The sequence below is a fragment of the Canis aureus genome, chromosome 13 (assembly GCF_053574225.1).
Source record: "Canis aureus isolate CA01 chromosome 13, VMU_Caureus_v.1.0, whole genome shotgun sequence".
NCBI classification, from domain to species: Eukaryota; Metazoa; Chordata; class Mammalia; order Carnivora; family Canidae; genus Canis; species Canis aureus.
Window position 1 is genome coordinate 39,421,258 of NC_135623.1, and position 121,896 is coordinate 39,543,153.

Genomic DNA, 121,896 nt, shown 5'->3' on the forward strand with positions numbered 1-121,896 from the left:
ATCATCAATATCAACATTTTTGAATTAGCATTTCATTAGAACACGATCTAATTCATAAAGTTAGGCCATGAAGGACTCTGCTGATAATCATAGTTGTGAAGGGGCTTCCAATCCACCTTAATAGTATTATATCAACCAACAAACCAGAAGCCACATTTCAATTTTTAAACAGCCTGTTAAATAATTAAACAGTATATCAAATTATGTTTTGGATAACTGTCACAGCCTAATTTTTTTAAGCACTCTTAAAAAAAAAAAAAACCTCAAACTGCCAATGGTTCATCAGAGGGAGTTTTGAAGCCAAAAATGCTAATGCAAGTCACGTGGAAATCCTAAAAGGAACTTGGCTTGAAACAAGGAATGAACTTGCTGCTGAAAATAGCAATCGATGCAACTATACCCAAAACACATGTACACAGATGCAATAGATTTTAATGGTAAATATGTTGATGACCTAACTTTCTTTCTTTATATCAATTTCACATGCTTTCATAAATGCCCCCATTTAACTGATTTCATGAATGATTCCACTATCTCTTGCTATGGCCACAAATGATGAGGGTACTTCATGGCTTTTAAAAACACCAGGCCAGGAGCTACAGAAGAAATATCAATCATTACATCTGATTTCCTCCCCCCCCCCCTCTTTTTTTGACACCAGTCCCTTTGTCCTACAACTGAAAGAAAGCCTTTAGATATTCAATGATGGTTTCCAGTGCCTGTTAAATACTGCATTTTTCCCTGAGATCTACTTGAGAAATTTAAAGGTGGTGCTGGTTATTTCCTTCATGGATTCCATTATTCTGTGTTCCAAACAACATTAAGTACTAGTCAAAACCCAGCATTTATGTGATGTAGATGTTATCACATCTCTGCAATGTTGTTCTTTCTTGGTGTTTTAAAAAATAGTGTTTTCCATTTACATGACTTCAATTCAATTCTACATAATAAAATCATCTTTGGCTGAGAGGATATAATGGCAAAATTCCTATAATCACACAATACATTTTACAATGGCATACCTAATTGCATTTCTTAAGGAATAAAATGTTCCGGAGTTCTTTATTTTGAGGTTGAGCCAGATGAGAGCATGGCCCAAGGAATCCAGAAAGAATTGAATCTGAAATGCTTAATCAGCTTTAAGTCTGCTCATCAGCACTGTGGCTCAACTGGAAAAAAAAAAAATCCTCGTTGCTGGAACTTGAATTTATTACACCAGTTCAATCAAAACAACTGCTTAATTCAGTGACCATCTCCCTTAACTCATTTATTTGACTGGGCATGGAAGGCAGAGTGTGAAGCGAAAGGATGTTGGTAAACCCAGTTTCTAGTTCCAGTTGTCACTACTAGTTATGTCGCCTTGGGAAAAGCATGTCATCTCTCTGTGCCTTCATTTCCATAAAATGATGGAAATGGCATTTGATAATCCCTAACATCTCTCCCAGCTGGAAAATTCAATAAGTCATTTAAAGTGTTGTTTCCACCGGCGTCATTAAAAGGCAACTCAGAAAAGGGGGATTGGTAAAGGATGTCAAAGACCTTGGCCTGCTGACGTGCACCTACCCTTCCTTACACAAAATGACCGACTGATTCCAGACTACCTTTGTACTGTACTCCTTTGGGGTTGACATCGTCCCAGCATCTTTGGGTAGGGAATGAGATGAGACTTCTCTAACCTTTCTGAACCAATTATTACAATAACCCAAATGCAGCTGGTTCAAAACATCAGTGATGACAAATTCAGTCCTGGGAATGTGCCAGAGCAGCAGCCTCTTCTTCCTTCCTTGAGAGTTCTGCAAAGATAACCAAAATCTAAACAAGATAAATAGAAGATATTAGAGGTGGGAGCATTGAACGGGGTGGCAGGATGAGGGTCTAATTACCATTTGCAAATGTGCATATATCTGCAGGTGTCAGGGTCTGTGAATTCAGAATCTCCATAACCAATCAACCAAAAGGAGAACATTTTCACACATAACATGTGAAAACTATATTACATTTACATTTCTTAGCCTGTCTGAAGATATATACATATGGATTTAACAAAACAAGTCTCAATCTTCAGAATGTGACCGAGTATGGCTCCTTCAGTAAATGTTAAACATAGCAATTCTAGGGCCAGGCTGGGTTTAAATTTCAGCCTTAATTCCATCCCGAAGGTTATTGATATTTTTTCTGTAGTGTGTTAGCACGGAGTCTAATTCTAAAGCATTTTCTTGTGTGAAATGAATATTTTAAAGATCCGACCCATTCAATGCATCCATTATTTCCATTATAACTGATGTTCTTCTAGACTGTATATAGCTCTTGGATCCTTAGAAATATCACAAGGTTTTTCACAGTTCAGAGATTACATATTCAACATAGAGTAGGCTGAAATCACAGTCAGATTAGAAAATGTAACATTTTGAAACCAGAAGCAAATAAAAACACCATATTATTCACAAAAGTATTTCTCAGAAGGCAATATGGTAAAGAGCAGAGGTCCTGGGATTTTGTTTTACTTAACTTGACCTGGATTTTACACTCAGTTCTCACATAAACTCTGTAGGTTTGGGAAATTAACATGGCAAGGAGCTCAGTCCTGTCATCTGTGAAATGGGTCTGATAATACTTTCCTCATCTACTTACAAAGGCAGTGTTGAGATGGAAGGAATAATGGCAAATTTATTATATAGGATTAAACTTCATGAAAACACCACTTTGCAGGGGTATCTACTGAGCTTGGGCTATCCATCCTAAAACCACTATTAACGTTGCCAATTGGGGTCTCAGTTATTCCAGGTGTCATTAACAGCTAAAAGGTTTCTTTCTAAATGAAAGAAATAATTGAGAATGAATGAATATATGACTGAATAAGAACAAGAATGCACTATAAGCTAATTCTGTAATAAAAATAATAATGTGGGCTCTTCCTCTTTGGAGAGATGGTAATTTCTCTGCCTTTTAGGAGCCAAAACTCCTTATCTGTCCATGTCCTGATTTTGTATCTCTCAGTGTCTGCCCTCCATGTTTCCTGTAATCATCCACCCTGGTCGGAATTGTTGGTTCCCTCTCTCTGGTCATTTGCAGTTTAACTACAGATAATTTCTGTATTTTATGGAGTTTGCATTGGTGAGTTCAACATATCTGCTGTCCTTTGGGAGACTCTGAAATGCTGGCTATTTCCTACAGGAAGTGGTGTTTCTGCTAAACGTGCTTCCTGTTCTGCTTGGTTCTATTTATTGAATGTCTGCCGTGTGTGAAAGTTTGTTTGGTACCCACTGGATGCAAATATGCATCACCTGAGGTATTATTACCTGTGAGAAACACATAATCTGCCTCTCTAGCCTTTCCTGTCCAGACTTACATTTTTCTGAGTGGTTTTGTGTGTGTGTGTATGTTTTTTTCTCATTGTTACCGAAAAAACCCCAACAATCTATATATTTAATATATTCATCAGCAGGGCTCAACCAGAGATTTAATTTAAAACACAGAAATAAAACAAAAATGACACCACAACTTAAGATACAGAGTCCTGGACAGAAATGAAGGAAAGGACAGACCATCTAAGGAGAAAATAGAAAGATAGCGCAAGGAGAGAGGCCAGACAGGGTTCTTGGCTGGAGACCTGCTTTGAGCAGGTTTCTTGCAGATATTTATTCAAGGCTATGGGGGTTTTCCAGAGCTCGGCAGCATGTGTGTTCAAAGGGCTATTGATGTTTGGTTCTTCTAGCAGGCTCTGGATGGACAGCAGGATGGTCCTGACATCCTAAAGGGCGGACCACTCATCCAAACAGGTGTTAGTCTGGGTGTCTGCATTGGGGTGGTAGAGAGCATGGTAAGGGTGACCACCCCACCCCCGGAGGGTGCAGGCAGGGAGACAGGAACTCTGAGAGAATGACTGCAACTCTCTGAACTGGTTTGTGAGGTTAGGAGGGGTTGATATGCCCAAGTTTGGGGCAAGATGGGTGAATCGTTTATGGTGAATGACTTGAAAATGATCCCTCTGCTGTGCAGAACTCAAAGGTACTTCTTGGCTCTCTTTGGTCTCCTTTTCATTGTTACTGTTATAACTGTCACTTACCAAGCACCTACTATGTACCAAGTACTTTATAGGTGTACCTCACAGAATCCTTATAAAGATTCTTTAAGGTATCTTATTCTGCAGATGCAGAACCATGCATGTAAAGAGACTACATGACCTCTTTCCCAAGGTCCCGGAGCTAGTTAGGCTCAGTGTCATTTTAATCCTAGTCCTATCCATCTGATGCCAAAGTTCCTGATTTAATCGCATCCTTACATCACGCCCCTTGCCCACCCCAACCATGGCCCACCTAGGATTCTAATGTTTAACTTTTTAATATCCTTTCTTAAAGCTTTTTTTTTTTTGTAGTTAAAAGTTTTCACTAAAAATAAGATCTCATTAAGTTTTGTTTCCAAAATGTAAACTTAGCAATACAGTGATGAAGCCTTTACTTCAATCCCTTAAAAAGTGTTATCAACATGGGTCCTTGGCATTGTACATTCTCAGAGTGAGACGCGACACTAAACTGTTGCTTTAATTTCTTCTACGGCATCTTTGCTGACGAGCTTTACAAAGCGTTCCCACTGTCTGCCCGGCATCCTATTCCCTCCTGGGCAGTTGAGGCTGTGAGACTGAATCTCTGGTCACTGAGCTAAAAGGCTGGTATTAAACTGGGGAGGAGTTGGCGCAGGAAAGTCACATGTAACATCTGGACACTGGATGTACTTGAGTCACTATGACTTGTGTTGGGAAATTTATTTTGTCTTGCCCTTGCTTGTTGACATTACTAGCCACTAAAATATATGAATATGAACTTGCATAAAAGTTTACTATTCTACTCTTTGCATTCCTCCCCCAAGGGAGGAGTCTACTTTGAACTGGTAGGATTCTGAGAGACTCTGCTTTATAACTACAACACATTGATGATTCTTTATCGATGATTAGTGATGATAGTGGGCTAACATTTCTTTATGCGTAGGCAGGGATTTTGTTAAGTATGTATGACATTCTTTTATTTAACTCTATGAAGGAGAAAAACCACCTATGGATGTGATGAGGACTAAATGAGATAAGACAGAAAAAGTACTTAAAACCTTGCCTGGGGAGCCTGAGTGGCTCAGTCGGTTAGCATCTGACTCTTGGTTTCAGCTTAGGTCATGATCTTGGGGTGGTGGGATGGAGCCCTGCCTCCAGTGCTCAGCGTGGAGTCTGCTTGAGATGACTTCCCCCTCCCTCTCTCTCTCTGCTCCTCTTCCTACTCGTGCATGCTTTCTCTCTCTCAAACAAACAAATAAATAAATAATAAATAAATAAATTCTTTAAAAAGGCAAAAACAAAACAACAACAACAAAAACCATGCCTATCTTGAGCTCTGTAAGCCCCAGGGAATTGGGGCTAAACTGATTATGATCAGTTTACTCTTAAAAGGGAGGCTGGAACAGGCTGGTAATGGATAATTGCCCTCAATATTAACTCAAACTTTTTTACCCAATATCATTTTCAACCAGCTGTGAAACTATCCAGAGTCTAAAGTGACCCTCTACTGATTCACTTGGCAATTTCAATGTGGAGTACCCTACTTCTCATTGCTGATCAAGTCTGTTTTGAGCAGATGTTGATCTGAGGTTTCAGCACTGTGAAAAAGAACCCACTGCCAATAACGGAGTAAGCCTGGAGGGTCATGATCAGAGACTTAACCTCAAAGTGTTGCCACTACAACTAGATGATTTGAACACCATGAATGAACTAGTCACAACAGCACCTGAGGGCCTCTGGACTGATGTACAGACAATGACATGCATTTCAGTGATAGAGCCCAGGAAATGCATTGCAGGGAAACCCAAGGCCAGCCCACAACTCTCAGAATTCTTGATTTGTTTACCCAGAAACACAAGGAAGGAGAAGTCAATGATGCATTAAACAAAAAAAATGCTTCATTAGTAAGCCTCATCTGGGGTGTAACTTCCTTTATTCGATACCAGAATTTCCACCCACCATTGATTATGATTTATAATAACACATTTATAGCTCTCATCTCCATCATGGGAAACCAGAAGAGGATCATCTCTGTTTTCCTTTAATATGGTGAGGATATTTGGGACAAGTAGGTAATCGTTCAAATGAATTCTAGTGTGTGACATTGGGAATGCCATGCAAAAATATAAAGAAGCTCATCACTTTTCCAGATTCCAATCAACTATGTTTGTAAAAATGCGCTGAGTTAGCAAAATTTCGCCTTCTGAAGGGATTGAAACTGAGCTAACAGAAAGCCCTTCCTAACGGTTTAGCAATTCCAAGACGATGTATGTCAGTCTGCATGGCCTCAAGATTGTGGTAAATTAGTAATTTCTGATGCCAAAATTGTCAGAAAACAGGCGGAAATCAGTTGTATAAAGAGAGGCTTGGGAAAATGGGAAATGGCAGGGACAGGAAAACTGGGTGTCTTGCTATGTAGATCAGGCCCTTTGTTTAAAAATTTAACTTATTTAGTTTTTTAAAGACCAACAGATGTTCAAAATTTTAAAACTCAAATACAATAATATAAACTTTTAGCGCCAACTCTTCTCACCTCATCCCAAGTCCATTTCCACTTTCAACCAGTTTAGTGGTTTCTTCTGTTTTCTTCCATATTTATACATAAGACATTTCTAGCGCTACTTCTTGATTATTTTTTTAAAGGTTTTATTTATTTATTCATGAGAGACACAGAGAAAGAGGCAGAGACACAGGCAGAGGAAGAAGCAGGCCTCCCCTAAGGAGCCTGATGTGGGACTCGATCCTGGGCCCCGGAATCATGCCCTGAGCTGAAGTAGGCACTCAACCGCTGAGTCACCCAGGTGTCCTTACTTCTTGATTATTTAAAAAACTTTTGGACATTGTCTATCATACTAATAACTTCCTCTAAGGAAAATGGGAATTAACTCTCCTATCGCAACCCTTTCCTTCATAGGCCTATTGTGATTATATCCAAATTTCTAGTTAAATCAGTAGAACAGGCCACAAAGGCTGATCCATATTGAAAACTTGAAGAAATTTCTTTTTTTGGCTAGTTATTTTTACTTAAAATTATTACTATCAATGCAGCAAATATCGCAATGTTTGCATTGTGCACAATGCAATGCATACATCACAGCATCAAGCTGTAATAATATGGACAACTGCTTCTCCCATCTCTCTCTGTTCCCTGTGAAATGTAGCCTGCGCTCAGGGTCTTAGCCATCCACACTTTGTCCAGACTCTTCCAGGTCAGACAGAGCAGGACTGAGGTCACCGCCGTCGAGCGTGTCTTTGGTGATGGTGGTGGGCACTGTGGCTGTGACAGCATGCAGTGCTTATGCTATTATTACATATTGGTTGGCTTATAAAACAATTATATTCAAAAAATATTTTCAAAATTTTATCTAAAAATTCAAAATAATACATATTCATGTAAAGTTTTAAAAAAATCCTTATTTATGATTATCTGAATATTAAAAATAACATGAGAATAATTATTCTTGGTACTTATTTATATAATTTAATCATTTAAAGTCATATCTGAATCTAATATGACACTGGAGATTTTCTGAAGAGTGTATTTTTAACGGTCTTCTTATTTTAACTTTTCCCATAACATTGCCAGTCTTCTTTAAAGTTGCATTCTTCAGTGGTCAATAAATTTGACACTTTGACAACCTTAACTGACTTTTCTCTGTTGACCATAAATTTTTTACTGAGAAAACACTCTCTCTAAAGCTGCTGAGATATTTTGTAATTGCAGAGTAAATTCTGCTCAATGAAGGATATTCTTTAGGGGGTTTACTGAATTGTATGAATATTTTATTCTAATTATTTTGAAGGTACTGTCTTATATTTTTCTCCCAGAGTGCTTTTTTTTTTCCAAGTATTTTTAGGAGACAAAACACATAAAATAGGCTTTCTCTATTTTTGCATTTATTTTGACCTTTTGCCAAATTTTGGTGTTGCATCATCATGCGTGTTAATTTTATTCCATTCTAACGCTCTAACATAAACGATTAATGGTTAATATAACACAATGATTAATGATTACTTTTATTCTTTTCCAACTCTATAGCATAAACGGTCCATTTTAAAGGGGGAGTCTGTGAAAAGATTTTTCTTAAGAGCTGAGATATTTCAAAACACAATAATAGAATTGCAAGATGAAATTTCCTGCCTGGGCAGTAAAATCTTGATGTCCTGCATCCTGAAATCTTATCAGGGAAGGAGGTTAGGGTTTTTACTCTTCAGTATGCCAACAATTACGTAATGTGCTATTTTTAGTACAAATTCTATGAGGCCCACCCTCCTCTGGGCCTGATCTCTCCGACTCCAGAGTATCTCTTAATGTACTCAGAAAATAAGCATCAGATCTCCTGCAGAGTGGGTAAGAGATGTCAACTGAAGTGTTTGGAGATAGGAGACGGGTTCTGGTAACTAATTACTTCTTAAGCAGACTTTTAATAAACCTGTTTTGCCTGCATTGGTCTGCGATGCCTTCAACGTCTGAACCTTTCAGAGCTCTGCCGTGCGAATGGGCTGCTTCTTTTTGGATCCACCCTCTATCACTTTAGGTTGCATGCTTGTTTAAATTAGTATCACATTCTCTGGCTAAATTAATCACCATTCTTTCAGTTTCCAAAATTGGGTTGACATTTGTAGTTTGCTGATGTCCCTCACTGCTGCCCATTTCTATCTTTATGGATTTATGTTATTTATTCTTAATTTAATTTTAGGAGAATTTTGGAGGAAGCAGAGATAAACGCAGGTGTTAACTCCACCAGGTACAACAGGGAGTTTATCCCAGACTTACCACATGTAATCATCCGTAGGGTTGCTAGACACAGCAAGTAAAAATACGGGATGCTCAATGTAATAGTTTCCTATGGTTGCTGTAACAAATTTTGACAAACCCAGTGCCTTAAAAACAACACACAGATTTATTCTGTTATACTTCTGGAGGTTAGAAGTCCAAAGTCAGTTTCATGGGGCTCAAGTCCAGATGTTAACAATGCTGGTTTCTTCAGGCTCTCAGGGGAGAATTTGTTGATTTACCCTTTCAGCTGCTAGAGGCCATCTCTTCTCAGTTTGTGGCCTCTTCCTCCATCTTCTGAACACATCTCTCCAACCTCTGCTCCCATCTTGACATTGTCTTCTCTGACTCTTCCTGCTTCATCCTTCTCCAAAGAACCCATGTAATTACTCTGGGCCCATCAGAAATCCAGGACAATCTCCCCACCTCAAGATTCTTAACTTAACCCCAATTGCAATATCCTTATTGCCACATAAAAGAACATTTACAGCTTCTGAGCACTAGGATGTAGACATATGTAGGGGCCATTACTAAGCCCACCACACTCCGTTGAACTTGAATTTCAGGTAACAAATATGCATAGGATATATCTGCGCTAAAAAAAATTATGCTCCGTTTTCCTGAAGTTCAAATTTACCTGGATGTGATGTTATTTTATCTTACCTCCCTAGGCTCAGAACAAATTTATAAAGTAGTTGAAGTTTACAATTAAAAAGTGACAAAATTAACATTCGAGTGATTAAATATCATGCTCGAGGTCACATATAGTTTAGCAGTAGAACCAAGTTTCCAGCCTAAATCAGTTTGGGTCGAAAGACCACGTTTATTCCATCTGTTTTTTTCTTTGTTTTTTCCTATATTTCTCCCTCTTTCCTTCTTTCTTCCCTCCCAACCTCCTTCTCTCCTTTTTTTTTTTTTTTATTATACTGAAACATAAATATATTCTCCCTCTAAGAGGCAAATAGTTGTCCCTACTCCTTTGATCACACAAATTTGAACCTGAAACTTACACTTGAGATCCTATTTAGTTTCCATTAATTGATGAAACTTTAATGAAGTGAGAATTTCATATGGTTTAAAATATCTATCATTTGGCGTAGACAGAGAATGAAGTGTTCTGCCTAACAAAATACTATGTTTAATAGATAATGAAATATAAATCACCAAAGGAGAACCCATTTCTAAATATCTAGACAAAAATACAACACATTTAATAGATTTTTATATGGGAAATAATTTATCTTTTCTTGGCAATCCAGGAAAAATTTTAGGATCATGGAAGATCTCTGTATTTTCATTCTGAATATTAGTATATTATAGATGTATCAATATCATAGTAATATATAATAGAACATTATACTGAATTCTAATCAACAGAATTTCCTATAGTAAAATTACTAGGTTCTTGTGGATTCCGGTGATTTTTATCGACTATATCAGGGTCAGCAAATGTGTTTTGTAAAGGGCTAGGTAGTAAATGATTTCAACTTCATAACAGTTTGTTGAAACTATTTTATACTGCAAAGCAGCTATGGATGATATGGAAACAAATGAGAACAGCTGTCTTCCAATCAAATTGTACTTACAAAACAGGTGGAAGGCCAGATTTGGCCTGAGGGCTGTAGTTTGCTGATCCCAGATCTATATGGAAATAAATCACAAGTTTCTACTGCATTTTTAAATACTTCTTTTTAATGGTGTGATGATGGGGATGCCTGGGTGGCTCAGTGGTTGAGCATCCGCCTTTGGTTCAGGGTGTGACCCCAGAATCCTGGGGTTGAGTCCCACATGTGGCTGTCTGCATGGAGCCTACTTCTCCTTCCTCTGTCTATGTCTCTGCCTCTTTCTTTCTGTGTCTCTTGTGAATAAATAAATAAAATCTTAAAAAAACATTCTGTAATGAAATTTCTAACACTTTTACCTGATACTCAAAAGGTCTAAAATAAAACTCAGAGCATCTCTGTAATCAGACGGCTGTGCCACCAAATCTGCTTCTCCTATAATTTTTCTCCCGTGCTTTGTTCTCCAAAATGCACTCCTCTTCCTCACCTTCCAAACCTTCCAATGGATGTGGTTCTCTTGTTTCTACTTTCACAGTGTATTCCACGCCTGTCTTTTTGACATCTCCTTTGTCACTCAATGTCTTTCACAAACTCGTTTGGACTCTCACTGTGGTCTCCTGAGTGCACTGCTACTTCTCTGCTGTATCCTGTCTAGTTCTACACACCCCTAGCTGCTGGGTCAGTCTTCCCACAGTGCTGGGCTGGCCTTAGCACTTCTTAGCTCAGGAGCTGGTATCAGCCCAAGGTAGAAATCTTTCACCATCTAGACCCAGTCCACTTTATTGAATATTGTTTCTTACTTCACTTCCTTATGAGCTTGAAATAGGTGATTTGCTTTATCTTCTTGTAAACCTGGAGCTTTCCAGTCTTCCCATCCTATACATTGCTTGTGCTATGTGCATAACTATTTCTCTAGAACTACACTGGCCAAAATGGGAGACGTTAGCCCTAAGGTTGTTGAATTAGCTGCATTTTAAGTGCCTAATAGTCATATGTGGCCAGTATCTACCATGTTACACAGGGAAGATACTCATTTTGGACTAGGGAACATTTTCATTATTGGAGAAAATTCTGTCTGTCAACACTGGCCTAACATGGCCTACTCACTCACATCACCTCACACTTAGTCCTACAGGATCGTCATTGCCTAGCTCAAATAATATCTCCCCTATCAACCCACTGCTTTTTGCAATAGCATTTTATCTGTGTTTGTGTTATGGCACTTACCACTTTCCATCTTGGAATATATAGTGACTTAAAAATATACTATGCTGTAGACTGTTATTTCCATTTGTTTCATTCTTTTATCTCCTTGTTAACAACAAATCCAATGCCATGTTTATAGGTGTTCAAAAAGGATTTATTGACAGGTCCCACTAAAACATTCTCCATAGCTTTGTAAATATGGAAATATTTCCATAACAAACAATAATAGCTCTGCTTTGAAAAAAATTTTTTTAAATGTTTACTTATTTATGATAGTCACACAGAGAGAGAGAGAGAGGCAGAGACATAGGCAGAGGGAGAAGCAGGCTCCATGCACCGGGAGCCCGACGTGGGATTCGATCCCGGGTCTCCAGGATCGCGCCCTGGGCCAAAGGCAGGCGCTAAACCGCTGCGCCACCCAGGGTTCTCTGCTTTGAAAATTTTATCAGATAGAATTAGCATAAAATTTGGGACCGGAAAACTGTATTTGTAGAAATAATATATTTTAGAAAGCCTAATGATACATCCACATGATTTTCATAAATTGTGGTTGATTTTATCAGCTTGGGGAGGCAGCATAGTGTAATGAAAAGAAGATGGATGTGAGTACCAGATGGTTCTATATCAGAATCCTGTTTCTGTCAATCACCGACTAGGCTTGGCCAAGTTACTTAATTTCTCAGAGACTCATAGAGATGGCAACAGCTATCTGCATTGGTTGAAACTCTAGCAGATGACAGAAATATAAATCAAACTAGCTTTTTAAGAAAAAGGTATTAATGGACTCATGTAAATAAGAAAGTCCAGTGTCCATAAAATGACTGCATCTGTGTTCTCAAATAACGTTATAGTTCCATTTGCAGACAAGCTCTGGGTCATATGACACATAACAGTGAGATGCCCACTAGAATCTTAAAGGCTCACATGCTTCTTTTACCATCAGGATCCAAAAGGTAGAAGAGATCTTTCCTCTTTGCTCTGGGAAAAGTCCCACTGGTCCTCTCATTGGTCTGTTTTTGATTAGGAATGTCCTTGAATTCACTGTGGGTATGAGATGGAATATCAGAGGGACAGAGTTTGGGGCAAATGACCAAAATGGGGCAAGGAAAATAGGCCCACTGAAGGATATGGTTGTGGAAGATTGCTGTGGAGTGGAGGCTGGTTCTGCAAAGAAAGGGGCAAGAGGTAAATAAAGCAAATTATTGGAGAGCTGCATTGCATGGCTGCCGTGGGCACTCTCTTCATTGTATTCAACATGAATGGTGCTTACTGGAGTCAGGCAACATTTGGATCTCCCTCCCTTACAGGTTTGTAGTGATGACTGCATGTTATAATATAGATAAAATGACACACAATTCATAGATATATTCCTCTTTCTCTGTTCTTTTGTACTTGCATTTTCCCGCTTAAATTGGGAAAAGGCACATTATTCAATAGTGGTTAAGGTCTGGATTATAGCAATCTTTACTAGCACTTGCTCTGAAGTAACAAAAAAGGAAGTGATAGTTCCCTCCAATATGTTTATCTCAAGGGCATTCTATAGCCAATACAGAGGGTTTGACTCTAAGATTAAATAATTAAGAGATGGTCCTCTATTTCATTATTAGCACCTCCAGAAATGCTATATTAACCCAAAGTTGTTTGGTAAATAGCTTATAATTCAAATTTAGGATAGGTGACACTCTACTCTCCATTTACCTTTACTTCAACCAGAGAAGTGTCCTATTATTTGTCAACTTAACATTCAACAGGTTAACATTTAACAGTTTAACGTTTAATTGCCCTTTTTCTGCTAATGCAGGAAACTTTAAGTAAGTTACATAAAGAAATAAAGGACATAGATAATTTTTTTTGTGTGTCACATAAATTAGTCTACAAGTAGGCAGTTTAGCGGTTGGTGTGGTAGTTCCATGATATCATTAGATAACCAAGTTCCTTATGGCTTTCTCTTCCCACTTCTTTAGGCTATGGCCCCATTTTCATGTCCTCAAGAAGACTGCCAGAGCTCCAGCCATTACGTCTGCAGCTCAGACAGGATAGAGGGAAAGGGAAAGAGCAAAAAGGTACATGCCAAATGATTTAGTCCTCTTAGATGGGTTTTCTTGAACACCTCATACTATATGTTCCTTTGGCTAGAACTGTGCCACCTTCAGATAAATGGTAAGCTAGGAAATCTGGAGTTTATTGTTTTAACCTGGGTATATTGCTGCCCCAATTAAAAACTGGAGCTTCCTTAACAAGAAAGAAGGAGAGAGTGTGTACTGGGTTGATAACAAGCAGGCTCTGTCTCATACAAATGAGCATTTTTCTCTAAGACTTTGCTTGAATAAAAGGCTTCAATTCTTAAAGAAGAGTAAATCTAAAAACCATTGATGTAATTAAGCTCTAAGAAGAGAACAGCCACATATATTTAATTTAATGGAACGATGCTCAAAGAAGCCAGGGTGGTTGTGACATTCACACCCTAAAAGCATTAAACCCAACTCTATTCATTGTGGACACTCTGATTAATAAGTAAAACTGATGGACACTCTTTTTTTTTTATCACTTTGATAAGAGGCCTTTGAAAACTGAGTGTGCAGCCTTGTGCGTGTATCCCCATTCAGCAATTCCTTCTCATTGGTGCCCCTGTGCTCAAATGGACCAAGAGGGTGGTTGAAAAGGCAGCCTAGTAGGAGATGGGTGATGCTTGCAGCTCCACATCTTGCAACCATCATGAAGCCCAAACTGTCCTCTGGGGATTCCTTGACTAGGCAAAGCAGCTGAGGCAGGATTTAGCATTGTGGTCCCTCCACAGCCACGGAATGGTGATGTTGTCAGCAGGCGAATGGCTCATTAGCATGGTGGGGAACCAAAGCGAACATTCGGAAAACACTCATGTATTTAAAGAGACCAAAATGGGTTTTCTGCTCAAGCTGCCAAGCTGGTTTGCCTGTAACATTGGCTTGCTTAGAAGAAGAGAGGAAATCATTTCTACAAGGACTTATTCACGTTGAAAAACTTAGGCTTTGATTTTAGCAGTCTCCAGAGAAGGATTTATTGCGTGATCTTCCTTTCTTTGCCACCTGTTTGAATTGAGGCAGTCTACCAGATGGCTGAGGTCCTCGGCAGCCTCTCCCCCTAAAACGTGGTTCCATTCATGACAGCGTAGATCGTGTCGTTGCCATTCATCACGCAGTGCTTGGTTGTATTAGTTGTCTATTTCTGTTTGCGTCTCTCATCTCCCTAATGGGATTTAAGGCCTCTAAGGTCTAGGGGACCATATCATCTATTATATAAATTGGGACACTTTGAGAGTGAAAAGAGATATTATTAATAATTACATCAGGAAACCTGGCACAAACCTGAACTGTCCAAGCAAATTATGATGTGTGGTCTTCTATTAAGGTCAAAAGCCATTATTTACTGCTTCTCTTTCTTATCACCCACAGGACCTAGGGTAATTCATGTACAAACAGACATAAAAGTCTTGAAAATAAATACCTTAGTGAGGCAGCAAATGCTTTCTCCTACAACAGCTGTGAAATAGGTGGAAGATGGAGACGGGTCCTTACCGGTGGGAGATTTAATAGTTCAATATAGGAAGGAACCACAAAGTAGAAGCCTTTAGACAATCAGATAAAGAGTGTTCACAATAGCAACCAGCCTAGAATTTATATTCTTACCACCAAAAACGGTGAGGTTCAAACAGGCACTTTTCCTTTCGAGAGTAGAGAAGGAAAAGTGTTTTTAATGGGCATTTTTGTAGAGTGCACTCTTGTTTCAGAAGCGTCACACTTCCCGACAATCACACTGACATCTGCATCAGTCTGAGCGGGAGGAAATAGGAACAGAATTCGAAGTGTAGATTCATGGCCTGGACATCATGAATTCCCCGCAGTTAGCGCCCTTACTGACAGAAAGTTTCAGATTGTCTGGTGTGGCTCAGCTGAAGGACCTAGAACAAAATAGATCTTCCTCAATGGAGAATGACACCTGAGCCACGGTCTCAACACTAGCATACATTTTGCTTCCATTCCAACATTTTTGACAGTTCACTGTTGCTGTGGAAAATGACATAGAGTGATACTTTCCTCCCTCATTAACCTCAAATAATACATATTTCTAAACTCCCAAAGCACTTTGCTTGACGTTTGTTTTATTTTTTAAAAAAATTTAGAAGACTTTATTTATTTATTTGAGAGAGAGAAAGTGAGTGAGAGAGAGAGAGAGAGAGAGACCATGTGCAGGATGAGGGGCAGAGGGAGAAGCAGATTCCCTGAGGAGCAGGGAGCCAGACGTGGGGCTGGATCCTGAAACTCTGGGATCATGACCTGACCCAAAGGCAGATGCTTAAAAGACTGAGCCACCCAGGTGCCCCTTGACGTTGTTTTAAAAGAACTTTGGGAACATTCTGGTCTACTTCTATCAGGCCTACTGTCATATTATGCCTCATGCCTTCTTTCTCATGCCTCTGTCATATAATTTTGAGGATAGTTCTGAGGTTTTTCTTGACTTTAAATCTATTCTAACTAGGTTGACCGTGTAATTGTTGAGATCAAAGGGGTCAGTGGCTCTAAGCAGACAGGACACGACTGGCATAAATCAGGACCGGTCTGGGTAAAACAGGATGTATTCCCCACCTCCCTTAATATCTGCACCATGTCCTGCACATTCTAGCAACTATAAGAATGTCCTACAGAAAGTATTTTGAACTTAAAGCCCCAGTTCCAGGGGTATCTGGGTGGCTCAGTGGTTGAGCATTTGCCTCCGGCTCAGGGTGTGATCCTGGGGTCTTGGGATCGAGTCCCACATTGGGCTCCCCGCAGGGAGCCTGCTTCTCCCTCTGCCTATGTCTCTGCCCCACCTCCCTGTGTCTCTCATAAATAAATAAATATATAAGAATCTTAAAAAAAAAAAAAAAAGCCCCGGTTCCATTCCTTTGTCTTCCACCACTGGTTGTCTTCAGTGACCTAGTATAAGACAGATTAGATTCCAGGTCAAGTCTAGAACTGAAGGTATTTCTTACTTCTGTACTTAATTAAAAGACACTCAAGGCTACTAATAAATGCCATACTGTTCCCCTGGTTCCTAAAGCTCCCTATTGATATGAGGTTCCTTTTAGAGGACTCCAGGCTTCGAATCTGACTTAGGCACATGAAACGTTAAGAGAGAACTAAGCAACATTGGCATTTGGGTATCAACAGCCAGATTGGAAACATGATTCTGGCAAAGATTTATCCTAGCGCATGCTGGGTTTTAGAAATGTGATGTGGGAAAACACCAAGATTTAGAAGCAGACTACCTAGGCTTGAGTCCTACTCCTGTCACTTTTGCAATCATATTTCATCTGAAAATCAGGGACAGTAATACTACCTCCATGGGCAGAGACTCTGGCAGACTTACATGAGGTAATGTATGTGGAAGTTTCATAGACTTGCAAAAGCCTGTGATGATGCACATTCTTCTTTTCGTTGCCTGCTTGAATCAACTCTTTCAATTCTGTCTCTCTCAAGTGGCCTCAGGCTGGGTCACCAGAAGGCAAATGTACAGTTACAAGGTTTAAAAAAAAAAAAAAATCAGCAAAACAACTGGTTGTTACATGATCCCTGACAACAGTTGGATGGACTCTCTCCCCCCCCCCGCCCCGCCCCCAATTAAATGAAGTGTTTTGGCAGCCTATGAGTAGAGCCCAAAGTATAGCCAGAAAAGGGAATGATTTCCCTTAGGGAGAGTGTAATTTTAACAGAAGTTCAACTTACACATTTTAAGATCTATACTTTGAATGTCTCTCTTAAGTGCAAAATGAATATAATTAGTTATGAGCTATCTTGCCCTTGGCTACAGTATGTGTTCAGCTACAGTGTAACGTCACTCACAACCTATTCATGCTCTGCAGTGTATTTTGGAACTTCCTGCTGGGCTCCTCTTAAAGAAAATACTGTATATAAAGTTTCAGAAGCTAACAGTTGTTCCTTCAGAAGGGTTAGGAGTGGGGAGCAAAACATCTGTGCCCTTCAAGCCGTCTAGCCAGACATATAAATTCCTTATGGACAGGATCTATATCTTTGCACGCATGGGTCCCTAACACATAAACGAAACCGAGCAGAGTGAAGGAAATATGTGTAGAATACATAGTAGAAGAGATGGATCCCGAATGAAATATTCCAATGAGGTGGTATACAGAAAATGACCATTGTGAGGGGTGCCTGGGGCGGGGTGGGGGGGCTCAGTCGGTGAAGCATCTACCTTCGGCTCAGGTCATGATCTCATCGTTCTGGGATGGAGTCTCTCGTGGGCTCCCTGCCCAGGGGGGAGTCTGCTTCTCCCTTTCCCTCTCCTGCACCCCCCTACCACTCATCCTCTCTCACACTCACTTTCTCTCTCTCAAATAAATAAAATCTTTAAAAAAAAATCACTCTCACTTTCTCTCTCTCAAATAAATAAATAAATAGAATCTTTTTTAAAAAAAAGAAAATGACCATTTTGAAGTGTTTGAGAGCTCTAGGTTACCTAAAATCTCCATCTCCCCCCATTTATCATCTAGATACTATCACAGGGGCACAGCTATGATTACTGAACGCCCTTGGTACAGTCGTAAGTGGACAGGCCCTTCCTGGTACCTCCTGACTTTGTAAGCATCATCCCAACACGTAGGGCATAAAGGTCAGAAGGGTCACTAGAGAAAGAGTGAGCAAGTGTCCCCGAGCCTGCGTCAACAGGGAGCTGTTTCTTAATAATTCACGTTATCGAGTATGTTTATACATTGGAAACCAAAAAAAAAAAAAAGAGGGAGAGAGTTGAACTTCCTCTTAAGTGGTTTTCCTGAGTTCTGCAACCTAAAGAGCTAACATTAAAAAAAAGTGAAGGGCACAGCGTATGCAATGCTTTCTGTTTGTGAAGCCTAACACAGGAAGTGATGCTATGTCTGTCTCAAGAATATGGCTAGACTTTTAGTGCCCAGAGGTAAGATCTGTAGCTTGATAATTATTTAGATAGAGCCCTATAATGCAATTAGTCTGGAAGCTACCTGAAGGTAGAGATGGGCTTACCTCGTCCCTGCCCAGCACTTTTTTTACATTCCCCCAAAGCACATCTTGGACACAATGAGTACTCAATAAATGCTGAACCCGTTTTAAAAGATTTAGGAAAGGGATCCCTGGGTGGCGCAGTGGTTTAGCGCCTGCCTTTGGCCCAGGGCGCGATCCTGGAGACCCGAGATCGAATCCCACGTCAGGCTCCCGGTGCATGGAGCCTGCTTCTCCCTCTGCCTGTGTCTCTGCCTCTCTCTCTCTCTCTGTGACTATCATAAATAAATAAAAATAAAAAAAAAATAAATAAAAGATTTAGGAAAAAAAAAAGGCATTTTTTTACACTTGTAACTTCTTGCCCAATTAAAAAATAAGTTAAAAACTGAGAGTTTGACTTAAATATACTTCTTCACTGAGTAAAAACCATATGCCGAGTACTATACCCCTGGAGGGAGTGTGAAAGGTATGATGAGCAAGGTACAGCTCTTGTCCTCAAGAAACCAAAGGTATGTGGCCAACAGGAAGAAAGCAACAAAACAAAACAAAACAGAAAAACATGCCAATTGACAACATCTATAGAAATACATTGTATTTATTGCAGCTGCTGGGCTGGACATTATATAACCATGTCTTGTTATAATTGTGAAGACCCTATTTGATAATCTAGGTCTAAAATGACCTTATTTGGTATCACATACATGTCATAGCAATTGACTTCTAATAACTGACTTCTCAAATTATCTATACTTCAAAGTCCCAGAAAAACCACCTGATTTCAGTTGTTTCAATTCAAGAGGTTGGTAGGAGACTGAATTGTTTGTCTTCAGTTTATGGTGGTGACTTGTGAGTGTTGCCCATAAAAGTCCAACTATATATTTTTAATAGTCCAAAATGATTAGAGACGTGTGTGTGTATATGTACATATACGCGCACATGAATATATACATATATGTAATTTATATCCACACGCACACATATATCTGAAGCTTACACCATCTTTGTTCTCTCATTGTAAAACTGAGCACAGATCTATTGGTGAAGCTTTTCACCCAGACTACAATAGCCAGCTGTCTTTAGAAGAGTGTTACTGAGTCTTTGCCATGCAGACAAGAAAAGGAATATTTGAAAGTGTAATGACCCTGCAAGTGCTCAGATATTCATTGCACATCATGATGATTACATCTGAGAATCTGTTCCTGCTTTCTTCTACTTTTTCTTAAGAAACAGTCTTATCTTTAGGAATGTGTGGAAGCAAAATGACTAGCTTATAACAGATGGCATTAAAAACGGTGAGTACAATACGGAAATGCAACAGTAGAATTGCAAACTGAGAAGGGGAATCAGACAGGGGCAGATTTGGGAATAAATTATGCATTGGATGAAGTGCTAATGGTTTTGTGAAGGAGAGGAGAGGTAGATTTAAATGGTCAAATAACAACAACAACAACAATAAAATAATAAAATAAAATAAAATAAAATAAAATAATAATTAAAATAACTGTTTGGTAGAGGCTGTCTAGCATAGTGTTGAACAGCACAGACCCCACTCCACCCCCAGAACTCCACATCTCCCATTTAACAGGTTGTGTGATTTTGGATTGGAAAGTAAACTGAAAAATCTCTTGTCCCCTTGCACTTTGCAAAGAGAAAGGTGTACACATACTTAGTGGCAATAATGGCTCACAGCGGCATGCAACATTTCTCAAGCACTTTCTACATGTCAGTCACTAAGTCACTAAAGTAAGCATATTACATAGATAGGTTCATTAATTCTCATATTAATCCAATGAGGCAAGTGCTATTAGTAGTATTCTGCTGTAACGTCCGAGGCTAGACTAGATTAGGTGACTTGTCCCAAGGGATCAAAGCTGGCGGAATGATTCCAAAGCCTGTGGTTTAAGAACTAGGCTATCACGTTGCTGTATAAAGTGCTTATCCTAGCTTGGCACAGAAGAAGGCTTTGATATATAATAAAGAGTCCACCAAACAAGGTCCATTAAAATTCATGGAGAAGAAAAACCAAATCACCTGCCAGCAGGAAACAGGCTTGGCCCTTTCTCCCAAATATATCGTGTGGTGTGATGTATGGAGATGAGAGATGATCTGGTGGAGTCCAGTGGGTAATCACATGATGAGCTTTACTCCCATTCAAATGAGCCTACATGGCCTGCCACCATCTCAGGCTCGGTTAGCGGATGCATCCTGTCCAGAGCATACTCATGTCCACCTCCTTCCATTGCATTTGTTCCCTTTCCTTCCATAGAGCATATTGCATATTTCAAAGGTAGAGATTTGAGCCTAACGAAGTTAGTGCAGGCTCGGGTGTGAACAGCCTCCAGCAGACTCAGAGTTGCTCTGATCTTGTCAGCAGGCTGTGAAGGCTGAGTACCTAGTGCGGCTTGAACTTGAATCCAAGTCAAGGAGCAGATCCTGATAGAGTATCTGATACCCTGAAAATCTCCAACGGGAGCCGGAAGAGAGGAGGGGTGGGTTGGGGGTGCTGGAGGCTTTATTCAGCCCCCTCTGCTGAGATGACGGAAAGTTGTGGCTTAAGGTTCTGCCCATCTCTGTCTCCTGGAAACATTGATATTACACCGATCAAAGAGTGGGCCACTCCAGTCTCCTTGTCCTCCTTCTCCTTCCTCTGGCACAGGCACATGTGTGCGCATTCCACACGGTAGCCCCGATAGCCAGGGAACCTGTCACCCCAAATAACTGTCACATTCTCACTTGCTCAGTCAGAAGAATTTCAGCTTCTCTCTTCTCTGCCACTGGGGAGGAGGTTGAGGTCACGGGATTGAAAGGATCCCATCTCGTCTCCCAACAAGAGGGGTCTGTGCAGCTGCTGGGCCCACAGCAGACAGAAGGGACCGCGGCAGCTGGCGCCCCTTGGAAAGGCTCTTTTCATCCCCTTCCTGGATCTGGCATTGATTTCTTAGAGGGCAGATGCACCGATTCCAGGGTCCCTCCCTGATTCAGCTGGGAAACAAAAATAAAAACAAAAAACAAAACCCAAACAACCAAAAGTCTAAAGCACGCCTTTCCTGTTCTGAAGTTCCTTCACTTTCTCTCAGATCCTCTTTTCTGACCCGTGGGCCACCAGCTCCCCGCCCTTCTGTTCAGAGCTGCATGGGGCTGGGTTTTGCTGAGCGCTGAAGAATCACTGATCTTGATTATCACCAGCCTTAGTGGAGAGGAATGGTTCTGCTGGGAAAGCCAAGCCCAGGAAGCAAGAATGGTAGGCAGTAAAATGGGATCTGGACTAATTGCCCAGTAAAGACCACCAGCACCAAAAATTGGACCAAGATTCCATTCATTCTCCAGGCCATAGCTCCCTGCAGCCTGACTCCTGCTCCCTCTACTGCTCCAGTTCATTCTTCCGTTACTTTTCCTTTCAAACTTTATGCTTCAGCAACAATGCTGCTTTCACCTCTAATATACAGAGCTGTTCATGCTTCTGAGCCTTTGTGAAATCTTCTCTCCGCCTGAAATGCCCTCTCACCATGTCTTCCTGGAAATATCTTATTTGACTTTTAAAACCTGACACAGACATCACTTCATCTCCCCCTCGTGACTCTGATTTTAATTGCTGGGTTGTGGCCTGAGCTTTGGGAGTCTTAAGCACTCCCCAGGTGAAACTCACGTGCACCCAAGTTTGAGAAATGACTGCTCTAGGCTAGAGGTTTTCAAACAAGCAAGCATCAGAATCAGCTGGAGGGCTTGTGGAAGCACAGGTTGCAAGGGTCCGCCCTCGGGGTCAGAATTCAGTGGTTCCAGGCCTGAGAATTTGCATTTCTAATCACTTCCCAGGTCATGCTGATTCTACTGGTTCTGAGACTGTGTTTTGAGAACTGATGCTCTATTCAAACTTGCAACTGGCGCAGGTTCCCTGCATCGCCCGTATACTCGCACGCCATAAATTGCACTTACATTGCAGTTCTCACACCGCATGGTCACCCCCGTGTTCACGTTCTATTCTGTCATGAGGAGGCAAGGACAATAGCTTCCCTAGCTCCCCACTCAGCACTGTACCTGGGATATTGCAGATGCTCAATAAATGGTGAGTGAAGGAGTAAATATTCAGCATCTGGTTATCTCAGAGAAACAGTCATATGCCAAACTCATGCCAATCTTTTGGGAGCACTGGATCTCACAAATATTCCAAGCATCTGAATTTCAATCTAGAAGGCTGTTTTCTTGGTTTCTATGAATGACATCTTGGATTTTGGTGATAGGATAAACTTGGCAAAGTACTCCTAATACGCTGGGATAAAAAGGCTTATGCAAAAGCAGATTATGTTACATTACATCAACAACACCTCTTTTTAAACTGACACTTAATGAGTATCTCTATCAATAAAGGCCTTTTAAGAGCTCACCGTAAAATGTTGCGAAAAATGAGAACTTTTAAAATAGAGGCAAACAATAAGCCCATTCATATAGCGTCTTCACCTAATTTCTCTAGTATCATGAATCTCAAACAGGCTCACCCTCCTCCAGTGAAGTTGGCACGTGTTAGCCATATTGATTGTCTGATTACAAATTTACACTGTGGCAGTGAGGAACCCATTTGTCCCTGTGGCTTTTATGTAGATCTCAGACTTGACACACACTCGGCTACAAAGCAATGGAACCAGATAGCAAAATGTTACTCCCAAGGAGATTAGACACTGATGAAGAACAATAAACTCATTGTTTCATATAACCTTAAAGAGTAAATCCAAAGAGATGTTTGAAAAAGGGTTTCCTAATCCTTGCTAATTTCTTAGATACCTCCTCTCAGAAGAATAAATTTGCCGTCTATTCATTGATCTGTAGAACATGAAAAAAAAAAAAAAATCCAACACAAAGTGTGTTGACATAACCCTTTCTAAACTCAAAACCCAGAGCTGATGATGTGGTCTCTTTTGTTTGGGTGTGTGCATATATGTTCGTGTGTGTTTGTGTCTGTTTATGTGTGTCTGTGTATCTTGCTTATTGAACCATTTGACATTTGAGTAGCATCCAGGTAACATTTTTCAATTAGTAATTTTTCAATTACTCAAGATAAGAAATATGTTCTTCTGAGTCCCTGGTCAGTCTCTCTCAATTGCAGTTCTCTGTCCCTGATCACCTCTAGTCATTATCTATGATTCTAAAAATGTCAAAATTTCTGGATATCAACTTTCTGAATTAAGTATATCATGATTGACTTCCACTTCATTAGGTGGTCAACGGATTGAACATGATCAAGTCAGGAACGAAAGATAATGTAGACCGTTTCTGACTTTCTTTTCAAAACATAAAATTTGAAGGCCACCTGAGTGGTTCAGTTGGTTAAGCATCCATCTCTTGATCTCAGCTCAGGTCTTGATCTCAGGGTCATGTGTTCAAAAAAAATTTTTTTTTAAATAAAACTTTTAAAAAGATAAGTTTGTCTAAAATTATGGGCTATGCATTCAGAGTTCAGAGTGACTATGTTTTGGATGTAAATCCATGGTGTAAGCAGGCAGAAACCGATTCAGTGGCTCCTTCTATTGGTGTCTGTTCTATATCTTTGGTTAGTTGATTGGCTGGTTGGTTGATTACTTGGTTTTCAAATTGGCACCCCTGCCTTCATTTTTCCTGTCTGTGTCTCACCAATCTGGAATGAGAGGACTTACACACCAGCAGGTACATATGTACCCAACCCGACACTCATGTCAGGAGTACAAATGGAAGCCTATCTACCTTATGTCTAAACATTTAAAAGTTATAAGTCAAGCAGAGAGACTGTTTAATGAAATACATTCTATCCCCTACATTAACAAGTATATCTCCCTAATGATAAAGTATTTTTAAATATGTAAAGCTATTGTCATTATAGAATTGAAGGCTTATAAAATAACAGGGATGACTGAACTTAATTAATATTGCACGTGTCTGGGATATTCATTTGATGGGTTTTCAGAGTTTGAGTAGGTAAGTAAAAGCATACTTCATTAAAAATTATTACATATTTATTTCATAAAATTCATTTTTACTTTCCTTTTGTGCAAAATTACTAATTAAATTACTTTTACCAAGATTTTTACTGAGTTTGAGTCTACTGATAATAATGATCTAAGGCATTAAAAATGGAAATGTAATCATGTCCAAAATACACAAAATGTGAATGTATTTTAATAAAAAATATAAAATAAAGCAAAGCTAAAACAGAAGAAATTATTTTTCTTGTGTTTCTTAAGTTTTTTCTCAAACATCCAAATTATTTAAATTAAAAGAAAAATATGATTTATGATTAAGAACTATCAAGAACATAAATCACAATTATTAACTAAAACTTTATTTTCTAAAAAAGTCATTAGGTATCATTAAATGCTTTTATAAAACTTAAACTATTCACAATTCTACCTTCAGTTACCAATGTAAGGAACCAATATCTCACTTCACACATACTTCATACAGGGAGAATTGAAGGTAAATAATGTGCTTTTATTTTCTTTAAATGCTGCTGTCACCCAAATGCTTTGATCCTTCCTACGCCATTTCTGACCCCCATGTCAGCGGCAGCCTAACCCACCAAGTTTCATGGCTGGGTGATGATATTGTCTTTTCTTCCAAAGACAGGTCAACTGGTTTGGGGCAGTCTTTCCCTGGAGCCTGATGACTGTTAGCCTTGGGGTTGGTTGCTCTAGGATTTCAATCATGTTGTGGTGGCCCTGAGAACAGGATCCCAAGTCACAGAGGCCCCCACATGCTTTCTAATCAATGTAGTTTTCCTGTATTTTTGACATGGAGGCCACTCTTAAGCCCAGAATTGATGCTTTTTTAAATTTTTAAAAAAACTTTCATTTATTTAGTTAGCTAGTTATTATTCATTATTATTATTATTTTTTTACTCTCATATACCTCTGCTTCATTCAGGCCTTTCAAGATTCTCACTGAGAATACTGTAGTAGACTGCCTACAGATGACTTGTCTTCTAGACTCAAACATTTCTTTGTGGTCATAAACATACTTCTCTGACACAGATGAGCAAGAATCCTGATTGACTGACTACTTTTTCCTTATTTTAAACCTGAAGTCTGAGGCCACTTGTGAATAGGGGAGATAAAGCAAAGAAATAAAAGCTCACTCAAATGTGTGTGTGGCTAATATTCCTATCCCAAAATTCATCATGAAGAAACAGGAGCTAACGTGGCAGGAAAGGTAGTGTACTGATTCCAACTACTGACAGGTGAGCAGTAGTCAAGACAGAAGAATCGCTTCGTGATTAGTGCTTACCATTATTACATAACTGGGTTCAGCAGCAGAGCAGAAAGTAATAGCCAATATTAATAGAACATTCATTACCTGCCAAGTACTTTTCTAAAAGCTTTTTATGTATTATCTCAAGTGATCCCCACTACCCTGCCCGCCCCCCGCCCCCATGGTCTCCAAGGTAGGTAATCTCATGAAGCTCCATTTCAAGATTGAGGACCTGAGGCTTCAGAGGAGTTAAGGTCACACAGTGTGGAAGCAATAGCAATGGGATTTAAACTTGGACTGTGTAACTCCAAAGCCTGTATACTGAAAGACTATTACACTTTGCTTGCCCATCGTGTCTTACTGGCACTGGGCAGAGGGATGGGAGGGTCTGGGTCTAGGTGAGGCCAAGATGGAGATAACTGAACCAACTGTAAAAGTGTGCCCTAAGGAAGCAACCACCAATCCAGCATAACAAACCGAATCCCTTTGTGTGTATTTGGGCTGCTGTCACTTCTAAGGAGTAATGGAAGTGGACTCAGGTGGAAGTCAAGGAGTTATGGAAGGGAGCTACTAGGTGGACTTTGCAGCAGAGTATAGAATCTGGGGTGATATTCTCCATGGATTCGTTGGAGATTCCTCCAGCCTGAAGGAATCCAGAAATAAAAGTAATATTATGGGGCACTTACTACATGCTAGGACCGTCACATACCTCTGCTATGAAAGTAATATTCCTCCTACTTCCCAAATGAGAAATGAAGTTATACAGTTTGTCCAAAACTAAACAGTTATTTTTCCAAAAGATAGAAGGGAAGAAGAATCTAAATTAACTGGACTCCAGATTTTAAGGTCTTTCTATTACATATATCACGTTGCCTTTTTCACACTCCCCTGGACCCAACTAAAGGACTAAGCGGGAAAATAGGAGCACAAAGTCCCATCCTCATACTCAGCCCCTTACTCATGTTGAATGATGCCTGTAAAATACCCTGCAGGTTGTGAGGAAAGGCCTTGACTCAGGGCACATGTGTAGGTATGGCAGGATTGGCAGCCAGGATTAATTAATTCCAGGAGTCCACCCATGGGTGGGGCTCCCCTACTTGCAGTCTGGGTCAAGATTGACTCACAAATTGGGCTGGATTTGAGTTCCATAACAAAGACTTCAGTGATGGGGCAGTTAGGGACAACACATAATGAATGCTGTTCTATTGACAGGGACCATACTGGGACACTTAACCTACTTGTGCTTCCAAGTGAGATCATTGTGGTTCTTTTTTCCAACCTGAAAAATCCTTGAAGCCCTTGAAGCCATGCCTAGTGATACCTGTGCATGATCCGACCCATACCTAACAAAAGGATTCAGGACTCAGAAGGTCCTTGGAGAAGATAATGACACTGCATTACCAAAATGCAAGGATATAAAAATAAATTCATTAATACAGGTAAGAACTCCTTTCTGGGGGGAAAAAAACAGTTTGGGATTATGATGGATTTTTTTTTTTTAATTTGCATTTATTCTATGCAGAATTTACTCCCAGGCCATAAGTTTTTGTTTCTTCAGTTTCTCCTGGGCTATCTTTTTCTTCTGTGCAACCTCCTCTTCTGCTTTAGGAACAATCTGCTCTTTTTCAGTACGAATCATCTCGATGTGGCAGGGAGAGCTCATGTATGGGTTAATCCAGCCATGAGTCCTGTAGGTTCTATGTCACATCTTGGGGGCTTTGTTCACCTGGATGTGCTCAATGACCAGAGAATCTACATCTAAACCCTTAAGTTCAGCATTACTCTCTGCATTTTTAAGCAAGTGCAGTAAAAATTCCACGCTCTTCTTGGGCCACCGGCCCTGTGTCCAGCCCCACTGTTTGGCCTGCGCACACCTACCAACTCCACCATTGTAGCGATGGAATGACACACACTGCTTCTGCAAAGTGACATCTTTCAGATACTTGGTTTCTTTTCAGATATGCATACCCTTGATGGCCTGGGCAGTTTCACGCATGTTCTTAAAGTCAACACGAAGATTTGAACCTCTTGACTTGCATGATTTTGTAGGGTTTTTCTGGGTCCAGCGAGTAGCGAACCATCTCTGGAGGTTACCTCAGGCTGCTTGGGGGAAGAGCAGATTTTTAATTAAAGAATGACCAGGAGGCACAGTGATGAACAGGATGCTTAGGGAGTATTATAAGGATAATTCTTCTGATGCATGAATAGAAAAAGTGCAGGAACTGGAATCTGTAAGCAAAACTCCATGAAATGTTTGATTCAGCTCTGGAAATGCCTACAGTTGTCTGAGATATTCTCTTTTTGATCTCGGGTAATCTATTGCTCTGTGTTCTCTTTCATTTCAACATCAATTATCACCATCACAGCCAAAGTCATGAATACTCCCTGACTTACGCCTACACAGTCACGAGCTCCATAAAGGGAATAGAGTGTGTGTGCGTGTGTGTGTGTGTGTGTGTGTGTGTGTGTGTCTGTGAAGGGGGTAGTTATTGTTTTCTACTGGAGACTGACTAATTCAGTGGTTTATAGAAAGAAAAGCTCTGTACATTTTGGCCTAGAGGACCTACAATTCAAATCTCAGTCACCTGCTGTTCAGTTTCAAACAACAGTGGTAGAGCACCTACTGTGTGCAAGGCACTTCAGAAAGCATAAAAATGAAAGACTCCCTGTGACCAGGAAGCTCAAGAAATAGTGTCAAAGATAGAGATAAACAAGAAGCCATTGAGGCAACCAATAAAATAAGCTGTAGGACACAGGTTCAAAGGTTGCACTGTAAACAGAGAAAGGAACTGCTGCTGGGAGGAGGGAGTGTTATCAACCTTGTAGGGAAGGAAGAAGTTCATTCCAGAATGAAAGTAGAATGCCTCAGCAAAGGAGTAGAAAACATTTTTAGGCAGAGAAGGAGGAGGTGAACTAAGAAAGGGTGGTGTCAGGACAGCCAATAGTGTGCTGAAAAATGTCAATACCTACATATTGTCTCTTGACTCTACTTTTTTCAGCCATTTGTCTAATTCTCCCCCGCCCACCCCAGCATGGCCAGAGTTCTCAGTGCTATGTTTTGTTCTTGGCAAACTGAGACCTTAGCCCCTTTAGGTTTATTGAAGGATGTGTTCGTCTCTGTCTTCTCCCCCTCAGCTAAAACCGATTTCATGAGACCTCCGAGGCTCAAGGTTTATCCATCTCTGGTATGCATGGGATCCCAAATAATAACCATGCTGTTGGTTGAAATATTGCTATGTGCCAGGCACTGCTTAAGTGCTTCCTAAGGCAGGCCTATGTGGACCCAGACTTGAAAGTGGGCTTCAATTATCCCCACCTCTTGGCATTCTCACGCTTATGAATTCCCCTTGCGTATAAGCCATTCTGAGCCTACTCCAGCACCACTGGGGTTAACTAGACATTAACGTATACTTAAGTCCCAGTGTGTATTGCAAAACTATAGACCGTTTCCAAGTGAAGAAAACACTAAAGGCTGAAAGCAGTGGTTCTCATTCTTGACCACACATTGGAATAACTTGTAAGCTTTAAAAAATACCCACGCCTGGGTGTAAATATTTGGATTTGGTCAGAGGTGAGGAGTGAACATTGCTTTTTATTTGGTTGGTTGGTTGGTTTTGTTTTTCACCTCATCAGCAGATTGGAACTAGATGGTCTGCTCCAAGGCCTCTAGGTTTCCAAAGGAAGAGGATCCCAGAAAAAGATCCTTATTCACCATGAGGGCTGATGTGGCACTACCTAATCAGCAACCTGGAGAGTTGTGAACCACCTGGCAAGCCAAGTGGGAGTTCAGAGTCCTTACCTGTCAGACTCACACAGATTTTGCTTTTAAAAAAGTTAACGAGGTATGTCCAGGCCTCTGGCAGGTCAGTGTTCCTCAAAGTTTCATGCCCATGTAAATCACTGGAGAATCTTAATACAATTCAGGCTCTGATTTAGGGGTCTGGTGTGGGGCTGGAGGACCTGCATTTCCAGGTAGTTTCCAGGTGGTTTTGATGCTGCTGGCCCTTGAATTACACTTGAGTAACAAGGCTGGGGCTTACAAAGCAGCACTTACCCTAGAATTGCTGTACAAGCAAAATACCTTGTTTAACTTGATATGGGTGCCCACATTGGACTGGGAATTTGGGCCTATTTTTACAACAGAAGTCTGCCCCTTGCTTTGAGCCTGGTCACCCATCTTTTTACAAAAGAATTTATTTATTTATTTGAGAGAGAGAACACAAGCAGGAGGAGTGGCAGCGGGAGGAGAAGCAGACTCCCCAGTGACAGGCCCGATGTGGGGCTTGATCCCAGAATCCCAGGATCATGACCTGAGATGAAGGCAGATGCTTAATGGACTGAGCCAGGCACACGGAGCCTGGTCACCCTTTAAGACAAATCCTCTTTTCTGTTTTCTAACTCCAGTTTGTTGATGACTCCTGCTCATTTGTCTTATTTTTTAAAAAAGATTTTTTTTTGTTTATTTGAGAGAGAGAAAATGAGAGAGAGAGAGAGAGAGACAGAGAGAGAGAGAGAGAGACAGAGACAGAGAGAGAGAAAATGAGACAGAGAGAGAGACAGAGAGAGAGACAGAGAGAGAGAATGAGCAGAGGGAGGGGCAGAGGGAGAAGCAGGCTCCCTGCTGAGCAGAGAGCCTGAGGCAGGTCTTGATCTCAGGACCCTGAGATCACAATCTGATCTGAAAGCAGATACTTAACTGACTGAACCCCCAGGCACCCCTCAGTTGTCTTATCTTAAGATCATCTAAATTGATCTTAGTCTGGCTGGGAATTCTTACCTGGATAAGTAGACCTATGTCCAGGAGACCATTAACCACCATTATTGAACTCCCAGTTACATGGAACACAATTTATATATATCATCTCTTATCCTAGATTAACTAAAAATATAGATGTTATTATTTCCACTTCTCAGTGAGGGAGTGAGGTTCAGTGAGGGATACAGAGTTAGCCCAAACCACAAAGCTCATGGGAGGACCAAGACAGAATCCAAGATTATCTCTCCCACTCCCATTGTTTCCACTCTAGTTCCCCTGGCTGCTGCCCTCCCAGGACCAGCACAACAAACCAGGAGTCTGCTGGCCCAGATCCCAGACCTCAACCCAAGATTGGATTTCTATTCTAGGGACCTTTAACTTAAACTACACACTTCCCAGTCAGAAAGAGCAAACAGGGTGGTTTCAAAGATACGATGCAAAGTAATGCATTTATTTACTGAATTGAAAAAGAATTTGGACAGTCTTTTCTAAACCAATCTCTCAAATGAATTCTGCAAATATTTATTGAACGTGTACCATGATGAGCAAGGCAGTGCCAGGTAACTAGTGATAGGAAGAAGAAAGGAGTGGAAGGAAATAGATTCAAATACAAATCTAGTTGGGCATATTGGACTATAGATACTATCGTAGGAGTGGGAGAGTGTGAGTCCAACAGGAAAAGGAGTTAATTTTACCAGGAGGTCAGAAGGATATTGTCTTAGGTATTTATTAGCCTTTAGGAATTTTATAATCTCTGCCTTTTTGCCAACACTAAATAATAGCTAGTGATTTTGGCAAGTGTGTATTGAACACTCATTATGTGCCAGGCATGTCAATCACTTTACCTAGCTCATTTTATCCTCATAATGACAGCAGGAGGCAGGTGCTATTATTATCCTCACCTCAAGGGTGAGAAATTGGGGAATTGGTGATGTGAAAGGATCTTGACTAAGTCCCACAGCCTGTAATTGGCAGGGCTAGATTTGAAACTCAAGTCTGATCAAAGAGTCCACTTCTTGATCTCCACATTTGAGAAACTGAAGCTTGGTAGGGAGCAGAACAGAAGAGTAAAATGAGAACTATGCACTTGATGAGCAGCAACTACCCATTAGCTGTGTGTGGCCAGAACACACCAAGTCTCAGTTAGAAACATACCTCAGATGATAGATCCTGGAGTCCAAGGTGGATATAATGGGTGATACTGGGGAGACCATACATCCTGACCCACCCAAGGCTGTTGGGATATGCCTACTGTCCTGGGAATAGGCTATTTGGCTTGGTCAGTAAATTCTGTGGTCACCCAGGCAATACTACCATGTGCTATAGCACATGTTTCCATCTAGGGAGGAAAATCCATCCTGAGAGTGAGGGGGAAAAAATCGATGGTTTAGTAATTTAGCCTTTTATCTGTCTCTTCATTCAATTTTCACTCACTAAACAATGCATTCTCCTGTGTTTGCCATCATTCTATTTTGTCCTCAGTGGTTCTGGAATTTGCGTACCAGCACTGATACACCACCTGGTATCAGCACTGTGGAGACACGGAGCCAATCTGAGTTCACTACAAAGCAGTACAGAGAGTGACCCAAAGAATCTCCTGACAACCAGGTATCATCACAATGATGGCTGTTGCTGTTGAGTGTGGACTCCCCCTTCAAACCTATTGGCAGCCACAGGAGTGACAAGGAAGTGTGAGACAACAGGATTTAAAGTCACCAACACTTCAAAGAAGCAACCTAAGTGTCTGTGGATGGATGAATAGATAAAGAAAATGTTATATATATATATATATGAATATTATTCAGCCATAAAAGAAGGAAGTCCTGTCATTTGCAACAACACAGATGAAACAAAAGGGCATTATGCTAAATGAAATAAGTCAGACAGAGAGAAAGACAAATACTGTATGATCTCACTATTTAAATATGGAGTCTTAAAAAAAAAGTCAAACTCCTAACAAACAGGAGAATGGTGGTCACCAAGGGCTGGCACATGGGGGGAATGGGAAGATATTGATCAAAAGGCACAAACTTCCAGTTATAAGATGAATAAGTTCTGGGTATCTAAGGTACACATGGTGATTACAGTTAATAATACTGTATTATATCCTGGAAAATTGCTAAGGAAATAGATGTTATGCATTCTTACCAGAAAAAAAAGTAACTATGTAAGGTGATGAATATGTTAATTAACTTGATTATGGCAATACTTTCACCATGTATACTTACAGCAAATCATCATGTTGTACACTTTAAATATACACAATTGTATCTTTCAATTATACCTCAACAAAGCTAGGGAAAATACATAATAAAATAAAATAAAATAAAATAAAATAAAATAATCAACACCAAACATTCAAGATTTTTATGGCAGATTATCTTCAAGAGAATAAGTGCTCCGTGAAGTGTAGGACTGTGCTGGAAAATGAGGGGATCCTGCTTTAAAAGACTCTGATACTTGGGAAGAGAGGAAGAGAGGGAGGGCTTGGCTCCTTGTCCCAGCTGTGGGGTCTCTGGAAAGCTCCACACGGCGACTTTTCTTGCCTGTAAAATGTGGAAGTTGGGCAGAGACACAAGACAGGCAGGCAGGAAAAGCTACTGCAAGCTCCATTGTATTTCTTTTCCAGGGAATTTCAGAGGATGATGGAAGTTTCCCCAAGGATGTCACTTCAAGCTAACAATGGAGAATAAAAAAGAATTTAAGAGGAGAGCATAAATCCAGCAGAGACAACGACACACAGATCTCACCCTCCACAGTTTTCAAAGCACCTTCCTGCACGCAAGTCTGTATGTGAAGCTGAGCCAAAGGAGCAAAGATGGTGGTGTCAGTGGACTTGGGTTTGGACCCTTGCTTTTCTGCCCACTGATGTTAGCCATCAAGCTTCAGTTTCATCTGTGTTGTTGCAAGGAAGGAAGGGAGAGAAGAAGAAGGAAAGAAGGAGAAAAAGAAGGAAGGAAAGAGAAAGAGAGAAAGAAAAAGAGAGAGAGAGAGAAGATGTCTCTTCACAGGATTCTGCTGTGTGTAGAGTGAGGTAATGCAGGTAAAATACCTACTACATGGCATGTACTTGATGAACGGTAGCGCTCCCCATCATTCATAAACTTCACCCCTGGAAGACTTTGTACAAGTGTTTGTTGAAGCACTAGCTCCATTTTGCAGATGAGAACACTGAGACTCAGGGAGGTCAAGTGGCTTGCCCAAGGTCACAGCTAGAAAGAGGACAGTTTTCCAGCTCCAAGTCCTGAGCTCCGTGCAATACTTTCCTATACAACCATTGGGATTGGAGTTGTATTTCCATGCAAGTCGGACACCAAATAAGGAAAGATACTCGGAGGGGTCCTTCCTTTGAAATCAGCCTTTGGTCTTAACAAAAAAAAGCCATACTATTTTCAAATAGAAAGTCTTTGCAAAACGCTTTTTCCTTGGAAGCCGTTGTTCAACCTCGTACTTCTATAAAATAATTGCTTTATGCCTTAAGACTGTTGATTTGTGTGAATTCAGACATTTTGTAAGTAGGTGATGTTTCTGAAGTTATTATCAGTCACTGTGTCTTCCACAGCTGGATGAAAGAGTCGTATCACAGTCCCGTGGCTTTTCTAAAATGCACCATGTGTTATCTTTGACAGCAGCGGAGCATGCCAGATAGGAGGACACCGGCTGACCACTTCTGAATTCCTTCACCTATGCTAAAAACAGACAGAGATATGGTTGAAGAAATCTGGCCCCAGCACCTAAGAATTGTTGCTACATCAACTACTATAACATGGAGAAGTTGAATTTGGTGGTCTTTATGGTTTCTTTTAGCATAGAAATACCCTACCATTTTATTTTACCCTTTGTCTGCCCCACGCCAGTTTTGTAACGTGTTGACCTCTCAAACGTTTGGCTGGATCTGGGCCTCCTACACCAGTGCTTCCCACTGAAAAAATAAATTTGAGGTGAACCAAGACCTAGTCTGTCCAAAATATGTAGCCCCAAGTATCCTGCACTTTGTGTAAGATGATAACGTGGCTACTGCAGGGACAGGGTTTTTGTTTACGTGTAAAGCTTAAAATCCAAAATTCATAGGTACCATGTTTTTAAAGACATAAATCGCCAAAGTCATTCATCTTGCCATCCATCTGCCCCTCCATTTAATCATCTATTTATTTGTTTACTCTTCAGATATTTATTGGCTACCTCCTATGTTCCAGGCACAATGTTAGATGTAGGTGCTACCATAGAAATTTAGATCTTGCTCTTACAGAAGATATAGTACAAAAGATGGACAAGGAAACCAAATAATTTCACAAATAATTATGAGGATAAGTGCCAGGAGTGAGCATGTAGGGTTTCCTAAGAGAGGAAGTTTAGCTGAGTGGTTGAGAATGATGGGCTCTGGAATCCAACAAGGAGGCTCAAGTCTTGTTCTTCCCTGTACCAGCCCTGCGATAGCGGGCCAATTGTTTAATCGCTCATGCCTCAGTCTTCCCAGTTATGCCATGGAACTATAGGAGTAATTCCCTCCAAAGGTTGTTGTCAGGATTAATGAGATAGCACATGTAAAGCATTTGCAACAGTGTGTGGAACTAGCAAGTGTTCAACCTGGGGCAGAGGCCACCCATGGCCCATGCTATCTGGGGGACCTAAGAAAAGTATAAGCAGTGACACGAAAAATAAATAAGAGAGGGTGACAAGAGGTTAGATAGGAGAGAAGGAATGGGAGAGTGGGATGAGCCAAGGAAATGCAGTAAAAATGTGAAGATCCTGAAACAGAAGGAGCCTGGGCATAGGACCTTGGAAATAAGACAGTAGGTATGGTGGAAAAGTATGGAAAGTGGTGGAGGGGCACGGAAAGTGGTGGAGGAGAATGGAAAGCCAGACAGGAGTGCTGGAGATGAGCCTAGGAGACCAGAGACCCAGACCCTGTAGATCACATTTTAGGCCAGTTAGTTAAGGATTTTGGACCCACCCTAGGAGCATCCAATCACTTGACCCACCATCTGTCCAACTGGAAATCCCTAAACAGAAACCCAAACATTCCATTTCTTATCTTTGGAGGAACATATGCTAATTGATAAGGAGTCAGCTGGGAAACCGGCGGTGAAATATCTTGGATTACTCTGTAAATGATGTCCTTTCACACGTCTCTGTCTGTATTTTTATTCTCTGTCCCTGGAGGCCATCGTTGCTGTCCTTGAATATCAAAGTAGACTTGAAGAATTGCATTTCATTGTCAAATGATTGCATCCAGATAATTATATTATGGCTTTTAGGGACACATGATCAATTTTTATAATACATCAAGAAGAGTCTTGAAGAAACTAACGTTTAATCCTTGTTCAGTTCTTTTTTCTCTGCTCTATCTTTTGCTTGGGGCTATAAAAATATGCTGTATTCCTGATTTATATATTTCAGGGTTTTTTCTTTCTCTGCATTAGCTTTAAAATTAGCTTTTAATAACCCCCAAAAGACATTACTGTTTTTCAACAGTAGTAGTTAAGAAACAAACCACTAAAATAAACTACTAATCTTCGACTCTTTCAGTCCTGGGTTTGAATTCAGGCTCTATTGTTACCTTAGGCAAGTTACTAATATCTCTGAGACTCAGTTTCCCAAATTATAAAATAACTACATACATTATTTATATTTCATTGTTGTGAGGACTATATTAAATGGTTATGAATATATCTAAGTCTAGTGACTAATAAAAAGAAGGAGGGAAGGAAAGGGAAGGAAGAGAGGAAATAGAAAGAGAAGAACAGAGGGAGAGGGGAGAAGAAAGGAAATAAAGAGAAAAAGAGAAAGAAATAAAAAGGAAGGAAGAAAGCAAGGAAGGAAGGGAGAAAGGAAGAAGGAAAGAAGAAGGAGAAAAAGAAGGAAGGAAAGAGAAAGAGAAAAAGAAGGAAGGAAAGAAAGAGAGAAAGAAAGAAAGAAGAAAGAAAAGAAAGAAAAGAAAGAAAGAAAGAAGGAAAGAAAGAAAGAAAAAAGAAAGAAAGAAAGAAAGAAAGAAAGAAAAAAAGAAAGAAAGAAAGAAAGAAAGAAAGAAAGAAAGAAAGAAAGAAAGAAAGAAAGAGCATGCTCAGTGGTTGAGCATCTACCTTTGGCTCAGGGCATGATCCTGGGGTTCTGGGATCGAGTCCCACATCGGGCTCCTTGCAGGGAGCCTGCTTCTCTTTCTCTCTCTCTATATATGTGTGTCTCTCATGAATAAATAAATAAAATCTTTAAAAAAGAAAAGAAAGAGAAAAGACCTCCGTAGAGAGGAATTAACCACATAGGTGACAAAAGACATGGCACCATGAGTAAAGTGATGTGTTCTAGAATCATTTAGATTCTGAAATTATGGAGAAAGATATATTTAAAAGTTTTTTGTGGTTAAAATTTCCTTAAATGTACTTTGATATTTTTCTGGGACAGGTACTATAAACCATCAACCCCTACTCTTCTGAAAGGTTCAAGAAAAACTTCAACTCTTCTCCTGATTGAAAAGTAGTGACTTCAAAGAGTCATCTTTTGGGAGTTATCTAAAACTCCTCTGATGCATTTTTGTGATACCATCAGCCAAGTCTCTTCCTTACATTTGTTGTCTTCTAGAAATAAAATCAGATTGTGATGCCGGCTGTGTAGCACATGACGCCAAAGGAAGTGTTTATGCAGAGTACTAAGTGGAAGAGGGAAAATTGAGCCAGTTTAGATGCCAGTCATTAGTTCGTTCATTCATTCACCAAGGTTACTGGTCATTATCCCAGAAAAATCACTTTGAAAGGATTACATTGCCTCTGACCAAAGATTGTAATGCTGATTAGATTAGAAGGTTTTGTTAGTAGCCCTGGTAATCCAATAAATTATTCTGCAGTATAGGTTCAAATCCTGTATTTTCAGGAATTTGACATTCGAAGGTAATGACTTTAGTTGACTGAGGTTGTTCTTTGGAAATAATGGCATTGCTTCTAGGTTTCTGAGTTTGCTGCTTAAAATTCATGCATAGGATTGGTTGAACTCAAGAAAGTTCACATTAGATAAATGAAAGCCACTGGGTCCTCTGTAGCTGCAGAGGAAAGAATGCTAAGATCAGGTGTTACCTGACAAACACAACAACAAGGGACAAGCAATCACTCCATGGTTGTGGCAGGGGTCTGACCTTGCAGAATTTCAACAGCCAGAAGCAGATTGTCCCCAACTCAGCATGGAGGAGTCTCAAGACCTCCTACATTTCTCCTTTTTGTTCCATGGCTGAGACAACATGGACGGGATAAAAGTGTTATGTGTTATGTATGGTCCCATAAAAACTTCCACACTCCTTTTGATGATCTGGAACAGTGAAGAATGGATGTGTTTGAATGTCTCTTTTTGCTTTGTGCTTTCCTACTTTACAGGACCCCGAAGAAGCAGGATTTAACAGGGTTTAATAGAGTGGAGAATCTTTCTTGATCCTTCCATTGGAGTGGGACACCAAAATAGCAACTATATCATGCATTTGGGAATAAAAGTACAAATAAATCTTAGTCTCCTCTCTTAAGGAGACTAGCGGGGAAGACAATCAACATAGTACATATGATTGAGTGCCAAAAAAAAAAAAATACTATTGTGTGTAGGAGGGTAAAGGGGTAAGTACAGGTGCCAAGTGATCCAAAGAAAGGAGCCATTGATTCTACCTGGGGAAGGGGTAGTAGGTCAGAAAGAAATAAGATATCTGTTATGGACTTTCCATAAAATAAATGGACTGTATAAAACCTTCAGTATTCTCACTCCTGGTTAGGGGAGAGGGGACAGTTGTGAGGCACAGTAAGAAGGCCCAGGGCATTCTTAGAAATTTTGCCACAAGAAAGGTGAGTGGCCTTTTATATATTCCACCAAGGAAATTGTTCCCATGCTGTGCTCATCTGTGAACCCAATGCACCTCTGGAGAAGATGGGAGTTTCAGAGCTGGCCGTGGAGTAGAGAGAACAAGAAGCCAGACACCTGATTGGAGGGACCTTCCCAAAGACTTTTCAGTCTCTAGGGCAGTGTTTATTGATGCCACTTGCCAATGCTCTAGAATTCTATTTCCTTTCCATTTCAAAGCCTTTCTCTCACGTCCTCTCAGCCCAGCAATAGCTGGGCCATCCTTTAATAAATAGATATATTTTTTTGAAGCTGTCAATATTTCAGATAACATTTGGCTAAGAGAACAGGGAAAGAGCTATAGTTAGAGACAGAGAATGAAGAGAACCTAAGTCCATCTCTGTGCTTATTGAGTAGAATTGAGATGTATATGATGTGGCTTGTTCTGGGAGCAAAGACTATCCATCAGTCACATACAGGAGACGCCAGTTCTGCAGCCAGAGGAGAAAGAGCAACACGAAAGTTGTCAACGACATTTTTAGACCCCAAATGACATTAGCATAAAAGCAAGTACGCTTTAGTTTGAAGTTCACTTAGAGGGGATTTTTTTGAGGCATCACTTGAAAGTATATGAAGAGCCAGCAAGATTTTTTTTTTTAAATGGCCTATAAATTGAATCTTGGAAGACAGACTAGGGAGGAATATGGGTGCTTGAAACCCCTTTCCAATAATGTCAGAATTTTTAAGAGAGCCTGAATTCAACCATGGGTGCCAATCAAAGTTTGGATGTCTGCGATCACTTATATAGTATTTAATATGGATGACCCTCAACTATTCTTACTTAAGCTCATCAGTCTGAAATGTGGGACTATTTGTGCTTTCCATTTAAAATCTTTGCAAGGGTTACATTGCCTATCTCAGGGGATTTTTTTGGTAGTCTTATTGAAAAGGAACATGTCTGTGCATGAATGCGACATCAATGATAATACCAAGGGCTACTCAGGGCTCACAAGATGCCCTCTGTAACATCTGAATCAATGTACCAAGACAAAATCACTTGGTTCTATCATTTTCAGACTATATGCTTCATGGTCTTTTCTTTATTCTTAAGCTCTCTCTTCAAACTCAGCCAAGGAAATGAGGAAAAATTATTTCCTAAATCACAGATAACTTTAAAAATATCTTTTCTATATACAGTCCCATCCCTTATTCGCCATTGCAGTATTCAATCCGGTCTCTACTGGCCCAGGACATCCTTAGACATTTATTGGAAAGCCACCTGCAGGGAGAGACGTAAAGGAAGATTTTAATCTTGATCTGCTGACAGTAAAGTCATTACCAGCTTCACTAAAAGGAAGTCTTTGTGTCCATTTTTCCCTTGATTCATTCTCTAGAGTCTCTTTTTATTTATCTATTTTCTAGACTCTTCCATTCTTTCTGTGGTCATCACAGTTTGGGACACCTAGCTCTGACAGGAGAAAATCAAACAATTCTGAACATGCTTATTGAGTGTTTACTATGTGCTAGACGTTATGATAAGGGCTGGGGACACAGAAATAGACAAATCCTAATTCTTCTCTTTTCTCATCCCTCCTTCCACCACCATCTAACCCATTAGTGAGTCCTGTTCTGTGAACTCCAAAAGATTTCAGCTCTATTTGTTTTGCTTCATTTTTTGTGTGTGAATACATTGGCTTTGCCTGGAACACGGCAATGGTTCTATAACTGTTTCTCTGTTTTTGTTTTTGTTCCCTTTGTTCATTTTCCTCACAGAACTCTGAGTGATTCTCTGGATATATACATCAAATTATGTCACACTTGTGTCTTCACTTCTTCCAATGGCTTGCTGTCAACTTTGGAATAAAATCCAGAAACGTGGCCCGTGCAGGGCCTTGTAGAATGTTACCCTTGGCCCCTATTTTAACTTTCCCATTCACCTCTTTCCCCCCACTCACCTCATTGAAGCTGCATATCTTTCCATTCAGCTGCTATTTCACACCATAGGCAAATATCTCTTTCTAGAACATTCTTCCTATCAGGTCTTTGGCACACAGATCTTTTTCTCATCCTTTAATCTTAGGTTAAATAGCTCTCTTTGGAGATGCCTTCTCAAACTGACTATCTGAAGTTGCTCTTCTCTTGTTTGTTTTTGTTCCTTGTCTTCTTAATAGTATTAAACCAATTTAGAAACATTATATTAGGTGTTTTTTTTTTCATTGTTGGTCTCCACTCCTAGAGGTTCCATGAGAGTAAGGATTCTGACTTTCTTGTCTATCTCTGTGCTATACCTAATGCTTAGAAGATGACTAGTTATATAATAGGTGCTCAAAAAATACTTATTGAAGGAATAAATATAGGCATCCTCAGTGCTCTGAAGATACTGAGTCTCACATAAAACTGAAGTGATAGAGATAAGTCTAGAAGGTTGAAAAGTATGCTATAGGAGAACACAGCCAGGTCCCTTTGCTCAAAAAGTTCTTATTAAATGAAGAATGCACTCATTTTTTTTTCCACTCAATTTTTGATACATTTGTATAGCGCTTTGGAATTTTTAGTTATCCAAATAGAATATCTTATTTTATTAACATAATAATCAAAATATTTTGTTGTTTTTGTTGTTCTATATCATATTGCTGAGTGATGATCCACCTTATGGATGATGGCTAAGGCATGGGAATTTGAATCACCAGGGCATCCTGAGACTCTTGTTCAAGCTCCAGCAACACTAGAATCTTCTGGAATTAAAGCTTAACTATTGTCCTAATTGTCTATATGGTTAGATATGAAAGTGGGCCGAGAACTCTAGAGATATGAGACTAGATCCAGATAACAGTTATAGAGCATGTTGTGAGCCAGTCCATATTTGGTAAAAAGTGAGATAGGCTGGTACCAGATTAAATATAGTTCAGGCCACATAAAAAAATCAGAGAAAGAGGAACTTCCTACAGAAAAGAAAATGGTTTCATAAACAATGAAAATGTTGAAGCTACTCAAAGTGACGTTCTTTCTTCACCATCTGTGCATTCAGAAAACTAATCTGAATCATTTGTTGGCTAGATGATCTACTATATGACTTATAAATCTGTTATAAAGACTTCTCTGCAAATTCAGGAGCAATTTATTTATGTACGACAAGCTGAGGCTCAGAGACTTTAGAATGGTTCTCAATGTCCCTGGTAACTGGCAGATCTTGAACTCAGAAAGTTCTTTCAACTCTAAACCTGAAACTATTGTTTAGTTTTGTTGCTGGACGGAAGATGGGACTTAAACTTCCTCAGATGCACATATTCATGTTGATAATCTCCTGAAGTACCTGGTGATGTAATTTGCATCCAACCTTGGCAGATTAGCAGTGCGTTTAGAGCATCTCAATAGGATATTTTAATTTCTGTAGATAAAAGGTGCTTTCTGAATGCATTGTATTGCCTTAAACCATAAATGCACTGGGCTGGAAATGGGAAAAAGAATAATTTTAGGCATTTTCCTCATTTTGTTTAAACAGACTGAAGACTTGAGGAGCCTTTTTGGCAGGAGGCCTATGTTTAACCAGTGTTACTGAATATAGAATAATCATGGGTGGGGAGTATGTTTTCCTTAATTGAGTATGTTTTCTTGAGATAAATGTGGATCTCAGGCTCCTCACTAGTCAAAGCAAAAGTTTCCAAGTTGTCTGAGGTTGTGAAAGCCTAGGAGGCAAGCTTCGGCATCCATGCAGAGACAAGAAACACCAAGCCAAAGTGCCTACAAGAAGATTAAAATAGCACTGACGGATTGGACCACTTCCATTCTGTTCACTAACCAAGTCCTCCTTTGTCTCCTAAGCATCTCTCATCACCTTCCATTAGATCATGCCCAAGGGCATTATCCTCAGGAGGCTTCATTCAGTGCTTCCTCCACCACTAGATCACATTTGCTACCTGCCTCACCACAGAGCTAACTACATGGAGGTGTTTGTGTTTGGGCAATGTGGCCAGATGTGAAAGGGAGCAACTAGTCAAATCCACTTTTAGAAACATTCAATTGTCTTTACTCCAGTGGAATTAATCCTTGAGCCAAGGAGGAATAGGCCACCTCTTGTTTTCTCCCCTGTCACTATTGATCCAAGAGAGCAGAGGAGGCCAGGATGCCCACGTTGGCAGTATCCCCTTATATGCACCTAACTTTTCCATCACCACCTCAGCAACCAGAGATAAAAAGGGGAGAGAACCTTTGAACATTGAGCTCCAGACGCTCCTTTGGCAACTGGGCTGACCTTGTCCCCCACAGATGGTTTATTTGTGGGAGAATGTAACAAATGTAACAAATGATGACAAACAGAATAGTTTAAACAACAGAAATTTATCCTCTTACGTCAGGAGGCTAGAAGTCCAAAATCCAGGTGTCTTCAGATGTGCTTCCTTTTGGGGCCTCTGAGGGAAGAACTATTCCATGTCTTTCTCCTAGCTTCTGGTGGTAGCCGGCAGTTCTTGGTGTTCTTTGGATCTTGGAAGCATAACTTCAGTTTCTGTCTCCATAGTCACGGGGCATTCTCCCCCTGTGTCTTATCATCCTGTAGTCCTCTCTGCATCCGTCCCTCTGTATCTCTCTGTGTCACTTCTTATTAAAACACCAGTGATTGGGTTATGGTCCACTGTAATTCAGTATGACCTCATTTTAACTAATTACATCTGAAGAAAACCCTATTTCCAAATAAGATTCTGGGTAGACATGAATTTTGGAGGATGTTACTTAACCGGTATTTCTATACTGATGGAAGAAAAATTGCCTTTATTTACCACTCATTTTAGCCAACTAGCCATCAGAATGGCTTGACATTATAAATGCCTGCCTTGTAATTTCCAGGCTGCCAACAAAGTATCTTTCCTCCTACCTATATCAATCTAAAATATTTAGCCTCACATGGTATCCTTTACCAAGCTTCTTTAGATGTAAAATTTCTCCCTGCTGGGTCACACATGGGGCATTCATCCTCAAAACCTTAGTCTGAATTAATGTAATTAATTGTAAATTTTGCATGCAAACAAATGCAGCCATGTGAAACATCCATCTGGCAACTGGATTCCATAACTGAAAGAGGATCTGATTGCTTGTAGGTTATAGACGATTAGTATCCTGCTGAAGAACTCAATCTTCAAGTGCCCACCCCCTAAAATGTTGGTCAGTTTGGATAGCCAATTACCTAGTGTTTGTTACTCCAAGTGTGGCCCAGAGACCTACAGCATCAGAGCCTGTTAGAAATGCAAAATCGGGATCCCTGGGTGGCGCAGCGGTTTGGCGCCTGCCTTTGGCCCAGGGCGCGATCCTGGAGACCCGGGATCGAATCCCACGTCAGGCTTCCGGTGCATGGAGCCTGCTTCTCCCTCTGCCTATGTCTCTGCCTCTCTCTCTTTCTCTCTCTGTGACTATCATAAATAACTAGAAAAATTAAAAAAAAAAAAAAAGAAATGCAAAATCTCCTAGGGATACATTCAAATCTACTGAATCAGGGTCTGCTTTTTATTTTGATCCCCCAGGACCCTCATATGCACATTAGAGTTGGAAAGTGGTGCTCTAGCAAAGTGTTTATATAATTGAACTGGGGGAAGTGATAAAGAGGCTTTCATTGGGACATGCTTAGAACATAGGCTATTGGATATTATCTTGAGGCCAGGTGGGATTGCAAAGACAGAAGGAGGATAGCTGGAGGTCTTGGAGTAGAATGGAGAGAGAAGCGAATGTGCAACAATAACCCTTATGGGCAGGACACAAATCTAGGCATTTTGTTTTGCATGGGTTGTCTCTTTTAATGTTTACAGCAACCCAATGAGTTGAATACTATTATTTTCATGACCACACTTTTTTAGATGAAGGTATCGAGGCAGAGAGGCTTCAGAAGTGCACTGTCTGACTCCAGAATTTCTTAACATCTGTGCTCTCTGCCTACCAGAGAGTAGGTGTAGAAAGCCAAACCCACTGGCAAAGTGATTAACACTTGATTCGCAGTTCATAGCCCTGTTAGAACTTGTGTTTCAGCCCACATTATTTCGAAGACATGAATAGTCCTGGCATGAATCCATTTTCTTCGTTTAATCAAGTAGGTCAAGTCCCAGACCATACACAGGGCTCTCAGACCTGGTACATCTCCTTCATCCCACCAGCATGTAAACAGTAGGAACCAATCCTAAGCCTAGTGTCTTCCCTCTCACAAGTCTGCCTTCATGACACATGCCTGGGGATTTGTGACTAATGCTGTGTTTTTCCAATTTTGTCCTCTCCTGGATCACTGGAATGATTTATTCTTGCTCAGCGACCCAGTAATTGTGTGTTACATATAAGTGGTTAAGATTTTTAGGCAGATGCCTGATGTGATCCTCAAATGGCTCCAATATTTTGCACAATTGTTTTCAATTTAGTACGATTCAAATTGTATTTGGGATGAGAAATGTGTTTTTTAGTTTCTTTTATGTTTTTTGGGGAAAATCACCATGGATTTTTGTTTGTTTGTTTCATTTACACTTAGCTCCTAAAAATATTGCCCTCAGGATGGCTGTTTGTTTGCCATGTCAAGACTGTTTTATTTGGTTTCCTTTTAGAGAAAATCCACATACAGCCCATTTTCAGCTGGCTAGAGTGCCCCAAAGATGTTTGCAAATTTTTCTCTTTTTCCCTAAACACCTTCAAAACATAAGTGGAGCTCTATAGAGGGGTACAAAAGGAGACGGAATGGAGACTCTCAGGATAAGGTACAGAAATCAGAAAAATAACGTGAAACAGAGAAATGCATGGTTTCTACTACGATATTCATACTTTCAGAAGACTGACTTCAAGTTGCATCTAAATTACATTTAACTTCAGTGATTTGTTTTTCTTACTCTCACCATGTTATATATATATATATACCCTTATAGACTCGTGGACATTAATAGTGTGCATTGATATGATAACTTGTGATTTTATTTGATCTTGACTTTGGGGCTGAAATAGGTCAGCCATTATTATCCTCTTTCACTTCTGGGTAAACTGAGTCCCCAAAAGGCTATGTGTCTTCCCCTTGATTATACAACAAATGTATGGTAAAATCAAAACTAGAAGATAGATGGCCTTTGTTCCCAGGAACTTCTTTTCCCATGACACCCACACATTGGCAGGCAGGTTGGGCAAAGAGACTGGAGAAAAACTTGAACAGGTAAGATTTGTCAAGATAAAGTTATCACTATAAATATCCAGCATTAATGAACTGACTCATGACCACAATAAACTGGAAAACTTTCGTAGACATCTCGATGACTTGTAACGAATAAGCCCACTGGATTCCGTAATCTCTAAAATATCAGCTGAAGTGGGATGATGAGAAATACAGATAAATCATTGCTTATGGCGAGATGGCAACTGTCAAGTTCAAAGAGGGCAGAGCCTGCAGGAAGGTGATTTTCCTTCCTCCCCAAATCCTAAAACCCTGTGGCTGTTTCTCTCCATCCTTTGTTTGATTTCTAAGCAGAAAACCCAGAACATTCTGCTGGGTGAGCAGAAATGACATCTGGTCAAGTAGCTACCTTCAATAGAGATTCCCCCCATTTATATAAATAAGCATTTAGCGTGAGGTTTTATCTGGTGAGGAATTAGGCTGTCAGAGGCTAAAATCTCCGAGTGACGCCTCCATTGGACTCTGAGGCTTGCAGTTCTTGTCGCTGCCATCTTCTGTTATTATCAGGGGCATTATTGCTGTGTTGGTGAGATGTGGGGTTTGCAACAGCATTCTGAAGTCTTAGGACTAGGTTTTGGTCTCTTATTGGACCTGACTTGGGTATTTCCCTTCTCTAGGTTGGCTAGGCCCTTGGTAAAACCCCAGTGGGTCAGGCTCTGGTAAAAATAGTTACCCTTGTGGGCAGGGCTTGTTAAAGAGAATGAAGGGCTCTGGGAGCACCTCAAAGTGCCTACTTTTCCACTCCCTCTACAAGAAGTAGCGAGGGAGCTCTCTGCTTCCATCCTGGGAAACCTAATGGAGCTCCTGGAGGTAAAACTCACAAAAATGTGGGGAGCACGCCCCAGACAGGGCCTCCTGGGAGTTTTGCATTTTTAAACTTACCCACATAGAGTCTCTAGCAATTTGTGAATGACAGTCTGGGTTCTCTGACTCTGGTACCAGATTCTTCAAAGCCTTCTGCTCCTAGTGAGTTGAGAGTCTGTATCCATCTGCCTGTCTCTCCAGTTTGGGGGTCAGTGGTTTGCTCTGTGATCTCTGAAGGATCTAAGAAGAGTCCCTGGTTTGTACAATTTTGTTCTTGTTGTATAGATTGGAGTGCCAAAAGTAGAAATTGGAAACCAAAAATGCCCCCAATTTATGTGTATGATATTTCTGTTCCCTGCCCTGCCTTCCCCCCGCCGAGCTTCCCCTAAACCTAGCATCTTGCCACATGGAAGTTGTGGTCTCAAGTCTGAAGATCGAAAAAATCAATGGGACTGGATAGTCCAATTCGGGTAAACCAGAAGGCAGAGCCCAAACTTTGAGGCTGCCTCTCTGTCTCCCAGGTGCTCTGTTTCTAAATGGTCCCACTGTGGGTAGCAAGGCCCTTTCAACCCCCACTGCTTAAAATGGGCGATGCTAACGCAGAACATTCTCTTATGCACAGGTCAGCTGCTTTTACAAATGGGCTGGTAGTTTGAGGCTGCCTCCTGGGATGGCAATTGAGTTGTTCCATTTTGTAGATATTTGTGTGCAAAATGCATTTGCTCCACATTCTCGAGTGTGACATTCACAGATCAGTGCGTGCCAGTGCAAAGGAAGAAGACAGTGATGCACAGAAGTTACAGAAAGAGGATGTTGGGTTTTAGGCAAAGCAGTAAAAAGGAAGCATCACTCAAGTCCCTGAGGTCACCGACAGCCACCTGGGCCACTATAGAAAGAGAAAGAATGGGACAGAGAGCAGAAAAAGGCTTCTGTACTCTTTGGTCTTATTTTGGGATCTAAGAGAAGGAAGACGAGAGGACCAGATCTGCTTCTCTAGGGTAGTTCTTGTCAGACTCCAACGTGCCTCCAAGTTTCACGGTGAATCTTGTGAAAATGCAGATTCTGATTTAATGGGTCTGGTGCAGGGCCCGACTCTGCATTTTTGACATGCTCTCAGATGGCGGTGGTGGCCCTGGTGTTTAGGCCCTACTTTGAGGAGCAAGGGCCTCACGTACCTTCCAAAGGGACACTTCTCAATTCCGTCTGCGCGCACTCCTGGAAACAGCAGCAACTACCACCGCCACCCGCCTCATTCCCGAGTGCAGCAACTGTGTTCTTAGCTCAGGATGATCCCTTCTCCTGGACAGCTGCTGGCCTCTTCTCCATTTCTAAGTCATCAGCTTTCCTCCAAGGCTCACTCAAATCTCCATCTTTTACTAAAACCCTGTCACCAATGGCTCCTTGAGCTCCTGTAGTTTTGTTGCCATGTGCTTATTGCAAGCATATGTTGCTCTTGATTTTTTTAAAAAATTTTATTTATTTATTCATGAGAGACACAGAGAGAGAGGCAGAGACATAGGCAGAGGGAGAAGCAGACTCCCTGTGGAAAGCCTGATGCAGAACTCGATCCCAGGGCCCTGAGATCACTACCTGAGCCCAAGGCAGATGCTCAACCACTGGGTTACCCAAGTGTCCCTGCTCTTGACTTTTTAAAACAGTTTGCCTCCTAATTAAAATGTAAGCCTCCTGAGGTGAAAACAGGGGTATGTTTTCTCACTCTTTAACTCCCCAGGACCAAAACAGAGCCCTGCTTTTTCGGAGATTGTACACTGTAGTGAAAACAGCCCAGGAAGAAAGACATTGCTGTTCAAATCCCAGCTGCACCACTCAGTGGCCACTGGAGTCAAGACAAAGCATTCCTCCTTGAGTTTTGGTGGTGTTGATGGTGGTGGTGGTGGTGGTGGTGGTGGTGATGGTGGTGGGGGTGGTGGTGATGGTGGTGGTGGTGGTGGGGGTGATGATGGTGGTGGTGGTGGTAGTGGTGGTGGTGGTGGTGGTGGGGGTGGTGGGGGTGGTGGGGGTGGGGGTGGGGGTGGGGGTGGTGATGGTGTGGGGGTGGTGATGGTTGTGGTGGGGTGTAGAATGTTTTTATGTTGCAGGATTGTTGAAACAGTGGAAAGAAAATAAATTTAGCCGGCGTCAAGGCTAATTGACATGGCTGGCACAGTCAGCACTCAGTTTACTTGCTCTTGTCTCCAATCCCTTTTCCCTCTCCTTAATATGGATTGTGATGGTGTATCCTTTCCCTGACACCTACCTTTAAAAAAAAAATACCACATCACAGTCAACAATTTGGGGAGATTTTCTTTCATCTCAGTTAAAGGGTTTATGAATACCCAGGGAGAGTCTCCTACTTCATAAAAAAGGCACCTCACACTCACAGTTCAAAGTGCCAACATGCATGATAACATTTTATGATCTGATCAGAAATGAAAAGCAGAGATATTTTAAACCAATATCACCAAATCATATGAAAGCTGTCTTCATCAATTTCCCATCTTTTCCGTAGTTTGCATTACGCCACCTCACTTGTACGAAAGACCTACGTTACTGCCTGCTTTCTCTCACTGAAAGACATTTGAATAGGATTTTCGCTTTTACAGGAAAAGGTGGAAATCAAAAATAGGGTTCAGGATTTGTTTTGCAGTGAGCCTTACAGAGGCAATGCACACCGCAAGCAGGGAGAGTGGCCCTGCCAAGCTCTTTGCCCTGGAACCACACTCAGCATCCAGCCACCAGAGCCTTGAGCTGCGTCTGTGAGCATCTGTGCTTTCTCTCGATTTATTCGGTGCATCCATTAGCTAAATGTGTCCTAAGGTATTTTCTAGAAAAGCCTAAGAGAGGTTATTTTTGGGGGGTCTGGGAATGCTCAAATTTTTTTCCATGTAAACTAATGATAAAAATACCTTGATGGATTGATTGTAATCATTTCTTTGCTCTATGTCATGTTGCCTTACGAAAGGTTTCAGAGGAATGCCCTGCTTTCAGATAGCAGGGGAAACCCATATCTGCTTTTCTCAATGAAGAGTTCTTTGATCTGTGTGGTGCCAGCATATCCAGGTAGCTGTGAGGTTAGTGCTTAATACCTCAGGGATGGTCAGTCTTATGTTAGGTGGTGAGAAATGTCTAAGTGCACAGCCACATCGCTTTGGGAAAAGTGACCTATGAAAGCAAAATACACATGTTTGGGACTCACATTGGAAACTCCGATTGGGCCAAGCTTTCCAGCCACGTTGGAAAGGAGACACTACACCCATCTCCTGGCAGAACAGGGATACAGTGTGCAGGAGAGGATGGGACAAGCCTAGGTGTGGCAGTCCAGGTGTGCAGATTGGAATGCCAGCTTCTGGCTTGTCAGCCCTGTGACCCTGGGTGAGTTTCTCGACTTCTTAATCTTGATCAATACAAAGGAGAATAACACTGCCTACGTCATAAGTTTGTTTGAGAATTAGATGAAACTGTGCATCTAAGGCAGTAAAGTGCCAGAGTTCAGTAAATATGGGTTCCCTTCCAATCCTTGGGGAGGATGGCACTTGGGAGTATTGCTGGGGTGGGCAGTTCAGAGGGTCCTACTGTTTTATGTTCTTCTGACTTGGTGAGCACCACAGGGGGACAACACCTGAGATCGGGTGGCTGGAAGGCAGGGGGAGGGGAGGACCAATAGATCTACCTTTTGATTCCTTAGCAGGTGGTGACGTCGTCGTCATCATCATCATCATCAGTGTCTTCTCCTTTTCCCTCCTCCTCCCTTCCCCTGGCTGTCCTCCTCTTTTCCATCCTCCTCCTCTCCTTCTCCTCCTTTAAATTTGCTTCAAAGGCAGGAGAGAACCCTCTTAAATGAAACAAATGGTTTGTCCTTAGTAAACAATTAACGATTGCTCACAAATTGAGTTGAATTGTACCAAACCCTTGGTGGCTCTGCAATATAGCAGTTCACTTGGTCTTTCTGAGCAGATTCTCATATAATGGCCTTTGTTCAGAATTTGAAGAATTCTTTTGATATAATTTAAATTCAACTCTGAAAAAAACAAAGTAGGGCATATCCTTGGTTGTTTTGACCTGGAAGCAAGAGCATATGGGACTTGCAAAGAAAAAATATGGCTCCTCAACCCCTTTCAACCACATAGTATGGAAGGTTCCACATGACCACTTAAAGGGGGCTTGGCAGAGGTTAGGGGAAGGATGAGGATTTTTTCATGTGGATTTCTTATAGTACATATAATGCAGGAACCACTCATTTAGGTGATTGAAATATACATAATATAAAAATTATTATTGTTTTTTTATCATATAAAATACAAGAAATCCCAATATACTCTGTTAGTGTTTTTTTGTTGATTTCTTCTGCCAATGTAAATTGCTCTTGGGCGAACCCAGAGAGTTTTCTTGAGATAAGAATTCAAACAAAGTGTTCTTAGGCTGCGGGTCCCACAGCTGTCATAGATGGAAGCGATGTTATTATAGTGGACACTGTGCCCTTTATCAGGAGTAATCCACTTTATGGCAGCTGCGTCTCTAACTGAGGCCAAGGGATGAAGACGCGGGGAGCTGTAAACAGATGATATCCAAGCTTTTCAGGCAAGCTAAAGATCCTCTGGCAAAGTCAAAAAGCTATTCTTATGTGTATCTCTCTCAAGGTCTTGGGGATTAGCCTTCGATGTGTTTCTACAAAAGGAAAATGTTAAGAAACAAAATAAAGTGGAGAAGGGTTGGGATTAAAGGGGATTTCATTCCATTTTAAGCCCTAGAAAAACATCACATGTGCAAGTGAATTTGAGAAAGTCCAGTGGACTCTTGGATAAGAGGAAATCTGCATAGGTGGAGTTGGCTGGAAACGTGGAAGCGTTAAGGCTGCTGATAGATGGTGCCCAATTGAATGGGATGGGCCACACATCCACTTGGTTCTCTGCAAACCAGCTGCTGTCAGCTGACAGATGCCTTCCTCACACAGGCTCTTGCTCAAGTGATAAGAAGTGAAAAGAGCTCGAGGTAAGACTATTTTGGGTTGCAGGGGATCTGTGTTGCTATGAGATCTGAGATTAGCGGTTGGGTTAGTGCCGGATGTCATCCAGCAGCTCATCATGAAACCTCAATGAGTTCAAGTCAGTTCTCAGAAATCAGCTGTGCATGTGGGCTATGGAAAGAGGTGCTTGCACTGTTCTGTTTCGTGGGGTTTCCCCACCCTCAGTTCCAGCTCAGCTGAAAGGATTAGTGGCCTTGGCTCTGTAAGGAATTTTTTTAAGTCGTCATGTTAACATGCTACAGTATCTCTTCTTGTCTTCCTTGAAGCACCACTAATTCCAGTGTTGCCCAGGGCTTGGGGCCGATCATTCTGAAATGACACCCAAATACCATTTCAGCTTCTTACCAAATGCTAGGTTAATAGGCACTAAGTTGAAGCACAATATGGCAGAGTCAGGCGAATTAGTGAAATGTGTCCACAAAATGGTATGAGTGGCATATGGCCTGAGACATGACTCTGGTAGTTGAGCAGCTAAGCCCAAAGCCTCTGGTGCTGGGAAATGGTAGGGCCTTTGTAACTGGTGAAAGGGGGTTTGCACTCTATAGTTAGGGTGTGTATTTAGCTAGCTCTGCTACTACAGGACCCTGGGCAAATTACTTCAGTTTTCTCTGTCTCAGTTTCCTCTATACCCTGTGGTTGATAGTACCATGTCGTATGTTCCTGACACACAGTATGTTCTTGATCAGTATTAGTTATTAGTATTGCTGTTATTGTTGCCACTATTATTATTGAAAGCCCCAGTGCATCAAATCATCATCAAAGACTGACTTTAGTAGAGAAGACCAGAGGTCTCAGTGGATTAGGCTCCAGGATCAGGCTCTTACACTACAGAGGAGTAGTAATCACAGATGAACTATTAAGTGGGAAGAATGTTATTTTTGATTTGAAGAGAGAGAACTTAGAATGAGTGTTTCAAAATTTAGAATGTTCCCATTTCTGAGGTTGGTACACTGAGACTACTGGAGCTGGAATCCATTTATTAATGACATGGAGTCTTAGAATCACAGGTTTGCAAGGAGCCTTCAGGATCAGCTAGTTCACCCACTGCTGGGCCTGAAGTGGTGTCTGTGGTATCCACCTGCTTTTTCCACCACATCTTTTGTCTTCCTTCTTGTCCTCCCCTAAAGGCACATGTCCTCATTAACACACACACACAGAAACTTCTGCCAACAAAGAAGAAAAGGGCAAAGAGATTCAGGTTGAGACAGTAAGTGGTGTGAGTCTCCAAGGGAGGATATGCTGGTGTTTTGTCTTTTTTTTTATTTTTCAACTTTTAGAAAATAGAAAAGAAAAAAATCCTAAACAGTTTAGTAAATACCAGTGGTGTTAGTAGGTTTTTCTTGTGTACTCTTGACCCGAAGAAATTTACACTAACGGATGAGTCTTAATCACTCTCCTTGTGTGTGGAGTAAAACTGTATTAACCACTCTTAGGTAGCAGGAGAGCCCCAAGGGTGTAGTAACTCTTTCTTTTAGATTGAAAATACAAGATCAAAAAGAATATACTAGAAATCTGTAGATATAAAAGTCTGCTTTTGAAACCAAAAAATCCTATAATAGTGAAAGAGACTTGGCTTAGCAATTATATTTATATAAAATACTTTTTGTATAAAAAATTAAAATTTTAGTACAAAATAAGGTCAGTATGTAATCAACTGGATGAAGTGGTGGCTGAAAAAGCTAATGTGATCTTTGGCTGCATGAGTACATGTACACAGCAACTCAAAATGAGGAAGTTATAGTTTTGCTGCTCTCTGCCTTGGTCAGAACATGCTAGAATCTTATATTCTGTAAGAGTGCCACATTCTTCAAAGGGATGGACCCACTGGACCACAATCTGAGAGTGAACAAGGTAGAGAGGTAATGCTAAATGACAGAAATAGTTGTGAGAAATAGCTGAAAATTCTGGAAACGACCCAGAATAGGGGCAGAGATGTCTTCAGATGTCCATGGATAAGGATATATCTCTGTGAGGACAGGGGTAGAACACACAGATTTCATGGTAACAACTATTGAGAAGTGACTTCATGTCAGGCACAACCCATGGATTAACTTATGAGGAAAGAAATCCAAAGTTCAGAGTTGGGATACAAGCTCAAGCCGTCTGACTCCAGAGCCCATATTCTTATTACTGTGCTATCTTGCCAATGCAGCAAGATATATTTCAATTCAACAAAAGAACTCTCTAAACTATCCAAGATGTTCAAAGATGATATGTTATTTTACTAAAAAAAAAAAATAATAATAATGAGCCCCCTATCTCCAGAAGAATTGTAGGGGGGCCCTAAAGCCACTTGGAGGCTAAGGCAGAGCATACAGTCATATACTTAGATATACACTGGGCTCCTTTGCAGCTAAGTGTGGTCCAGTGGCTGAAGTCTGGCTGATGAAAATGAGTGAAAGCGCCACATCCAGGATGTGCTTGAACCCCCAACCCTCACCCTCCAATGTGTGATGCTCACACTCTTGCCCCATCTGCTGGCTGAAAAGGGAAAACCTTGGTTTTTGAAAGAACGGAGCCACAAGACAGAAGGAGCTTGGGTTCCCTGAATGACACAGGCCCCTACTAAGATATGAGTGAAAAATGAACTTCATTGTGATGAAGAAATGAAAATTTGATGTTGTTTGTTAAAGCAGTTACTCTGATCTAATACAAAGAATATACTGTGAGAAGAATCAAAGGACTTGATGAATGATTGAAATACTTATTATCTTTAAGGTCAACTCAAACTTAACATTCTCTGATTTTTTAAATAATAATAAAAAAAAGCAAAGTGGATTTTGAGAATATTCCAGTAAAGAAATGCATGACCCATTAACCAATATATTCCTGGACAAAACAAAACAAAACAAAGGCCAGAACTTGAAAATAAACAAGTAAATGCTTGACTTATAGGTGTCTGACCAGCTAGGCTCAAGACCAACAAGTTAAAAAGTAAAAAAGTATGAACAAGAATAAATTATAGATGGGACACCTAGGTAGCTCAGTCAGTTACAGGGCTGCCTTTGGCTCAGGTTATGATCTCAGGGTCCTGAGATTGAGCTCTGCTTTGGGCTCCCTGCTCAGCGAGGAGTCTGCTTCTCCTTCTTCCTCTGTCCCTCTCACCACTTGTGTTCTCTCTCCTCAAACAAATAAATAAAATATTCCAAAAAAAAGATAATAGACGATACGTTTGATCTTCTAAGTCAGTGCTAGCAGTGAGTTTGGAAATGCATTTTTTCATTGAATCACTGTCAACTACATATCAACACCACCATGCCAGGCAATTTGTCAGGGATTAGAAACAAACCTACATGAAACCCCATATTCTGTATTTGAAGAGTTCATAATATAAATCAGTGGTCTTCAAAGTTTTGAGAACATAAAATTAATCTGGAAACTTGTTAAAGATGAGGATTTCTGGGCCCACTTCCAGAGACACTAATTTGGAAGGTGTGACAAGGGACTGCTAATCAATATCTAATACAAAGCTTGTCACATAGCACCTAACCAGTAAACAGCTTTGATAAATGAATGACTGAATTTAATAAACATGCCCAGTCATTCTTATTCAGAAAGTCTGTGAAGCACCTTCTCAGGAGAAGTTGACCATCTGGGAAAAAAACTGAATCAGAGATCAATTAAATAAGAAGTGTTGGCTCTGCAGTTCAAACTATTCTGGAAAAGGAATCAACACCACTTCTTTATGAAGTTGACACTTGTTTCCTTTTAAAGAAGCTGAATTTAGTCTAAAAGTAAGTATGAAAAAGTCTGGAACCAGAAGGGAAGTAGAGACATATCCAGGAATTTTAAGCAGAATGAGGTCATAGGAAGCTGTTCTTTTCCTGCATTTTTTTTTCTTTTTCTTTTTTTTTTTTTTTGAGCAGGAAAATTCCACCCAAGAAGCAGACCAGTTGATCTTGCACCTGTGCTCCCATGTCTGGCACTTATCTGGGTCAAGTCTGGGAGAGCAGCCCCCAGGCCCTGGAAATAGACAACCCACCCTGTCACTGGGCCACACCGCACATACAGCCTTTCTTATCACCCAGACTCTACTCTCGGCCAGCATCTGTCTGGGAGCAGATTCCATGCCATTTAAGCAGCATGCCAGACTGACGAAATTACACAGGGCTAGCTCTCTGACCAACATGTCCTTCCTTTTGTAGAGCCATCTCTTCCCCCAGATCCCATGAGGCACCTCTACTGGTCCCCATGCAAATGTATCTCCTGTGTTTTGCTTTCAAGAGCATCAGAGAAAGCAGCCTGTGAATTCAGGCCACCAAGGCTCAGCTCCTACTGATAGTTTCCTAGGCTTGTGCCCTGAAACCAATAACATAATGTCTCTGTGCCTCAGCTTACTCATCTGTAATTTGAAGATACTGGCAACACCTACCTCAGGTGGTTCTTGAGGGGATTAAATTAGATAAAGCATAATGCCTGGCACACAGGAAGTTTGGAGAGAAAGGTGGACCATGGCTAGATGTCATGAGTTGCAAATTCTAGCCTCTTCTCTGGCCAGCCCACTGCTCAGGAGATACCTAACTTCAGAGCTGAGGCTGTTTCAGGGAGGATTCCGTGCCCCTGTTGCCCAGTGTGGGTCCTGTGCTTTCCACTAAGCATTCCCACATGTGGCACACGTGGGCCATTGGTGGCCTCTAGCCTGCCTCTCATTGTGGCCCTGTGTTCTAGGGCTGTGTATTATTCGTGGCCATTTTTCATAGAGGAAAGTGTTCACATTACATACCTTGATGACAGACACACGTAGAAAAACACAATTTTTCAGATTCATACATTATTTCTTTTTTAATTTATTTTTTTACATTATTTCTTAACCTTTAAGTTATGTCTCTTGATCTCTGAGCCTCACACTGTAAATTTTAATTACCTTTGTCCTATAACGTCCATGCCAGTCTCTTCTTGTGTGATGTAGGGCAACTGAGGTATGAACGAAATCGTTCGAAAAACACCTGCCATGTCTTTTGCCAAGCACCTATCGATTCTTCTCATTACTTTCAAAAACCCACTGAAATACTGTTATGCATATTTTACAAATGAGGAAATAAATATTTAAATGCATTGAGTATCCTGTCCAAGATCTCATAGCCAGAAAGTAGAGAAGTGGGATTTGAACTGAAGCTCTCCCATTACACGGTTTATGTTCTTTTCAAGGCCCTGAGAAATGAATGCATGAAAAGGTCTCCTTTCATATGTTTCAAATGGTTCCTGAATGCTTGTTGTCTACAAGGATCTCAAACTCACTCAGTAAGAACTCCTGAAGCCTGCTGACCACTTGTCCTTTGACACTTACCACTGTCTATGGGACTTTACTCTCCTTTGGTAAAACATTCTTTTATTTAAAATAATTACTTGACTATAGATGGATAAATCCTACATATGGCCAATGTCAGTATGCAATGTCTGACATTATGCAAACAGTCTTTGTGTCAAACACACCCAATGGTCTAATTAACTAGGTAAAGTATTTTTATAAATTAGCCACATTTCAAATGGCTACTTCTTAGAGCTGAAATTTATATTGACTCTTAGGTAGCTTCTCCAAGTAATAGGTGGGATCTATGTGCTGGTAGATGGCTCTTACCACCCGACTTGTCAAAATTAGTTGAAATACAACCATCTTCACATTTCTTGTATGAAGTATAATAATATTCTTTAACACTTTGCCTCCCACAAATGAATAACTTCATTGTGATTGCTAGTTCTTTTTTCTTCCTCATCCTATCAGAGGAGTTATGAGGTGAAAATCACCATGACTGGCCAAGAATAACAAAAGAGATAGATTTGACTGGAAAAGTAGAGGGAAAAATTTTTGATGTGACTCAAAATACTGTATATTTATTGAACACTGTTTATGTACTCTGTTGGAAATGAAAAAGTAATATATGTTCTCTTTCTGGGTCTCAACTTTTAGGACCTAGCTGAGGGAACTGGACTTAGACATAAAATACAATCCAACAACACTCTGAGTTACAATCTCCATGAGCCAAAACCTTTGGCACAGACACTTGGTAATATGAGAAGTCAGGAAAAGGAGAAATTTCTGTGGGCTAGTGCTGGTTGGGAACAAGAGATGGGGAACTGACGTGTGACTGGAAAAAGGGTAAGATTCAGAGAAATGAACCAGAGGAGAGAGAAATGAGGAAAAACATGTTGCCCAGAGGAAGAAGAGAAGCAGGTCATCAGTGGGTTTTGCTCTCAGGAAGACAATGTAATGAAGGGTAGCAATTCTATTTTATTTTATTTTATTTTATTTTATTTTATTTTATTTTATTTTATTTTATTTTATTTTATTTGAGAAAGAGAGGGAGCAGGGAGAGGGGTGAAAGGAGGGGGAGAATCAGACTCCTGCTGAGCAGGGATCCTGATGTGGGACTCAATCCTGGGACTCTGGGATCATGACCTGAGCCAATTCAGATGCTTAACTGACTGAGCCACCCAGGACCCCGGGAGAAGTGGCAATTCTTAAACCATAAACCATATGCACTCAGCCCTCACTGATATGCTCAGAAATTCAAGTTTGGAAGTTTGGCTTGCATGATAATAAATACATTTATGGAAAAAAAATAGCCAGTAAACATTTAATTCAATTTTTTTGAAGAGAAACCCATTCCACACTATGAAATATTTGTAAAAATCCTGGTTTCAAAATACTTGCTCTACTTCTCCAAGCCACAAAAAGGAACGCATTTTTTTTTTTTTTTCTTTGCCAAAACACTCTAACCTTATGGTAACCAGTTTTCTCCACTGCCTCTACTCTTACGCTCTCTTTAGTGCCATGTGTTTCTGGTATTTATTTATTTATTTATTTAGTTAGTTAGTTTCTGGTCTTTAAATAAACCTCCTGGATGATATTCTTACAAAGGTATTCATGCAATTTGGTGTCTACTTCTTCCTAAACTTTACCAGGAATGGCATTTATGGGCATTTCCATGGATCAAAATAGCATCTCTCTCTCTCTCTCTCTTTCTCTCTCTCTCTCTCTCCCTCATACACTTTCTCTCTCTTACCTCCAGCTCCTGCTAAGGTCATTCCAATTGTGTAAAATAATGTAAAGACTATAGACAAAACACTGTTTCCTTAATGTCACTTAAATATTCAAGGTACTGGTATTAGCACAGGAAGATTTAATGTGCTTCCCAGATATATTCAAATTCTGTATGGTTCTTTTAAGATAAATTTCCTCTCAAGTTCAGAAACTGTTCTACACCACAGTGTAATTTGAGAAATCGGTGCATCTATTCTGGCTAAAAGTAAGAGCAGGGTATTGCCTGGTTCCTGAAGGTCACTAAGAAAGTAATAATACCATTAATAGTAATAACAGACTGTTAATTGTTAGATGTGTATTTCATTTTGATGGCATACAAATTATCTGGGAACTTGTTAAAAATGAGGATTCCTGGGCCCACCTTCGGAGACACCAATTCAGAAGGTGTGGGCCACACAATATGTCCCTTTGTATTTGCTACCTAACCTTCATGATGAAAATATGAGAGGATTATAGCTGTACCTTCCTTGCAGGGTTGTTGGGTGATTTGAATGAAATTTTACATGGAAAGAAACCAGTAAGCCTTACACACTTCACACAGAAACTAACAAACTTCAGTTAAGATTCTTACTATTCAAATATTTGAGGGCTCGACTCAGCTGAGGAACACCAACAGTAGACTATTTTGACAGATCAAAAGCTTCTGGCTGTTTATTTCCAATGTTTAATGTCCCTAAATTAAACCCTTATATGAATTTTCCACTTTTGGATGAACTCTATTCAATAGTGATTGTGTCCCCAAACATTGGGTGCATTTTTTAACTGACTTGAGTTTCATACCACTTTTTGTTAACTTGTAATTGTTTTAATTCTGATTCAGCTTAAAACAGAAGAAAACAATGCATTTCTCTCCACTGTTCATCACATTAGTGAGAAGTTGACTTTACGAACAAAATCCTAATTTATGAATGCTCTCATTTTACTTGCGTAAGGGCATTAGAACTTGACTATTTTGTAGTAAAGAATTAGAATGGTATGAAACTTTATTACAAATATCTTTAAGTAATAGAATGTATTTTATTTCACCTATCTGCCCTTTTTTAGTGAGTTATTTAACTTCATTTAATCTTTTTAAAAAACATTCTCCAGTTAATGGAGTCTATAAATGATTTTATGGTATTGCCACAGATTCTCACCAGCATATAGGACATATAGGATTATAGCCACAGCTTAACATCTTTCATAAACTGTAAATTAAACAGAGACCTCTCCACACAAGGGCAAGCATATATAAGTGCTGCACATCTTAGAGTATTTGAGGTTTCCCATGAGAAAATCAGTAACTGCTTATTTCTTAGGACCAAGGACCTGACGTTCCTGAAGTCACCATCATACTTCACACTTATCTCCACGTGGAAATAGGTGGAAATTCACTGTTGAATTCTAGTGGGAATGACACCTCTGTCACAGCTTCACAGCCCCTACCTATCAGAGCCCTCAGAGAATCTTCTCACATGGCACCAAATAATGACTTTAGGAGGTGATGCTCCTCGAATGAAATGGTTTCTAAAATCAAAAAGCAAAACAATTATGGTGAGCGCAGAAGGGTGAGGTAATGTTCTGCTGGAGGGAAAGCTAATGCTACCAAAACCCAAAAAACAGTATAACCTACAGAGATGGTCCAGAAACTCAGGAAAATACCAGAAGAGATCAAAGATTTGCATTTGCTCCACCCTCTACAACCTAGCCTCTATTATGATGAGTGAATTTCATGCAGATTTCCTGGCAAAATTATTTGTAAATCAGATGGCGGTGTTCTGAGTATCGGAGGTGGGAGGTAGGAGGACCAACCATTCCTGGGCGGCCTGGGGCTGAGGGGAGTTGAGGGATGTGGGACATTCAGTGTTAAAACTAGGAAAGGCTCAGGCACGTCTGGCTGCCATCAGTCTCCTTACTCTAGCCTCCCCATTCAGATGGCTGATAAAAGCTTTCCCAAGCTTTCCAACAAAGTTGCCCCACTGCTCATCAAAACTTTCCTACTCAGGTTGGGCAAAAGCTAAATTGCAGCAAAAGTGAATTCTTCATTGATGTTTCTTCAGTTCCCTTCTTTGGCATCTCTTCCTTCTTTTCAGTACCTCTATCTGTTGAGGGACCCAACGTTGTTTTCCTTCCCTAGACCTGTACAAGACCACCTTTCTCTTAACTCTTTCCCAAACTACTTCTTTATGTCAATGTAAAGTCATCATGTGCCTCAACTGCTCATGGCCCTTGTTTCCTGCCATGTGAAGAGAGGGATCAGCTGTTCTTCCAAATGTTTGGCTAGATACGAAGCACCCTTTCCTGGGTAATAAAATACTACATGGAGAAATGTCACCGTTAAGATAATCCCCAGGAAGAAAACATTTTGGTAGTATGACAGTAACATAGAGTTACTTGGGAGAGTATTTGGTAATGTAGGACTTTTACCACCTGGGAAAAACCTCTTACCTGCATACCTTCCATAGTGTGGCGTCACCAGAGGTACACAGTGGATGGATATGAGCTAAATGCTAAACTTCACAGCGGTTAGATTCATGAAAAAGACATTGCATCAGACCTTTGTGAGAGTCTCCAGCTTTCTTCCATTCCAAGTATGTGTCTGTTATAAATGGATCTCGAAAGCATAATTGCCAAGGAAGTCCATGTCCATGAATATTTCAATGTCCTTCATGAAATATGTTCCCATCATTACCCACACTGTAGTATGGACCGTAGTCTGCACAAACGAGGCACTCAATAATTATTGATTGGCCAATGAAGGGTCATTATCTAATGCACTATGATCATTTATGCAAGGGGCCCAGAGGAATCAGCATGATCCCATAGGCGTCTCTCTTTCTGTCTTTTCTTTTCTTTTCTTCTTTTTTTTTTTTAACTTTGAGAAAGGAACAGACAGTGGCTCATCTTGGGCTCCTTACATAGGGAGGGGATATAAAAAGAAATGTGATAATAGCATAAATAAAGGGGTCACAGGGTAGAAAAGAATGAGAAAAAAGAAAGAAATCATAAGATCATAGGCAAGCAAATCAGACCATCATAAACTGATTTTTTTGCATAAAAATGCATATTTATTTAAAGAAAAGGATTCCAAACAGCAAGACTTCTCTGTTCTTGGCAGTAATAAATTCACTGCCATAGCTAAACTGCCTTAGGAGATGAGTAGTAGAGTCAAACCTGAAACACCTGAAATTTAAAACAAAAGCCAATTTACGTTTCATTTAAGAGAAGCACATAGATGGGCCAAATAATTTCAAAACCTAGTTTACAATGAGGAAAAGAAATCTGGAACCCGAAGACAAATGAGTTTGAAATCAAAAGCAAAGCAACAAGAAGAAATAAACATGTACAGAAGCTATCACCACCTCCCTCGGCCACTGTAATTCTGGGACTTCTCTTTCTCCCTAGCTTCCTCTCATGCCAGGGGCAGGGGCAGGCTGAACACGTCAGGGATTGTCACTTCCACAGATGGCACCGAATTTGTAGATCACAACTCCAGAAGAATGCAAAAATCTTAGTAACGGCCAGTTTTTCTTCATCTCCAATATGGACCTGAAGACAAACCCAAAAAGCACCCTTAGTATATTTTTGCATCTAAAAATTTGAAGCATATGAAATGCAGTTTTTGTGGGTAAAAAATGGATGCATGTTGGCAACTTCAAATGCTTGAACCTAATACATGATGGTTTTGATTACAAAAATATTTAGACCCCCAAACACAGGCAGCTAAAGATAAAATTAGGTACATTCTACTTCTGTGCTTAAACCAAAGATGGTTCCCTTTGGTCATTCATTCTTCTGACACAAGGTGTGGACTGCAGTAAGAAAGGTCCAGGTCTGAGCTGTTTCTCCGCCCCTCACTTGTTCAGCTGTCTCGATCCGTCATCGTGATCTGAGTTGTCACATGAAACGTCTGCATGGTTCCACTTTCTCTTGTTGGGATGGTTTCCATTCTTTGGGCTTCATTGGCTTTATTTGTGTACTTTATACACTGATTCCCATTTCCAAATTTGTATGATTGTTGTCCTGAGTATTGCCACTTGCCCAGAGGTCACATCCCTCACCTGCTCTCTATTGGACATACCTTCCATTTCTTCCCATGCCACCATGGTGCTACAGGCACTCCCTGAGTGTGTCACTCCTTCTCCTCGGCATGTTTCCATCACTTGCTTTCCTGTACACAGAGGAGGCCCTTTGTTTTCCCCCTGAAATCTCAGAGTTTGGGAGACAAATTTGTTAGCAAGACTACGGAGGAGAGAATTCCCCCACAAGGGAAACAAAGTCACTATCATTCTCACTTCCTAGTCTTTAGGAACAAGACCCAAAGAACCCATCACCTCAGCACTTGTAGCTGAAGTTCAAGCTCAGGCTGTGCTGGGATGATCAAACTGAACTTGTGAGTGCTGATGAAAACCTTTGGGTAGCTATAAAATTAAGCAGACAGACCATCTACCAGCCTTCAAGAATTAAGGGGTCACTAATCAGTCTATGTTATAAAGTTCAAAAACTCAGCATTTGATTATGTGGAGTTGGGGGATAGGCACGTAAACTGGGGTAATGCCTTGCTCTTGGGGCATGGGGCATCATTTGGGACAAACCCAGCCCATTGGCCTATGGGTATCAAGGGCTCAACAAGAGTATTTTATCATAAAGTGCTCTCAAGATCCTTAAGTAGCTGTGAAAAAAAAAATTGCCAATATCCATTTCTTTATTACAGATGACATTTGCTGAATAAAACTGGGGTAAGCAGGATTATTTAAATACTTTTGAATACTGATACTCATTCCTTCCAAGCGGTGGGGCTCCAAGTTCAGAGCCATGAGAAGCTCTGGTCCAGGCAAGAAGGGACCACATTGTCTGTAGAGAATCTGAAACCGATAATAATCCAATCTGGTATCATTATTGCTTTGCACCATGATTCTAAACAATATTGGTAGTAAATTTACTCCACCCTGAAAAAAATATTTCTTTGGTCTACATTTTAAATAATTTTTGTGGTTACTACTGAGTTGGATTATACATGGATAAGCTTCAAATTAGCACATGGTCATTACTTAACCTTTACTAAGCATTGAATCCAACATGAAAATTATTTTGGAAAAAGTTCAGGTGTACAATCAATACTCCTGAGTACAATCAGTCTCTAACTCACATGGACTCAGGAACATGTTTGGGGCAAGTTCATGACCCTAGTCTGTGTGATACTGTGGCACCCTGCATTTCTGCTTTCAAGTCACAGATTCAAAATCATCGCGAACAATACGGTAATTATAAAGACAAAGAAATTGAACTAAAGTTGCTTCAATTCTGTCATTCTGTGAGAGGGCTTAGGATTTTTTTGTCTAAAATATCAAACAGTGAAACTGAGTATGAGCTGCGAGTTGTAATGTTCTTGGCTTTTAAGTACAAAATTTCAATATGTGAACTATTTTTTCAAGCTTCAATAGTATCGTTAAAAGTATGATTTTTCTTCTTCTTAAGCTTGGCATTTGCTTTAAGACTAAAGAACAAATCAAGGAAAGGATCATTATTGGGGTTATGACAGGATTATTACTGAAAATAAATTTGTGGAATAGAGGAGAAGAGCCCTGGAAATGCTCTGGCCTGGGTGTCACCCACTGCAGGCTCCTGCTTCTGTGGAATGCTCATGATGGTCCTGGGATCTCACTTTCATTTCCACCTTCTCGGAGGATCTATTTCAGGTGGCTGAGCCTGGCCACAGAAGACCCCAGGAAAGGACTCTAAGCAGAGACCTAGGCAGAACCCAGGACATTGACACCCATGGGAAAGCATCCTAAGCAGAGACCTAGGCAGAACCCAGGACATTGACACCCATGGGAAAGCATCCTTCAGGTTTTTTTTTTTTTTTAAGACTTTATTTATTTATTTGACAGAGAGAAAGAGAACACAAGGGGAGTGGGGAGTAGCAGAGGGAGAGAGAGAAGTAGGCTCCCCACTGAGCAAGGAGGCTGATATGGGACTCAATCCCAGGACCCCAGGATGATGACCTGAGCCAAAGGTAGATGCTCAACCAACTGAGCCACTCAGGTGTTCCTCCCTTCAGTTTTTATTAGCACATCCTTCAGAAGCCACAGTGGAAAGACTTGGAGGCAGACCTCAAATTTAAAAATATGTATATTGCATTCATTTCTATTATTAAAATATATGCAAAAATAATTTTTAAATGCACTATTAAAAATATATTATCTTTGGAAATTCTAAGCCCCCAGACTTTAAATGATGTAGGGGAAAATGAGGCTGGCTGGACCCACGTAGACACTTGAAAGACCAAAAGACAGCAGAGTGCTATGCAAAGAGCAAAGGCTCTGGCTTCTCCATTCCATATGTCAGGCCCACTCAGGGAGCGGCCTGAGTCTGTTCCTTATCCCCAAGTCATTCCTGCCTCGCAGTGAGACGAGGTGAATACAGAGCAATGTCTTGCTTACTGTAGCACCATGACCCAGCTAGCTGTGGACACAGCAAAAAAAAAAAAAAGGAGAGAGGAGCCATCTAGAATGCTCTCATTTTCTACAGATGATTGAAGGCAGAAGGTAGGTGTGAAAAATCCAGTGAGGAAAGAACCAGGATAACTGACTGAGGAAAGAGTGGCCATAGGCGCTGATCGGCTGGAACAGCCCTCCCTGAGGGTGGCTAACCATCGTGATTATGAACACCCACCCCACCCCTTTCTCAGAAGTGTTTCCATTTGGAAGACACTACAACTACTATGAGGGTTAAGTAGTAGAATTTTCCTCTATTTCATCAAAGAGGAAAATAAGCTCAGAAAGCATAAAATGTCTTATCAGTGATTACACGCAATAAGTAGCATAAGCTGTCTTGCCCTAAAATCTTTTTATGGATCTGATAGCTGATGGGGATGACAAGACTCTTCTAATAATCCTAATTTCTCTTGTTTTGCTCTGGCCAAGACTAGATTGTATGGATCTCTGTAGATACTCTCTCCAGCTACACTTGAGTTCTAGAAGGACATCTGTTATCTCAGAGCCACCGGTTTTCTGCCTTACAGAGAAAATACAAGGCCAGAGGGCAAGCAGTCCCTACGTTAGGATCAAGATGAGGTAGTGTTTTTGTTCCTGGCACGATCATCTCAAGATACACAGCTGCGTGATTCCTAAGCTACTGGTTGCCTAGATATTTCTATTCCATTCTGCTTTGACTGGTTCCTTGACTACTACCCTGCGGTCTTCCCTTGCTGTCTGATTGGGAATCTTTGAGCAGCTAGTGACAGAAGCCTAGATCAAATTGCAAGGAATTAGGAATTCAGAGAACTGAGAAGTCTGTGAGTAAAACTAGTGTTGGGTCCTAGAATCAGGCAACGTTACAGAACTTGGTTCTTCCTTCCCAACCTCTTTAAAATGCTTCCCATTCACTGGATTCCTTTTCAGGCAGCTTCTCCCCAAGGAGGTGGCAAAACAGCTGCTGGCAGCCCCAGACTCACAATACCGTCTGAGTATTTCCTCTCCCCATGGTCCAGTCCAGAGCCCGCATTATGTTTCACTGGGCTGACCCAGGTCAGGTGTCCATCCCTGAGGAAAGAAGAGCCGCCGATGCCATGAGGGCTCAAGAAACCGGGCCTGGGTGGAAGATGAAGTTGGGGACTCTTCACCCAATTTTACAAGTGACTAGTTCTTAAGGTGAGTGTGAATATAGGCCAGAGAATGTTTTTATTGCTAATTCTGAGGTCAGACTAATTTTATTTGTCAGGGTATCCTTTTCCTTAAAAAGCGTGAAGGAAGAATTCGATCTCCCAGTGGATTATGAAAAAAACACTTGAAAAAGTAAAAATATCAAATGTTGCATCAAGGTACATTGGAATTTTAACAATATTTGTAAAATGAAAAAAGAATTGACAAATATTTGGCTAAGTTGTGCTTCTTTTTCCAGATGCAGAAAATAAAATAACTATACATTAAAAAAAAAAAAAAAAGGGCAACCATTCACAAAGCAACTGTTAACTTATACTCTGGAGTTTTAAAAGAACAACATAAAGGGGATCCCTGGGTGGCGCAGTGGTTTGGCGCCTGCCTTTGGCCCAGGGCGCGATCCTGGAGACCCGGGATCGAATCCCACGTCGGGTCCCCGGTGCATGGAGCCTGCTTCTCCCTCTGCCTCTCTCTCTCTCTCTCTGTGTGATATGACTATCATAAATAAATAAAAAAATTTAAAAAAAAAATAAAAAATAAAAGAACAACATAAGGTGAGTGGGGGGTGGCTGAGGATTAAAAATGAGATGCCCACATTCAAACCTTTAAAATGTACAGAAAAAACTCTCCTGTGCCTCATACTGTGTCCCACAACTCTTTTATATTGTTTATGTGACCTTCAAATGTCACTGATTTCACTAATTACCAGATTTCTGTCCTTTACCCAGTGTTATTTTTTTCCTACATTGAATTTACTACTTCCTAATGCTATATAACATATTTATTAATTTTTTTTTTTCAATTTTCTCTTTCCCTTGGTGGCACAGAATCTCTGAGAGCCAGTTGTCTGGTCTGTTTACCATCATATTCTTGGGGTCTCAGTAGAGCATGGTACAAAGCAGGTGTCAACAGCCGTCTGTTGAAAGGATTAATTGTAGAATGGACATCTGGAAACGGATTGGTAACAAAATTTAATAATTAAAAAGGATGCGATTTGCAATCACTTTTTATTACTTTAAATTTAAATCTAAAAAATAGAACCTGGTGGAAATCTCTACCAGTTTCTCAACCTACAAAACTCTGACTTCATGCTGCTGAATATGACTCTGAACACAAGTGTTTTTGGTAAAGAAAACAGCTGTTGATGTCCATTTTCCCCAATGATTATCTCATTGTTGGCCCATTCTTTAGATATTATCAAATAAAAGCAAAAATAAACAAACAAAAAAAAATCCAAATCTTCCCACTTTTAGGCATCACGAGAATTTCATTTTGAATAGATGGAAAATGATATCTTGGGAGAAACCTTTTCAACAGTTAAACAACTAGGCCAGTCATTCTCTGTTGCTTTATAATCCCACATAAAATAGTGGCTAAATAGAATTTTAATCATGTTTTCCATTCACTTCAGTATTCTTTAGTAGTCACCACATAATACAATGCAATAAAATGGAAAGATTAAGAAATCAGACCTCCTGGTTATAATTATAACCCTTCCCAGGTTATAATTCTGGAACCACTGTTTGATAGCTGTGTGTTTGGACAAGTTACCTATCCCTTTGAAATTCTGTTCCCTCATCTGGAAAATAGGGAAAGTAGCAAAAATTATAGCACCAACATCTTGGGAGCAAATGAAAGAATGTAAAACTAATAAATGGCAACAATAAAAATCTCCTTTAAGCATCTTTTAAAATAAGGCCTGGTCTCAAGTAAGTACTCGCTAAATATTTTTTTATTGCTATTACTTCTTTATTTATTCTAAAGTTTTTTGTTTTTTTTTTCTCCAAGAGTTTAAAATTTCATTTTTTTTGGTGTTGGTGACTTGAAACAAAGTTATCTGGCTTAAAAAAGCCCCTACCCTCAAAAACATAAACCTTGAACCAATTGAGCTACATGAAATACAAATTTACGTGAGATATAGTAGACTAAAAACAAAACAATGTTCACCACAAGAAAATAAAATGCATTTCAAAAATTCTGTGCGTTCATGTGTGTGTGAGATGCCCTTTGGTTGGCTATACAAACTGGCTGCTATGATTAAGACTAAGTTTTCTAATGAAAATGAGATAATAACAAAAGGCCTCTTTATGCTTAACTTTTATCAGGGGCAAAAAAGAAAGAGACAAAACAGCATGAAATGATGAGAGCAAGTGATGAAAATTCATTCACAATGATTACTTTCAAGAGTAATTTCTCTAGGGTAATTCAGCGGCCTGTTACTATGGCTCTCCAGAGTGATAGCTAATGTAAATGAGGCTACTAAAAGTGGATTATCATGGTAAGAATATTCTCAACCAATAATGCAACAGAAATCCATCCAAAGCATTTGGGGAAAATTCAAAAGAAATGTCCTCCTTTAAAAAAAAATTTTTTTTATTTACGTTAATAGTCTAAGATACACTTCTTCCCTAATAACCAGCAGGCACTTAAAAGTACCAGCCAGGAAAAAGAAAAACAAACTCGTTTGGATGAAACAGGAATGCACCTGGGTTGCCAGTATCTGTGTTTGATCCCAAGACTCAAATTCTGAGCCAGATTTTTTGAGAGATTGTGGCAAATGTCACAAATTATTTTTGCCAACTTTGCCTTAGAAAAAGTAACATTTCTCAGGGGGATGTCAAGAAATTTACAATTTATTAATTTCAAAAACCTTTCTTGCAGATGTATATGGCTCTCCCAAGATTTGGTTGCAAAAAAAAATTAAGTACCATGCACTGTGAAAAATTTTTAAAGGGCACTCTCTTTTATAAGCTCAGTCTGGGATGCTTGTGTCGAGTAGCTCTTGCTTTTGCTTCCCAGATGCTTACACATTGGCTATTATAACTAGATTGGTTTTAAAACAGTTATGACCACAGTTGTGCATGTAAATATTCATTGAGTTAACTGGTTTACTAGTTTAAATAATGGCTCTATGGGCAGGACTGTAGCCCGGAGCGGCAGATCAGGGAACAGCTGCAAGTTGTGTTTAGAAGAATACCCAGGGAGTGTCATGCAAAAGAAGACGAAGTGTAAGGGAGGCTTTGCATGAACACAGGAGGTAGGTAATCCTATGTCAGGCCCAGCCTCTTGTTTGGAATGACAGAAGCAAAAGAGGGGATGCATGAGGAATCATACTTTCCGTAGACCAAATCTGCAGGTAGGAGGACTGGTTAAGAGAAAGAAAGTCATCTTGGCTGAGGCTCATTGACAGAGAATTCTGAAACCAGGAAACTAGAAAATTGACTAGATTAATCTCATTAATGAAAGAAAGAGGAATCCTGAGTGATAATCCAGAAATCACTGGGGATTGATGTTAAGGTTATTTTGAGATGATTTCATTTGAAGGGAAAAGGCACATGACAAAACTTTAAATTCCTTTCAAACACAGGATTAAACCAACCTATGAGTTGACTCAGAAAAAGTTTAAAATCATTAGGACCCTATTCAAACTTTTATCCCACACCTCCTACTTCTCATTCCATGATGGAACAGCTGGGCTGTTTTATTTCTAACATAATTGCGTGAGCTCCTGTGGAAGGCAGCCTTCGAATGGCCCACATGTGAGCTTTTCCATGTTCCCAACTTCCTCATCCTCTTCCTTCTCCCTTTTGCCATTGTCAGTGATGACAATGTCTCTCTGCTCAGCCCTATGAAGTCTTTTCCCATTTATTAAAACCTACTTTTAGGGAAAATTTTGAAAACTTGTCCAATAAAGCCTAATTGGCTTCCTTTCCTAGAGAATAGGCTTGCACTAGAAGGAGGAAGCTAAACTGGGGACTTTCAGGCATTGGTGAGCCAGAAAGTTATGAATTAATAACAAGATCTATCACTTACTGATCTCCTAGTATGTGCAGGTACCACCTTTCTATATGGGCAGTGGGAGTGGTAGGACCAGGGGGACCCCCACCTTTTAAGGAGGTGCTGACTCATCCTATATAATCAAGAGTCTGGCATCGTCTTTGGTTGTATTCAGTGGATTAGAGTACACAGTTAAAGACTCCAAGAATCAGACAGAAAGGAGCTAAATATTTTCGAGTAAGGGATACTAATAAGGAAAAACAGAAGCAGGGACACGTGAGTGGCTCAGTGGTTGAGCATCTGCCTTCGGCTCAGGGCGTGATCCTGGAGTCCCAGGATCAAGTCCCACATCAGGCTGTCTGCATGGAGCCTGCTTCTCTCTCTGCCTGTGTCTCTGCCTCTCTCTCTTTGAGTCTCTCATGAATAAATAAATAAAATCTTAAAAAAAAAAGAAACAAAAAAAAAAAAAGAAAAACAGAACCAAGACAAAAATTTAAGCTAGCCAAATATTGACAGCATAGCCTAGTAGTTAAGAACCCAAACTCTAAACCCAACTGCTGGGTTTAATTCTTGTCCCTGTTGCTTACCAGCTATGGGGTCTTGGGTATTCCTTTAAATTCTTTGTGCCTAATTTACTCATCTGAATAAGAGGGATGATGATGATGATGATGATATCGACCTCATAGGCTTAATAAGAGCATCATCTGAGCTAATATTCATAAAGTGCTTAAAACTCTGCTCCAGAAAAGTTTGTTAATAAATAAATATCTCAGAAACCAATTTTCTCCCATTGAAACTAACAGCTCTTGGTCACTGGATATGTCCAAGCACAGGTCCTTGAACATTAGCAGATTCCACGAAGGCAAAGACGTTTGTCTATTATGTTTAGCCCTTTGCCTAGATCAATACCTGGTATAGATGATGCTAAAAAATAACACTGTTGAGTGAATAAATGAACCTACCTTAGTACTTACACAGAAGAGTCCTGCATGAGTCCAAATCTTGACAAAGTATCTCTAAGGAACTTTCCACCTCTAGGGTCTGTGATTTCTTTAATGAAGCAATGCATTGACATGGTATAAAACTAAAAATATGCCCAAAGGATTTGAAACAGAATTCCTTCCTTCCTTCCTTCCTTCCTTCCTTCCTTCCTTCCTTCCTTCCTTCCTTCCTTCTTTTCTTTTTTCCTAGCAGACGTTTCTACTCAACGAGTGCATTTTTCTAGTTAAAAGGTTAAACAGGAACGTGAAGTATGCTATCAAGGGCTTCCAGTCAGCTCCACATATGTCTATTATCTTCTTTTACAGTTTCATACCTCCAGGACTTTCAGTTAGGTCAGGTTGGCATTTCACTGCCCTTTATGTATGTGACTACTGAAAACAGGGAAAGAGAAGAAACTTGACTGAAAAACCAGAAGCCACACAGCAGTTTGAGGTGATGTTCAGTTGATTCTCACCAAGGCACATCATCAAGCCCAGGGTCATCTCTTCACTCACTTTACAGCCATACCAGTCACAGGCCCACAATTCCTTTCTTGGGGAAGAGCACTGCCCACACCTGTAGACAGATGTGCAATCAATACCTGCAAAAGTGACCTACATCACCTGGGAGCTGAGGTGACCGGTGACTCTGCAGCTCTTTCACTGGGACCAGGTCTCCTGGTAACAATACCGAAAGGAAGTCGATGCCCTCCAAAATAGGTTCTCATGCTTCCTCAAGCAGTGGAACTACTCACCTCTCCGAGGAACTGAAACAGACAGTTCAGCTACTTAGATCCATTTTAAAGATTCCAACCCCCACAGTATTAAATCATTGTGGCTGGAATGATGAAATAACTAACTTGCTGACAGTTGCTTGGACTATCTGTAGACTTGAGAAAGTAATAATTTTAGTCAGGTCAAATTGCTCTGCCTTTAGGATTCTAAATTTACTCATATTCTCAAAGAAAAATATTCAGCTATAGTGTGGAAAAAATACTATTCTGCTTTTAGCTCAAGAGGCAACCAAGAGTTCTTTCTTCAAATTTTGGCATTTAATCGATCAGAACTTGGTTTTGGAAAACTGTTTCCTGTGAAGCCATCTCTGCCTGTAGGATTTGCTTTTAAAATCTGGCCTACAGAAGCAAATTCACAACCTGAATTTCCACTGACCATGGATTCCCATTTGTGTTTCACACCTAACAGAAGTTGTTATTGTTTCCTTCTCATGTGCTCTATTATGAATGTTTGCTAAAATAAAATATTTGATGTTTTTTATTTCCTCTGCCTCTAATTATATGATCCTTAAATTTGGCTCTAATTTTAAAATATTGGTGTTAATTTTAACATGTTAAGAATATTCTTTTTTTTTTTTTTTTTTTTTTTTTATGATAGTCACACAGATCGAGAGAGAGAGGCAGAGACAGAAGCAGGCTCCATGCACCGGAAGCCCGACGTGGGACTGGATCCGGACTTCTAGGATCGCGCCCCGGGCCAAAGACAGGCGCCAAACCGCTGCCACCCAGGGATCCCTGTTAATAATATTCTGTTTATGTGTCAGTATCTTGGCATTTATCAATTATGACAAAGGTCTTAACTACTCTTTCAAGCTTTTATAAAACTTAAAATTCAGAGAAGTTAAGAGATTCTCTCAAGATCACACCTAGTAATAAAGATGGGTTTTAGGTCATACCTGTCTGTTGTAATTCCTATTTATGATATTTTATGAATTCCTTAAGAAAGGGATCTTCAGTGATCTCAGGAGTCAGCAAATGTTTTCTGTAAAGGACAAGATAGTGATATTTTATGCTTTGTGAACCATATGGTCTCTGTCACAACTACTCAGCTCTGCTATGTAGTGCAAAAGCAACCATAGCAAAACATAAATGAATGAATGTGTCTGTCTGTTTTTTAAAAAAAGACCAAAAAGAAAAAAAAAAGTTTATTTACAATAGCAGGTGGCTGGGGCCTTGGTTCATTTGCATTTGGGACTGTCCATTTGGCCTGGGCTTTCTCATACTAAGGTTGAGGGTGCAAGGATAAGTGTTCCAAGAGGGAGCCAGGTTGAAGTTGCACTACTTAAGACCTGAGCTTAAAATTAAAGTAGCATAAGGTCCATTCTATTTTTAAGAAGTGTGTTAGTAAAGCCAGTCCATATTCAAGGGAACAGGAATTACACTCTATCTTTTGATAGGAGTAGTGGCACAAAATCGTGAACATGATTTAAAATTCCAAGTGTACTTACTGGCCACAAATTATTTACATTTCTCTCACATGCAAAACACACTCATAAATTTGCTCCTTCCTGGACTCCTCAGTGTCTCCTTAGCCTTTGGTTCAAGGTTCAGAATCTTACCATCTAAATCAGATCTAGGTACAAAGGAAGCTCCTTGCGTGAGTTTTTAGCACTTTCTCAATTTGGTATCTCGATGTGGTCTTTCTAAGTGGTGGACACCAGATAGATGAACTTCTTACAGGAGGCAAAACTCTCAGAGTGACTGCCTCAGGAGACACTGGCAGAGGCTGCATGGACTTTTTCCAGCTAGGATTGGAAGTTGCCAAGGATTTCCTTTCCAGCATTCTATAGAATCTAACAGGCTTTAAAGGGGGGATGGGACATGGAATCTACTTGATTTCTCCCTCTGACACAGAATTTAGAGACATGTTACTGCCACTTGAGAAATGTGTTAAGGACAGTTCATTTTAGCAGGAAAGGCATTCCAGGATTCTAATGATGGAACTGGTTTGTGCCAATGATGTTAGAGACATCACCTGTGTGAGGCAGTTGATCTGTGTGGAGTCAGGAGAAAGAAATGGAACCTTTTTTTTTTTTTTTTTTAAAGAAGGTGATGACGTCAACCACTTGAAGATGTGATTAGGAGAGAAAGGTAGAGGGGGTCTAGAGAAAGTGAAAATATCAAATTCTTAACATGTACATAGATCCATCTTTTTAGGGAAGTTAGACTAAGTTATTTAGCACAAGGAAAGTTGAAAGTGATACTCTCTTTTCAGATTTAGGGAAACTCCAAGGTGTAACGCTTTGTTCCCAGAATATCAGCTGTGCAGAATGTGCTTTATTAGAGGCAGGCAGGAAATTCCCTGCTGCACAGAGATCAGTATCTTCATACCCTGGCCTACAAATGCAAATAGAGAGCTTGCTCTAAATTCTTGTTGCTGATCAGAAAGTTACAGGGCATATTCTTTATGTCTTCTTTATTTCTGTTTTTGATAACAGCCAATCAAGGATTCAGTTATTATCATAATTTAACATTTATCTATCTTTCCTCTGAAAATCCTATAACTTTTGTACAGAAGCAGCCAAGCTGAGAGTCATCACAAAGATTAGGGAGGCGATACAGAGTCCAGACACCTGAATTTTGCTGTTCTACTCCTGGGCCACCTTAATTGGTGTCTCTGAGCCTCGTTTTCTTCTTACATGTATAGAGGCTAGTGGATATTGACTTCTACTAGATTGATTCCTATAAACAATTCTGTGTGGGTCTTGGATTAAGAAGCAAAGAGAAAACAGAAAATATCTTTGAACTAATTCTTCTAAGCCCTCTTGCGGTACTTCCTTTGTGGGATTAGGTGGATGAAATTATTTTCTTTTCTTTCTTTATTTTAAGAGGCCTTGTTTTGTTTTGTTTTGTTTTGATGTCTAAACCACCCTTAGATTTGGATTAATCTCAGAAAACCATGCTATCTGTCACACTCCACTTTAAAGGGAGTTTTTATTTCTCTGAGTATAAGTGTCTGGTCTGCAACTCTGAGAGCTGTCCTCTGGCGTCAGCAGTTGCTTCATACGTGCACACTCCTGGCCTCTTCCTCTTTCTGTACTTAGTGTGAACAATTGTGCACCGTTGTTTATTTTTCACTGGCTCTGTCCTGCTTCCTCATCTATACCACATGCCATACAATGCCTGGTGTTTTGTAGGTACTCACTAAATATTTGAAAAAATGAATGTATTTGTTTCCCCATCACCTTCCCAAGGGCCGATCTATACACATTAGGTCTGGGTTAGAAGTTGAAGATGGTGATGTTTCTAAAGTGGGTAAAAAATAAATAAATAAATAAACAAACAAACAAATAAATAAATAAATAAAAATAAAGTGGGTAAAAACACAGAAGCTCTTGTTTCTGCCATTTCGAGAAAGTCATGTGACTGGCAATCAGAAGAGACAGGGCTGGCAGATGTTTCAAGGCCAGTCTATTCTACAGGACTCCAGGGAGTGCACTGGCTACCCTTCATCCCACACAGCTGCAACAGGAGTGGCCAGGGTTGTTTACCAAGCCTGATTCATTTCCTATCTCTGACCCTGTCTCTCTTAATCCACTGATATCAGGTCATGATATATTTTAAACTCCGTGTCCAGGAAAAGACCTGCTGTTTCATAATCAACTCTCGGCTAATGGGGTGCCTGGGTGGCTCAGTGGGTCAAGCATCTGCCTTTGATTCAGGTGGTGATCTCGGGGTACTGGGATCGAGCATTTAGCCCTGCATCGGGCTCCCTGCTCAGCGAGGAGTCTGCTTCTCTCTTTCCCTCTGCCCCTCCTTCTGTTAATGCTCTATCTCTCAATCTCTCAATAAATAAGTACAATCTTAAAAAAAAAAAAAAATCAACTCTCAGCTAAGGAGTGAAAGCCATGATGTGAAAGTCTAGTATTCTGTGACAAACAAACTTGGATTAGGCCAATATTGCTTAAATGTTATTGTGAAATCCAAAGGCAGTATTTACATACATTTCCTTAATGATGACCTGCTAGATTTGGCTTCCTTAAGCTACAATCAACTGAAAACATTCCATTGTTGGGAATCTTTTATCTGCTAATCAATCTAGCTTGGCAGATCTTGTTATCCCTTATTATTTTTAAAACTATTCAAGTAAACAAAAAGTGATCTTTCAGGGAAATGCTCTAAGGGAGGCAGCTTTTGGAGAGGGCTGCCTCTTTATAGTTCTAGTCCTGATACCTAATCAGTTATGTTCCCTCTAAATAATTAGCAAGATTGCTCTATTGTTCAAATGACCTCATTTGGGACAGGGATTTTCCCCTTTGGCTTCTTCCCCTTAAATTTCTATTTTTAATGATGCAAGTATAGTGGGAACTTCCAGTGCTGATCTTCCCTATGCATGTTACTGCCAGTTGTGGACATTCTGTGTTCACAGAAGTGATTCTCACAAGTTCTTAAAGTTACCATATAGAAGTGCAGACCCAGGGGAGGGAGAGAACAGGACTCCCTGAGTCTTGTTCTTCTCCTCAGTGCAGAGGCACTATCAACTAGTCAATAGTATCATTTTGCTTTAGATTCATATAGACCTGGATTCCAACCCTCCCAAGTCATGCCACTTGGGTAAGTGATACCTCTTCATAATTCTCAGTGCACACGTCTATATAGGAGAGTAATCACCATCTCCTGGGGCATTGTCTAGGTAAATAAAATAGTGCTAGTGAGGTATTTGTTACAGACCCAGGAACATAATGGGTTCGATCAATCGTTTCCATGATGAATACATCTGAATTTATGTCCATCTTCTGTGATTCTACTGGGGAAAAGGATTTAAAACCCACTTGATATAGGAGTGTTGAATCTTTCAGTAGTTATTTCCAGGTTCATGAGGTCCCTTCTTGGAGCTTTGCAACTACAGAATACACCATTTTGGCAGGGTTGCTTCAGTGGTGCTGGTCATTTTGGGGTTTCTCCACATCCTGGAACAGTTTTCTCTTTACCTGCTTTAGACACATGTAGGAGTTCTTGGCAGAGATCACACAAATTAGCACAGGCTTTGTTTTCCAGAGACCTAAGTGACCGTGGGAAATTTACTAACATCTCTGAAACCCCATGCTCTCAATTATAAAAGAAGTTTAAGATTTGCTCTGAAGGATCATCATAAGTGTAAAAGAGAAGAAATGAGATCACTACATGAAATTTTCTAGTTAACACTGAGCAATATATGAGAAGTACAATAAAGAGAATCTACTATGTCTCATTTATTCCTACTCATAAATGTTACTTCCCTTCTCCCCCATTTTCATGGCACACGTCACTAGTGTTTAGAGCCCCTAAACAGTAGTTGGTAATTCTCCCTTAGGGGAAGACAATAATGATGCTGAGTTGGTCTCAGCCACAGTAAACCTTTGCCCAGAGACAAAAACAAAGTCTGCTAGCAAAAAACTAGCACCCTTCCTTACCAGCCTTTAGCAAAGACCCAATTCCCATGAGCGAAATGAGTAATTGCTACAGGAAAATAGGCCATGTGCATTTATATAGTGAGAGGTGTTTTATGGGATTAGGTGGGTGATGAAAAAGTAATCACTATAATAATTTTATAACTTAGACATAAAAGAGAGAGAGTTGAGAAAGACAAGTTCTCTTGTTAAATATTTGCCATTTAATGTCTTTTTATCTTCAGGCAAGTCAATGTGTTTTCTTATAAATCAGCAAGAAGTAGACTCAGATATCTTAGAAGAGGAATGGACTTGAGATGCCATGTGGCACAATCTGCCCTTCACAGAGAAAAACCCACCCAAGATCAGAGAAGATGAGTGAACGTGCCCAAGATCAGGCGCTGCCTTTTGTTTTGACTCCCTGTAGAGAGATCTCACACTGACACACACTGCCTCTCTCTGGCAAGTGAGGTAAGAGTTGCACAACAGAATCCTGAAATAAGGTCATTTATAACTGCCAGTGACAGTCACCTTCTCTTTTATTATTGAGAAAATGCTCATCTAAACTTGTTATCGGAACACACAGACTGAGCAAGAAGGAATATATTTTTTTACACGTCAGAAAGCCAGGGGTAATAGAACATTCACATTCTGGAGAAAAGTGAGATAATAAATTGCCATGACATACAGACAGCTCATGAGTGGTTTCTAAAATCCTGACTTCTTGAAAACAAACCAAGGGCAGCAGAGAGTAAAATCCATAACCGTGTGCTTCCTGTGTGGGTGTGTTGGACTGAACATACATATGATTGCATCACAGAAATGATCCCCTGGAAAGAGGAGTGCACTGTTTCTCAACAAAGGGAGACAAGGAAAGAAATCAACATTTCTTGAGCTCTACTTGGCTCTGGAAGTGTTTGCAAATGGCAGAGTGAGATTTTGAACCGAGATTCAACTAAGTTTTAAACCTGGGTTATTTCCCAATAAGTCAAGGAAATAGCCCAACTCCTCCTGGCATATTGCCAAGCAAGCATCTCTTCCAGGAGGGTGATTATAGTTCCCACAGACAGGAATTGTGTGCAGGGTTAGGGGAAAGGCCAGTGGCTCCGACGTGCTTGGCATGAAGGCTATGACTACAGGAACTAATTCAGACGGACTAGTCATCACAGTTGATTGATCAGGGAAGTTGATTTTAGTGAACACAAATCTGCAGGCGTCATCATCACACCATGAGACAGATAGACTAACCTGATTGGCGAGACTAATAGTGAAGGTCGGACCTCATTTTGGAACCTAATGTTTATTAAGATAAGAGAGAAGCTTGCCTCATCCCAGACTGTCAACAGTGAAGAGGGAGATTCAGAGGGAGGGAATTCCCCTTAAAATGGCATACCAAATATTTCAAGACTAAAATTTTGATGACACATTATGTGGAGTATAACCAACCCCCATATTATGAAGGTAATACATTGATAACTCATCAAAAAAAACCCAACAACACAGTCCAAACTTTTTTTTAGAGGGGGGAGGAGCAGAGGGAAAGGAAGAGAGAGAATCTTAAGCAGGCTCTTGTGCAAAACTCAGGGCTCAATCTCAACCCTGAGGTCATGACCTGAACTGAAATCAATAGTTGGACATTCAACTAATTAAGCCACCCAGGCTCCCCACAGTCCAAACTTCACACCCAAGCAGCATTCTTCCATCTTGTAGAATTGTTGAATTCTGAGTGTTCTTGACTATCTTCTCAACTCGGAGAAAGCGCATGTGCCAGAAAATATATTCACTAGGAATTCAGAAGTAGAGAGCTTTGTGTGCTCACTATTCAAGGCTACTTAGTGGTCCTGGGCTTAAACAAGTTGGAGCTTTTTAAAAATCAAAACACTTGAGGCAACCATCAACCAAAGTCTCCTTCACCTTCTGTCTTCTAGTCCACTGCCAGGACTTGAGAGGAACGGCCCTCTTCTTGGATTAAGAACCTGGAATTAAAAAAAAAAAAAAAAAGAACCTGGAATTCCAGCCCATCCTTCCAAAGAACCTGGAATTCCAGCCCATCCTTCCATTTTCCCCAATATCTCTCCTCCATAGGATGTCATCGGGTCAGTGATAGAAAATGATACTTACCACTTATAGTACAGGTAGCTTGGGACTCTTACCAAACCCCCCTAAACTTCAGTGTCTTCATCTGTAAAACTGGTGATGATGAAGCCTACTTCATAAGCCTAAGCCTGCACATTCAATGGGATAACATGTAGGGCACTTAGCACATACTAGGGCCCACAAAATATAGATTTGTAGAACAGCAGTTACAGTATAGCAGAGTCTAGTGCTGTTCGAACTTGACTCGCATGCTACTGATTTCCTCTTAGGCTACCAGGTCACCTTGACTAAGGCTTTAGACCCTGGAGTCTTCAGGAAAAGCTAAGTCTCTTCTGGACAGACCCCATGTACCTTGTATTTCTATCCAGTGTAGGTAGAAGCTAATCTCTTCCCAACCTCTTACGTTGTGAGCTGGTTATTCCCGTCTCCCAATCTCCGGCTCCCAAATATCTTGCATTAGTTTCTCTCTCAAAGTTCCTGCCCAGGTCAGATTTCATGGTTCTGGTTTTTTTCCACAGCTGCTCTTAATTAATTCAAAATTTCCCTGGTTTTCTCTTAGGCCTTATTTTGTTTTCTCAGACACTTCTATTAAACTGCATCCTTTGTCCCCAAACACCTGGGATCCACATTGATTCTTCTGTTTTCCACACAGTCTTACACTAAACAATTGCATGAGCATTAGTGAGCCTCTCAGGATAGGTGGGTAGAATGTTGGGGTGTGTATGTGTTATTCGTTCCTTCATTCCTCATACACTACTTATTTAATAGTGCTGGTCCTTGATGTTTTTTAAATTTCAGGGGATATACGTACCACTATAAAATAAGTCCAGTCCTCAAGAAACTTAGTCTGGAGGAAGTTAAACAAAACTTTCAATACAATATGTAATAAAGTTTACAATAAATCTGTGGTTCACAACATTGGCTGCACATTAAAATCACCTGATTCACTAACTAGAGAAGCCTGACCCCAACCCGGACCAGTGTAATCAAGCTCCCTGAGCAGAGCCTGGGTATGGGCATATTTGACAGCTTTTCTGGTGATTCCATTGTGCAGCTGTTTGAGAATCCCTTGGATAGAGACAGACACATGGGATGCTTGAGACTACAAAGAAAAAGCTCTTATCCTAACGGATGAGCTACCAGAAGCTTCCATGGGGCAATGACACCCAAGCTAAATCTTATCAGGTGGGCTGTCCAGGTGAACATGTGGGCAAGCCATTCCAAGCACAAAGGAACAAGGTGCGTTCATAGAACTGCAAATAATTCTGAGTTAAGAGAGTGCTGAAGTGTTTGGACTTTATCCAGCAAGGAAAGGGGAGCCATGGAAGGACAGTAGCAGGGAGATTGTATGATTAGTCTTCTGCACATGTGCAGTACCTAAGACATCAACTGGGGAAGGAATTTCACTTTCCTCGTAACTTTACCCTTGCAAGAACTATCTCCCCTTTAATAAAACCTTCCAAACTGTTGGCACCTCCCTGGGTTTCAGACATTACAAACAGGAAACTCTACCCATTAGCTAACCTTTGCCCCATCCTTTCCTGAAACAAAGAACAGCTGTTCTCCCACTTGGATATGCCTGGAGTACAGGAGGGCCCCTTGGTATTCTCTGCTGACTGCAAAGAAATGACTTGGCTTTGCACAGATTAGTCACTGGTACATGCAGATGATTGCAGAATCAACTGCACTGAGACATTTTAGTTTTTAAAAGTGTTTTGTCTCTGAAAGGGTGCTGTCATCAGTGATAGGGGGCACCCAGGGATCATAGCTGCTAGAGAGAAAACACAATGCATCCCCTGGGAGAGGGCCTGAACTTTAAAAAAATGAAGCAGTAATGACACTTGAGTGCTCTTTCTGTATTTTCAGCACACAAGTCCATTCACATATCAACCAAGTCTTTGGAACAGCTTTAGCTATTGTTTTGTGGTGGTGGATGTTATGTTCTTTCTGTTTGGGTTTTGTTTTTTGCCTTAAATCTAAGATTCACTATCAGTTCAATGACAGTATTTCAGGGCAGAAGAAAGAGAAGGGAAAGAAGAAGGAGTGGGATGAGGAAGAGAAAAAGAAAAGAGGAGGAAATAAAAAGGAGAAGAAGAGGAACAGAAAAGATTCCATTTAATGTGTGTTTTAATTGTAAAATACTCTGATTCTAAGAAGGTCGAAGCAGATGTATGGGGATAGAGTTGGGGAAAGGTGTGCTGTGTAATAAAAGTTTCCAGGAGGAAAACCAACAATTGTTAAAAGTACTAGGAATTTTACAATCGATGGCTTCCAAAGCTCTGCTTTCAGACAGAGAAATCGGAAGCCCAGGAAGACTGGGAGATTTGCTTCAGGTTCTAGAGGGAGTCACTTGAGAATGAAGTCAGAGCCAGAAACCTTATCTCTCAACCTCAAGTTTGGTTTGTTTTCCATGACACCAGAATGCCCCCAGTAATTTTGGAGAAGAGAAAAATGATCTCATCATCTCTCCTCATATTTATAGCTGACGAAACTATTCAGAGACAAAGAATGTAAATAAGTAAAATATATCATAACTAAGTAAGTTTTAGGAAAGAAACAAGCAAAAGATCATGGTGCTCCAGTTCCTGACAAGCCCTTTTGTTAATTTATTCAATGGCTGTTATCCTGAGTACATGACACTTGCATATCAAATTGCATTTGGTGTGTCAAAATGACTGGTTTTACTTGTTCTTTAGTTCCTGAGGCTAATCATTATTTTTAACACCTTTTGATATGCTAAATAAGGCTAATAAGAGCTGGATTTCTCATGTGTTTATTAGTCATCACCATCATCTCACATTTTTTTTTTTTTTTTTTTTTTTTACTCCCTTCAAAGTGTCAATAAATGATTATATTTGAGCCTCATAAGAACATCGTAGAGCAGCTTTACCTGTATTGCTCCTGGGGAGCATATATTTCCTGGGCAGAATGCTGCAGCATCAGACCTTATGGTTTCAAATCCTTCCTCTGTCCCTCACCAGCTGTGTGGCCTTGACTAAGTAGTCAACTCTCCTGGGCTTCAGTGCCTCACCTGTAATATGGCTGTTCCGTGCACCTGTTTTTAGAGTTGCATGGAGCAATCCATGCAAGTGATCAGGTCACCTGGTGTACTCTAACTGTCCTGTGCTGCTAGCCGGGCCACCCATTCATAAATGATGTACATTTGGTCTCTAATAACTAACACTTCATGAATGCTTATTATGTGCCGAGTGTCATTCTAACAACTTCACAAGTGGTGATTCATTTGATTTTCATTATGACTGCTTGAGGTAAGAACTATTATTACTGTTTTACAAATGAGAAAATCGAGACACGGAGAGGAAAGTCACCTGTCCAAAGTCTCGCAGCTGAGAGACTGTAGAGTCAAGACTCCAACTCGGAAAGTCGGGCTCTGGGCTCTGCTTTGCTGCCTCTGGGGTTGGGCTGTGTGCCAGGGCCCAGGGCCGGCCCGCTGGGAGCTCACTGAACACCAAAGCAGGGTGATGACACCTAAGACAGGTGAGCGCGCTGCACAAGGGCGGCACGGGAGAGAGAGCTCTGCACTCTTCCTGGGAGCCTGGAAAAACAGCAGCTACCTCCAACCTCCTATTGTTCACATCTGCTTTCTGTGCTCTGTGTGGGCCACACACATACGTGGAGCTGAGAATCACAGTGTTACCAAACCTCAGGTTTCTCCCCATGACACTTGCTGCTACCCTCTGCTAAGAAGTTACCCCCAGGTCCCTGACCATCTTTATAGACCAGTTCAGTCGTTTCCATGATAACCTTTCTAACGTCGTAAATTTGCTTTCCGGGGGTTGTCAAGCAAATACATTCCTGGCACTCAGTGAGAACTCCCTGTTCAAAATGCCACACGTTACAAAGCTGATGATTCAACACACATTTCTTGAGTGCATCCTACCTATAAGCTGCAGTGTTAGAAATGGATTCACACTCCTTTTACACTACCATGCCATCTTTCCCGAGAGTAAGGCCTGTGTTTCTTCTAAGTCTGAATATTGTCATACATATATTATGATTTCTGCTTTTGCAAAACAGGACATTGTTTAACCAAGTTCTTATGGGAGGAAGCACGGCCCAGCAAGCAGAACAATGATTTGAAAGTCCTGGGTTCTATTTTCAGCTCCAGTGTTGACTAGCTGTGCATTCAGCCCTAGGAAGGTCAAAGGCAGAATGGCCTTGTGCCGATGACTTTTTCTGTATGTACAGCTCTGGATGGAAAACAAATCAGGCATCTGGCTCTCAGCCTCGAAGAGCTATGGTCTTTGGAGAGAAGACGTGTAGTCACACTTTGTTTTCCTTTTTAAAGCAAAAGAACAGAACAAACTCTCTGGGGGGGAGGGGAGAATGGGCTGGCAGAGAATGGAAGAGAGAAACTGAATAACCTTTTAAACAATCGGGGGTTAAGGGATTGTTTGAGCCATTCAGATCAAAGAAGGCTCTTTGGGGGTAAGTTGGAGTTGACTGCCTTTGAAAACGGAAGGGGCTAAGGTTTGAAAGGTGTCTCCAAACTTGGACAATAATAGGAGTCCAGAACTCTGTCTGCAGGAGCCAGGCAAGACCACCAACGGGCAAGGCTTGTGGGCAAACTGGAAAGTATAGGCTTGCTCTAACGTGGTCGCTGCTACCTGGTACCAGCTACCTGTCATGGTACCATGGAGAGAAGTGGCCGTTATTGCCCAAATAGCTGAGCCTTCTAGAGAAACTAGAGTTAGAATGTTGTCATTAAAACTCTTGGTTTGGGGGCAGCCCTGGTGGCTCAGTGGTTTAGCGCCGCCTACAGCCCAGGGCGCGATCCTGGAGACCGGGTATCGACTCCCACGTCAGGCTCCCTGCATGGAGCCTGCTTCTCCCTCTGCCTGTGTCTCTCATAAAGAAATAAAATCTTGAAGAAAAAAAAAAAAAAAAACCTCTTGGTTTTTAAATGATGGAACCCAATCAATTTATAAAGAAGCACTGAGTAGGCAAAGCCAAGCATACCATAGTCTGGCCAATATACTTGCCATATCTCTTCTTCCTGGAGATGGGATGCTTGAATGCGGGTCAGAGAGTTGACGTTCAATATGAACCATCTTGGGACACCTGGGTGACTCAGTGGTTGAGCATCTACCTTTGGCTCAGGGCATGATCCCGGATTCCCTGGATCGAGTCCCGCATCAGGCTCCTTGCATGGAGACTGCTTCTCCCTCTGCCTGTGTCTCTGCCTCTCTTTCTGTGTCTCTAATGAATAAATAAAATCTTTTAAAAAAACATGAACCGCCTTTTCTTTTTTTAACTGTGACTCCTAACTCTAGTATAATTTCTGGTGGCCTTAGTATCTTTGGATTCATTTGGAACCAGTGCTGACAACAGGAGATGTCTAGGCAAACAAAGGTGCTGTAAATGTCAAACACAAATGAAAGCCAGAGGACAAGAGCAAGCCCCAGCATAGATAAGTATTTATAGGGGAAATTAATTTGTTGCCTGGTGGCCACGAACTGGGCAATAGAGCAAAATGAGCCTTTTGCAAGTGAAATTCAATCTCTGTCCACATTCAAATGGCTGTAAAACTCACCATATGAAGCTAATAATTGGTGCATAAAACTAATACTTTCCATTTTTTTCTTTCTTATTTTGTAGGCTTTATGCATTATAAAAAACATGATTAAGTCTCGGCAGTTATACTCCTGGCTGGTTCTTATTTCAACTTTGGTTCCTCTTGCTCATTTCTCATAAAAGATATTAGTGTGGATTGAGAATATTAAGTCACCTGCAATGGGAAGTTAAATGGGTCATTTGCTGTCATAGAGGTGTTCCAGAAAAGGCCCAATAAAGTTGATGCCAAGGAGACTCACAAAGCCAGGTGGTAGCTTACATATGAAGGGGCTTGCTAAGAGGTTACGGAAGTGGTTCTACCCACGTTATCACATTGGCAATCTCCAGCCTATCAAGTGTGACTTAAAAGAAGCGGATCCTGAAGATTATTTGGAAGCAGTAATCAATTTAATAAGTGTCCCCATCCTCTTTCTCCATGCCAACAGATGTGTTTTTTCCTTAACACAAACCAAAAGAGAGAGATGTCAATGGAACCACTCAGAGAGCTTGATATATGTCTTTGGGACTTTATAAAACATAGGAACTGATGTCTGACACATACTCAAAAACACAGGGGACTGTAGCCTGAACTGCTCTTCTCTGCAGTCCAGGACCAAGATATATTGGGGATAATGAGCACTTCCAGAATTTGGTGGCACAAATAAGGACCCTACTTAAGAAAGGTAGATTGGATCATCTCGGAAGAGATGGTCTGGAAGGGTGACATGACCCCATTAGTGGAATGTATCACTGGAAGCCGAGATAATGAAGGAGTCATAACTGACTAGCCTGAGAAGGCATAATTGCAGTCAGTGGAACAACTACTGAGAGATGCCCTACAATGTAGACAAAAGGAGGTATCTTTAAAAAAGACTCACCCAATGTTCCATGAGAGTAAAGTCAACTGGAATGTCTACTATTCAGAGGATCATAACAGATTATGATAACCTGAGTGAAGTTAATTCCACCTTTCCATCTTTCCCTCCCTTGACCTACTTATCCTGTCTCTGGAGAGAATGAAAATCACAGCTAGGGAAGGTGGCAACACTATAAAGAGGAGAAAGTAAGGAAATCCACCTGGTACCCTTCTCCTAATCCTAGACTTCCAACACAAGTGATAACAGCTGTGAGAGGAGACAGCTAATGTTCAAGTAGACATTCTACTGCACCAGACTTGAAAAAAAGTGGGACTTGCAGGGAGTGTGTGTGTGTGTGTGTGTGTGTGTGTTTTATTTTAATTTATTACCTGTTGGTAACCAGAAAAACTAAGTTATATTGGTTGATGGAACCCGGGGGTTCGAGGTGAATATCAGGTTGGAAGGGGTGGAAACAAAATAAAAATTGCTTTCTACTTTCTACCTACCAAGTAAGCTAAGACAATAAACCAGTTTAACTTGAATACATTAAGTATTTTTGTGGTATGGATTTAATGTAACAAGGGTTTGATGTGATGTCACAGTCATCTCTTCAAATTCTTCTCTTTACAATCAGCTTTGCCTCCTCAAAGACAATTGGGTTACAGCAGAATTTCTGCAGGATGCAGAACAGGTATTCCCTAAAAAACAAAAGCAAAAACAAATAACAAAAAAATCAGTTCCATGGTCAAAGGTATTGGTGAAAAGCTAGTTTCCTAAAAAATAAATAAATAAATAAATAAATAAATAAATAAATAAATAAATAAGTTTTCTTATTGTAGGTCTTTTAGGAATCTTTGACAGGTTAATATGTGTTGTGAATTTACAAAAACAGAGGTATTGGATATAGTGTTTCCAGACTCATTTGTCTAGGGAATGTTTCCATTTCCCAAACTTGAGGCTTTTATTCAATAAATATTTGCTGAACACCTAACATGTGCAGGCATGAGGGAAGGGTGTTGGAGATTAATTGAATATATCAGACATGGTCCCTTCCTTAAAAGATATTATATTCTAATGGTTTGCTTATTTCAGTCCTTTGTTTTCTAGAATTTTCTTTGGAGAGACCTGTTCTATGCCATTTTTCCAGATTTCTGCCACTGAAAAGCTATTTGCTAACAAAAATATACAAATCACTGAGGCACAAAGTTGCCTTGTAAGAGAGATTTATTTTTATAAAACATAATAAAAATGTGCATTCACAGCCATGCATGACAAAAATGCTTTGGTCACCTTTTCTCTCTCTCTTTGGTCATTTTCATCTGAGGATGGAAACCCTTGATAAAGTCACTTTTTTTTTCCTCTTTTCTCCCTTGATTTGACTCTTTCTGCTGTGTCAGATATCAAATCTCCACATCTTTTTCTGGTAACTAAGGAAAGATCTGACATCAGCCATTTGAATTTGTTTGGCCTTCCTGTGAGTCATTTCCACAGAGGTTAGAGTTATATGTTATCTTGTGTTATCCCAAGAGATATTCTCATCTGGGTGTTTCTTAGGCTATGGCTCTTCCCTATTCCCAAAAAGTTAGTCTGCATCCAGTTAATTATGGCATCTGAATCTTGATGTGATGTGAAAGAAAACATGGAGGACGTAAATATTTTTTTCCTCCATCCTGGGTGAAGTTTGATGAAGCCCAGTTTTCTGCATAAGGATTAGCAAGGAATTTGTGCCTGAGTAGTTATGAACCTATTAGATGTCAAAGGACATGGCCCACTGGGCCTAAACACATAAGTGACTTCCTCTTCCCTTCTGGTCACTACAAACTTGATGGGAATTTCCATTCCAGGGATAGACCCAAAGTATCCTAGCCACTATGCCCTGAAATGTAATCTCTTTCTCTCCATCCTCTGTGAGTTGCTGACTCCTTCCTTTTGAGTTTCTCACCAACTACCAGATTATTTGCCCAATGAGCATGGGTCCTGGATCTAGAGATCTTATCCATGAGCCCTTCTGGGCAAGATCCAAGAATATATGCTGAATCACCGTAGCTGGGTTCATAATTATATGGATTATCAAAGTAAGTCTAGAAAAAGTATTTCATCAATTACATTAGGACTTGTCCTGTTCAACATATTTCTCGAATATATCTCAACTCCTTCCACCCATAGCTATCAGATATATCACCATATGTAGTCTAAGCCATCATCATCAAAGACCACAATAATAGGTCTCAACAGGTCTTCCCAATTTTATTTTTGTCATTTCCAATTTTTCACACAGAAGAATAAATGACCCTAAAAATAAATCAGGGTTTCCTTTTCTGGCCAAAACAGAGCAGCAGGAACAACTTGAAACAATCAGAATATTGAAATGTGTGTGTGTGTGTGTGTGTCCCACAATTTTCAGATATTGACCCAAAGGTAGTAAAGAACTGTGATTTCCCTCAAATAAGGAAAGCAACAATGTGACTGAGAGTGACCAATGATCTTTGCATGGAACTTAGAAGATTCTCAGAACAGGAGATTTTTAGTGCTAAAACTGGAATAATCCTGGCTAAATCAGGAAAGTTGTTCATCCTAAAAGCCCCATAATTTCATCAGCTGATTTCTTATAGGAAGTTTCCAGCTTTAGCACAGGAAAAAAGGGACCCAAATGTAGCCCACAAGACTTAATAAACAGAGAAAATAGAGATAGTAGTTTAGAGAGACAAAGTTAGAATCTGAGGGGTGAGTAACAAAAAGAAGAAAGTTGTGCACAGGAAAAAGTGGCACTCTAGAGATACAGAGAAGGGTTTCCTCGCATTATTGGCTGAGTTCTGATCTGCGCATTTAGGGGAGGCAACTACCTGAGACTGGGGAAGGAAATACCAGAAAGGAGTAGGCGGGAAAACCCTTAGATCTCACACAGGGCGGAGAGTAGTTTGTTATCCTAAAAGCAAGAAATAAAACACTTCATAATTCAGTGAACATTGGGTAGAATCCTCAGGGGGGCACTGTCTGAGTAATGGGGTAAATTAGCCCTAGACTAAACGTTGCTCTAACAGAGCTTACAGGATAGGATCCAACTGCTTTCAGGTAACTTAGCCATGTGCCAGGAAAAAAAAATCTAATATTAATTTAAAAATACAACACAATTCATAAATCTAGGAACAAATCAATTAATACAGAAACACCTAGAAATGACAAGGATGCTGGAACCAGCAGGCAAGGATGTAAAAATGTCTAGTATAAATATTCTTTATATGTTAAATAAGGTAGAGGAAAAGATGAGCATGATGAAGAGAAAATTCAAAGATATAAAAATACCCAAATGGAACTTCTAGAAAAGAAAAATATAATATCTGATATAAAAATGCACTAGATGGATTTATAGCAGATTAGACACTATAGAAGAAAATATCAGTGAATTTGAACATAGAGCAAAAAAATCTAAAATAAACATAGAAATAAAGACTGATGAAAATAAACAAGAAATCAGTGACAATGAGACAATATTATTGGTATAAAACATATAAAATTAAAGTTCCAGGGGAGAAGTGGGAAGCAAAATATTTGAAATAATAATGGCTAAAAATTACAATATTTTGTTTAAACTATAAACAATAAGCCCAAAGATCCAAGAAGTTCAATGAATCTTCAGCAAAAAAAAATTAACTTTAAAAAAAAGTTAAAAAATCATAATGAGATTGGAGGAGGGCCACCAGTGATAAAGACAAAATCTTGAAAAGACAAATTACATAGAGAAGAAAAAAAGGATGAAGGTTTACTTCTTATCAGAAACTATTCAAGTCAAAAGATGCTAGAGAGACATCTAAAATACTGAAAGACCAAAAAAGAAAAAAAAAATCAATCAAGAATTCTTTAAAAAGTGAAAATATCTTTCCAAACTTAAGTCAAATAAAAATTTTCAGACAAACAAAAAGGGAGATGATTCATTATCAGCAAATGTTCACTTCAATAAATATTAAAGAAAATTCTCTAGGCAGGTAAAAAATGACAACAGGTGGAAATTTGGTTTTATACAAAGGAATAAAGAGCATCAGAAATAGATGAAATTTGGGTCAATATAAAACTGTCATTTTCCAACCTCTTTAAAAGATAGGCAGCTCTTCAAAGAAAAAAAAGCAGTGAATTCTGAATTTTATGTCATAAATAAAAGGAAAAGTATGGCAACAAAACAGAAAGGATCAAACAGGAAATGGACATATACAATGTTGTAAGGTTCTTATATCATGTGTGAAGTGGTATAACATTACTTGATGGTAAATTGTGAGAAGCTAAAAATATATATTGTAAATTCCACAGCAATCGCTAAAAATTTTAAAAAGTTATAGCGGAAAAATGAAACAAAAATAAAAATATTCACCTAACACAAAAAATAATTGAGAGAAAAATAAATAAGAAAAGATAAATAGTAAATAGCAATATGGAATATTTAAAACCAAGAATATCCTTACTATATTAAGTATAACAGGTCTAGACATGAACTAAATGACTGATATTGTTGGATTGGATAAAAAGGCAATAGCACAACTCTATGATGCCTGAAAGATAGCACTTAACAAATAGATTTTAATAATCAAAAATAAAAGAAGGCAAAAGATACACCAAGCCAACTCTGATCAAAGAAATTCTAGAGTGACTGTATTAATATCTGACATTTTACTGTTTCAACAATTATAGTTGGAAATTTCAGCAGTTCACTCTCAGTAATTGATAGTAATTGTATTAATATCTGACATTTTACTGTTTCAACAATTATAGTTGGAAATTTCAGCAGTTCACTCTCAGTAATTGATAGCAAAAGTAGACAGTAGATCAGTGAGGATATAGAATAGTTGGCCACTAGAACAACAGTTGACCTAATTAGCATTTATAGAGTACCCAATCCAACAATATCAGGATACATATTATTCTCAAGGGCACATAGAGCATTCAATAAAATAAAGTAGACATTATTATGAGCCATAAAACAATTTTTAATAAATTTAAGGGTATTAATGTTATACAGAGTATGTTCTTTGGCCATTTTCTTATGGCCATTTTCTTATTAATAAGAAAATTAAGCTAGAACTCAATACTGAAAATTCATACCTGTAAAACTCTCCAAATATTTGGAAACTGACTCATGGATCAAAGAGAAAAATTCCAAAAAATACTAGAAAACGCTTTGATCTGAATGAAAATAAAAACAATATATCAAAGTTGTGGAATGAAATTAAGGCAGTGCTTAGGGAAAAGTTTATAGCATTAAATGTTTACCTTAGAAAAGAAGAAAGATCAAACCAATGATCTTTGCTTACACCTTAGGAAACTAGAAAAAGAAGAGGAAATTAAACCCAAGGTAAGACGAAGAGAAAAAAAAAATTAATGAAAATATAACTCCCCAGTGGTACCTGGGTGGCTCAGTGGCTGAGCATCTGCCCTTGGCTCAGGTCATGTTCCCGGGGTCCTGGGATCGAGTCCTGCAGGGAGCCTGCTTCTCCCTCTGCCTGTGTCTCTTCCAGTCTCTCTGTGTCTCTCATGAATAAATAAAATCTTTATATTAAAAAAATAATAATAATTTAAAAATTAAACTACCCTAATTGAATTACTGTGACCTAGGTGTTTTCTTAAGAGACTTATGCCCTGTACCTGCTCTATCTGGTCACAACTTTATAAGTTAGTCATGATTATTATCCTATTTTTCAGATGAGGAAATTGAACCTTGATAAGTGTTAGTAATGCTTCCAAGTTCATGTAGTTATTAAGAGCCAGAAATGGGATTTAAACTCAGACTTCACTGCAACATCTTTCAGACCTAATTGAGCATATTTATATAGTTAAGCATATTTTATTATCTCTAAGTTTGATATTTCTCTATCATATATAGAAATATATAGCATATATGATACAGCACACACATGATATATATATACACACATATGTATATGTTGTATGGGTACTACACAAATTAATTACATATGTTGTGTATATATACATTTATATATAAATAACATTTATATATAAATAACTTCTCATAACAAGTAATATGATCATCCCTTTCTTTGCTAAACCCAGCAACCCAGGAGTTAATTCAGATTTTTCTTCTAGCTCAACTCCCACATCTGTACCCAACACCAATCCTGTAAATTCCATTTTCTTAATTTATTGTACAGCCAGCCATACGTCCCATTCTACTCGTGTTGTTATATACATTTATATGTATATATACACACATACACACAAAATCTTTATTAACCTAAAATCAGAATTCCCCATTGTCGTACATGTTGGAGAACTGTTTAGAGATCGGCCACTGCTATTGTCATCTCTGAAAATTGTTCTATCAATGAAATGATCCACCATGAAGGACATCTGTGGAAACACAGTGTGTGATGAGAGCCCATGAATAATTTCCACTTGCTCCTGCCAGTCTTTTAAGATATGTGTCTTTGAGTCACAGACACAGGGAGGGGCAGTTGAGCCATTCCATGGCTACCAGAACTCAAGTGTTATCTCACACAAAGACATCCAACCTCTCCAAAATATTATGCAATCTGATTTGCAGTCCCTACTTGAGAAGCCAATTGCATCTTTCTCCAAGCACAAAGTAGTCAAGAGCACCGGATGCCTGATTCTTCTTCTAGGATAGCTACACAATTACTCTATCATCTTGGGCAGGTCACTCTGGGATCCTGTTTTCTCACTTTGGATATTTATTTATTTATTTATTTATTTATTTATTTATTTATTTATTTCGGTTATTAAATGGAAGGGAGGAAGCATCCTCCATGTCCTTCTCTCTTACACAGTTGACAACTTTGAATTTCTTATCAATGTGACTCCTGCACGGTCAGTTCCTAATCTCCATGAAGGTAAAAGTCGGGTTATAATATTCATCCGCTCCAGATCCTCTAAAGCCTTCCCATTTCACTAGAATGAAACCTTAAGTCCTTACAATGACCTGTAAGGCCCCACAACATAATTTTCCTCCACACTGTCTGCTCAAACTCCTACTATTTTGCTGACTGGATCTATCATTCTTCCCCCTGTTAATTTGCTAGGGCTGCTATAACAGAATGCCACAGAACGGGTGACTGAAACAACAGAAATTTATTTTCTCACAGTTCTAGAAGCTGGAAATCCAAGATCTAAGTGCCACTGGGTTTGGTTTCCTCTGAGGTGTTTCTCCTTGGCTTGTAGATGGCCACCTTTTCGCAGTATTCCTCACATGGGTTTTTCCTCTGGCATCTTGTTTTAGGTCCAAATTTTCTCTTTATCAGGATGCCAGTCAGATAGGATTAGAGCCCAGCCTCATGGCCTTATTTTAACCTAATCATTTCTTAAAAGGCTCTATCTCCAAATGCAGTGACATTCTGATGTCCGAAGGTCAGGGTTGCAATATATGAAATTTGAGGGGACACAATTCAGTGTAAGCACCCTCACTCACTCCATCCCAGCCAAACCAGCCTTCTGTATGCTCTTTAAACCCTCTTGTCTCTTCACTGACTCTTCCTTCTCCCTCGAACAATGCAAAATACAATAGTGTCTGCTGCAATCTCCTAACAGTGAGGACGCTCCCATAACCTAATGGGTATGTCAATCCTCAGCTAGAACATTATTTTTGTAAGCTTTAACCTGAACTTCTTTTGGTCTCCTTGCTTCTCATTCTTTTTCTGTTTGTTCCCTTTTTCCTCCTTAAGCTGTCACTCCAATACCTTCACAGAGAATGCCTTTACAGTTTGGCTCCCCTTGTCTCATTCAACCCAGTCAGGGTATGATTTTTATCTTCTCTCCTGGTGTGGCCATCATATTAGATGTGCTGATTCGACCATTCAGAAGAAGCTGAATTATTGAATGCCAGGTTATGTGCCCATCACTGTTAGAATCTACAGATACGCAGGAAAACATCAAGATTAGGATTAATTAGGATTTATGAATACAGTAACAATGTACACAGGGCACATTCAGAGCCCGGGGAAGTGACATTAAAATGAATAGGCATCGGGAAGTCTTTTAGAAAGAGATGGCAATAGAGCTGAGGTTTGAAGAATAAACCACAGTTAGCCAGGCATATAATGGGGAAAATAATTTTCTAGGCTATGCTAGCATCATGTGTGAAAGACTGGAAGCATGAAACAACATGATATGGACAGAACAAAGGACGTACTTCTGGGTGTGGATAATGAGGCTTGATTGGGGACACATATGCAGGCAGAAAACAAAATCATATCTGCTAAGAATTTATGACTTGGAAGCCCTGGGGAGCATTACCAAATTTGTAACAAGGGAATAATTTGGTCAGATCTCTAATTTAGGAAGTCAGTCTGCCATCACTGACGAGGATGGTTTATAAGAGCTGGTTCTAGACAAGGGAGCAGTTAGGAAGCTACTGTAGTAATTCTGCTTTGAAAAATAAGGATCGGAATCAATGCAGAGGTAACACGAGTAGAATGGGACGTATGGCTGGCTGTACAATAAATTAAGAAAATGGAATTTACAGGATTGGTGTTGGGTACAGATGTGGGAGTTGAGCTAGAAGAAAAATCTGAATTAACTCCTGGGTTGCTGGGTTTGGCAAAGAAAGGGATGATCATATTACTTGTTATGAGAAGGAGGAGACATCCAAAAGAGATGTCCAAAAGGCAGTTGTATTTAGAATTTTTGTAACCACAGAGCAAGAGTGCAAGAGGGTCTCACCTGACCGAAGCCCACCTTGTTGCTTTGTTCTCCTTGTAAGTGTTCTATTCTCCTAATCAGACCTTGGACTCTTAAGCAAAAAGAAGAATGTTTGAGTTATTATTTTTTTGAGACCCAGTATAACTAAAAAGATAAAGTACATCTACAACCCGTCTCCGTCGAAGTGACATCTCCTAAGGTTACAGATGTCCCTTGGATCCCAAAAATGGGACAAGGCACAAACATTGACCACATTGCAGTCATCTCTCGATCCCTACTCTAAAACAAAACATGATGATTCATGCTAAAGTATAGTGCTTCACAAATAACCAAATGTTATCTTGCAGCTGAAAACCTCTAGTGAAGTGGGTTTCAAAAAAGAAATATTTTCTGGCTTCATTTTACTGCGGAGGAAGCTGACAAAGAGATCAAGTGACCTGTCCAAGCTCATACTTAATGTGCAGTAAGCAGATTAGGTCCTTCTGACTCTTGCTCTTGCTCTTTCCAAGACACTGCACATGTTCTCCCAGGAAAGCGTGCTTACAAAGGACATCTAAGCTACTCCCCACAACAGCTTAGCAATAATAGCAATTTAATCTCCTAAGTAATCAATCCAGGCTTTTCCATTTACCAGTGAAATTGCAGGTGGAAACTATAGAACTTGAAACTCTACCTTTCCCAGTTCTGTATTGATCCTATTTGATGTGAGCGATATTCACGGGATCCGTGCTATCATCTCATATTTCACAACCAAGCCCTTCAAAGTGGAGTAACCCACAACACAGAAGGTGCCAAGTTTCCTTCTTGGCTCTAAAGGGTCATCAATCCTGACCTCTCTGTTCTCTCCAGCTGCTCGGAGATAGCTGGCTTTCATCCTAATAATTATCACCATCATTATTTTATCACTTTATTCAGAATCCTCTAAATTTCAGTGGGGTCTGTGATACCTGCTGACATCATATTCTTATATGTAGTGATAGTGTCATGCATTATCACCTGCAAAACCCTAACATTTCAGAAGTTGTAATTCCCTGTCAGGTTCACTTTGATAGCACCATACATTGCAACACCGTGTGTGGCTTGGCAAAAAGTTCAATAGAACACGTATATAGATTCATCCTGCATAATTATTTTCTTTTGATTTTGGTGGTTCCTCAGGGATGCAATTTGCAGCGTTTATGTACATGTTCTTATTTAGTGTGATAAACCGAGACACGAATCTTTTGTAAAGGGGAAAAAGGAGAGATGGCAATGTATGGGAGACAGCTTGAAATGTTTTATCTTCATCTACTAAAAATTCCGGGCTGAAAAGAGTAAAATTACCTCCTCTCTCTAAGTGCTTCTACCCTAGTGGCATTATATAATTATCCACAAAAGGGCGTGTCATATTACACAATCACTACCTTTCCCTTAGCTGGAGATTTCAAAGATAAATAGATGAGAAATAACATCGCTTAAAAGAGACATCAGAGGTTCATCGAGACAAGCTTTTTTGCATTGGTCTCTTTTGTAGTAAATGAAGCAACATTTTCATTAACAGAAATGTTAAAACCTTAACTTGTTCTCCTCATTTGACATAGCTTGAGAGATCATTTGTGCATCCTCCGACCTCATCTTCTTCCACTTTCTCCAAGCACACTGCCATCTTTTCAGTTCATGAATATCCCAAGCTCATTCCCAAGGTCCCAGGGCCTTCGCACATGCAGCCAGATCCGTCTTCCTGCTCACCCTCCACAACCACCATAGGTCCACTTGATATGTTTTTTTACCATGTTTTTCTCTATCACCTCATCCTGTTCATTTTCTTTATTTTGTGCTTATCAAAACTTGAAAAAAAATTAAGGGTTACTTCTTGTCTGTCTTCCCAAGCTCCATCAGAATTGCCAACGTGTCTGAGTTGGATGACACCTATTACCAGTGGCTAGTACGCCATCGGTATTCACTGTGTATTTGTTGAATGAATGAATGACTGGAATTTCTACCCAAAATTTTAGATACTGCTTTATATACTTAAAATTACTATTATAGTCTTATATTCAAAACAGAAATATACTTCTATAGGTAGGGGAAACTTCTTTAGTCACAGACGTAGGTCACTATGGCTGTAAGTAGGTGAGTGATAACTGAGGTTTTCAAAACTTAGAATCTATTCTGCTAATGTTCACTTTCTAGTAAGCTTCAAATATGTACAGAAATGAAGAATGAGGGACGCCCGGCTGGCTCAGTGGTTGAGCGTCTGCCTTCAGCTCTGGGTGTGATCCCAGGGTCCTGGGATCCAGTCCCGCACGAGGCTCCCCGCAGAGAGTCTGCTTCTCCCTCTGTCTGTGTCTCTGTGTGTCTCTCTCTTCTTTCTCATGAATAAGTAAATAAAATCTTAAAAAAAAAAAGAAATGGAGAATGAGGCTTGAAACTGTCAATATGATACGATTAACAAATATAATATGGAATTTTTTTAACAAAAGCATCCTGTCCATTTTGTAGAATGAGATGTAGAACCTGTATCACTTCCCTACCACCTTCAAATTATGTGTCCCTTAAGTTACAGAAAAGAAATTCCACAAATGACAATTTAAACTCAAAAGAAATAATTATTTAACTTCAATAATATCCAATTTAATACTGTTTCTTTTGTTTGGTGTACATTCATGATGGAGAATAGCCCAACTTTTTCCTTAAAAAAAAATTCTTGAATTTTGCAAACCATTATTAAAGTGTTAAATCATTCCTGGGCCACGGATAGCTTGATTTCTTAATCCCATGTTTTGTTTTGTTTTGTTTTGTTTTGTTTTTAAATCCCTCCTACTAAACATAGCCATGTTTTACAATGTATAAGATGTGCTAAAAATTTTTTGATGCAGACTGAAATGAGTTAGTAGACTGAGCAGGGACAAGGCGGGGGCAGAGAGAGGGCACTTACCACCTCTTTACCAGTCCTGATTTCATGCAGGTGCATTAGTGAGGCCCTTCCCTTGCCTCCTCCTTCAACTATACACACCTGAATTGCTACCTGAGATGGTTCCGTGTTACAAGAAGTTGAAAACAGACAAAGGATTGACAAAGTTTTCCTCTAAAGGGCCAGAGAATGAATATTTCAGACTTTGTGAGTCGTACAGTCTCTGTCACAACTACATGGACAATAGACAAACAAACATGAATCACTGTGTTATAATAAAACTTTATTTACAAGAATAGGCTGTGGGCCAGATTTGGCTTGTGGCTATAGTTTGCCAAGCCCTGTATTAAAGGATTCTTCTATGCAGCTGGCTCTGTGAGGGTGAGTCAGCCAACATCTATTAAACACCATAGGGTAAAGTCAGACTCAGCCAACATCTATTAAACACCTACTAAATGTCCAGGTTTTCAGATAGTGTCATAACTAAGCTACACAACTGATTGGTTTGGTGTAAAAACTGAAACTGCTTGATTATTAAGTTGTATAGCCAGACCATGAATCCATTCTCCTACTCCAGGGGCTTAGAAGTCAAACAATTCGGGTTTGGATCTTGCCTGGGGCTATTTGTCAACTGTGTGCTTTATGCAAAATTACTCAACTTTGTGTGTCTTGGGGTCTCGTCTACCTCATGCAGTGGTTATGAGAATTAAGAAATAAAACACAAATAGTGCTTAGAACAGTTTCCTGTGCTCAATGCATGTGGACAGCTTTCAAACACAATTCTGCAGACACTTAAGGTTCCAGAGAGTTCTTTCAAAAGTCCCACAGATATTTGATCCAAACAATGCTGTTAAAGCATTTTACTATTTAAAACACTCCAGTAAAATGAAACTTATACTCATGCAATGTGTACCAAATTTAACCTCTTTTCTTCCTCTGTGTGTTAACAGGTCCTGTCAACTTTTTTTGTGCTCAGACATTGAAGCAAAGCTTTTCCTGTTCTGTTTATTTAAAGATTCTGCAGAGAATTCAAGGTAAGCTGACAAAGTTAATTATTGCCATTTTTAGCTACTTATCTATGTGAAGCAGAATTGCCTTGACACTGCAACCAAAATAAAGAAAAAAATAAAACTGGGGGTTGTAGTGGATATGATTTCCATTTCTAATTTCTTGTTAATCAGAAAAAAACCTTCATTATTCCCATTGATTGATTTTATAACAAGTAAATATTAAAAATTATTTTTAAAAATCTTTGAACTAAAAATGACTCCTGGTTTTCTCTGTCTTACACATTAAACATTATGCAAATTTTCATTTGGAGCTAAAAAAGACACTCCCCAGCAATAACATTTAACTAACACTTCATTAGACCAGAGTTGTTTCTTTAGATCAAGGCTTTTTTTTAGAGCAAGGCTTAAAATTCCTAGCATGAAAATGATTCTTATGTATCTTTTTTAAAAATCACACCCTGGTAACCACAACAGGGCAAGCAGCCTTCATTCTCCTCCAGTTGCCCACCACCATCATAGTGCTCTAGTCGCCTTAATATATATTTCTCCTGGGATCTTCCTGACAATCCTCTGAGTTTGCCAAGAAGGTAGTATTAGTCTCGTTTTAAAAATGAAGAAGCTGAATGAGATTTTTGAAAGTCTCAGTGACTTCCCAAGATCATGCCACCAAGCAAGTGGCAGAATCAAGACTCCCATCAGGAGACTTATGAGTACTGGTCCAGAGCTTTTATCCCACCAGCTTTAATACTGAAAAAATGGCTGGGATTTGGGAGTGGAGCTTGGGGAGTTCAGAGGTCAACTTTCAGCCACTGCCAAGGCCGATGGAGACGCAGGCTCACCAAGCATATGTCACTCCTTAGTTGTTTTCCTACATGACAACCTGGCTCTCGAAGGATAAAAGGACAGCCTGAGCACTTGTGAAGCATTTTAATTTCCCTGGCCTCAGTCTTATCTTCTTCAGGAGTCATTTGACATCACACTTTGCTGAAAGATCCACATATGGGTCTCCACCCCAGTCCTCATTACAGTCTCCTAGTGTTTATGCCCCACGAGGGAGAGGCAGTATTGGGCGTTTATATCTACAGCACATAGAGGCATCCAACTCCTATCTGTGGATAAATGGAGGATGGAATCAAGCATCATGCCACGTTCTTCTTTTTCTTTAGATCTCCTTTCTTTTTGCTACCACTATTTTGGGGCTGCTTACACAGGAATGTCGCAGTAAGTTTCCAAGTGATTTTTGCAATTTTGAGCCTATGTCCCTCAGATATTGTCTGCATATCAGCAATGGCATATCACTTCTCCAAGTTCTCCAGCGAAGTTTTTCTAGCATGTCTTAGAATAAGACAAGATTCTCTTCCTGGACTCCAAGTTTCTCTGCAATATGGGCATGCCTTATTGGTATCTGTTGTGCATCCCCTCTGTTCCTATCTCGTCACCACCCCCCACACTCCTTCACGTCCAGGGCAGGCTTGCTGCTTCTTTGTGGCTTTGTTATTGCTTGTCTGCCTGCCAGCTTTCTTTTCTCTCCACAAATCCAAAGCCTAACCCATGATTTCAGACCCAATCCAACCTTCATTTTCCATGAACTCTTCTCCAGTAATTTTAGCCCTTTATAATTTTCATAACACAAATTTTATACTTGGTGACACTTATTTTATGGGTTAGTCCAATCTCTATGGAGACTGTAAGCAGCCATATAAATTACACCCACATTTTCCTACCACCCTCACTATAGATACCCACTAAATTAAATGCTTAATAAAATAACTCATAGATTTAACGAAATTGATATCACCCCAAAGCACAGATACAAAACACAAACATTTCTGAGACATGTCCCACATATGGTCCATGCTTATCTCAAGGTAATTTTCCACTGTGCTTTCGATAAAAGAGAAACCTACATTATAATTTATAGTTTGTTTTTCCTCCTTGGGCACTGCCATTGTCAGTGATATTTATTAAATAAAACCTTCCACTGAAGCATATATAAATGCCTAAGAATGAAACATGGTCAATATTTAACAACTGACTGCCTTCTAATTGGTTAAACGAAATGAGTGACACATTAGCTAGTCAAACTCCTTTCACCTGGGAAGATCTCTATCGATTTCCTTTAGGGTTATCTAGAAGATTCGGGAAAGTCTAAAGGCATTTCAAAAGATTTCGACGAGTGGGATATGATTCTGCCTTTCGTATCCACTGACTAGAAGGAAAAACTAAATCCAGAAGAGATTCTTTTGAGTGAGATTCTCTCTGTGATTCTTTAACCTATATATATTTTTAAAAATCCAATATGAATGAAAGACAAACCTTATTTGTATTTAAGAAATGAAGAGAGAAGTTGTAGGCTGTTATTATCAGGGGACACTTTACACCTGTTCCAGAAGATGAAGGTGCATTTTTGTCTTGGAGCGTGCCTTTAAAAGAGGTGGAGGCTACATAGCCTGGTCGTGGCTGCAACCCGAGCGAGGAGGGAAGGGTGAGGAAGAGGCGCACACCACTGCTATGAAGTTTTAGCCATTCTGATAGTTCAATATTCATTTTCTACCTGAAGTTGATGTCGGGGTTATTGGAAAACAAGCAGTCGGTTGACTGAGCAGAAGCAATCTGTTGTATTCTGTTCTCTGAACCCAGAGATAATCAAAGACTGTTATTTCATCTCTTGGCTGACCTAACTTTGAGTGGAAAGTGAATTAGGGATGTGAGGTACCAGATAATTTGAGCATATTAAAAAAAATCAGCATGCCTCTTAAAATTGGTCAGACTTAGCTGATAATTTTTTGTTCTCTTTATTGGTAATTTGGGTGTTTTTGTTTTTGTTTTGTTTTGTTTTGTTTCCTGTATCCCAGACTCTTCTGTTGCTGTGGAATTTAATCTATTAGATAAGAGTAAATGACTTAAACATTAATCATATTTGCAAAAAAAGCACAGAAAGATGTAAAGGCTGTACGCAACAGAGAATTATACCCCAGGGTAGAAATTGAGTAGGCGAATTAGGATAGAACTCTATGAAAGTTTAGATATTTTCCTTGAATTCCCAACTGGAGATTGCTACTCTTTGCGTTGCTGTTCATTAGTCACTTAAGCCTTAGTCATGTCGATTCGATTAAGACGACCGCACTCTTGGGGCATGGAAGAAAATGATGAGTGCGCATATACTTGTTAGGAAAAGGAGCACTGGGCTGGATGGAAGCTGAAATATCTGGGCTCCAGTCCCAGCGCCTCCCTGTGGGACCTTGGACAAGCATCTTCACCTCTCTGGTCTCTCACCTAAGGTGCACAGGAGAATTTGAACTAGGACAGAAGTCCAAATTGTGCTCCACTACTGGGGGGAGGGGTGGTGGTGGTGAAAGCAAAGCCTACCTCGGAGTGCCCACACTCTCTTTTCTATTCCCTGGAAGGTTCACCACCCTTGGTTCCACCCCACCACACTCCCACCCAGATCTGCACATGGATCATTTCTTCCTGTCACTTTAGCTCTCTGCTATGATGTATTCCCTTAAAAGTCCATTCCAGAGAGTTCTCTCTAATGCTTCGTGTCTCAGTTATTCCTCATCCCTTACCCTGCTTTAATTTTCTTCTTGGGATGTTTCACGACTTACAAATACATACATTTTCATGCATTTCCTTTTTTTGTTAGCTGCCTCCTTCCCTAGGATATAAGCATTATGAGAGCAGGGATCTTGTCCATTTTATGTGTGCTTGAAACAGTAGTAAGGATTGAATAAATATTTAGTAAAGAACGAATGGGTGAATGAGTTCCCACTTGGCACAGGAAGCCATAAGCTGGAAGGGAGGAGCAATTGGCACTGCCAGTTTTGCCACAATCCCCACCACTCCCACTGCGTGCCGGTGCTGAGCCCATTTGTTATTAGGGCTGTTTTTCTTATATCCCACTTTTCCCATTGATGTTCCTGTTTGTTCCATGTAAGGTATTTCCATTTATGACATGAGGCTCCTGAGCTAAGATGTGTTGGGCCAAAAAAAAAAAAAAAAAATCTACTGCTAAAAATATTCGAAAACTCCTAGACAAGAGGACCTTTCAAATCCCTTCCAGCACTAACAGCCAGTGAATTCATCCTTCACAGCCATTCAGATCTGTAAGTATGAAATACAAGACATGTATATTCAACTTTCCTTCATCGCCTCCTTTAAACGCTTCTTTTTTTCTTTTTTGAGGCAATCCCCGGAGGAGCACACCACGTGAGCCCATTAGGAGAACAGTTCACTCCCACCTGCCACCGCCAGCCAGCCAACGATCTCAGCTTCCCCACTCTACTCCTGATCCTGTCGAGTCATCCCATCCCTGAGTGGCAGGATGGGCAAGGACAGCTGGGGGGCTCCACATGCATTTGGAGGAAGGGAACATGTGAGGTGGGTTGCTCCATTCTTCTACTCCTTTTACGGAAAGAGACAGCTGCAATCTTGTGTAAGAAGTAAACATAAGCCAACAGGGCCCAGGGCCACTGGGCAGCCAGCAGTGAGATGTATTTTTCCCCACTGAGGGCACCATCCCAGTACCCAAGCTCAGTCCCCGCCCCAGGCACAGACCAAAGCAAGGACTTTGCACACCCAGTTCACTTGGCCAAGCCCTGTCCAAGATGTGCCACTCAATACCGAATGAAATGAATGTGATTCACGTTCCCCGGCTGGGTCAGCAGTCCATCACTGCTCATCTCACACAGTGGGGTCCTGTCCCGGCCACCTCTGTGTGCACTGCTCAAAAATGCAGTGTTTATCTTGGAGAGGCAGCATCTTTAGGTTCAGGAGTCTGCATCTGTGCAGAACTGGCTCACGGAGAAGTAGATCTCCCCGTATAGGAAAGTCAGGGTGTGTTTAGAGGTGCTCTCCGATTCAGCTGTGGCTGGCTCATTCCCTTTGTGCCCCCTTCCCTTTTGTTTGCTTATACAAGAAAACAGTATATTCATTTCTTCCTTTTTCCCACCACCATCCCTCTTAATGGCCAGGCCCATCTGTCCATCTGTCTGAAACCATTCTTGGTTGCACAGTTTTGAATCCAGGTAACAATCAAAATGAAGAAATGATTCTCCCTCCATATTTTCTCTGAAGGGATGAAAATGATTAAAACAACAACAACAACAACAACACCCTTTGTTTGTGTGTTTGCTGCATGTTCTCCGGTTGACATACCACAGTCAGTGAACTGCCAGGAATAAAGCCTGAAAGCAGATGCTGTGCTGCTGTGACCTAAAGGTGCACTGTTTCCTAAATATGCTGGGACTGAAGACATTCTTTATTTTTAAAAAGGGGTGTGGGGTGTGGGATGACACTCTGGATTTTTGCATAGTTCTATTTTCAACCTTTTCTTCTCAATTTAAAACTAAGATTCTTTATCTTCATGTGTGTCCTTTAAGACAACTTGGTTGGCAAGTAAAATGCACTGAGAAATGAAAAAACAACAACAACCATCACAACAACTCCTCTGTGCCCTGACCGTCATGAATTCAGGCACTCAGGATAGCTACACACCTATGAGTTTGAATCAAAGACGTTCACAGATGCAGTAAGGATAAAGAAGGAATTTGCCTACAGGAATCTTTTATCCTGTGGGGCTTCGTGTCACCCGGTGGTGTTGCTGGTTTTTTTACAAAGCCATTGCCCTTCTAAGAAGTATTGATTTAGTCTGGTTACACATGTCAAGTGAGAGGACATGATCAATGAGTCACTTCTTCAAAACATTTATCCCGGCCATGGAATCTGCCAATTTTTATAATCTCCAAGATGCAGATCCAGGAGTGGGGGAAGAAGTGAATATTTGAAAGGTTTCCCTCATCTTTTTTTTTTTTTTCTTCCTCTCATGTCCATAAATGAAAACCCAGGTTAAAGGATATCATTTCCTAGGTCTCTTTCTCTACCTCTCCACATTATCATCACTTTTTGTTGTTGCTGCTGTGTGTGACCTGAAGGAGCATGAGATGACTTTCCTCAAATATCTGGGTTTTAAATTTAGTTCCTATCTCCTAAGCAAAGCGAATAATGACTCACTGCCCTGTGGTCTGTGGAAATGTTATCAGCAAAGGCATCCACCTCAGAAGAAAACAAACTGAGACGAACTCCTGTGGGCCTATGTTTCCAACCATCTCCTGGACTCTGGGAGCATTTCCTGAGCCAGAGATCTCTTTAGCTGCATCTGGATGGCTCAGTCAGTTAAGCATCTGCCTTTGGCTCAGGCCATGATCTTGGCATCCTGGGATCGAGCCCCACGACAGGCTTCCCTGCTCAGCGGGGAGTCTGCTTCTTCCTCTGCCCCTCCCCATCCCATGCTCGCTCTCTCTCTCTCTCTCTCTCCCTCTCTCTTAAATAAAATCTTGGGGGGGGTATGTCTCTTTAGAATCACTTACTGTGAGACTACTTTGTGACATTTAGGAAGGGCTGAAGTCTTTAACACCAGATAGATTGGGAGGCAAAGCGCTTTGAATCAATAATTTCCATGATCTCTGAAATTCAGTAAACGGTGTTTCTTAAATTAATGGAAGTCCATATATGACAGGCTCAACAGGGCATCAACTCAAGGGGAATTTATGGATAAAGTTCCAAAGGTACTCACTACAAGACAGCTTCACTTGGGGGATCCCCCAGTTGGTTTCTGCCATAGAATTTTTCTGAGGCCGGGGTGTCTGCAAAGACATTGCTTCTAAGTATCTTTGAATTACAAGGACAGCCAGCTGGCCATTTGCTAAGTTGACCCTCGGAACCAGAAACTGTGCTTATCTGTGGCATCTCTAGTACTCACAAGTATGCCAGCAAGGAAATAGGCACAACGTTTATTTTTCAGGTCGGGAACCTGAGCCATTAGAATGGAAGGTAGCACGCCCTAGACCACACAATTTGTTAAGTATTGTTTTTTTTTTCTTTTTTCATAAAAATGGCATAGATGATTTAAGAGAACCACCTTTCCAAAGAAGCCATATAGACGCAGAGTGCCAATTTCTTCCATAGTTTAATGCATTCCTGGTATTGAGGGATTTTGGAGAGCTAAATGAATTCCTTGCTATGTCCTATGCCACTATTTATGTGTTCTTATGAGGGTCATTCATTTTATATACTGAATGCTTACTTGAAAGGCTCATTGCCTTATTCCATGTGCTAATTTGTAGGGAGAAGTTTATGTATTTGGGGAATTTAATTCATTCTGTGTTTTATCCAGGAAATGAGAGCCAGATGTCTTTGGACATTTGTTATTTGCTTTAAATAAAAGCTTGGGGTAAAACAAGAGAGATATATTGATCGGCCATTGCATCTTCCTTGGAAGAAAGTGAACGTTTTCATATCCTACATCTCACCATACCTTAAACCGTTAGGACAGACTCTAATAAAAAGAAAACATTTGAAATTTCCTGTTATTTGTGGATGGCAGGGTTGGGAAGGTGCATTCGATCAGATTCACAGAGCTCTCAATTAATCTAAACTCCAAGCAAAGGGCCTCTGGAGTGTCAGGGACCTTGAGCAGAAGCACTTTCTAGGAGAGTTCATGGCCAGGTTCACAGAGAGGTCACGGTCCTCCTGCACTCTCGAGGCCGGATCCTCGGATTGCATTTCAGGCAGCGACACTCCACTAGTAAGAGGAGCTCACTGAGCCCTGTCCACGTGTGTCTGCTGGCTCGCCCGCCTGTCTGGCATCTCTGCCTCTCCTCTTGCACACTCCCCTGCTCGACCTTCCAAAGCGAATGAGCTGTCCTTCCAAATATCACCCTAACTCATGCAACAGCTGGAGGCAAGAAAGAGCAAAATAGACTGAGCTCATGAAAAGGGTATAAGCAGTGAGTTTTCTTTCTTTCTCTCTCTCGTTTTTCATCATGAAAGATGTTTGGAAAATCCATCTTAAAAACTATTCTTTTTAAAAATTTCATTCATAAGGATTGTTGAAGAATTTCTCAGAGAGTCTCAGTTTAGCAGGCCTTTTGGAAAGGATGCATAGCTAGTTTGCTGTTTCTCCTTTTCCCTGTCCCTGAGCTTGGGGGAGGATTAGAGAGATCTGGCAAAAAAAAGAAGGCTACTACCTACTACCCCGCTTTTCCTTAGCAAGTCCAAGGAGCTGCACCACCATGCTCTGTGAATTTCTCTGGAAGCATGGACAGCTACCATATTTGTGAGAACTGGCCCATGCTCTGAAGACAGAGGCCTGCTCCCTTTATTTGCCCTTGCATCCGGCTTCACTCTGATCTGGAGTCAAAGAAATGATCTGTTGTACACTTAGGGAAGCACCTCAAGATCTCTTTGGCTCTGTTACAGTTAGGGACATTCCTCACCTTCTTCACATAGTTTTATTATGGCTTAGGGGACTTGGAATGAACTCAGATAAATGACTGAGACATGGTGACTTCATGCAGAACAACTTATTGCACAGTAATATCAATTTCTACCCCCCCCCCTTTTTTTTTTTTTTTGGTAGTTCAATCAGGGGAATCCCAAATGCCTAGTGTATGTAAGATGGTGTCAACAAGGTACATGACAAACTCTGGTCCTGACAGAGAGTTGTTTAATGAATTTAAGTCAACTTGGGGAGAAGTGGCTAATATGTGGTCCTCTGTCCCACATGGAGTAAAGACCACAAAACTGGGAAGGACAGGTAACACACTGGGTGACAGGATCAGGGTTCAATAATATCTTAGGAGCCTGGCATGGGGGCCAAACCCAATATGTTAACATTGGACAATATATACTAATTATGAAATTCTGCATTTAAATTTTAAAAAATGTAATATCAGCCTTGGGGTAGGATCAGCAAAGTTTAATACTGGTTAAAAATATTTTGGAGGGGTGCATTGGTGGTGCAGTTGGTTAAGCATCCAACTCTTGGTTTCTGCTTAGGTTGTGATCTCAAGGTCATGAGAGAGAGCCCCACGTTGGCCTCTGCACTCGGAGCGAGTCTGCTTGAGATTCTCTCTCTCTCTACCTCTGCTCCTCTCACTCATGCTCTCCCTGTCTCTCTCTCTCTCTCTAAGCCGAATAAATAAATTAAAAAAAATATTTTGGAGGGATTCCTGGGTGGCTCAGTGGTTGAACGTCTTTCTTTGGCTTAGGTTGTGATGCTGGGGTCCCGGGACTGAGTCCTGCATTGGCTCCCAGTGGGGAGCCTGTTTCTCCTTCTGCTATGTCTCTGCCTCTGTGTGTCTGTCATGAATAAATAAATAAAGTCTTTTAAAAATGTTCTGGAGATTTTTATTGTACATGCTTAATTATGATATGACCTTCAAAATATCCCAAATAATCTTAATCCGAATTAATAAAAATAACATCTATCATTTATTGAGTACCTAATATGTCTAAGATAATAAAGTTATAATGATAGGATAACTGTTCCTTTTTGGTCCAGAGGAGAAAATGGAGAAGGTTAAGTAACCAGCACTAGGCCAAAACAGCAGAGCCAAGACTTCAATTATGATTGAATGCTAGTAATGAAAACAAATCTCCAATAAACAAGACATTGGTTATTGAAATCACATATAAAGAATGTTATTCATCTTAAGGAACAGAATTAAATAAAAACTAGAGGGTGTCCAGAGGAAGATGACCATTATACTAAAAAAAAGTCTGGAAGCCATGCAATAAAAAAAAGCAATGGTAAATATTTAACATGGAAAATTAAAGATTTGGAGGGATTTGGGAGATATTTTTGGATACTGGAGACCTAGGATCAACTGGAAGCTACAGGCAAACAGATTTTAACCGCCCCCCCCGCCCCAAATTTCCAGTCATGAAAGTTTCATTACAAACAAGGGAAGAGAAAGCTCCAAAATGAATTGAGCTCATTCATTCACTGGAGATACTCAAACATATCTACTCAGCCATCTACTAAGATTGTTTCTGAGTGAAATTCTGCCTTTGGAGACATTTGGCTTACTTGAGGGATTCTTAATTTGAGACCCACAGGTGAGCATCATGAAGTCTTTGAATGCCTGGAAATCACATGCAAAATTGTATGTACACACACACACACACACACACACACACACACCCTATGCATATATATTTTCCCCTCCTGGGATGTGGTACTTATATTTCTTGAGATCCTCAAAGCAATTTTATAAAACCTGTGAACCAGTAAATGGAATCCCTTCCAATTCTACAATTCTCTAATTCTGTTTTGTAAAACTAGTCTTCACCATCATAGAGGTGCACCCAGCAGAATTGTGTGATTGATTTAATGTTCGAGACAAAAGAGAATGAACAATTGAGGAAAAGTACAGCATTTTGAACCTAGTAACTGAGAAGCTGTTGATACCACTGACAGATAAAGAAAATGAAGGAGAAGCAAGCAGTCCATTATCAGTAGAAGATAATTAAGTAGAAATAAATGGACAAGCTGAAGCCTGTCTAAGATTCCAGTACTGAGTGTTCTGAGTATGTAATCCAAATATTCTTTTACATCATGGCAGAAAAATGCTGAAATCTAGAGATGTATAAATAGAGAAAAAGCCACTTGAAATTTAGAACCATGAAATGTTGTAACTCTAACTGGTCTACAGATCACTTACTTCAACCCCCTAATGTTACAATTGAAGAAACCACATCTCAGAAAAAAAGCTAAGAGATATTGCTCTCTACTCTGGTACTTTGGTTGCCAACCCAAGTCTCTGCCTACAAGTTTAAGGGAAAAAAGTCCAGATTTCTAAAACATTCACATTTGGAAGAAAGATACCACTTAAATTTTCCAGGGAGGGGGGAAAAAAAGCTAGTCTTAAGTATATATAATACACAAAGATCCACTTTGTTATGGTATAAGGCCAGACCATAACAGTGCCCCTTAAGAGTTTTAAGTATGAATTCCACTCTTCAGCATGTTCTGGGGTGTTTTCACAGTATTTTTGACCTTGGTCTTCATAGTCTGATTTACCTCAGGAGAATTACACAGATTCTTCAACTATAAAGAACAAAGGAGTGCATGACTGTGTTATTTAGTATTGGTGAATTAGCCCCACAAATCTTTGGGTTTCCTTTTACATGTTGTCTTGCCAAGTTCTAAGATCAGAGTGAGACTAGCCCTAGAAGTGCTCATGCATAAGATGATCTTTCATACCATCTCTGTCCATTGGATGGAAAGATTCTTTCTAAGCCACATGAGGTTCTCCCAAGTCCAGTTCTGAGTCAGCAGGTCTTTAATAGATGTACAAACTTTTCCATGGCTTCTTTTTTTTTTTTCCCCCTCTGACAAGGTCAAGGTAGGGTTGAAGCAAGAAAAATTTGGAACTAGCCCCATTTGGGACTTATTTCCTGAGAAAACAAACTGTTTTTCATAATCCGAAAGTTTATGGAATTTTGACATGCAAGTTATATGTGTGTGTGTGTGTGTGTGTGTGTGTGTGTGTGTGTTCATTTTTTGAGGAACTCACATTAAATAAAATTTTGCTTGGGGAGTTGCTAGAATGACTCAGGTGTCAGCTGCTATAACTTCAACTTTAAATATTAAACCCAAACACAGGCTCCATGTTCCAATTCATACTGAAGCTTTATAATATATGGCCTTGGAGTATAGGGATAATGATCTCTTGGGAGAGGCAAGATCCAATTAAAATTCAGTTTGCTGTCTTTAGGAAAGACATAAGCTGTTATATATCCTTTGAGAGGGTCTTAGGAAATACACACCTGAGCTTTAAATGGCTACTCATTTGACTGTGAAGTTGAATTTCAATTCATCTGGGAGTCAGAGCCTAAGAAAGAATTCAAATAACAACACTCTGATATTTCCTGGTGTGTTACCAGGGAGAAAAGAGCTCCTAGAAAATGAATGCCTTACACATTTGCAGATATTACCAACCACTTATAAAAACAAGACTATTGTTATGCGTAAAAGTCATTCCTTTTAGGGGAAACCTAAGAGTGAATTGAAATGTGGCTGACATTTCTACCACAAGACAAAATGCTTTTTTTTTTTTTTTTAAATATCATGTTTAAGTTCTCTTAAACAAAGAAAAAGGAAAGAAAAAAATCTATAACCCAGTATTCATAAGCAATTTCAGACACTTCGCCCATAAAATAACTCACTGGAAGACATTATTACACTTCTAAACACAAAAGCTATTAGCAGGCTTTTCTAATTCTCTCTCAGTTCAGTAAGGGGATTATTGACTATATATATATATTTTTTAAGACAAAAATACATTGTAGATTGAACAGAAAATATACAAATGATTTCGATTTCATTCATTAGTTGACTGCTAAGACGAAACACTCCAACAATGGACAAGAGCTTCCCCACCCCCACTTCACTCCTTGGTTCTTTTGCTTCTTTCCTTTTTTCAAGGGTCTAATATATTTTTTTAAATACAAAAAAGAAAAGCCACGATATTGCCTCAGAGCTACCCCATCTCACTGCCCCACTTCAAATTCTGTTTGACTGTAACTGTTTCTATTTGAAACCACAGATTGATGAAGTAAGATTGATGGATTATCATATATCTATATTAAGTACTAAATGGCATTGTACCAGAGGTGTTTTAGTTATACAGCCTATTTATTTCTTCAACAAATTGGCTGAATAGCAGTATTAGTTAAAGCAATGCAAGTTGATGTAATAAATAAGCCCCTAAATTTCAGGGCCAAATTTTAATATCATCAAGGTTTAATTTTCATTGGCAGAAACAATGCCTTGGGAGTGATTCGTATGACTCAGGGAGTCAGAATCCCTCATCCTGTGTCTCCACCATCTTCTGGAGCCTCAGAGCCTTCTCTACTTACCCAAGATAAGGAAAAAGAAGCTTGAGAGACTCCCCTTTATAAACCACCTTCTGTTCACATGCTATTGGAGTGAACGAATCACATAGCCACACCTAATGCAAGATGATTGAGAAACGAATTTCACAATGGGCCAGCCACTTTCCTGTGACAACTTCACACTCTGGAAGAGGTTAGCCACAGTACCTTGGATAAGATTCTGTGCTGGGCATTGTGGAACGTTTTGAACTAAATGAAACTGGCCTCTTGGCTTCCAGTAGCCTGCACTTGAGCAAATTTTTCCAAGTGTCCTATTTCCTTATCATTAATAATAGTTAATATGTAGCAGAAGCTTGATGTCAAGCTCATTACGGATCCAGAGGGTATGTACGTGGTATTTCAGGACCCTAACCCTGCTGTATAAATGTCCATACCCATGTTCCTACCTTCTACATTCTTCTGATCAAAGATTGCACAAAGCAGAACCCACACCAGACAATGAAATAATGTGTATTATACTAAACAGAACCCCAGCACTGATTGCTGGGGTAGTAGCTGGTCATAAATGAGGGCCTGATTCCAGCTCATAAGAAGCTGGATTCCAAAACACAATCACCTATTAAAAAAAAGATTTTGTAAAATATACAGTGCCAATTTGACAGCTTTTCCTCTCCCCAAAAACGAAGAAAAGATTTCTCTAATTCTTGTTTCCTATTGTAATTCTCCCATGTTTTAGGGGCATGGTTTAAAAAAAAAAAAAAAAAGAAGAAGAATTCCACATATAGAACACTCCTTGACTTGGAGCAGAAAAGAAGTGTATTCTAGCAAAGGATATAGTTCACATGCATAAATAACTTGTATACATACAAGGTAAAATTGGGGATAAATCACCTCTAAAATGTGTAGATGACATTCTATCAGGGGAGAGAGATTACGAGCAGTTTTGCAAAGGCAGTGAACTTTCAGCTAGGGCTTTTAGCAACATGTAAAATTAATTGAATTGACCAAGTGTAGACAAAATAGGAAATTGCCATTTGGAAGCATATGATCTACTCAGTTAGTCAACCAACAAATACGTTGAGTGCCTCTCTGTAAGGTGGGGTATAAAGTACAGAGGGAAGAGGGGGGCTGTAAAATATGCAAGACCGCTTCTACCCTCATTGAGGTCTGAGCTAAGAGCAAGAACGGAAGAGAAAGGACAACTGGCACGTATGGAGAACCCACGTGTGCCTGGCAATGTGCTAAGTGCATCAGCTGTATTATCTCATTTGGCATTAATGCACACAGAGCACTTAGCCAGGTGCCTGGCACAGAGAGATTGTGCAATAGTGATAGTTGTGCTTTAAATGCCAATTTTATGTGGGGGTTATTATTATCTCTGCTTTCAAAATAAGGAACGTAAGGCATCGTGAGCCTAGGGGATCTATTCAAAGCCCCTTAGCTGGAGAAATCAGACACACACAGATGGAAAGCTCAATAATAATGAGAGTATTCTTGAAAAAGGGTGGCCTGAGCACCCACCCTGCCACCTCTTCTCCTACCCCCTCATTCTAATTCAAATCAACTTCCAACTTAAGCGGAGCATCTTTGGGGTAGGGTGCTAGATGGAGCGTAGAGGATGCATACCAGACCTCCCACCTCTGGGGGTCCAGCTGCAGAAAGCTGGTGGTGAGCTGATTTCCATGCACCAGTAATGATGAACTAGGGGAAAGAGTCAGAGTGCCAAGCTTCCTGGAGAGAGTATAGTCTGGGAGGGGGGATCTGTGAACCCTTAAGGGGCAGTGCTCCATCTTGGGGGATGATCTTGGGACCCCCTGCTGGTATCGTTGGCTTTGAAGGAGTTTGGACAGACCTAGACAGACAGGCTCTGGTGCTCTCTGCCTTTGAGGCTGGCCAGCCACCTTGCAACTTTGTGGGGAAATGGTTTCCTTTCGGCGATTTGCCAGTTAGGGACCCACACTGCTGGATCTCCCTCCATTCCTGTGACTCAGGGTTCCGCAATGCTAATCCAGGCAATCAGAACCAGAGGTCAACATTGAAAATAATGAACACCCCAAGGGGACTCAGGAGTCAGATGGAGGAATAATGATCCACATACCAAGAAGGATATTCTTCTGCTAAAATAGAACAGCCAGAGGAGACAACCACTTTAAAAAAGAGTAAAAAGCTCACTTACAGAGATGAAAAAGAGCATTAAAACAACTTTCCATATGGGGCACCTGGGTGGCTCAGTGGTTGAGCATCCGCCTTGGCTCAGGTCATGATCCTGGGATCATGGGATCCAGTCCTGCATCAGGCTCCCTGCAGAGAGCCTGCTTCTCCCTCTGCCTATGTCTCTGCCTCTCCCTCTCTGTGTCTCTCATGAATAAATAAATAAAATCTTAAAAAAAAACTTTCCATAGTTTTTATATTTTACAAATGTAATTCAGTTAAGGCAAGGGTGATCCCAGATAAGGAAGTCTCAATAACAGCTGAAACTGGATCTGCCAAATGCCAAATGAGTAGTTTTGTTTCTCACAATTAGCTATCATTAGACTCCCTCCCGGGATGCCCGTTAAAGACACAGATTTTCAACTTAGCCCCAGGTTTGAAACCCCAGATGCCTGTTAAAGACACAGATTTTCAACTTAGCCCCAAGTTTGAAAACCCAGAAGTAGAACCAAAGAAGTGGCATTTCTGTTTGAAGTGGGCAGTGGTTTTGCTTGATGGGCACTGGTTACAGGGAACTGTTGAGCAGGGAGGCAGATGTTAAATGAGGTATTTCACTGAGTCTGCAGGGGCTGTGAAGGGTGGGTCGCATGAAGAAATGATGGCTGACAAATAGGAAATGAAAATTGATGAATGTTTTGTTTGCATGACATCAACTTTTCATGGGGGGTAGTCACACACACGTCACAATTGTAGATCTAAAATCAAGTCTAAAACTGCCATATGTTTAAATCTAGCCTTAAGTAACGTAAAACAGATCAGATAAATAAGAAGTTGAAGTCCTGCACTTTTGCAAAATTTAAAAAACCTGGGTTCATCTAGTTCACATTTTCCTCACTCTGTGTGTGGGTGGGTGTGTTTAATAACATAAATATCCAAGTTAAATTCTGCAGTCTTACTTTTTTAACCATTGACAATGACAGTGGTTCATTTGTCTCCCAATGTTCCATTTCAAGAGAGATGGATCACCGTTTTGGCAAGGTCTGAAGGAACAACAATGGGAGTAAATGGAGTGTTTGGAAGACAAATGTGTGGTGGTGTGTCCAATTTGATAGAATCACCCTTGCATATTTTTCTCCTACATTTCCTGAACTACTCCTGCTAAGGGAGACCACTAAGAAGCCAAATACTCCTTGGCTTTGTTTCCTTTTGAAAGGCTGCTTCCAGAGCCACTGATGTAAAATAACAGGAATCAAAGGATTCATGGATCAAGAAAGATGGTTTCCAATAACTTCCAGCAGGTTGTTCCCATGGAGCTGATTTTTTTTCCCAGGAGGTGTGATGGATTGGAACTAATGCACTCAAAAAATTTCACCACCACTTATTTACTAAAAGCAGCCAAGCTCCACAAGGCTTGACCTTGCTGCCGTTGTGAGACTCACAGCGTGACTGCTTCTCCAAGAGAAACAAGCCCAACACTTCCCTGCATCAGAACCACAGAACACTAGTCTCAAGAAATACTCTGCAACAAATTGAAAAGCATTCTGTCATCAAATTTTGGACAAGAGGCACACACACGCTGTCACCTCTCAGAGGCCCACGGGACATGTTAGCATATGTGAGCTTCTGAGGGCCTCACGGTGGAAAACAAAACAAAACAAAGCAAAAAACATGTTTAACTCTCTTTAACTTAGAACTTCCAAAACTTATTTAACTGCTTATTTTAGTTTGCTACGGCTGCCTTGGAAAGTCCCACAAAGTATGGTTTAAAAAACAAAATTTATTGCCTCACAGTTCTGGAGGCCAAAAAGTCTAAGAAGAAGGTGTTATTTAGTTTCCTCTGAGGACTGTGAGGAAGGTTCTCTTCCAAGCTCTTTCCTTGGCTTGTAGATGGCTGTCTTCATGTTCATGAGGCATTCTGCCTTTGTATCCGTATCCAAATTTCCCCTGCTCATAAGAATCCCAGTCATATTGGATCCTAGGGCCTATCCTAACTTGATTACCTCTGTAAAGACCCCATCTCCACCTAAGGTCACATTCTGAGGTGCTGGGAGTCAGGACTCGTGAATGAACATGGGAGGGGTGAGGACACTATTTATTCAACACTGAACCCCTTTTGCAAATGTCATCTATTAAAAGCATGCAGCACACATTTGGGGAAATGTAGCCATGGCCTCACCGATACCGTACTTGGCTTCAGTATTTCCCAAGTACCAATTGCAGAATAAACACAGAATCACTGGGGGGCGGGGGAGGGTAAAAATTCTAGATTCTTGGGTCTCACTTCCAGAGATTGAAATATACTAGATCTAGAGAAGAACTCAGGCACTTGGAAGTGGGAAACCTGCCCAGCATCAGGCATATAACCAGCTTGGAGTTCTACCACCATTTAGCACTCCCTCTTTATTTTTAGACTTGATTTGGGCCAGAAATCCCGGAATAGCTGTGTAAGGATTGTGCTTTCTTTGAAAACAGTGTGAATATAGAATTGTTTCCTCATCTCTGTTTTTATCACATCTTGTATCTGCCTCCATCCTGATACAAACTATGCAATGTGCATAGAATCCCTGCCTTATTCACCTTTTTACTCTCCCTTCTTCCAGGGAGTTGACACATAATGATCACTCAGTGAGCACTTATTTTTTTAATAATAAGTGCTTATTTATTTATTCATGAGAGACACACACACACACACACAGAAGCAGAGACATAGGCAGAGGGAGAAGCAGGCTTCCTGCAGGGAGCCCAATATGGGACTCAATCCTGGAACTCTGGGATCACGCCCTGAGCTGAAGGCAGATGCTCAACCACTGAGCCACCCTCGCATCCCTCAGTAAGCTCTTGTTGAATGAATCAGTACCTGAAGCATTGCCCATGAATATATACAACTATTTTATTATTAAGAAAATTCTCAAGGTTGACATATCTTTAATCTTGGGAGACTTTATGTACTAGAGATTTTAAAACATAACCTAGGTAAACCTTTCTTACCGCCCCCTTTTTACTCCACCCCCAAACAGACTGGAGTCTTTTGTTTTCAGGACACTTCCCACTGTTTTGTTTGCAGGACACTTTTGTTTTCAGGATACTTCATACTCTTCCTAACCTGAAGGATTTTTGTACATGCTGTTGGGATTCTTCTCTTGGTTCTCTTCCTCCACACTACCCCAATTACCACCACTATTTCCAAACTAATGTTTGTTCTCTCTTTCCAATCTGGAGTGGTGGCCCTTTTAAATATTTCCATACAATGCTTTGGTTTTCCTTGGAGACATGGATCATACTTGTAAAAATTAGTTCAAAGGATACTCTCTATGCCAGACTCAAAGCTACATGTGAGTAGGCTTCATGTTCATTGTATTCACTTTTTTTTTTTTTTTTTGATAGTCACAGAGAGAGAGAGAGAGGCAGAGACACAGGCAGAGGGAGAAGCAGGCTCCATGCACCGGGAGCCCGACGTGGGATTCGATCCCGGGTCTCCAGGATCGCGCTCTGGGCCAAAGGCAGGCGCTAAACCGCTGCGCCACCCAGGGATCCCCATTGTATTCACTTTTGAAACTACAGAAACTTGCACAAAGTAGGGATTCAAATATTGATTGAGTGATGCTGTACTTTATGGTGGTGACATGCTTTGCTCTACCATGAAACTGGGAGCTTCTCTAGAACAGGGACTAAGTTTAATTCATTTTTCTATTTTTGGCACCTGGCATAGTGCCTGGAAGACATAATGTTTTCATTAAATTTCCTTAAAATTGTTAAGGCTTTTGTTTATTTGTCTCTTTGTTTGTTTTTGTCTAGATGAAGGCCTGGGAGAGAAAATTTAGGACAAGGGTAGATGTTGGTGAAAATATAAAAATAGAGTTGTTCTTTCTTGTCATTAAAGCTCAAACTTAAAATATTTTTAAAATAAAAATAAACCAGAATACTAGGGAATATTGAGGGAATATTTACTGGAATCAAGGCACCCCAGACAGCTGATATGCTTCTAAGAAAACAAAAGGTAACAGTAAATAAAATAATAGTTTAAAATTCAATTTTCAGATTGCCAAAATCATTTCAAAAATAGCCCTCGGCAGTCATCTCCTTATGGAGAAATTGGATTGTTTGTCAGCTGGTGATTTCACCAGTTCATTATTTCTAGAGGCAGAGGAGACATGCACAGCCATGGCACACAGGGACTGCAGTCATGACCAGCCTTCAAGTCACTTGAGTGATGGGAGCTGTATGTGGTATATACCACTCTTCCTGAAGATGCAGCTCAGCTTCCTAACACTTGTGTTCTGTGCTTGCAGTGACAACCTGCAGTGGTTAAGTTCTTTCTTCCCACAATACTGAAAATTAGCTTCCTGGTAACTCACTCTTCTTCTTTCTAAGCAACTGTGGCAAATAAGGATAATAAATCCCTATTTCCTAGGGAAGGTAGAACTGTGTCTTTTCTTTCTTTCTTTCTTTCTTTCTTTCTTTCTTTCTTTCTTTCTTTCTTTCTTTCTTTCTCTTTCTTTCTTTCTTTCTTTCTTTCTTTCTTTCTTTCTTTCTCTTAGATCTTCAGTGTAGAGAGATGGTCATGAGGGAGAAGAGGAGAAATCTTTCATTGGAACAAATGGCCTTCTTAGAAGGAAAGAGATTGGAATTCCATTTGTCTTCTTATGAAATGGACTTTCAACATCTTTAATGGATTGGGACAAGAGCAACTGAGGTCTCTTTGCAGTAAGATGAACAAAGAAAGGGGCTTTCTGTTAGAGACATGAAGTCTGACCTTCAGGGTTGAGGGTTCTAGAGTGGTACAGAGTGGCTCTCAGTATAGATATGATAGCACTAGGAAAATGGCCATTTGTGAGTCTAAGATCACCCTCACCTGAATAAGCACCAAGGCCCAGACCACCACCACAGCAATAGATATATGTTTACTGGTTTTCCACTGAGATGTTGTGAAACCCACAGCACATCTCTGCTGGGTCAGAGTCCCCCACTCTCTGCTACCTTGGGTCTCTAAGCAACACTGGCTTACCCCTTTGTTCTAGATTGGTCCCTGGGATTCTGGGCCAACACAAGGTGAAGAGGAAAGCCCCAAAGGAAAGAAAAGTGAAGGTTTTAGCAATCATTTTAAATGTTTTTTGTTTTTTTAATATTAGCTTTTTTTAATTTATTTAATACTCCAAGCTGATGAATGGACTGTTTTGGCCACAGTGGCAAAGAATGAATTATTGGCATTGTAATACTTTCTTATTGCTGCCTTAACAAATTACCACAAACATAGTGACTGAGGACAACACAAATTCATTATTTTACAGTTCTGGAGGTCAGAAGCCCAAAATGAATCTTACTAGGCTAAAATTAAGGTGGTGTTGGGGCTGCATTATTTCTGGAGACTCTAAGGGAGAATCTGTTTTGTTGCTTTTTTCAGCTTTTAGAAACTGTCTACATTCTTTGCCTGCTGGCCCCTTTCTCCACCTTTAAAACCAGTAGAACAGCATCTCTGAAATCTCCCTCTTTCTTTCTCCTTGTTTACAGAGATACATTTTCTTCTCTTTTTAATCTGATCTAAATGCCTCCCTCTTAAGGACCCTTGTGATTACATTGGGCCCACACAGAAAATCAAGATAGTCTCCCCATCTCAATATCTGTACCTTAATCACATCTGTAAAGTCCCTTTTGCTGTGTAAGGGAACATATTTACAGATTCCAGGGGTTAGGTAGGATGTAGGCATCTTGGGGGGGGGGGTGTGGACATTATTCAGTATACTGTATATACCCTTCATATCTTAGGAATGAATGATTGGTTTTAATAGGACACTCATTGGTAAGACAAGGAAAAGGGAACAAGACTTAAGCATGAAGTATCATAAGTGCAAGGGATAAGACCTGGTGGCTTTGGATTCTGGTTTGGATAGATGGCATGGGTATAAGTGCCATTAAGGGTAATCAGAAATCCATGAGAAGGCTTCAGGAAAAAAAACATATGATTTTAGATATTTTCAGTTTGAGATATAGCATAGCATAAATTAATCCAATACCAGATATAAATCATTGTGATATATGGTCATGTGTTATATTTTATAAGGATTTGGTGTATATACTGTTATATATTAGAAGCTAATATAGTTCGAACAAAGATCTCTCATGCTGGCATTTAAGATACTGCAAAGTAGATTACTTACCTGTCAATTTACTTCTCCACTCTGTTTTGATCCCACACCAACCAAGATGCAGAAGTAACTGTTTGCCCATTTCTATGAGAAACAGACACAACAGACCTACTGTGATCTTTGTAGTTTTCCCTGAAAATCTGTGAGAGTATGAGAAGTTGTCCAACTACATGCATAGAACTCTTCCAAGGCCCTCTCCTTTTTGCAAACTCTCTTATTTGAAGGCATGGTTCAGTCAACACTCCAACTCTGGAGATTTGCTGCAGAACGGTTATACTCTAAAGGCACTGACAGACACAAGTGTCAGGTCCACTTGCACACTCCTTGTGAGTTCTGGGAGTCTACCGGGAACTATAGACTTGATGGAACAAGAAACCAGTTAGCAAATATGAAGCATTTCTGAGAAAATGTCTCGATGGATCTCAAAAGTAAGGGACCTGCATCTCTAAGACTTTATAATTTGTGGAGGGGGGTTCTATTTTCATGTTAGATACCCACTTTTGAAACTGAGTTTAAATTCATAATTTTATAGTCTCTAAAATGGACCTTCAGATTCTATAAACTTTCGGTTTACAACAAAACCTATCTATTTTGCCTAGACAGATTTATAAAAGCAGCAAACAAGGATGCCTCTCATACAGGACTTTTCATACAGGACTCCTACGTAATATTTTTTTGCATATAATTACATATAATTAATTTTCCTGCACCTGTACCATATTGGCCAAAGTCATCCATGTCCAATTCATGTTTATGTCCCTGGTGCTCAGAAAGTTACCAGGGGTTCAGTCAGAATTTTATAAAACTGTATTGATGTATTAGATAAATGAGTAGATTCAAATTAGTTCTTACACACGATTTGATCTAATGGATAAATTAGGGACTGGCATCAGCATTAACTGTGTACTTGGATTCACCATAATATTCACAGAAGAAATGGTATTCAAGGAGCATTGCCAAGGTTGAAAAACAAGAGTTCTCAGCAAACCCACATCTGTCCTTGCTCTATGCTGTGAGACACTTATGGAAGGTTCTCAACATTTGGTTGCCTGACTGCTCTGCCAGTGACCAGAAGGAACAACTAAAGATGGAAGTTTGTTTCTGACCACAGTTCAAGCCGGGGTCTCTAGTCCAGCTTTATCAATAAATATCAAGATATATCAATAGCTAATATTTTGATCTTGCATCTGCCTTCTGTATGTGTCTATTTTTCATAGCTTGTAGTAGGGAGGGCCATGTTTAACAATTGCTTCTGAAACACTGGATGCTGTGCTCTGGTGTTTGCTTTGTTAGGTCAGGAAATTCCTGCTCTGAGAGTCCTAAAGATTTGTCCAGATTTGAACAGATTTCAGTGGAGGTGGGAAACTCCAAGGCGAAGTGGTAGTTTCTGACTAGCAGCAGAATGAACAAGAAGGCAAAAAAAAAAAAAAAAAAAAAAAAAAAAGTCTCCAAAATTCAGGCCAAAGAAAATAAAGAAAAGGATGGAGGAGCAGCCCAGAGGGGTTAGGCAATGGAAAAGTCAAGAAGAATTAGTGGGAGGACAGAACAGAACTGAGGGCCTGGAGGATCATGGAAGAAAGAATGAAAAAAAGCAGATACAAGATTTTAGCACCCTGAGGAATGGCCAGGCTCCCCAGGGTAAGGAGAGAGGGAAGAGGGACTTAGGAAGTCAAATCAAAGAAAAGGGTAGAAAAATAAGGAGGGTTTGAAGGATTGTTCACCTCCTGGAATGGGGACACACATGTATTTATTATGTTAATGTTTGCTCTTAATGTTTTTCATCTAGTTCCTTTACAATTTTAGGTAGGACTTCTTTAAATAACTCTAAAACAGGATCATTAGCTGTGAGTTGGTACAAATCAAACACAAAACCATTGCAAACAAGTGGGAGTTATAACCCTAATCAGAAAGGCCTGTGTTGTGTTTCTAAAGCCTGTCCTGAGGGACTATGAGAAGTGTGTAATGATAATGTTTCCATAAGAGCCAGATTTAATACAATCACCACTCAGATCAAATGTGGGGGGAATTTTTAAAAAAAAAAAAAAAGGCTGTTTTCAAATCCAAGTGCCTCTTTGAAATTTAAAATCATATTCTTTCTTTCTTTTTTTTTTTTTTAAAGGATTTATTTATTTGAGGAGAGAGAATCTCAAGCAGGTTCCCTGCTGAGTGCAGAGCTGGCCCAGAGCTTGGATCTCATGACCCTGAGATCATGACCTGAGCCTAAATCAAGAGTTGTAAGCTTAACTGATTGAGCCAACCAGGTGCCCTTAAAATCATATACTAAGATGATGGTTCATATACATTTCAAAGCAAGGGAATGAACTAAAAACACCAGCATAAGGAAGATTTAAAATGAAGCAGAGTAGGAAAAAAAAAGACAAGCCAAGGTCTGGTTACATCTTCTTAAAAACCACATCAGTGCTCATAAACATATCAGATCTGCACCCAATGGTTACAGGCCCTGGAGACACTTTAAACAAACCACCTAGGAAAATGCCATATTCAATTAAGTGTTCAGGAATATCGTAGACCTCCGGTTTAGCCAGGTATTGAAAGTCTTCAAACTCTACCCTCAGTAGTCACCAAAATGGTGTCCGTCCTAGAAAACCCATTGCCATTCACAATGGCCAATGGTTTTGGTAGTTTCTGTGATGACAAACATTCCCTTCAACAGCAACGCCTTCCTTTGTTGGATATTTGTTTGAAATCCTGCAGTTGGGAGATGTTTATGCTCACATGAAAATAAATGTAAGCAAAGCATCTTATGGTAAACATCTCTCCAGAAAAAACAAATTCCATCGTTTTTACACATAGGAGAAAACAACAAAATGAAGTTACTGCTTTTGGCT

General features: G+C 40.2%; 2 long non-coding RNA genes across 3 annotated transcripts; both read right to left on the reverse strand.

Annotated features, from left to right (window-relative positions):
• Nucleotides 1–61,515: 61,515 nt before the first annotated feature.
• Nucleotides 61,516–73,385, reverse strand: LOC144281632 (uncharacterized). 2 transcript variants are annotated; one of them, XR_013350064.1, is made up of 4 exons: nucleotides 73,174–73,385; nucleotides 70,803–71,587; nucleotides 62,484–63,267; nucleotides 61,516–61,951 (listed from the first exon to the last, which is right to left on the reverse strand). It is a non-coding gene; the product is annotated as an uncharacterized LOC144281632 (long non-coding RNA). The 2 variants fall into 2 exon arrangements; XR_013350065.1 differs by lacking the exons at nucleotides 61,516–61,951; nucleotides 62,484–63,267 and adding an exon at nucleotides 66,811–67,010 and having other exon boundaries at nucleotides 71,445–71,587.
• A 12,696-nt stretch (nucleotides 73,386–86,081) lies between these two features.
• Nucleotides 86,082–119,133, reverse strand: LOC144281633 (uncharacterized). Its single transcript, XR_013350066.1, has 5 exons — nucleotides 119,060–119,133; nucleotides 94,191–94,260; nucleotides 93,209–93,379; nucleotides 90,905–91,026; nucleotides 86,082–86,209 (listed from the first exon to the last, which is right to left on the reverse strand). It is a non-coding gene; the product is annotated as an uncharacterized LOC144281633 (long non-coding RNA).
• Between the last annotated feature and the right edge of the window lie 2,763 nt (nucleotides 119,134–121,896).